A 142,470-nucleotide genomic window follows, 5' to 3' on the forward strand; every position below is an offset into this window, starting at 1 on the left:
TAAGGGAGGACCCACAGGGTTATCTAGACGGACATGGATTCTTTAGAGTACAGCATCACTGGGACTGAACAGCAGGCTACCACTGCTGGGATAGAAGCTGCAGCAGCCGCAGAACTTCTGGAAGGCTTCCCACAGGTGGTAGCGTTAAAGCTGGAAGAGTCAGAGTTTGCACCTGGAGAGAGCAATTCTTGCAGAGGAATACATGCATACATACATATGAATACTTAACGGAAATGCTGTGGCATCGGGGAACTATGGCTGGTGCCTTGAGTCAGTGGTGGGGGGAATTGGGAAAAAGTGAAGCTGGGGCCAGGATTAATGGATTTGGGGGCCATCCTCTGCAAATCAGGATGTATTTTCACCAGGGCATAGGCTTAGAAGCTTTTCTAGAAAGGTGATGCCACGCAACCTGCTGGGCGTGGAACCCTGGGGCACAGCTCAGGCCTATCCTCAGAGCCTTTCTCTACCACGATGCACACTCCTCTGGGCATATTCTGAAGATGTGCAGAGAGGCAGGCCCTGTGTGGACTGGTAATTGCCTCTGTCATCCATGACAACGTACTGACTGCACCTGTTTATGTAACCATGTGAGGTCAGGCTAGCAGGGTTTCCTATCTGGCATTTTTTATTTTGTGTGTTTATACATATATATATGTGGTTTGGTTTTGTTTTTGAGACATTGTCTTGCTGTGTCACGCAGGCTGGAGTGCAGTGGCACAATTATAGCTCACTGCAGCCTCAAACTGGGCTTAGGCGATCCACCCACTTCAGCCTCCCAGATAGCTGGGACTACAGGTGCATGCCACCACACCTGGCTAATTTTTTCTTAAAAAGTTTTTGTAGAGATGAGGTCTTGCCACGTTGCCCAAGCTGGTCTTGAACTCCTGGGCTGAAATGATCCTTCTGCTTCAGCCTCCCAAAGTGTTGGGATTACAGGCGTGAACCACCACACCCAGCCTCTGGCATTTTGAAATGCTAGAAAAAGAGGGTGTTATTGGGACAATCTTGAGCGTCCATTGCTGATTTTTTTTAACCTTGTGAAAAACAAAAAATGATACTTTAGTACTTTACTGGTAACCACTCATTGGTATCACACTTCACAACTTCTGGCCACATGGAAATTAAAAGGACCCATCTAGGAGGGAGCTGAGTGATGAAGAGCAGAACCAGGCCCAGAGGCATTTGAGATGGAAACAGCACGTGGTGGCTGGTGAGGCGGGGATCCTGGGAGAGTTCTGGCAGAAGTGGCTTCCAATAGAAATGGTGAATCTCCGTTCCTTTTCAAATTAACAAGAAAATATTGGAGAATATCTTGACCTTAAGAAGAATTTCTCAAGCTAGACCCTTCAAAAAAGTTTAAGTGGCCAGGCGCGGTGGCTCATGCCTGTAATCCCAGCACTTTGGGAGGCCAACGCGGGAGAATCACTTGATGAGTCTGAAACCAGTCCTGGCAACATAGCAAGACCCTCCTCTCTACAAAACAAAATTTAAAAATTAGCCAGGCATGCTGGTGTGCACCCAGCCCATAATGATTTCTTTCTAATGCTTATTCTTAAGACAAAAACAAAAAGTAAAAGGGAGAGGTGGCAGAGTCACAAATAGATGTTTTGTCTAAGAGAAAACAAATGGCTTGACCTCATTCGTGATCAGGGAAATGGGCAAGAAACCACCTCACACTATTGGATATAGACACAAAAGTCATTCCATACAAGGTCCTGGCAAGGATGAGGAGCAGCAGGAACTCTCACACTCTTGGGCTAACCAATTTGGAAACCACTTCGGTATTACCTAGTAAAGCTGATCATGCACTTGGCCCTAGGGCCCTGTAATTTCACTCCTACATTTGTGCCCCAGGAGATGGGCAGGAAGGTTCACACAGCACTGATGGCTGCATACTAAGTTGGCTGTGAAACTACCAATTGAAACTGGTATGGTGAGGTCCCACAGCTAGGGAGTGGAGGAGCTGGGGCTGTAGTTCAGTGGCTGCAGGGCCTAGAGCCTGTGCCCTGAACACAAGTGCTAAGCCCTCTATACACGTTATCTCATTTCATACTCCACCCACAGCTCTATAAGGCAGTTTTTTTTTTCTTTAAAATTATTTGTTATAAAATTACACAGACGAGGTCTCACTATGTTGCCCAGGCTGGTCTCGAACTCCTGGGCTCAATCGATCCTCGTCTCGGCTTCCCAAAATTCTGGATTACAGGCGTGAGTCACCGCGCCCAGCCAAGCTACTTATTTTGTTCATTTTTCAGATGAAACTGAGGAACAGAAATGTGCTGGAAGTCACATACTAGTGAATGGCAAAGCTGGGACGGGACTCCAAAGCGGGTACCCTTAACCTCTCCCCCAAGTCCTCCCCTTCAGGGAGGGGAAGAGGCCAGAGGGAGGCAGAGGATCTAAGGGTGGTTGTCCCCAGGTCTCTGCTATACTACTCTGCGCCCAGTCGAGGATCCCCAAACGGCCTCCAGAAGCTCCTAGAAAAGCCTGCCCGGCAGCAAGCCACAGGCCCCGCCACGCCATTGGCCAGGATTGAGTCACGTGCCCTCCCCAGAGCCAATGGGAGCGAGGGGGCAGGGTGACCGGGAATGACCTTAGACTGCCCGCCCTGCGCGGAGGGAGATCCAGTACAGGCTGCGCCTCTGCCCCTGCGAGGGGCACCCCTGGGTCTCTGGGAAACGGAATGGAGGGTCTTATGGAAGAGAAGGTTTGGAACCACCGCTGGAGGGAAGGGGAGAAGAAAGCAAGCAGGAGTGGCGCGAACAGGAAGGGACTAGGGATAGAAGCCGGGCTTGGACACAGTGAGGCACGAACCCCGACAGACACAGAGACAGACAAGGGGTGCTGATCTCCTCACTGGGCGGGGTAGGCAGGAAAAGGAACAGGAGCTGGAGCTAGAGCGAGGGCTGCGAGCGGCGAGTGGATACCCGGCCTCAGGGAGGAGCTTCCAGGAGGGCAGGGGTCTCCTTTGGAGCAGCACCGGGGACGTTTTGCTCGGCAAGGGCTCTTTGTGCGAAGTAACCGAAGCCAGTCAGGCTAATGGCGGCAGAGAGAAGGATTTATTCTTGCACCCAGGGTGTGCGGAGAAGCCCAAGGGCATTTGGACCTGTGTTGACGTCCGGAAGGGCCCGGAACCCAGGAAGCTCTGCCCGCAGAGGGTATTCCTCTCCCTCTGAAGACCACCTCAAAGCTCAACTTTATCACCTCCACGCATGAGACCGCCGGCGGCTGAACTAAAATCTCACCATCCCAATTCCAGTTTCTGGGAATTGTCACCTCCATTCGCTCTCATTGAAATCCAGCTTTTTTCACGAGGTGAATAACAGGGCAGTTGACAGTTCCCAAGTTTTCTGTGTCCAATCTTCAGCCCTGGAGGGACTCTTCTGCTCCAAGTCCAGCGATCCCGGGAGGGGGCCCACTGGTCCAGTACGGCTCAGTACCCAGCCCTGGATCCACCAGCTGACGCTGGAAGGAGTGGGTCATGAAGAACTCAGCACGAACGCAGCTGGGTACGAATTCCCAGAGATGTCCTGTCCCTCCACGGTACCAAGGACCCCTCCTTTAAGAAACTGCTTCACTGAAGGCGCAGATGGAGGGAGGGGTCGGCAACAGAGTTGAGAGGGGTTCCGGGGGCACATGGCTCAGCCGGAGGAAGCAGGCTGAGGAGGGGCGTTCAGAATGGCCAGATGACCTCGAGGGGAATGCCAAGCCTCAGCCCACTTTGCCTGTGGCTCCTGAGGATGGTCATGCTGTCAAGCTCAGAACAGCTGAGAAACTACCTTTCTGGGGCAGATTAGGGGACCAGGGGTCTTAGTTGCTGGTTTGCTGTGTGACCTATGACAAACTCTGGGCAGTTTGTCTGTGAAATGGGGACTCTAGTGTGATCGGAGACACAAGTGAATGAATGAGAACTCACTTTGAAATGTCTAAAGCCCAGTGCCTAAGGCCTTCCTTGGCAAGACAGAGGGTCCCTGGTGGGCACTGTCCGATGGCATTAGGGCAGTAATTGGGCCAACCAAGCCTACAGGCCCGCAGCACCCCCTATGGTGTTGGGCAGTGCCTGCCTAGCTCTACTCTTAGCCACAGGGTCCCCTGGGAAAGTGCCAGGTGGTCTCATCCACCAAGAGCCATATTGGCAACATGGGCATTTCAGGCCTGTGTCAGGGAGGGGAGAAGGAGTGGTTTCTGCCAGGGAGGCCTCAGACTGCAGTTGCCTATGACAGGCTCCAGGCTTCAGGCCTCATAGAAACCCTGGCCTTGGGGGCTGAAGGCACAGCCAAACGGGCCTCCCTTCTTCCCAAGTCCTTGCCCAGCCGCGGTTGCCTAAGGCCTTTTTTTTTTTTTTTTTTTTTTTTTGAGACAGAGTCTCACTCTTACCCAGGCTGAAGTGCAGTGGTGCGATCTCGACTCACTGCAACCTCCACCTCCTGGGTTCAAGCGATTCTCCTGCCTCAGCCTCCTGAGTAGTTGGGAATACAGGCACGTGCCACCACGCCCAGCTAATTTTGAATTTTTTAGTGGAAACAGAGTTTCCCCATGTTAACCAGGCTGTTCTTGAATTCCTGGCCTCAAGTGATCCACCTGCCTCAGCCTCCTAAAGTGCTGGGATTGCAGGTGTGAGCCACCATGCCCAACTCACTGAGGCCTCTCAATTCAGCTTTTCTATGCCAGGACCCTTCAGCTCACTGGGCGGGGGTGCAGGGCCTGACCTCAATCTCTTGTGCTGCAGAGTGAGGCTGTGAATCTGCCTCCCGCTGGCTCTGGGCACAGTCTCTACACTGCCTGGGCACTGCCCCTGGCTTCCAACTTTTCTCAGATGCCCTTCTTTGGGCTCCAGGGCCATGGCTGGGATCTGGGGGCAGATGAGACAGAGGCTGATACCATGGGGGTCAGAGAGGCAGGGCAGGGGGTAGCTTCCGCTCTGTCCAGGGACGGGGAGGCCAGCTCAGGAATCCATTTAGAACCAGTAAAAGCCTGAGCTGGAAGGGCCTTTCTAGCCTTCTGTTTCCCCTCTACAACCTGCAGATGGGAAGGCCACGGGACAGAAAGGAACTGGGCAGAGGTCACTCCCCACCCCATCTAGAGGGTCCACATATGCTACCTTCAGGGGCTGCAAGGTGGAGGTGGCTGGAGGCTCCTGTCCTGGTGCTGGAGCCCTTGGTGCTCAGACCTGCAGCAGCTCCCGCTCCCTGAGGACACAATTCTCAGCCTGACCATCAGAACTCTTAGGGTCTCCTAGACCCCATCGGCGGCTCTGACCCTCTTTTATGAAAGCACCCAAAGAGCACCTGAGGCAAAGGACAGCATCCCCCACCCTATTGAGCTCCTCATTGCAGGAGCTCAAAGATGATGACCTCAGTCAGAATGAAATGGTATTTAAGCACAAGCCAGTAGCTGTTGCCATCCTGGGGAATGTGCTGTATTGTCTGTCACTGGCAGCATTGCATTACATCAAACTATTGCCTGAATATCACAAGAAGTGCAAACAAAGCCTTATGGATTGAACATTGCATAAAATAGGCCTTGTGTGTGGCGCAGTGGCTCAAGCCTGTAATCCCAGCACTTTGGGAGGCCCAGGTGGGTGGATCACCTGAGGTCAGGAGTTCAAGACCAGCCTGGCCAACAAGGAGAAACCCCATCTCTATTAAAAATACAAAATTAGCCAGGTATGGTGGCGCATGCCTGTAATCCCAGCTACTTGGGAGGCTGAGGCAGGAGAGTCGCTTGAACCCAGGAGGCAGAGGTTGCGGTGAGCCGAGATCACGCCATTGCACTCCAGCCTGGGCAACAAGAGCAAAACTCCATCTCAAAAAAAAAAAAAAAAAAAGGCTTTGGGACTAAAACCCGTATGCAGCCGCCCCTGGGCACATATACGTGGTTTTATGACTTTGGTACTGACTCAGCCTAACTGGACCCCAGATACAGGAGAAACTGAGAAGGACGGAGAACATAAGCACTGTCCCCGGTGCACTGTGTCCCGTGTCATCCTCACATCAATCCTGTGTCATAGGTACTGTCCGTGTTCCCATTTTACAGAGGATACTGAGGCTTAGTGAAGGCAGGACTTGCTCATGCTCGCCAAGCTGGGGAGTGGTGGAGAGTGAAGTGTAAGACTTCTCGGTTCTACCGCCATTCTCCTTCCATCCATTGCTCCAGGCCCAGGGGCCCAGATGGTCTGATTCCCTGTGCCCCACAGCCCACCCTCCTGCTGCTGCTTTCCCTGGCTTCCCCTCTTCAGAGAGAAGGCGGCAGACCAGGAGAAAGGTCAGGCCTCAGGCCGCTGCTCAGCCCCACCCATCCTAACCCCTGAGGGGATGAGAGGGCAGCCTCCACAACGTGTCCCTAAATGCCCCTGCCCCCCGCCCCAGGTTCTCAGAGAAGAGGAAGAGTTGTGGGGGCTAAGGAGCATCTCTGGGAGGGAGGGTGGGGTTTCTCCCCAAAGAGCCCCTCAGATGCAGGCACCCCTCACCCCGCAGTCACTGCTTCTTTACCAGCTCCTTTTCAGCTGCTGCTGCAGCCTCAGTTTCTCAGGGAGGCTCTCCACCAGCTTAGAGGTGGGCGGGGGGAAGCAGTGAACACGTTCCAGGCTGAGCCCTCCCAGTGGGCAGCAAGGGCTTGGGAGGAACTTGAGTGACGGAGTGTGGGGAAGGAAAGGTCAAGGCCTGCATGGGCACCATGCGGCAGGCAGCAGGGATCGGGCATGGGGGAGCCTGTGGGAGCCATGCAGGCCAGTCGGAAGCACAGTGCAGGGGGGCAGCTGCTGAGCACCTGGTCCTGGGCAGCCTCCAGGGCCCACTGCTGAGCTCTCAGCTCTGAGTCTCAAGCTTCCAGCACATTGCAGACCTTCTCGAGCTCAATCTGCATCTCAGCCAGCTCTGAACCCACCTCCTGCAAAGAAGTCTGTGATGGAGGAGGGTGGGGCTGGCGCGTATCTTGATCTGCAGGCTCCCCAAGAACTTCGCTCCCCCTTGGATTCAGAGCTCCAGCCTCACAGGGGCCTTCCTAGGGACTGTTCTTCGCCCCAAAGAGGCCACCATGGCGGCATCAGGTGCAGTGCTGACGGAACAGCACCAGGGGAGGGGGCAAGAGGGCTCACCTTCCCCTCCAAGCTGTGCAGGTGACTGAAGTCCAGAACACTTGCCCTGAACCCCTGATCCTTCACTCCCTCTTTTACCCTGAGTCCCACAGCGCTCCCCATACGGGTAGTACTGCCTAGCCCAGGAGCCCCTGAGGGCAGGCCTCACATCGCCCTCCATCTCCACATCCTTTCCAGGGTCCCTGCACAGTTTGCCTGCACAGGGCTGGGCCCGCAAAGCCTCGCTCCCCAACGCACTTGTTTCATCACTTCAATTGGTGAGTCCACCCTGCCAAGGAGTGAGGCCTAGTCCCCTCTCAGGGCCACGCTGAGGTTGTACGAGGACAGGGCAGCCGGGGTTACGGGCCTGGGATGAGTCTAGGCTGAGTCCTCGGTGCTCAGTGGAGAACCCCCATCCCAATTCATTGGTTCCAACAAGCCAGGCTTCCTACTCCAACCCCTGCCCCCCGGCCCAGGCCCTGCCTTCACTTCACATGGCCCCTGTCTCAGCTCCTCCAGCTCCTGGAAACAAGGGCCCAGTGTGGTCCCAGAGGGCCCAGTCCACATGGCAATGGGAGACCAGAGCCAAGTTCTCTGCCTGGGAGGTCCCACCTCCATCCAGCCTGATCTCAGGGAGGGCAACCAGGGCTGCCCCACACCAGCTCTCACCCCTGGATGGGGCTGTCCCAGCTCCACCCCAGTCTGCCCTTGAGCTCACCCATTGGCCTCTGGTGGAGTCCACACTGCAGACTCCAGCTCCTTGGCAGACCTGGGCTCCCACAGCTCCTGGGGGATGGGAGGCAGAAACGCTGCTGGGGTGTGGCAGGGACAGCAGGACCCTGTCCCCTTGCCCCCACCCCGTTCTGTGTTCTGTGCATCATTAGCTCCACCAAGGCCACTGGGTAACTCAAATGGGGCACAGGCCCAGTTCTATACAGGTGGGGAGACCGACGCAGGGACAGTGACCCAGTGAGTAAACTGAACAGGGTCATAGGATCACTGAGTGTCAGAGCTCCCCGGAGTCCCCCCAGCACCACACCCAATGTACAGATGGAACCTGAGCCCCAGAGTAGTGAGGGGCTTGGCCAAGGCCACTGGCCAGTTTGTGGCAGAGCTGGGACTGCCACAGTCCCATCAGTGTTTGTGGAACCCGTCGCTTTACTGGCCAGTGAGGATTCCCAGCGGCCCCACCCACAGGCTGTGGGGCTGGAGGTGTGTGGGTGGGTCTTGGCTGGTGCCCACTCAGGTAAATGCCTGTGTAGTACCCAGGAGAAGCCACAGTGGGCTGGGTGGGGCAGGGGTGAGGTGGGACCCACCTTTCATTTGCAGACTCCGGGGGCTGGCCTGGGGTCTCTGCTGCAGTCTGCCCTGTGGGCAGAGGGCAGGTGGCAAGGACTCAGGAGCACTTGGGCTGCTCCAGGGTGGCTGCCCTCCCTTCAGTCTGGCAGGATTGTCCAGATTCTTATGTCCCTGTCCTTGGGTGGGCAGGCTCAGGCCACCTTGACCTGGGGGCACCCGACCCTCACCCCTAGCAGCTGGTGCTGAGGGTTCTGGTGCCAGTGGCAGCCAAAGTCCTGCTTCTGTCCACAGGCACCCAGCTCAAGCTGGAGGGCAAGGCCCTTTCTGTTCACGGACAGATGGGCCATAGTAGCCCTGGAGGCCCCACACCCCTGGGCCTGAGCTCCCCGGTACTCAGGGCCAGGGTGGGGAGCTTGGGACCCATTAAACAATCAGGAAGCTGAGGCCCCATGAGAAGAGCTGTGGCTGTGGCACAGCCCGAGCCTCCACTTTATTGCACAAGGCCCCTGACTTCAGGCTTGGGGAGGGCTCTAGGGTACTTAGGAGGGGTTCTTTGGGGGCCCTGACTGCAGGTGGGGCCACCTCACACCACCCCAGGCAGCCCAGCTCCTGCCCACCTTTTGCCTCTGGATCCCAGCAGCCATCTGGTCATTCTCCCTATCCAGAGCCTGCATCCTGCTCCTGTGGCTGACTGGGGAGGGGCAGCCTGCATCCCCATCTAGGGGCCCTGCTCCCCCATCCTCTCATGCCTGCAGAAACCTTCACCCTGGCTCTTGGGTTTGGGCAGGTCCAGCCTGCAGAGGGGAGCGGATCTCCTCCTGGGCCCTGGCCTGCCCTCCCTGGCTGGCATGTGGACTAGGGGCCTGGGGGCTCACTGGATGGTGCCCGCCCAGACTCACGGCAGCTCCTCCTGCGTGCACTCTGGCCTGTGCAGCTGTGTGAGGGTCCTGCGGTTACATGATGGGAAAAGCAAGAGGGAGCATCTGGGGGCCTGAAGTCCCAAGTCACACCCAAACCAAACCACCCAGCCAGGAAGATAGCAGGAAGCAAATTGGAGGCGTTCTGGGTTGAACTGTATCCCCAGCAACAACAACAAAAAGATATATTGACATCCCCAGTACCTCCTAATGAGATAGAATCATTACAGAGGTAATCAGACTAAAATGAAGTCAATAGGCTGGGCTTTCATCCAAGGTGACTATACAAAGGGGAAATGTGGACACGGGCACACACAGAGGGAGACGCCACGCGGACATCCCGGAGGAATGTCAAAGCCTGCTGGCAAAGCACCAGAAGCTGGGGACAAGGCCTAGAACAGACCCTCCCTCACAGGCCTCAGGAGGAACCAACCCTGCCGACACCCTCACCTGAACTTCAGCCTTCAGAACCAAGAGACAATGAATGCCTGCCGTTGAAGCTACCGTCTTCAGCACTTTGTTATCACAGCCCTCACAAACTCACAGAGGGTAAGTGGGATCCAGCCCCAAGTGGCAGCTCTCTGGCCCCAAAAGGACCCTGACTTCGAGGAGAACTTTCTCCTCAAAGTGACCACACCTGCAGCAGCAGGAACTGTGCAATCATAGTGGCTAATGCTTCATGACTGAATGCCATGTGTTTTCACGTGCTTGTCAAATGTCATCCTCTTAGGCACTCATTCAGGGAGGATAACTGTTATTTTCACTTTTACAGATAAGGCCCAGAGAGGCAGAGGAACTGCCCAAGGTCACACAGCTAGTATATTGTGGAGCCAAGATTTAAGCCCACAATCTTAGCCACTAATCTGGGGACAGTGCAGACTACTGAATCCTTGGATGGAAGACAGACTGAGGTAGAACACCCAGAGAGGGTTGGGTGGAGGAGCTTGAGGCTGGGGATGGGACTGGAGGTGGAGCATGCCAGAGGCCCTGGGAGCGCTGGGTGCTGAGCCCGTGAACCCCCTGGCCAGCCGGACGTTGATGCAATATGGCTTCGTCCAGACCCTATCCAGCTGCTGCCCCATCTCCAAGAGCCTCGCCCTGCTGGAAGTGCACTGCTAGTCTGGTTCATCAGCCACTCTGCACAGGACCCCTGCCCAGGACCCAGGGTCTGCATTTTAGGCCATCCTTGCTGGATAGGCCCAGAGCCCAGGGTCCCCACCTGCCTGTAGAAGGTGAGTCCTGGGTTGGCCTTCTAGGGGTCCAGGGAGGGAATAAAAATGGCCTGGACAGTCTCTGAGGGGCTGGAAGGCCCTGCACTTGGGGCCCAAAGTGGCACTGGCTTATGCATCACGTGCAGGTTAAGTGCATCCGGTTCACCTAGCACCTCTTCCTGCTAGGAGACAAATCTGCCGAGGGCCCAGCCCTCTGTCACTCCACTACCTTCTCACTGACATTGCCCACTGCAAGTCCTCAGACTTGACCAAAGAATATAGCCCATCCAGGCGCTGAGGATATATCTTCTGACCCTCAAGGGTCTGGTTTGAGAAATAGACAAAAACAAACAAACAAACAAAAACAAAAAACAAAAACAAAAAACAAAACGAAAAACTGAGATTTTCCTCTGTACAAATATATAGTGGCAGACTACACTGCAGACTTAAGGAACAGCCCCCTATGAGCACAGTTGTGTACCCATTTGAGATACACTGATTTAGACCAACTCAACCTTTATGAGGCCCAAGGCCAGCTAAGCTTTCTCTCCTTTTCCTTCCATCGAGATCAGCAGATCAGCTTCAGTCAGGTGCCTTGTGGCAGAGCGTGGATCCCACATGGGGTCCTTAGAATACTACTTCCCTATGGCTCCCAGGCACCTCGCTGGTGTCTGTATCTCTCTCTGTGTCTCTGTGTGTGCATATCTGGGGGTGTCTGCGGATGTCTGATGTGTATCCTGGGGGTGTGTGTGTGCATGCATGTCTGTGTGTCTGTCTGCCCATGCACACATACACTTGCCCAGGAGACTAAGGGATGCTGACCAGGAGAAGGCAGCCACCAAGCTGGAGGTGAAGTCAGGTGGACAGGAGCTGGGACATCTAAACCCTAGATCTGGCCCCTGTCCCATGTCCATAGTAACCCCCTCACCCACTCTCCTTCTCAAGTGGATCAGGGACTATTTACAACACTCCTCCCCTGTCTCTCTGGGTATATGCACGTGCAGTTTCCTCTTGCTGAAATGCCCTTCATTTCCTCTCTCCTCCTGGAAAATGCCTGTCTATCCTTGTGTGAGGGTTCAGAGGCTCGGAAACCCCTTCTCTGGGAGGGACTCTCCTATCTGCCACCCCTTAACCAGCTCCCACTGTGCCTCTTCCCTCATCTGGCACATTAAATTATTACTTGCAAAATAGGCACAGTGGCTCATGCCTGTAGTCTCAGCACTTTGGGAGGCCAAGGTGGGAGAACTGCTTGAGGGTCAGAAGTTCAAGACCACCCTGGGCAATGTAGTGAGACCCCCATCTCTACAAAAAAAAAAAAAAAAAAAAACTTAGCCAGGCATGGTGATGCGTGCCTGCAGTCCCAGCTACCTGAGGCAGGAGGATCGCTTGAGTCCAGGAGTTTGAAGCTGCAGTGAGTTATGATTGCACCACTGCACCTCAGCCTGGGTGACAGAGACCCTGATGCAATCAATCAATCGATTATAAATCAATCAATAATAAATAAATAATTGCTTACTCAATTACCGGGTGCCCCCAAACCATAAGCTGTTGAGGACAAGGAGTGATCTGATTTGACATTGCTTCTGCACACAGAAGAGGGCCAGGCATGTAGCAGATGCTCAATAAATGCATGCTGAAAACATGGATGGAGAATGATGGGGCATGATGAGGAAGAGGCAGAAAATGGGAAGGAAGTATAGGATCAAGATGGGGGCATCCTAAGGAGGGGTAAGAGACTAATTGGTTTGTATGGGAAAGACTGGGCAGTGGGGAAGACAATGGGGAGAACGGGGTTGAGGGGGTGGAGAAGAAGGTGGGAGACAGTGCCCACCTGGGGAGGCCAGGTCCCACTCTGCCTCTGGAGTCTCTGCAGTTCCTCCTCTTTAAATTTCAGGGCAACTGCCAGCCGGTGCCAGCGTGCCTTCCAATATTCAGCCATCTCCTCATGAAGCCTGGGATGTGATTCTTGTGCCTCTAGCTCTTTCCTGAGGGGCACTGGTACCTCCAGGACCTGGAGTGTACTGGAAGAAATGGTGCAGTCCAGGTACAGCATGGACCCCAGATCACCCCCACCCCACTCCCTTTCAGTGATTATTGTCTTATGAACTAGGAGGGGGAGTGGGGCAGAGATGCCTCTTTCATGGCTCCCTGCACACACAGAACCCCTTTGTACTGGGCACTTCTACTCCCAAGGACCCTGACTTGCACCCAGCAGCTAAGGTCATCTCACCCACACCTCCCACCTGCCCCTGGGCCAGCAGGAGGGGCTTGGCCATATGTAGGCGAGACAGGACTTCTTGAAGCTGAAAGATTTCCCACCCCATAAAAGAGCCAGAAAGTGACAACCAGGAGCGCTGATACCTGGGGAAGGGAGACTGGCTCTGGTCGTGTGATTCCGGGTTTAGGGCTCTGGGCCATTCCCCCTCAGCCAGCTGGTGACAGAGACTGGCCCACCGCCTGCTGAGAGGGCCATCTCACCTACAGTGAGAACAGAGCCCCCACCCCAGCCTGGCTTGGACACTCTGAGGATGGGCCCAAGCAGCCACCTACCAGGACTCTTGGCCCGGGGCCACACCCAGTGCTGCTAGCAGCCCCACCTTCTCCTGAAGTAGCCAGGTGTGCTCTGCCTCCAGGGCCTGCACATGGCCCCCCAACACCACCTGCTCTCCCTGCAGATGCTGCAGCTGCTCCAAGCAGGCCTCTAGTTGCTGGTGGCTCTGGCCCAGCTCTTCTGAGTCTCTTGTTCACCTGGGGAGATCCCCACCCCACCGAGTTGTGGCTCAGCCTCCACCAGGGTTGTGTCTTCCAGCCTTTACCCATGCAGCCCCTTCTCAGAGGCCCCGAACTCCACTTCCTCTGGGTCTCAGCCCTCCCAGGAGGCCTCTCTGACCACCCCAGCCCGCAGAGGCTTCTCTACACTCCAGGCTACGACTCTGGACCAGTGCCTGGCTGCACACTAGCAGGGGGGCCAGTTATGTGAAGATGAGGATGGTGCTCTCTGGAGTGTCGCTGTGTGGACGCCCTGCTAGAATCTGTCTCTCCTGGTCATTCTCCTTTCCTCTGTGCCCCTAGAGCCCCTTGCCCTACATTGGAATCCCCCAGGAATGGGGCCCAGGCTCCCTTGCCTCTGCCCCCTGGTACAGATGGGCATGGCCTGGATCAGCTAATGCCCAGATTCCCTTTCCTGTGGGGCTGCCCCTGCCAGCTGTCTTGACCAACCTCAGTGAGTATCAGCAACTGCTCCTGCAGACGGACTGTGTCCTGAGCCTGGGCAGGGGTCTCAGCTGCTGGCATGGAGACTCTGGGTCCCGAAGCTCCTGGGCCCTGCCTCCATCCCAGCTCTGCTCTTGGATCTGCAGGCCTGGCACCAGCATCTCCTGTAGATACACTTGGTCCAGAATCCTGGGGTCTCCTTCCAGCTTCCAGACCACACTGGGGTGGTCTTGGCAGACCGTTGATGCCTCAGGGCATGTTGTGGCAGGGTCCTGGCCCCAACTCAAGTTATGACTCTGAACAAGCTCTCCTCTGCTCTCTGGTCTCAGTTTTCCCATCTGAACCAGGAGGGAAGTCACTGAATGATCCCAGGGTATTCCCAAATGTTGGAAGAGGATCCCTCTCTTGGCTGGACTAAGCCCCTGCGCTGCCCTCCTTCTCTAGATAATGCTTCAATAATGAGGACCAGAGAATAAAGTGTGGGGCAGGGTCAAAGGTACAGCAGGGCCAGTGCTCAGGGCCTGCCATGCACCCACTTGGGGGATCCCCAGGCTGGGCTCTGGGCCAACAGGCTGTTGGGTCATTTGGTCCAAATGCCGCTAGGCCTTTTCCACTTCTGTCTGCAGCAGCAGGATCCTGTGGGTAGAAGGGATGGTCTGCCTGTTCCCTGCCACCCCACCCCTCCCCCACAGCCCAGCCCCACTCACTTGTCTTCTATGTCCTGGTCTGGCCTCCTCCACTCAGCCTGTCCCTGGGATCCCTGCATCTGGTGCCTCTCCTGCTCCAGGCAGGCCAGGGAGCACTCCACCTGCTAGGAGGAGGCTGAGTGGGAGGGCTGAAGGCAGCACAGAGCCTCAGATAGGTAGGCTTAGCTTCCCTGCCTCCCACCAGGCAGGGCAGTGTCTGCAGCCTTTGATAACGCAGGCGGACTGGCAGCCAGCAGCCCAGCTGACAGCCCAACATGGACCCATGCCCTGGCTTATATACAAGGGACTGTGCCCTGGGGCCCTGAGGGGCTGCTTTTGGCTGTTATCTATCACGACAGGCTCCAGCTGTGCATCTCTACCTCCAGCTGGGCCCGAGATACACCGCCTCTCCAGCTGTTCTCCAGCTGCTGACAGCTTCAGGGTGGAGGCCAGCAGGACTGCTGTGGCATGCTAAAGGGCAGGCAGACATGAGGTTGTCAACTGGGTCCCAAGGGTCCCCCAGGCCTGGTAGGGAGCAGTGGCTCCAGGTGGGCCAGCTGTGAGCTAAGACACAGAGTCACTGAAGGCTTGCATAACTGGGCCATCACACGGTGTCCCTTTCCTACCCTCACATGAGGCAGAGATCCTGGTAACCTTCCCAAGAACCCTCAGCTTGCACAGCCATCTCCCCCTCTCTGGGGATCGCCTGTTTCACTCGGGGAGATTGGGCTTCTAAGGAAGCTCTTCAGTCTATGGAGCTAAAACCAGCCCCTCCCTCCCTCAGATTCTCCCTGGGGGGGCCACAGGGACCCTGGCCCTTCCTTCACCTCCAGCAGTGTCCCTAGCCACCCCCAGCATATGCCTCTCAGGCAACACCCTGCACCCTTCCAGGGGCACCATTCAGAGACATCTCTGTTCAACACTGCAGCCTTGCTGGGGACTCCATTTCCCTTTCTCCTCTGGGTGCCCCAGACCCCGGAAAGCCTCCCTGAGAATATGGCACCAGATGTGGACACCAGCTCTGGGCATTCTGGAGCTTCAGCCTGCTAAGGGGATCTTGCTAGCTCAGGGGACCTTTCAGCTACAGAAAGCCCAGGAAGAAGGAATGGGGGAGGACAGGGCCTCACTTTCTGCTTTAGGGACCAGCCAAGTCCCAGCTTGTGCTCCCGCCTCTGCAGCACCAGGGCTTGCTCCGACAGGGCCTCCGGCACTGCCCGAAGACGGCTTGCCAGCTCGGCCCTCTGCTGCCTGCTTTCTGCCAGCTGCTCCCACAGGTCCTTCTCTGACCGCCTCCAGTCCCGCTCGGGGGCCCTGTTGGAGCACACGCCAGGGAAAGAGGAGCCAGACTTCAGCCCAGGCCCCAGGGGGCTGCCATGCCCAACTTTCCTATGCTCACCTTCACCCTTCAGTGGGGCTTGGTGGGCAGACACGGTCCAATGCCCCGAGGAAATAGGAGTTCCAGAGACAGCGGGCAGGGCTGGGCATCAAGTCCATGGGCTCTGCCTCAGTGGGACCTGAGAGCAGGACAGATCCTGGAGCTGGGGTAGTCTTGGCTTCCCAAAGCACCAGGCTCTGAGGCCTCTTCTCAGACTCAGAATTGAGGCCCTTTGGCTGAGCACGCACTAAAACCCTTCAACCCTGATCCTCTGGCCCGAAAGTCTCCTGGTGATTGGAACTTCACTAAACACCAGCCTCAACTCCACTAAACAGTTCTCAATTCCCAGTGGTTTCCATGAGCTGTGGGTGCTGCCAGGGGTGGCCACTTGCTAAACACAAACCCCATTATCCTCACAGCAGCTGGTCTGGGGAGGCGCAGCAGGCACTCCTGAGGGGAAATTGGTGCCCAAGTCCGGCAGGGAGTCCCGTGAGGAGCTGCAATCTCCACCCAACACTGTCTGCACCAGAGCCACGTTCCCCCTTCCAGTGTGGAAGTCTGGAAATGGCAGGGGAGCATTTGGGGGCCACCACAGTTTAGCTATGATGTGGGGGTCAGAGCCCTTAAGTCAAGTCACTGCTCAGGTACCTCTCTGGCTTCCATAGCTTCAGCTGTAATATGGAGGCCCTGACGGACCTCTCACCCACCAGCTTGGTGAGGGAGGTCAGAGGGTAGATGGGGGCTATTCTGCCAGTGTTGCCATCCCTACACCCCTCACCATCACCCTCCTCACCTCTAGGGTCTGGGCCCAAGTCCACTGCCTCCCAACTCCCAACCCTGGGCACGAGGCACCCTGCCCTGGCTCTGAAAGGGCACAGGAGTTGTCTTCACCTAAGCAGTGGGTACACCTAGCACCTCTACCACCCCCACCCTGACCTCCCCACTCCTCACATTCCCAGGCCTTCTCCACTCAGGATGGCACCATCGCCCACCAGGCCTTCTCCCCACTGGACAGCTTGACTCTCCTCTCCCCTTACTCCAGGCCCAGGCTCCTGCAGCCCCCTCCAAAATTGTCTCCCCTCCAAAATGTCACTGCCACACAAGGCTTCTCTAAGACGGACCATGAGGACTGGCCGCTGCCCCCACCTCCCATACTGGGTACAGCTCCCACAATGCCACTCTACCTGGGTGCTCTGTCTTGCCAGTTAGAAGTGACAGGCTTTCCATGGCAGCCCCCTGCCCTTAGTGAGAAGCTGAGCTGTGCCCAGCTTGGTCCGGGAGGGGCTCATGGTCCACAGAATGGAGTGCACACGCAGGCCAGATTGTCCTGAGCAGGGGGGCAGGCCAGGGCAGCCCCAGGAAGGCTTTCCAGGGAGGTGACCCTGGGGCCAAGGCTCAGAGGTGAATTAACTGCCTCCAGAGAAGGCAAAGTCAGATGAGGCAGACAGAGGAGACAGTAAGGACAATAGAACAAGGAGGGCATCAGAGCAGCTGGGCCTGGCGGGCAGTGAACTGAGCCCTAAGCTTGGTGGAAGTGGAGGTGGGGGGCAAAAGGGAGACCAAAAGGGGTGAGAGGAGCTGTGGGGTTTGGGAGGATGCAGGGCAGCGGCACCTCCCCAGTGGCCTTGAGATATGCTACAGACCTCAACTCCACAGAGGCTGAGGACCCAGACAGGAGCTTGGGCCTGAGGGGCAGTGGAGGTGGAGCAAGCCTCCTCTGAGGTGGGGATGGGAGTGGAGGAGTTACCCAAACCTCACCTGGGGGCAGATCTTTCTCCAAGTTTCTGAAAGGTGTGAAAGTCACAAAAGAATGAAGCTCTAAGGGTAGAATCTCAGGCAGGATGGCCTCCAGGCTGCAAAGTGTGGAGAGGGAGATAGCTGGGAGATGGCTTCTATTCCACCTCAGAAAAAGAGAGTTGCTTCGTGGCTGGGAGGTAGGGACTCCTGGATTCTCAGTGGTGGGCAGTTTTGTGGGAAGGTGACTAACTTACCCCATCAGAGCCTATAGCTCAGGGCAGGGCTGGGGACAGAAGCTTCTCTGAGAACATCCATCCCTCAGGGCTAGTATCCTGGAGCCATGGAAACTCAGGCAACACTAAGTGGTGGGAGGAGGAGACACCACAGAGGCCTCCCACTCCACCTCATCTGAGCTGATGAAACCCCGAGATGGAACCTGGCTAGTGTGGTCGAGGCCATGGGTACCAGGCAGGAATGGCATCTCAGATGGCCTGGGATTTTTCAAAATCTTCAGCTTTTGAGATAGGACCTTGGGGGGCAGGACCTCAGCAGCCAATCTGGGTCACCCACTGTACACTGAAGCGGCTCCTAACTTTCTTTTTTGAGACGGAGTTTTGCTCTCTTGCGCAGGCTGCAGTGAAGTAGCGCGATCTCGGCTCACTGCAATCTCTGCCTCCCGGGTTTAAGTGACTCTCCCACCTCAGCCTCCCGAGCATCTGGGACTACAGGCGCGTGCCACCACGTCTAGCTAATTTTTGTATTTTTAGTAGAGACGGGGTTTCGCCATGTTGGCCAGACTGGTCTCGAATTCCTGACCTCAGGTGATCATCCACCTCAGCCTCCCAAAGTACTGGGATTAGAGGGGTGAACCACCGCGCTTGGCCGATTTTTTGTTTATTTTTTGAGACAGGGTCTCCTTCTGTCGACCAGGCTGGAGTGCAGTGGTGTGATCATAGCTCACTGCAATCTCAACCTCCTGGGATCAAGCGATCCTCCTGCCTCAGTCCCCTGCAAGGAGCTGGAACTACAGGCATGCGCCACCCAGTCCGGCTAATTTTTGTAATTTTTTGGAAGGGGACCCAGTTTTGAATTAGCTTCTGTTGTTTACTTCGGATAGCCATGGTGGAGCTGGCAGAGATTTAGGGGATACTAAACACCCCTACAAATCACGCCTTGAAACCCCCCGCTTCAGGGAGAGCCGCTGGCGAAGGACTTGATGCGCAGCCGCAGCTCGGAAGGGCGGGGCTCCCCTGCGACACCTCCCCGCTTCAGGGCCGGGCCCAGCCCCGCGGGGAGGGGCATGGGCGGGGCCGCGGCTGGCTGGCGGCCGCCGGGGCGGTGCTGGGGAAACCCTTGGCGCCCCCGCGGAGCGGTCCCAAGGAGGGGGCGGTGCCTGGAGGGATGGTCCGCCCCGACTGCGGGTTTCTAGCCCTCGCGTGGCGTGGGGACAATTAGGCGCCACGCCCTGTCGCTTCACTGCGCGACGCTCGCGAGGCCGGGGACGCCACTCCCAGACCGGGCGGGACGCGCACGCTCACAGTGAGGTCTCAAAAGATCCCCACCTCAGTTTTCTCATCTGGAAAGTGGGGCCTCGTAATCCTGTCCGACCCGGCGCGGGACAGTAGGTGTCAGGGATTTTGGTGACCCCACGCTCGAGGCCTCTGCAAAAGGGGGCTGTCCAGTGGCCCGGAGACGCAGCCGGCGGGGCTTTTGTCTAGCGGGGGAGTCTTAACTGAGAGGCCACGCACGCCGGCAGGAAGCCGCTCCACAGGAGGGGGCTCAAGGAGAGGGGATCTCCTCCCTTCAGACTCCGGCCCCGCCGACAGGCCCCGCCAGAGTAGCTCTAGGGTGTCTTCCCAGAAACTGCCCCGCACGCACTGGCGAGCTGGGAGCGCCACCACGGCTTTCAAAAAACCCGCACACACCAAGATAATAATGTGTCGTTCGCTCGTTTCGCGCAAGCGGAGTCGCGTCCGCCTTCCCGAGCTGCGGCACACAGACCTCAAGCCGCTCTCGCGCTCTCCGGGGCCCCGAGAACAATGCCCGTCCTCTCCGCGCGCAGGAGGGAGTTGGCGGACCACGCGGGGTCGGGGCGACGGAGCGGGCCCAGCCCCACGGCCAGGTCGGGGCCCCACCTCTCGGCTCTGAGAGCCCAGCCGGCCCGGGCCGCGCACCTGTCAGGTCGGGGGACCTACGTGCGCCGCGACACGGCGGGAGGCGGGCCGGGCCAGGCTCGTCCCCTCGGCCCTCCCGGAACTAGTCTCCTAGGCCGCGGCGCCCGCCGGAGCGGAGAGGGCTGGTGCCCCGGAGCCTTCGAGTCGGGGGCTAGAGCGGCCAGGCCTCCGAGCCGGGTCGAGCCGAGGCTGGCGACGGCTGCGTCACGCGAGGGGGCGGGGCTGCCACGGGCGGAGGTCGCAGCCGGAAGCGGAAGAGGCGCTCGGAGCGGGGAGTGGGGCCTAGCTGCAGCCGGAGCCTGGGAGACGGTAAGTGTGGGCTGGGGTCCGCGGCGGCGACAGCGGCGGCGGCGGCCGGGGGTGAGTCGGCGGGGCAGGCGCGCTGGTGCCATTCGGTCTCGGCCTACTCCCTTTCTTTCTCCTCTTCGGCCCATATCGGGCCGCGACCTCTCACCCCTGACCCGCTGCTTCTGCCCCGGAGGGCGGTCACTGCAGACCCTGACCTCGATCCCACGGTGTTGAAGGCGGAGCCTGAACGGCCTCTGGGGCCGCTCAAGGGTCCAGTTTGGGCTCTGTACCTGCCCGCGGAATGGGGTCGGGGTCCGACGTAGAAGAGCCAGAGAGGCCCTTCAGACCCCTCCCCTACCCCTGGCTTCAGGCTTGGTCCGCAGACGACTCCTCCCTTGGCGGCCTGGAGTTTGATTCTGGCCCAGTCCGGCTTTCCTTCTGTCCCCGGGTCTCCCCTCGGCGCCACTGGTGGCGGTTACAGGGGATGGGACTCTGAGACCCCCTGGGACCTGGGGCGGCAGGAAGGGACGCGAACGAGGGCGCAGGCTCCCCTGTGTGTTTTGTTGTGGTGGTAGAGCCACTCCAGCCCGGAGGATGGGCTAGGCCAAGCTGACAGTTCAAATCCCCTGGCTGCTCCTCCGTCCCGCCCGGGAGTCTCTAGCTTTAGTTCCGGGTGTGGGTGCCCTGATGTGGAGCTGGGGTGGAAATTGCCTGAACCAGGCCCCCATCAGAGGCGGAGTTGGCGGCCTTCCAGCTTCCCTTCTTGATGCCCTTGAAAAGGAGGAGCGTTTCACCGTTGGTGGTGGAGGCTTGCGAGGTGGCAGGTTTGAGGTTGCAGTGGTAGGGCAGTCCAGCCAAAAATAACCATGGGTGCTGGGGTGGCTGGAATCCGGGAGGGCAGCCGCTGACCTGGCTGGCTGCACTTCTAGTCAGCCCAGTTCTCTGGCCAGGAACAGCAAATGAGAAGCCGACAAGGCCTGTGCTCAAAGTTGACATCCTTGGCTTGGTTTTCTTCATATCACCTTTTTCCTCATTGTGCAGAGCAGAGCTTCCCAAAGGGCCTTTAGCTGCTTTTTAAACAAGCTGTTTGCTGAGGTTTTCGAGAATCAGAGATAATTGAGAAATGGGCCCTAGAGCCCTGGCTGGGAGGATGATATCTGCTATTTCCAATATTTTACTTGCCTAGAATGTGTTAAAGGAAGGATACTCTTCTCTGTTATTGCTTTGTGTGTGGTACCTTATAACTCTCATGCTTGTCATCTCTTTTGCCAGGCTGGGAGATGTTATCTCCATTTTCCAGGCATGCTAACCAAGGCCTAGAGTGACTTGTCTAAGGTCATGAGGCTGGTATGTGACAGCACTAGGATTTAGTTTAGTTTTCTGCCAGAGCTCTTGCCTCCCAGTTTCCTTGGAAGGGACTTATAAAATGTCTGTAAGGCATTTAACACAGCCCTGAAGTGTTACCTGGAACTTTCAGATGTTCATGAAAAGCTGCCACTAGTACCTCTGTGGGCACAAAGCTGTACTAGGCATTTCACTTATAGGAGAGACATATTTAATCCTCACAGAACCTTGTAAGAGATTACTATTCCCTTGTTGCAAGATGAAGCTGACGGTCAGAGTAGTGTAATAATTTGTTCAAAGGCACACAGCTAGAAGTGGCAAGCCATGATTCAGATTGACATCTGTATGACTCTGAAATTTTGTTTTCCATTGATGTGAATATGTATGGACATAATCTTCTAGGTCCCAGGAAGTAGTCTTTGGCCTGGTGTGACCGTGACTGTGTCCTCCAGCTCTGGTGTTTGTCTGCCCAGTGAGGATGGGCAGGACCATACTTGCCTTGTGGCACGACATGTGCCCTGGCCAATAGAGCATCTTCTGGGTCAATTAGTGGGGTGTGAGTTCCTGCTTTCATTCCATAGCTTGGGCACCTGACCCAGAGTAATTGCAGGAAAACAGTGAAATATTAGTCAGCTGATTACCAAAACAACAAATCTAAGCTTTTGGGGAGGTGATTTCACAAAATATTTATCTCCAAAGACTTCCCAGGTACACGGGGGAAGACAAGTTAGTGGGGAGATGGAGGGCTTTCTTAGGGACACGGAGAGGCTCCCAGGGGTTTGGTCACATAGGCCTCACTGTCCTGCTCAAGCATGGGGAGCTGTTCTATGCTGCTTTTCTCCTGACAGACCCTGCTGGTGAGATGGGGCAGCCTCAGTGGGTTTGTACAAAATGTGCTTGGCCAGGCAAGCTCAGGACTGACCATGACTGGAGGTTGGCTGTGGCCAAGTGTGAGTGTTGGGAAGAAGGCTGGCTCCATGGAGGCAGTCAGGGATTGACGTATGGGTGGAGCAGGTTGCTGGCCTCACATGGCCAGCTTTCTCCGCTGGTGGCGGATCCAGCCTGGCAATTTCATTTGGTGGATATAAGTCCTCACTGAACAGGGATAGTGAGGTGGGGCTCTTTTACCTGCCAGATGGCTAACCCTCTGGCTATCCTGGGATAGGCGGAGGGTAGGATACTAGAGCCGGAGAGCTAGAAGAAGGGACAGTAACGGTACTGTTGGATAAAGGCAAGGCACCTGGCAGGGTACTGTGGGGGTCTAAAAGGGTGCTAAATGGGCCTCTGGAAAGAAAGTTGGATACTCTGAGGACCCTGGCATCCTTCCCAGTGCTGAGACCCAGGATGAGCCAGCAAGGGCTGGATAGACCCGCTGGGTCCACGTCCCCTTGGGTTGACCCTCAGGAGGGCTATGGAATGTTTGTGAGGCCTGTGTGCCTCTTTCTCCAAGGGCTGCTCTTCTAGTCTCTTGTGGCTCCTCATGCTCACTTGTGGTCCTTACTCCCTTGAGTGGGGTCCAGTTCAGGGCCCTAGCCAGACAGCGTTCAGCTTCTCAAACTTGAGGGCTTTGAGCCCTCACCTCCTGTGTACAGCCCTTTGCCTGGCCTTTGGCTTTACAGAGCATTCACTTCACGGGACCGCCCCCCCCGGGCGGGAGGGAATAGAGTGCAGGAGGCTCCCCTTTCTCCTGCCTTTAATCTCCCTGTGGTAGTGTTCACCGTCCCCACCCAGGGTTACTGCCTCAGCCCCTGGCCCTGGCTCACCCAGTTCCCTGAGCATCCAGGCCACCAGGCTAGTGATGCTCTGCTGGGAGCTGTTTGTTTGTTCACTGGCAGAGAAGGTTGTTTCCTATTGTCTGCTGTTTGACCAGTGTGACCTCAGAGTTCTTCACTTCATAAACCTCTGGGAGGGGCCGCCTTCAAACAGAACAATGGGCCTCTTCAGGAGCAACCGGGAAGCCCCAGCAGCCCCATGGCTGGAGGCGGCTGGCTGTGTGTTTAGCAGGGCTCTCTGTTCCTTGTGGCCTAGATGCATCACTGTAAGCGATACCGCTCCCCTGAACCAGACCCGTACCTGAGCTACCGATGGAAGAGGAGGAGGTCCTACAGTCGGGAACATGAAGGGAGACTGCGATACCCGTCCCGAAGGGAGCCTCCCCCACGAAGATCTCGGTCCAGAAGGTGAGAGGGAACTAGATAGGAGGGAAAGACTCCTTCTGTCAGCTGGGCTCAGCTGTGGCAGCTCCAGACTCCTTGAGATTACTCCATCCCTGCCCAGCTGTCCCTGGATCCCTGCCCTGTCCTCTTTGGGCTCCTCCACTAACCTCACCTGCATGCCTTGGCCTCAGCAGTAGCTACCATCCTTGCCGCCCACTCTTTCTCTGTCTTGGAGTGCCTTTTCTTCTCCCCACACATTCCCCCATTTTCTAGGCCAGCATCTTTCCGCTTAACCTCCTAAGCCTTCCTTGGTGAGGATTAGGAACATAACCTCACCCCTGGAAAGGTTGCTCCCTGGGCCTATCTTAGCTCCCAGGCCAAACTTAGAGTTGCAGCAGGCCACAGGGAACTCTGGAAGGGTATAGAACCCTTGGAGGCACTCTACCATACTCCCCTTCCCCTGTACCCCTCCTACTACAGCTGGAGGATGCTGTCGTTGGACAGGGCTCTGGAGGGCGGGCTTAGTACCTTTGCACCCTCCCCTCTCTGCCCACTTCCCACCAGTCTGGATGCTTTTAGCACAGGCTGTCCCCCTTTAGCCCTTTACAGTGGCCTTACCACAGGTCTCTTGCTTGCTAACAGCAAGGACCCAGCTGACCAGCGTCCCCATCCCCCTTTTGGCAGCCATGACCGCCTGCCCTACCAGAGGAGGTACCGGGAGCGCCGTGACAGCGATACATACCGGTGTGAAGAGCGGAGCCCATCCTTTGGAGAGGACTACTATGGATCTTCACGTTCTCGTCATCGTCGGCGATCGCGGGAGAGGGGGCCATACCGGACCCGCAAGCATGCCCACCACTGCCACAAACGCCGCACCAGGTCTTGTAGCAGCGCCTCCTCGGTGAGTGGTAGCCAGAGTGTGCTGGCTGGGGCTTAAAGGCCTCATCTCTTCCTAGCCTTCTCTCAGGCTGGCTGGTCCGGGTGAGTACTGCCAGCCCTGTGCACGTGCACTGGTGTGCGTGCATGTGTGTGTGTATGTGTTGTCTGGTCCAGGTGTAGGGCTGATCACAGGGTCCTGGCCCCTGTGTCTTCTGGCCCTTTCCAGTGGCAACTGTAGGAACTCTGGCTCCGATGCTGGCTGGCCCCTGGCCTGTCTATGTCTACACAGTGCTCCAGACAAAGGCCACGTGGTGCAAGTGGCTGGGGACACTTCTTAGGACACTTCTTAGGGATCCTAGTAGAGTGGCTGGTATGGTGGTCTGCAGCTATATGGCCTGGTCCTTCCCACCCAGAGACTGCCTCCTCGTGTAACTGAGTGCTCTGATGTGGACTGCACCCACCTCTGCGTCTCATCTGCACACCCCTTCCCAAAGGCCCCCAGTCTGGAGTGCCTCACAGGATGGGAGGATTTGCCTGTCAGCCAGCTCAGACTGGGAACTTCCCTTCTAATCTCCAGCCAGGCCCTCTCCAGCCGAGCCTCTTTACGAGGGGCAGTCGCGGTGAGGAGGGGCAGGTGCCTGTGTGATGGGGCATGTGAAGAAATGGCAGAAAGGCTGCCGCCCCAGGCCTCGTCCAGTTGCAGGCCACATGCCCAGAGCAGGGCCTGGCCAGTATTCCTAGCATGGAGGGTTGTAAGGTCTCTGGAGCCCACATTGCGCTCAGTCCCCTGGGGAAGCAAAGCCAGTTGTGTATTTCCGAGGTTACGTGCGGTCTTCTCTTCTCCCCCATCCCTCTTCCCTGCCTCCCTCCTGCCGGCCTTGAGGCCCCTGAGGAGCAGTGGAGAGGCCAGGTGTCTTCTCTGCCCAGCGCTTTCTGTGACTTCTTCGAGTGGCTACAGGTTGAGGGTTGACTGTGCGGGCGATTGCAGCGTGGCCCTTTCACCTCTTTGCACACTGCCACATGCTGCCACAGGATGGCAGTGCAGGTCTGGCTCTGTTTCTCTGTTTGGTGCCCTCTATCGATCGTCGTGAGGCTTGGGATGGGCCTAGATTGTGAGCAGCATGGGTGCCAAGGCCAGGGCAGGAGCTGGCATGGGGCCTGTGTGGGCCATTGTGGTAGGAAGCCTGGCAGTCGACCGGCCCAGAGGATCCCAGGCTGCTTTCCTTCTTGAGGCTGGTGGCAGGAGGGCTGCTGACGGAAGGCTGTTTCTGGTAGTGATGGTGAAATCTGACCAAGGATGCCGTCTGGAGGCAGGTAGCAGCTTGGCTCTGAGTGGCAGCTGTCAGGCATGTGCAAGTCTGCGTGGGCAAACAGAGGCAGGCAAGGACAGGCTGGGCATTCTGCAGCTGAAGCCGGAGCAGCCGCTGACCAGTCTGGATGGTTGGACCCAGGCAGGGCCAGCTGCCTTCTTGCGCCGCCGTTCTCACTGCATCTTCCGCTCTGGCCCAAAGCCACATGGGAGGGTCTGGGAGGGAGAGACTCGGAGGAGGAGGAGGAGGAGGGAGTCGGGGCGATGGCTCTCCTCACAGCGTGGCCCTCAGCAGCAGAGGCAGGTCATCTTCCTGAGCGTTTGTGGCGCTCCTCTTAAAGATAATGTCCGAGTTTTCTTTACATACCTGTAGCTGTTTTTACTTTTCTGTTTTTGAAGTCAGTTTGTGTCTTGACGTGTCCCTTGCAATATCCCTATCGTTATATATGCTGTGTGCCTTATGAAATGCTGGGATCTGGAAAATCCAACCAACCAACCCACCGGCTCCTCACCGTCTCCACCTCTGCCTTTGACTGACACCTCAATCTGTCAATCGGAACCGCCTACCATGCGATTGGTCGGATGGCGTTTCGGGGGGCGGTGCATGCAGAGAAGCCAACAGAGCAGTAAGCGCAGCAGCCGGAGTGTGGAAGATGACAAGGAGGGTCACCTGGTGTGCCGGATCGGCGATTGGCTCCAAGAGCGATGTACAGCCACCTTTCGTAAAACTTTACCTCTCTACTTTCTACCCCCCTTGTTAGACGAGACCTCTCCTGCCTGGAGGGGCCTCTAGTGCGCGTGGTGCCTTAGCGGGGCCACCAGTAATTGCCTGAATGACACAGACACTAGCAACTTCCATTTTTAAGAGTGTAGCAGTGAGAGAGAAACCTTTTTTGTTTTTGAGAATTTGAATGCTGTGAACTTGCAGGAGCTGCCAACCCCCTGCCCTCCAGATTCTCACGCCCAATTTCTTTTCTCTCCTAGATGAGATTGTGGGGAACCTGGGTGAAGGCACCTTTGGCAAGGTGGTGGAGTGCTTGGACCATGCCAGGTGAGCGAGCTGCGGCAGTACAGCTGGCTCCGGATGTGATCTTCCTGGGAAGAGCTGGCCTGAGGTTCTTGAGGGTGGCAGCTATCAGAGCTTAACTTTTTTCTTTTTGAAGGGTGGCATCAAAGTAGGGTTCCGACCTGTCCATGTTGGGGTTTTGCTGACCCCCTGTAATAAGGGAGAAATTCTTGGGTCCTGCAGTTATGTGGCATCCCTACCCAAGAATTGTTGGTCAGTGAAAGGTTCTGCTCCAATCTCTTCACTTCTCCAGGGCTGTGGTGGTGGATATCAGAACAGGGCCAAGGCCCCGGCTCCCCTGTGGCTTGGAGCTGCTTCCTGTGATAACTTTCAGGTTCTTGGCTTAGCAAGGGGCTAGGAGTACCAATAAGCCCAGCCCAAGCATAAGTCCCATTCCCTGAGGGTCTGCCTGAGAGGCTGTGCAGATCTCAGTCGAGAGAAACATGACCCCGGGCTTTCTCACCAAGCAGGCTGCTGCCTTCTTCAGTGTGACTAGGGTAGTGTGTGGTCTCCGCTGAGTGTGCCTGGGAGAGTGGGGTATACCTGTGTGTGTCATGCTGCACCTCACTCTCTCCCAAGCCCAACAGTACAATAGTTTTTTCCCCTTACCATTCCACAAGACTAGAACATTTGCTTCCTCTCCTATAGGTCTGGGTTGGGGAGGCCACCTCCAGGGAGCCAGTTGCCACCCTGCCATAGGCTCTCTAGTTGGTTTGGCACTTCAGCTACAAAGTGCTTGTGTCCTCATTGGAGCCACATGCCACCCATATGTGGCCCTCTCGCTATTTCAGAGATGAATAAACATGCTCCGGGTTTGCCTGCATCATACTCCAGTTAACAGCAGAGCTGGCCACCACTGCGCTGTAGTGCTCCTACATTAAATGGGGTGTTCAGGTCATTCAGACCCAGGCGTCCAGCCTTTCCTGTGGCCACGAGATAGACTGAGAGGAAGTGTCCATTTGCTCCAAGTTTCTATGTAAATGCCTGTACGACTCAGCGTGGCCCAAGAGGTTAGGGTTGGGACCAGTGGGTGGAGAGACATGCACAACCACACCGTGGCCAGGTGGAGACATGGCAGACTCAACAGCCGGGATGCATGTAGGCGTTCTGGGCTGCTCCTCTCTCAGGAGCTGGAGGGAAAATGAGCCTCTGGAGTCACTAGGGGGCAGGTGGAGGGTCCAGGGAAACTTTACGGGACTCAAAGGGAGCCAGGGCCAGTGGGGGTTGTCATGCAGAGGCAGAATTCAGCTCAGTGAAAGGCAGGGTCTTATTCTAAGAGCAGTGCAACTCTGACAGGGGCTGCCTTGGAAGTGATGAGCTCCCTGTGCTGAGGACTGGAATGCCACGGAGGGACCCTGTTTTAGGAGGAGGCCGGAGTGCATGGCCTTTCCCCTGAGGTCCCTTCCTGCCCTGAGAATCCGGGAAAATAGGTAGGGAGAAAAAAGCAGGGGATTCTCTAGAAGGTCCCTTTATCCTGGGCCTGTGAGCCTTAGGCACCACAGTCAGCCTCCCTGAGGCCTCAGAGGACACGCCCTTCCAGGCTAGGACTGTCTCGTTCCCCACTGGGCATCTGAATTCTAGCTGTCCTTTCCTGACAGGGCCTGGCAGTTGAGCCTCAGCAGGTTTCCTTCCCTGCTGGCTCCCTGCAGATGGCCTCCTGGGGTGAGGTTGGGGGTGGGAAGCACAGAGCAGGGACTGTTAAAACCTTCTTTGGACACTTAAGAAGGGTTCCTGGCATTTTGTGGTCACTGATAAACACTGTGGCAGGTAGGTGCGGCTGGAGAGGGGTGTGGTAAAGGGAGTGGCCCTGGGCCTCACAGTGAGAGGTACCCTTGCTGGTACCCCTACCTCTTGCCAGATCTTTACTCGATCCTGGAACCCCCATCCCTGTTTGCTCAGACTTGCAGACAAGCTCAGGAAAGTCAAGAGGTGCCGCAGGAGGGTTCTCAGTGGGACAGCCTGGCCAGGGTTGGGGCTGCCTGGCCTATAGGTTAGGTCACTGTGTGAGCTCTTGGACTGGCACTGGTTAAGCAGGATTGGCCTCTACTCTCCCACACTCCTTTGGGAGCTGGCAGTGGCTGAGAACATAAAAGCCTAAGGATGGCAAGGATGCTAAGAGCATTAACTCACAGATCTCAGGGAGCTTGCTGTTGGGTGGGCAAAGGTCTGGTGTTGCATGGGGCAGGCTGGGCATCCAGTATCTGCTCTCTTCAGTGCCGGCTGCTCCTGGAGTGGTGTTTGTTGGGAGTTGCTGGGTTGGGGTGGAGGGTTGGGGAAGGACTGGGCAGCTGCTGATGAGAACCTCTGTTTCCTTCCCGGGTACCAGAGGGAAGTCTCAGGTTGCTCTGAAGATCATCCGCAACGTGGGCAAGTACCGGGAGGCTGCCCGGCTAGAAATCAACGTGCTCAAAAAAATCAAGGAGAAGGACAAAGAAAACAAGTTGTGAGTATCTGCAAGGAGTGGGAGGGAAGCCTTCAGTGGGGCTGCTGGACCCCCAGGGGCTTAGTAGTGTGCCTTCACCCATCCGCACTGTGCCTTCTCCCCACACTCAGAACCAGGGGAGTCTGGCAAAGGTCTTGCTGGAAGCCTTTAGACTGCAGTCCAGTCTTCACCCCAGCTGTCTCTGTGTCCTGAGGAAGGCCTCCCAGCCCTGCGTTTTGTGAATTGGGGAGCTCACTGGGTTATGCTGGGCATAAAACAAGATAAAAACATGAAGTTGGGGCTCTCACATAGTAGGAGATACCCAAAGGAGGGCCTTTCTGTGGCAGACACACTGAGCACTCTCCTCCACGCACTGTGCTGAGCCTGGGCAGATGGGTGAATCCAACACAGACCCTCACGAAGCTCAGCAGAGTGAGCAAGTGGAGAAAAGCAGCACCAGTCCTGCGGAGTGCACTAGCACTTTCCATCTCTCCCTCAGCACCTCTGAGGCAGGGCTGCTTCCACATCATAAGTAGGGAAGCTCGGAGGGCTTGGACCAGAACCGTGGACATCTCCCCTACCCCCCGCAGGAAGCTTAGTCCTTGCCCAGAGCTCATCTGGGTATTGGGTGATGGCTGGTGGGGAGAGGTGCTCTTGCTCTGATTCTCTTGCACTGTGTGTATCTGCATTCTGGTGTGTGACCCGGTGGCCTAGGAGAGAGTTGGGAACTGTCTTCATGTGAGAGAGGGGGTGAGGCAGGCCCCCAGCACACAGCCTGAGCCCTGCCCATCCTCCTCCTCCAGCCTGTGTGTCTTGATGTCTGACTGGTTCAACTTCCACGGTCACATGTGCATCGCCTTTGAGCTCCTGGGCAAGAACACCTTTGAGTTCCTGAAGGAGAATAACTTCCAGCCTTACCCCCTACCACATGTCCGGCACATGGCCTACCAGCTCTGCCACGCCCTTAGATGTAAGTGTCCACCCTCAAAAGAAGCATGGGCAGCCACATGCCTGCAGCCAAGTCATCTGGTTACTTGTTGTCCCCATTCATTCCAGCACGTTACTAACCATTCTCCTGGGCCTGAGGGACACCAGATCCCCTTTGGCGGAAAGGCCTGTCTTTGGGTGGGAATCTCAGTGTGAGGATGGAAAGGCTAGGGCTCCCTCCAGGGACCTCCTGGACCAGCCTCTCTACCCCCAGGCACTCAGGAAGAAAACAGAAACGAACTGCTCTGGAATTGGCCTAACCACCAACCCTGCCTCCCTGCTTGATGCATGGGATAAAAAGGTAGAAGCCTGACCTGACAGATAGCACCACAGGTCCTGCCCACACGGAGACCCTCGGTCTAACCCTGACTTGTCATCTCCCTGCCAGCCTTGAAAAGCATTATTTGGCAGTGCCAGGGCTCAGCGCAGTAGGATTTGCAATGGTTGCAGCAGTACAGAAAGGCTCCTTGGTGAAGTTGGTAGGCCTTGAGCTAGAATCGCTCAAGGTCACCCCGCATCGCTCCCCTACCCTGAGCACTGCTACTGTGATAGGCTGCAGCCCACTGGGGTGGGAAGCCCCACATGGATGAGAAGACAGGTGTCTTCCTCCTCCCACAAGGATCTGCAAGATGGGACAGGGACAAGGATTCCAAGCAAGGGGAACAGCTTGGTGAGGCCTGGAGCCTGTTAACGGGCTGAGAATTGGCTCCAGTGGAGTAGACTGCCATTGGGGAGTGGTGGGCCACATAGTTGTGAGAGTCTTGAGTGCCAGATGGGATCCTTGAGCTGAAAAGTGACTACTAGCAAGAAGCCACTGTCAGAAGGGGCTGGAGGGGAAAGGCTTCCCTGCTTATGACTAGCAATGAGAGGCGGGGCTGTCTTCCTGGGTATGCGACCTGTGCACTCAGTCGCACAGGACCCTGTGCTTGATTTAATGTACTTTTGCCACCACCTTAATATTCTTAGTAACTTGAACAGGGGACCTGCATTTTCATTTTGCAAAGGGCCCTGCAAATTATGTAGCTGGTGCAGGGAAGAGGGAACCACCTCGAGGCTGTTGCTGTAGCTCTGGTGAGAGACAGGTGAGGAGGCCTGGTCTCTGCAGAGGAGAGGTGGAGGGAGGTTTTTTGAATGGCAAATTTCTTTCCTACCCCCCTGCTAAAGTATCAGAACCCTCCAAGGCCTCAAGTACAGAGAACCCTTGAGAGGGAGGCCAGCACAGAGACAGGCTGTAGTCCAGCTCCCTGCTGAGGTGGGGGTGTGAGGAGCTCTGGCAGTTGCTGGCATTGGAAGAGGGGTCTGGCCTAGAGCTGGCAGGAGAGCCAGCTTCTCAGTGCCTACTTCCCCTTCTTTCCCTGCTACCTTAGTTCTGCATGAGAATCAGCTGACCCATACAGACTTGAAACCAGAGAACATCCTGTTTGTGAATTCTGAGTTTGAAACCCTCTACAATGAGCACAAGGTATTGGTGGGGGTAAGGGTGAGGCCCTGTTTCAGGGGTGGGTTACCCGCGGGTGCAGACTCCTGACCTGGCAGGCCTGCCTTGCCTTTCAGAGCTGTGAGGAGAAGTCAGTGAAGAACACCAGCATCCGAGTGGCTGACTTTGGCAGTGCCACATTTGACCATGAGCACCACACAACCATTGTGGCCACCCGTCACTATCGCCCGCCTGAGGTGATCCTTGGTGAGTGACTGTATGGCCTGTGACCTTGTCATACTGGACTGTTGTTGGGAGGGTATGAACAGAGGCAGTGGCATGCCTGTCATTCTCTGCCACCCAGGGCAGGCAGAGTTTCTCAGACCAAGGGGCCAGTGTCATGAGACACAGGTGACTGACCTGGCTTTATCTGTCAGCCTTACTGAGAGAGGGCCTTGTATTGGGATTTGGGCAAGAGTCCTGCCAGCCGGTGTGGTGGCTGCCTTGTGACTTCCAGGCTGGAAGCATAAGGCCGGATCTCACAGCCTCTCCCCATCTTGGCTTGCAGAGCTGGGCTGGGCACAGCCCTGTGACGTCTGGAGCATTGGCTGCATTCTCTTTGAGTACTACCGGGGCTTCACACTCTTCCAGGTACAGCCACCCTGCATTGGTCCCCTACCCTGAGTACTGCTACTGTGATAGGCTGCAGGCCACTGGGGTGGGAAGCCCCACATGGATGAGAATACAGGTGTCTTCCTCCTCCCACTAATCATCATGTGATATTCAGACTCTTTAAGGATGTAGATGCTAAAGGGAAGGCAGAGGTCAGGGTAGCTGGAACACTCAGAGGAGTCTTATGCTAGGCCATCGAGGATGGAGGATGGGGTAGGAGGTGACCTGACCTTCTAGATAAGGGGCACAGATGACTAAAGGCATCGGGATGGGCTGGGACAGGGCATGTTCTGGGCAGGGAGTGAAGAGCTAACCAGAGAGAAATGTAGTCACAGCCCAGTCCACCTCCACCCACAAGGGCTGAGGAGCCTTAAGCACAGGCTGGCAGGAGAAGCTGGGGCTGCCGCTTCATTGGTAGGTTTGCATGTCCTGGGGCAGTGAGGGCACTTGCCCATCTTTCTTGTTCCTTTTTCTCCTTGAAGGGGCCAGAGCTAGTACTGACCCCCTTGCACTGTCCCTAATCTTCCACAGACCCACGAAAACCGAGAGCACCTGGTGATGATGGAGAAGATCCTAGGGCCCATCCCATCACACATGATCCACCGTACCAGGTAAGGACCCCAGTAGCCCCCTCAGGGTTGGCATAGAGGCCTTTCTCTTCTTGGCTGTGGGTCAGCAGGGTACTGGATGTGGTGAGTCTTTGCTGGACAGTCCATGGCTCCGCAGGCTCCTAAAAGCCTTCCCTGTGTGCCCCTGCAGACCTGTTGCCCTGGTTCTGCTGCTGTCTTGGGAGCTGCTCTTCCCCACCTCCCACCAGAGGCTTGTCCCCTTACTACTCCCACACTTGACTCCACCCCCTTAATTTTCAGGAAGCAGAAATATTTCTACAAAGGGGGCCTAGTTTGGGATGAGAACAGCTCTGACGGCCGGTATGTGAAGGAGAACTGCAAACCTCTGAAGGTCAGTTTCTGGCTACCCCCAGCTGAACTCATGCCAAGGAGAGACCCCAGGCACTGGGCAGACATACAGCAGAGACAGGCCAGGCCGCTAAAGGCTGCCTCCTTGATCCAGCTCTATGGGAGGCGGCACCCAAGACTGCTGGGTGCTGGCAACGGGGCTTCTTGCAAACTGCCCCAGAGGGGCCCTTAGCCCTACCCCTTCCCCATAGGGTGGCTATGAATGTAATTGGGGAACACCAGAAGAGCCAGATGTCAGAAGCCCTGCTGCTTCCTGTCCCTCTCTCTCCTCGAAATTTTGGGAAGAACTAGGCAGGACTGAGGTGAGGGGGAGGGAAGACCTAGACATGGCCAGGAAGCCTCTGTCAACTGCATTTGGTGCTCGGACAAGTGAATTTCGCAGAGGTGATCTCTACCCACCTGTCAGGACTTTGCATGTGGGGGCAGAGGCATCAACCCAGCAAGACACCTAGTAGCCTGGCAAGTTCCGAGCAAAACGTTAAACAGGCATGAAAGGAAAGATGCTGCTCATTGTCCAGGAGGGCGGAAGTAGAGTCCTCCAAGGAGGCATCACTGCCTCCTCGATCCAGTCCAGCAAGGCGTCCCAGAGGCAAGGGGACCTGCTGTGGCTTCCCACGACCCTGCCGTCACACTGAGGCACCTTGTGTCCCTGAGCAGAGTTACATGCTCCAAGACTCCCTGGAGCACGTGCAGCTGTTTGACCTGATGAGGAGGATGTTAGAATTTGACCCTGCCCAGCGCATCACACTGGCCGAGGCCCTGCTGCACCCCTTCTTTGCTGGCCTGACCCCTGAGGAGCGGTCCTTCCACACCAGCCGCAACCCAAGCAGATGACAGGCACAGGCCACCGCATGAGGAGATGGAGGGCGGGACTGGGCCGCCCAGCCCCTTGACTCCAGCCTCGACCACCAGGCCCCAGGCCAGAGCCACCCAATGAACAGTGCAATGTGAAGGAAGGCAGGAGCCTGCAGGGGAGCAGACTTGGTGCCCAGCTGCCAGAAAGCACAGATTTGACCCAAGCTATTTATATGTTATAAAGTTATAATAAAGTGTTTCTTACTGTTTGTAACCCCTGGTACCAGTGTGTCCATCTCCAGGCTCCTTGCCTTCCCCTTACCTGACCTTATTAATAAAGTCTTTCTTAGCAGTTCAGCTTGTGGAGAGCTAAGTGTGAACTGGGCCAGGCACAGAAGAGCTAGGCAGGGGTAAGACCAGAATTGGGGACATCCTCTGGGCCCAGGCTGCTGAGCAGTCCTAGATGGCACCTCTGCCCTGCTGGCTTCTGTACCTCTCAGCCCCAGAGAACCTAAGGGAATCAGCCCACCGTGGCTAGCCAGGTGGGGTCTGGTTTTCCACAGCCTGCCAGTCCCATTACTGGCCAGGACTTTAGGCTGTATGTGCCCAACAACTATGGCCTGCTGAGGGCAGGAGACGAGTGGGGTGGGTTCCTAGGCTGGGACAGGCAGCACCTCATGACTGACAGCCTACAGAGCAATTCACACGGCACAGGACTCAGTCATTCAGCTTTATTTCAGTGCTGGTTTTTGGTTCCCTAAGAGCTGCATGAGTGCTAGGCTTCACCACGTGACTGGGGGCCCCTTGGGAACTGGGTACTATGGGCAGGATGCCCCTGAAAAGAACTGAAGACAGAGGAATCATACTTCTCTTTAATACCTCTGGGGAAGGCCCAGGCTAAGGATGAGGGCAGGGACCAGTCCCAGTGCCCCCTGGGGAGAGAAGAGGGAGAAGCTTGGGCACAAACTCCCAGTGGCCCCGCAAGGCTATCATCCCTGGATCTCGCTGGAGTGGGCAGTCTCCTGGGCCAGGGTGGTTCTAGCTTGTTTCTCACTGTACCTAATCAGGGGGCCTAACTGCATTAACAGGCAGCCAGAACCTGCCTACCAAAAAGCCTGTAACCTAGACTGCTCCTCAGATTTTGGCCAAGAGAGGGCCCCGGCTTGGGAGCTGCTTGGCCCTGAGAGTGAGCAGAGGCTCAGAGAATACACAGCACAAGGGTTACAGTCCCTGGCCTCTTCCCATCGCTGGAGACAATTTAAGACTGAAGGGAAGATGAGAGGAGGGGCCAGCCCTCTACCCTGGCTCATCTGCTTCTGGCTATGTTCCTACAAGGGAAGTGATAACAGCCTGAAACCCATGGTACCAGGGCCTACCCTGTGTCCACAATCCTTGGTGAGCCCTTCTGTCCACCCATCCACCCGCTCAGCCAGTCTGGGCAGACACAGAGCAGAAGCAGCCTGAAGCCCTGAAGCAGGCTTAAGCACAAGTCCTTGACAGGAATCCCTGCCAGGGTTCCAGGCATAGATCCTGTTCTACCAGCCTCCAGGGCCTAGAGCTTGGCACCTTAGGATTTGAGCATCAGTGTGTTCCTATGGTTGGAACCCACACCAGCTAGCTCATCCAGAACTAGCCTCATTTTGCCATCTTTGAGATAGGGTGCTGGCCCCAAGCCTACTCATCTAGACTGGACAAATGTAAAAGGTTCAAAGCCCAGATGTTGTAAGAGCTGGGGTGGAGCTCAAGCACGGGAGCCCATCTGCCTGCTCTGGGATGACAGCTGCAAAGGACCGTTTCAGGGGAAGGGCAGAGGGGATGAAAGAGTAGGTGGGGCATGTATGTGCGGGCAAAGGGCTGGAGGAGTGGTGGCCTAGGACAGAAGCACCAGGAAGCCTCTTCTGGTTCAGCACCAGGCTCCCCCAGGGATATCCCCATCTGAGGGGTCTGGCCCCAGACTAGGCAAAGGCTCAACCTGCTCAGCTTTGAGGGTGGGGGCGGGCACTGCTGGCAAGATGGGCACTGTGGTTCTACAGTAATATAACCTTATACTACCTGTGCTGAAGACGACAGAACATAAAATCCCAATACAGTAACACCATCCTAATGCTGCCCCCTTCCCTACCTCTGAGTGATGGAGGGAAAAGGAGGGAGAGATCCTTGGAAAAATCAGCATAAAACTTGGATCAGCTCAGGAGTAAGGGTCAAAACCCCCCAAATCAACTTGTGGGGCTAGGGGAAGGCCTGGTCTGTCACAGCCCTGGACATGAATGGAGAGTGCAGGTCTGCCCTCTGGTGGACAGCTGCCGTGCAGCTGGTTCTACAGAGGAAGGGCTGTCTGCGTGGGGAAAGCAGGGGAGACACAAAGCCACAAGCTCTGAAATAGAGCAGGTACAGGCCCCCAGACAGGACCTGGCCCACTCTTCAATGTGTGTGCCCAGGCCCAGTGGCTGTAAACCTGAAACAGTCTTGAGAGCTGCCTACGGCTGTAAACAAAGGCCCACCTGGCCGTGCAGGGGGCTGAGGGTAGAGATGCCTGGAGTTGCTGCACGCTCAGCCCGCCACCCAGCCCGGAACCCAGTGGGAAAGACTTCCCTGGCTAAGAGCAAGTGACAGGTCAGTTTTAAGTAAGTTCTGTTCTCTCACAGAAGAAACAAACCCAAAAGAGAAAAAACTTTAACAAGGTCCATGAAGCTTCATATCCTTAAGGCGTTTGTTATCAGGAGCAGCAGGGGACAGCAGAGTCCTGCCTGCGCAGGAACCCTCTAAGCAGAGTGCAGTGGGATAACAAACTTGCAGCCAAAGGGCGAGTGGTAGTTGATGCCCACCTCCTGGAAGACCTGCTGGGGAATGCCAATGTCGCACAAATAGATACGGCCTGCATGCTCCCCCAGTGGCAGAGGCAGGCCCAGTGCCAGTGACCATTTGGCATCAATGCCCTGTTCAACTTCATGCACAGGAGGGTCTATGCTGAGTACTGGTGCCCGGTTCTGGTTGGCCCAGGCCACAGCTGCCTTGTACCAGGGTTGATCGCGCAGGAAGACGTTCTCAGGGCAATCCAGGCAGTTGATGACCAGGTCCACAGGGCTAGTGGGCAGATCTGCAGGTGGAAAGAGTGCCATCTGAAAGTCCCTATGAGCAGAGAGCAGCCCAGGCTGGGACTAGGGCCCAGGTCACCCCAAGGGTGTCTTTGTTTTCCAGACACCACTCCAATGCCTCTCCAAAGGCTGGCCTTCTTAAAGCTGGGCCAGGGCACAGGCCCTAGGAATTGCAAGCTGGCTGGGCTGAGTGCTAGAGACCAAGTGCATGTCAGCCCAGCAGACCACTGCCCTCCTGGAGTTCTCAGGATGAACCATTGTCCTCCTGAGTGTGCAGAGCTTCTCAGGGCACAAAGCCCTCACCTCCTCTGCCTTCTCAGGCACGCCTCTGTATATCCAACTAATGCCCTGGGCACCTTATGACCTCTGGGAAGGCAGAGTCCACTGTCAAGGTGGCCATCACAGGGAAACCCCACTCAGATCCAGCAAAAACAGGAGCTGACTGCTATCTGCTGACCCAAGAAGGGTGAGCAGGTGAGAGCATGCTTATTCTATTCCAGCTGGCCTACTCATTCTACTCTAGCAAGCCTGTCCTCTCTCGTACTCATTATCTCACAGGAATGGGTCCTCCACTCAGCCCAACCTTAATTAAGAATTAAGAGGGAACCTATTACTATTCTCCCAGGCTCCTCTGCTCTAACCAGGCTTCTGGGACAGTATTAGAAAAGGATGTCTCAACAAGTATGTAGATCCTGTACTGGCCTAAGAAGTTAAACTGAGAATAGCATAAATCAGACCAAACTTAATGGTCGTTGAGACTTGTGTCCTGGAGCAGCTGGGATAGGAAAACTTTTGGGCAGCAAGAGGAAGAACTGCCTGGAAGGGGGCATCATGTTAAAAATTACAAGGGGAACCCACACCAGGCCCCCTTCCCAGCTCTCAGCCTAGAGTATTAGCATTTCTCAGCTAGAGACCCACAACTTCCCTGCTTAGAATGTGCCACCGTGGGGAGTCCCTGTGGGTGATGAGGCTCTCAAGAGTGAGAGTGGCATCCTATCTTCTGTGTGCCCACAGGAGCCTGGCCCAAGACTTAGCAGGTGAAGTTTCTGGTCCAGGCTTTGCCCTTGACTCACTATCTGACCTCTGGTGAAGTCCCTTCTCTGGGCCATATTTGCTCTCTCCAATTCTTCTCCCTGCTGTTCTCATTTAAACCCATTCCAGTCAGACTCTGTCCCTACCACTCCACTTAAGACCACTCATCAAGCTCACCAGGAGCCTCCACAGAGATGCTAAATCCAGTGGTCGATTCTGTCTTCCTTTGACCTCAACCTAGAACGGGGCTTGCTGACACACTGACCACATGCTCCTTTCTTCACTTGGCTTTCAGCTGCCATACTCTCCTGGTTTTCTTCCTCCCTCACTGACCATTCCTGTCCCATCTCTTTGGTTAGGCTCTTTACTCCCTGACTTCTAAATAAAGAGCTCAGTTTTCCAACTTCTGTATCTACTCTCTTCCTATGTGACAGCATATCCAGGCTCCTCATGGCTTAAATATTCCCTATGGCTTGTAACCCTAGGCTGAATCCTTTCACTTCAGATTCATATAACTCGTTCCCTATCAACATTTCCACCTGCATATCCAATAGGTGTCTCAAGCTGAGCTTCTGCTGTTCCTCCCCAAACCTTCTCTATCAAGTTTTCCCATCTCAGTGATCGCACCTCAGTTACTGAGGCCAAAAACTTTGGAGCCATTGCCAACTCTTCTCTTTCTCCCACCCCCCATACATCCAGTCTGTGGATTCTATCTCCAAAACTGATTTAGAAACTAACTACCTTCACCACCTCTGGCACTACCACTCTTGTCTTAGCCACCATAATCTCTCTCTCCCATGATCACAACAGCATCTTGACACTTCTCTGTACTCCTCTGTGTAGTCTACTCTCAAATAGCACCCAGAATGATCATCTGGAACCTAAATTTGATTATATCATTTCTCTACTTATTCCTTCAATGACTGCCCATCTCACCAGAGTAAAAGCCCAAATCCTTGTGGTCATCCCCAAGGCCCATCATGACCTGACCCTGAAATGTCCAAGTCTCCTACTCTCCACCCAGTCCTCCAACATGCCTCCTTTCCCTGCTTTGTTTTTATCCACATCACTTACTACAACTACACAAGTATGTTACATATCTTTTTGTTCCTCCTAACCAGAATATAAGCTCCACAGAAGAATGGATTTTAAAAAATCTGTTGCCATATCCCTAGCATCAGGAAGAGTGCCTGTTCAACGAATATTTGTGGAATGGACCAATGGGTCCCCAGCTCTTCATGTGAGTAGTCGGAGAGGGAGAAGCATAAGGGGATGGGAAGTAGTATATTACTGTTCTAAGACTCCTTAGAGGCGAAGCACCATCCTTACACACGTAGTGCCTTTCCACCTGTCGCCACTGGGTGGCATGACGAGACCATCAAACTGCTAAGGAGGGAGGAGGCCTTCAGCCCAGCCTTGCCTAAGTGCTCACCTTTGAGGCTAGACACTTGTTGGCCTTGGGTCTTGCTGAAGAGCGACAGCTCGTTGGTGATAGATTCCAACATCTTGACAAAATTGGGCAGGAAAAGGATGACCTGGACATCATGGTTGGCTAGGTGCCTTCCACAGCTGATACCCTGAGCCCCCTTCACATGAGGTCCACACAGTAGAGCCACTGTAGGCCTCTGGTGAACATTTTTGGGATTCAACCTGGAAAAGAAGGTGAAGAAGCAGTATCAGCTACATACTTGCCAATCCCTTGCACCCTATACCAGACAATTGCCTGTAGCACCTATTGGTCTCAGATCTCTTACCCACTGCTCACCAAGTCCCAGGCTCCAGAGGGGGACAAAATCCACTGCAGGCCAGGTCTATAGGGTGGCACTCCTGTTGTCCCAAACCCCAACCTCACATCATTGCTGGGTCCTCCCACTAAGTGGTTCACCCAGATCTTGCTCCACACAACACTGTTGCCAGAACACCGCTTTGCTGACCCATGAACACTTAGTAGTTCCTCTGCAGCCTTCTCTGCTCTTCTTCCCCAACGTGTCTGCTTCACTCCAGCAGGGCTGGTCTCATCCTCTCCTGCGCTTGTAAGGCTCTTTCCTGCTTATGCTCAAACTACATCCCCTGCCCAGAAAGCCTTTCACTTTCCAAACTCTGAACCGCCTTTTCTTGGAGATCCAGCTCAAGGCTTACCTCTGCTGGGATTACTCTGGCTCATGCCTTTACCTCTCCTCAACTCCTAATAAGCTCACAGCAAGTACCATAGCTCTCCATTCTCCTCAGTCAGTTGCCAATGGTTCTCTTTACTGAGCTTAGTAGCTTACTGAAGTTAATGAAAGCAATGCTGCAGGCATTAACAGTATCTATTTCATAGGATGCTGTGCAGATTATCGGATGCCCAGCACTTAGCAGAGCCTCACACAAAGAAGGTAAGGTACTCAGTCAGTGCTGACCATGGCGGAGGCAGCAGGCCAAGGGTTACCTCGCCTCCTAGGCTAGCAGCTGCCTTGGATGAAGCAGTCACTTCCAGTTTTCTGCTATTCAAAGCTGAGACTCCTCTAGACTCAGAGAAGCCACAAATAAGGAGATAAAGAGGATTAGCCCCAGAGCTGTGCCCAACTCATAGGCAGCACAGTTGGCTCACGGGGCAGCAAGGTAGGGAGGAGATGGACGGCAAGGCCATAGGTCCCTGCCTAGTGGCAGAGCAATGATAGTCACTTACCGGTTTCCCAAAGGGAGGAAGATGACAAGATGTTGTCGAGCTAAGAGGAGCTTCATAACTGCCCCCATTCCCAAACACATTTTGGAGGATTTAACAATCTACTCTATATTCCAGACACCAAACCATTCGCCTTCCCATTTCTGCATTTAGAGGAAATATGATGAGAATTGCTCCCTTCAGAGGATGCTGCAGAGTTGTGGAATCTGACTCACTTTGTTCTCTAAAAGGGTTCTTCCTCTCAGGGAGAACCTCTCCCGCCCCCAATCAAAAGAAGCAGAGCATGGCATTCACACACCCAGCGGCAAGGTGTAGAGTATATGGGCACTGGAAATGGACCTATGTGGATTAGAGGCCTGGCTGGACTGTGTACCAGCAGTATCATGTGGGCAAGTCCCTCAGCTCTCTGAGCCACAGTGTGCTTATCCAAAAACACAGGGCTATTATTTAGCTTTGAGGTGAAGTTATGAGGATCACATTAAATTATGTTGTGAAAGCACTGTGGAACACTGCATGGCACCTGACATACATTAAACTTCAAGATTACTAACCACAGGTCTGATTTCTCAACATCAGCAACTGCTACAAAGGACAGGAGATGGACCTTTGGATAGTTCAGACACTAAGAGAAAAGACTGGCACAAGGACAGCCAGCCCCAAGAAGCTGGCTAGAGAGGAGTGTGATTTGGTAAGGACATTCAGCTCCTGCCCCAAAACTAATGTTTCTGGGAAGCCACTTAATGGTCTCAAAGTGCCCCCAACAGCGGCTCTGGGAGGAGGTGCAGGAGACACCAGACACACGGGCCTGATGCTCTTTCAGAGGGCACCTCACACTACCCCCTCCTGTAGGCATTTCCCTGGCTCTTCCCTGGCACAGGAGAGCCCAAAGATCTAACAGCTAGGAAGCAGGCCTAAATCAAAGAACAAGGAAAAACTAACACTCCAACCCCCAAGTCAAATAGGATGAGGGAGGTGGAAATCTTACATCTGGCTTGGAGTAAGCCTGCTTGAATTAAGATCACTTCACAATCAGGAGATGCCTTCCATCCAAACACATTATCAGGCCCAGAGAATGAAAATAGGCTGGAGTGAGGAGCTACAGGATTTATCTGCAATATCAGTTTTCTGGCAAGCACTCCCAAACACCATGGCTGGAAGCACAAGCCAAGGACCAGGTTCCATTTTGCAAATAGGGAAGGGGCCCTGTGGGAAGCAACATCCTATCATGTGAGGCTTTGGATCTGTGAGTGCTGCTCAGGGAAAGGAGGCTTTCCTTGCCCCAGTGAACCCAGATCTGCCCTGCTCTTTGGAAGTGGCCTCCCCACTCCAGACACCACTCTCCCACAAGGTTGCCCACATCCTCCTCTTTACCGAAAAATCCAACAGGCACTTGTCAACTCTAATTTTGATTGATCTCTCAGCAGTACCATTGCCGGCCGTTCCTTTTTTCTTCAAAGACTATTTCCTTGGTTCTTACATGCTACCCTCTTGGTTTCTTACCTCTCCTGCCTTCTTCTTCATCCTTCTAACTGTGCCTTACATGCCGACGTTCCCCAGAATCCCACCCTAGGCCCTTTCTTTTCACACCTTCTCCTTATATGATCTCATCTACTCTTACACCATCTACAAGCTGACAACTCCTAAATCTCTAGCATCAGCTAAGACCCTTTTCTGAACTTCAGATCTTTTTTTTTTTTTTTTTTGAGATGGAGTCTTGCTCTTGTTGCCCAGGCTGGAGTGCAGTGGCGTGATCTCAGCTCACTGCAACCTCCTCCTCCCAGGTTCAAGCAGTTCTCTTGCCTCAGCCTCCTGAGTAGCTGGGACTACAGGCACCTGCCACCACGCCTGGCTAATTTTTATATTTTTAGTAGAGACAGGGTTTCGCCATGTTGGCCAGGCTGGTTTTGAACTCCTGACCTCAAGTGATCTGCCCGCCTTGGCCTCCCGAAGTATAGGGATTACAGGTGTGAGTCACTGCGCCTGGCCTAAGTTTCAGATCCTTATAGCTAAGAGACTATTTGGATATCTCACAGGTATTCCAAACTCAACACATCCAAAACAAAACCCACCGTCTCTCCCAAACCTGCTCTTCTTCCCATGTTTCCTATCACAGTGAATGTTACCACCATCCAACCAGATGTCCAGGCTAGAAAACTTGAAGTTCACTGATTTCTGACATTATACTTTCCATTACCTCTAAAATCCATTCAATTACCTTGCCCTGCTGAATTTACCTTAAAAACAACAACAACAACAACAACAACAACACCCATCTGTCCACTTCTCTTTCTAAGAGACAAAAAAAAAAAAAAGAGAGACAGACAAAGTCTCACTACGTTGCCCAGGCTGGCCTCGAACTCCTGGGCTCAAGCAATCCTCCCACTGCAGCCTCTGGAGTAACTGGGATTATAGGCATGCCTCACCAAACCTGGTTTGTCCACTTTTCTGATCCCTGCTTCCCTAGTTGGGCCACCATCACTTGGGCCCTGGCTCAGTTTTCTAAGTTTTGCAGTTTTCTACCTGATCTCACTGCCTTCAGTCTTGCCTCCATTGAATCTACTGTCCTCATTGTAGCTAAAAATCATCTTTTTAAAACACAAGACTAACCATGTCATAGCTCTACTGAAATGTCTTCAGCAGCTCCCTACCATTCAGCTGTACTGAGGCCCTACTTTCCAGCCACACAGTGACTTACGGATTGCCAACAACCATGTGCCATGGTCTCTCGATTCTCTCTGCCCTTGGCACATGCTACTCCCTGTACTTAGAATACCTTCTTCTTGGCCAGGTGCAATGGCTCACACCTGTAATCCCAGCACTTTGGGAGGCAGAGGCACGCAGATTACCTGAGGCCAAGAGTTTGGGACCAGCCTGGACAACATGGCGAAACCCTGTCTCTACCAGAAACACAAAAAATTAGCTGTGCATGGTGGCACATGCCTGCAGTCTCAGCTACTTCATGAGGCTGAGGTGGGAGAATCGCTCAAGCTCAGGAGGTGGAAGTTGCAGTGAGCTGAGATTGTGCCACTGTGCTCCAGCCTGGGTGACAGAGTGAGAACCTGTCTCAAAAAAAAAAAAAGAATGCCTTCTTCTTTCTCGCTTGCCCCTGTTAATCACCACTTGTTCGTCAGGGCTCAGCTTGGATGCCACTGCTCCAGAAGGGTGACTGGTTTCTCCAGCCTGGGGCAATAATATGGCTTACTGGAGAGTTTTGTTTCCTCTACCACAGCACTATACTTTCTAGAGACCTCACTGGGCTACTAGAGGAAAGGCAAAGTATTTTATTCTTCGTGTCCCCGGTGTCTAGCAGAAGGTCTGGCACCTGGTATCAGTCTGTCTACAAATAAAATAAGGCACTGCCCTTGATATATGAGCATAAGGGGCAGGTGGGAAGGTGCCAAACTCCAGCTCCCCTACTCAGTTGTCAGTGTGGTTCTGGAAGCTCTCAGGTATGGAGACTGATTTGCATCCCAGCCACGTAAAGTAAATGATGAGTGCCAAAGGCCAGGTCTCCGAAGGTTCCTAGAAGGAAGGCTTCTGATAGTTAGCAGGAGTCTCAGGCCAGATGGCTGCTATCAGGAGAGAGTCAAAAGGCAGCTTGCCAGAAGAATAATGAGGACATCTAGGAGATGGGTCTGAGGAGGGGCAAAGAAGCCTCACAGCATCCAGGAAAGTGACTTCAGAGAGACACTCCCATCAGATGAGCAGAAACTGCCTAATGAACTCATATGTGTGTATGGGAGGCACTGTGGTGGTGGCCAGGCAGAGCATCCTTACTCCACATTGAGTCCCTGCCAGTTTACAGACATTTACCTGTTAGGTCCTCCGAGGAGGGTCAGTGCCATCTGACTGGCACACACACCTGTCATCTCCAGTCTCCGCTCAAGGGTCAGCCCATGCTTCTCAGCCACGGACAACAGCTTTTTATGCAGCTCATAGGAAATACTTGGGACAACCAGGCCAGAGTCTGCAGTTCAAAAGGAGAAGAGAAAGGGAAAGTGACTACAGAAACCAAGTCCAAACCAGGTATACTCTATCCAAGATTCTGCAAATGCCAACATTTTACCATGGACCACCCCTGGCCCATCCTCTTCATCTTCCGGGACTAAGGCACGCTCTGCAGCTCTGCAGAGCTCAAGTAGTGACTGGTGAACCAAGTAACACCTTGTTCCAGGTCACCACAGAGTGGGGACAAACTTAAGCTCCCTTAGCAGTTTAGCTTTAGACCACAAAGGCCAAATCTACCAGGATATATTTAGTGCTATCGAGACCAGCACACAGCCTGTAACAGCAACCTATCAGGCACATGAGAAGAGAACATGATTTTCCCAAAGTGGGGGAAATGCCATCTTGGGCAGCGGGGTTTCCTCACAAGCAGGCCCCTTGTCCTTCCTGAGAAGTGGAACAGACACAGACACTAGCTAACCCTAATGGCCCTCTGGTCCCTGCTGTTCTCCTCAACTGTAGGGCAGGAGGACTTGTTCCATCTGCTTCCCTCTTCCTCTTCCTTCTCTCTTCTATTTACCCCTTCCTTTTTGATTAAGAAACTTAGCTAGCAAAGTTGTTTTCTCAAATAATTTATCATTTTCTCCCCATCTGAGTTGGGTGTAACCCAGTACTCACAAAACAGGGAAGGAGTACAAGTTAAGTAAGCTATGGCTGGCTTTAAAAAAGGGTAACTTTTATAAAAGTTGGGGAGAATTAGTCACTGAAAGTACACTGTGGAAAATACTTGGTTTTTCAAGGCTCAAAGCCAACATCTACAGCAGCTGGTGTATGTGAAGAAGTCTATAGTATTATTATATGCACCAGTGTCAACATACCAGGAAAGAAACAGCAAACCCAAAAAATTTGGATCTGCAATGGACAGCTCTTACCTTGACAACCAACGTATTGCTCCCTCCAAGAAGCCAATGCCATCTTACAAATGCCAAAGCCACTGGGCTAACCAGCAGACCCTTTCCCAAAGAGCCCCGGCCAGTGGACTTCACCAGCCAGTGGACCAACCAACGCAGATTCCAATCAGCAAGCCACTGTGGGACGTCCTCGCTTTGTCCAGCTAGATCAGGTACCTTTTTAGATCCTGTGTCCTCAATTATACTGGACTGTCAACTGCCTGAGGTAAGGAAATTAATCTTTTACTTCTTCAGCCTTCGCCTTGTCAACTTGTTCCAGCTACACTTATCAACAGAGTTGAGTTCTTATCAGGTCCTCAGACATATAAATGATGCAAACCTAGTGCCATTTCTGGTCTGGCCTAACTCTAAGGTAGAAGAGTTAGGGAATAAAAGTTAATAAAATTTTTCAGTACATTTATCTCCTTCCATTGTTCCAGAGCCTTGTCTAGAAAAATCTGTTTTCTTCACTGGTCCTGTCGGGAGAAATCTCTTGAGGTTATCTATCAGGTCCAGTCCTACCTGCATATTCTTAAAACCACAGAGAATGAGGCTATAGCTTCATGTTTTAACAACAGGAAACCAAGCACAAAGACTGAAACTATAGGACCCAGGTCTGTATCCTCTCAGGGAAGGCAGAATAACAATGTCATGTAATGATGATGATAAAAAAGGTCTAACGTATCAAATAAACACTAACACTATCCTGTTGGCTAACTGAGCCCCTCTACCTGCCCAAGTCCTATTCCTGGGCTGGGGAGAGGCAACAAACAGTGCCATTAGGAGCACTGAGTCTCTCCTCCCACCTCTTTCTGAAATGTCAGTCATTGGTATCTCAGGTGCCAGTGCTGGAGGCTGCAGACTGACCTTGCATGTCAACAGCTGATTAAAACAGCCATTTTTATGGCCTGCTTCAGACACGCACATATTATCAGAACTAATTAGGCTGAACAATTTTCAAAAGTCCTAAGCCACGAACAACTCAAACCTGTCAGACAAGTCATGTATCTGACTACTTCAAACACCCTCTTTACCTGCAGAGTCACGCAAGGCAGAGCTTTCACTCGTCTATGCATTTCTTCACCTATTTATCAGAACTCTGTCTGTTAGATTTGAAATGGGTCAGGGCAGTGAGTCTTGGGCCTGCTACTCCACAAATCAAGCATTCTTTCTAGGTCTGGCTCTTGTGCTACGTGTACAGGCAGGCAGCCCCTCCCCTGCCCCCTCATTCTGAGGGCTCTCTGGGAGCAGGCAGAAGCATTTTCTGCTAGCTGTGCCCTCACAGTCCTTAACAGTACAAAACTTAATGGTACAGGAGAGGAGACATCACCCCCCACTGGCTGGCTAGATGCTGCTGCTGGAAGCTGTGAGTCTCTTACCATCTCCTCACTGATCTTTGTTGGGGGAAGGGGCACTGTTGGTGAATCAGCATATTTTTGCAGCCTGGAGAAAGACAAAGCCAAGAGTCTTTCTGCTCAGAGTCTGGCAGTTATGGGGTCTAAAACTCTACTCTGACTGTTCCTCTGAAAGGAACGTACAAACACCACAAAATGTTCCTTTTAAACATTTATACACGTAAGTCCAACAAGTTGGACTGGCTTATCAGAAACAGACCAAGGGAATAAAATAAATTCCAAAGGAAAGGAACCAAGAACATAGCGTGTAAATTGCAAACAACAACACTGCCACTGCCAAAGCCTGAACATGGGCCAAGTCTAATTATGTTTGAGTTGGAAGGTAGATCTTTATTGTTCGGGAATCAAGGCAGTAAAATCAGTTGGTAGGGTTTCTTTGAGCATTAATATGTATTTTACAGCTGCTGGTGAAACAAGAAAGGGAGAGATAATTATAACCAGATCGTGACAAGCAGAGAACTTCTTAGGATCTGATTGACCTTAGGGTATCAAGGAAGACAACAAGTACACTCAGTACAGGCCAGGAAAGAAAACTCCTCCTTGCACACCTGATTTCCACTGCATGAGGCTGAGGCTGTCTCTTCGGACCATGGGACGCAGTGGTCCAGCAGTGCCCGTGCCGGCTGCAGTCTGCCCCTTGTCAGGTCATCACTTTGGCACTGCTCATTCCAGCACACAGCATTTCAGGCCTTTCCCTCCCTTATGGACACATATATGCGTCCCCACTCCCCCCGACACAGACACCCTTCAGTAGTACCATGTCCAAGATTCCTCTCTCCTTCAGACCTGCCCAGTCTTTCTGTTGTGTAACAAAGATCACACAACAAAGTGTTATCTCAGATCTAACTCAATCCTCTCACTGATTGGCCCTTTAATTGGAAACGCTGCATGTGTCCCAAGTCTTATCAATAAGGAGCACAGCTCATTTACAGGCATGGGATTTCTCCAGGACTATGACTTCTGATTCTCTTCTGTGGCAGCTAACAAAACTGAGTGCTGATGTCACACTGGTTCCTTTAGGGATATAAATCCACTGGTAAATTTATACCCCCTGACCAGCAATGTACAGAGTCCCTGGAGATCTACACTAAAGCTACCACAAACTGGTAGTAATGCAATTTAGTGTCAAGTGTTCTCTGAAGGAAGGATTTGTTATAAGAAACCTAACTACACATTCACGATACTCTTTATTATGACCCACAAGACCTGCTGTGATCTGGCCTGTCTACCTCACTACCTTTACCTGATACCCAACATGTACCCCAGACCCCTTGGCCACCTTCTGGTTCCTAAATTCTCCAAGTTCCTTCTGGCCTCAAGAGACAGTTCGCTTCACATGCTTTCTCCATCCCAACACTTTATTCTCTCTTCTGGGGCTCTATTCTCTCTTCCAACGCTACCCCTACACAGCGGGCTCCTCATCTGTCAGGTGTCAGCACGCTGCTTACTTCCCTTCATTGCATTCAATACATCTGACTCCACTCTTAAGTGGTAGCTGAACAATGAGAACACATGGACACAGGGAGGGGAACATCACACACCGGGGCCTGTCAGGGTGTGGGGGAGGGATAGCATTAGGAGAAATACCTAATGTAGATGACGGGTTGTTGGGTGCAGCAAACCACCATGGCACGTGTGTATACCTATGTAACAAACCTGCACATTCTGCACATGTATCTCAGAACTTAAAGTGTACATATATATATAAAAAAATAAATCTGACTCCCCACCTCTTCCCTTCCCCACTTACAACTAGACCAGCCCCATGTCCACAGTGGACCTCATTCCTTCATACTAAAGCTCCACTGGAACAAGCTTTGAACTTTAAGAGGCAAAGAACTGCTCAACAAAAACCTACTAATTATGAAGGGAAAAATTATCTTTATGAGGAAGAAATCTGGTGGTCAACACCTTACCAAGTGGTCAAACAGCCCCAGTGATGGGACAAGGGGATACAATGTACTCCCTGATGTGACGTACTCCCTGATGTGACGCCTTGAGAAAGACACAGCCCTAACAAAATCCTAGAAAACATGTTTAACATGAATCAGATCAAAAGGAAACAAACAATACATCAAAACTAAGACATTCGGCAAATCAATTGGCCTAGATTCTTCACTAATATCAGTATCACAAAGGACAACAAAAGTTGTAGGAACTGTTCTAGTTTAAAGGAAACAGAAGAGATATGACAGCTGAATGTAATGTGCAATGGATGATTAAAAATATAGCTATAAAGGATATTACTGGGATAATTGGGAAGTTTTGCATACGGAGCATATTAGATAGTATTTTTGTAATAATTTAAATTTTGCTGAGAGCAATCTTGTAGTGTGGTTGTGTAGAGCAATATATATCACACTGAATTTATGTGCTGTGGAAGTATTTAGGGATGAAATCTAATGATGAGTACAACTAAATCTCAAATGGTTCAGAAATATGTGTGTGTGCTCGTATGTATTTTACATAAAACAAATATGTCACAATGTTAACTGGTGAATCTAAATGAAGGGTATATGGTTGTTCATTATACTATTCTAGCAATTTTTCTGTAAGTTTGAAATTTTTTTCAATAAAAAAATTTGGGGGGGGGGGTGCCAGGCAGGTGGCTCATGCCCGGCCAAAGAGTAATCCCAGCACTTTGGGAAGCCAAGGGTGGGCAGATCACTTGAGCTCAGGAGTTCGAGACCATCCTGGGCAACATGGTAAAACCCTATCTCTACTAAAAATACAAAAAAAAAAAAAAAAAAAAATTAGCTGTGGGTGGCAGCGCATATCTGTGGTACCAGCTACTAGGGAGGCTGAGGTCAGGGGAGCCCAGGAGGCAGAGGCTGCAGTGAGTTGAGATTGTGCCACTGCACTCTATCTAGCCTGGGCGATAGAGACCTGTCTCAAAAAAGAGTTGGGAAGGAAAAAGGGAAACAAAGTTAAGTGCTTCCAAATATGATTTAAAAATGTTTATAGAGTAACAGTACATCAAGCAAGTCAGTGGTGAAGTGGGGAACAGCCGGGGAGATAGAGAAAATAAAACGAGTAGAAATACAGAGACTGTTCCCAGTCTTTTTGTTGTTGTTGTTGTTTTGTTGTTTTTTTTTTTGAGACAGAGTTCAGAGTTTCACTCTTGTTATCCAGGCTGGAGTGCAATGGTATGATCTCGGCTCACTGCAACCTCCGCCTCCCGGGTTCAAGTGATTCTCCTGCCTCAGCCTCCCCAGTAGCTGGAATTACAGACGTGTACCACCACGCCCAGCTAATTTTTGTATTATTAGTAGAGACAGGATTTCACCATATTGGCCAGGCTGGGCTTGAACTCCTGATCCCAGGTGATCCACCCGCCTCGACCTCCCAAAGTGTTGGGATTACGGGCGTGAGCCACTGCGTCCGGCCCCCCAGTCTTATAATCTAACTAGAAACAAAAAAATACATAGGTGCAAACTTCAGAAAATAACACAACAGCCTTAAACTGTGTTATCCTGAGCACGAGTGCAAAGTATCAATTTCAAATCAGGAGCTACAGGTAGGAGATGTCAGGTCTCAATTTGAACTATGCCTTGAAAGACAGGCAGGACTGTAGTCACAATGAATAGAAGAGGGACTCCAGGTAGGAGTGGAGAACCATGAACTTCTCAGAGGCCAGAATGCATGTGACATGTGCAGATGAAAATGTCCCTGCCTGAAGCCCAGAGGCTGGTATGAAGGCTCAGTGTAGAGCAGTGGGCAGGGCCAAGGTCAGAAGGTTTTAAAAGCTGAGCTGTTTTATGCAGGATAAAGTTGACAGGGGTAGAAAGTAAGAACAGAAAGACCAAGGAGAATTGATTTCAAGGGACATAGGGAACCTATAGGATAGCATAAGGAACTAAAAGGTCATGAAAATTTCAAGTGAGATTTTGAAGGAAGGAGAGACTCTGGGGCCAGAATGAATACTACTGAGGATAAAGAAAAATCTGTTGCCAAGGCTGCTACAGAACACAGTGTCTGCATATTAAATTAGAAAAAATGACCTCCCTAGTCCTTTCCAGACCTTTTTTTTTTTTTTTTTTTAAGAAAGGAGTCTCGTTCTGTCGCCCAGGCTGGAGTGCAGTGGTGCGATCTCGGCTTACTGCAAACTCCACCTCCTGGGTTCAAGTGATTCTCCTGCCTCAGCCTCCTAAGTAGCTGGAACTACAGGCATGTGCCACCACGGATAGCTAATTTTTATATTTTTAGTAGAGACAGGGTTTCAACATGTTGGTCAGGCTGGTCTCAAACTCCTGACCTCAAGTGATCCATCTGCCTCAGCCTGATTGCTGAATTTCAAGAGAATGGTATATACATAGAAATCAAACTCCTTTCTCACTCTGTCTAGGCACTTGTGGCTCTGGAATGGCAAGAGGGCACATATTAGCAAAGCAGTCACATTAGCAGGGACCAGTGCATTTCTGGAATGACCAATGGGCAGTTACATAAAAACTCAGGTGTCAGGCTTTAATGCACTAGGCTCCAGATCCTCTAGCCCTTGGTTTGAGCTTAAACTCTTGGAAAACATGTAAGAAGCACAATGGTTCATTACTGGGGTAGGAGTCCAGCCAAGACACCTATCTTAACAGTACTGCTCTAAAACCTCATGAGATCACCAATGATCATAACGAAGCCCTTCAGGCCTATGACAACCATCCACCCGATTATCCAGGCCCAGGAACTCTGAAGGACTCCAAGGTAAAGAAAGGGACTGATACATTCTTCCACACCTGGCACTGAAGGATCTGCTAGAGCCTGAGGTTCCCCAACTCAACCAAGTCACTGGCAGGGAAGTCTGCCTGCTGGAGACACAAATTTAGAAACTAGGCTCATTAGCTGTGTTCAGTGAAAAGTTGTGACACTTCGTAGAGGAGCACAGGTTTATCCAGTGCAGGTGTTCTGTCCAGAACACCACCCAGAATTTATTTCCTGATGTCTCCCAGAATGACATCCTTGTGGCACCTGATCTAATCCATACACATACAGTTGGGGAATGAAGTTGGGGAGGGGGTTATGGGGAGACAAGGCAGGACCCTGCATGGGTTGGGTCTATGGGTGAGAAGGCAATGAGATGCTGACCAGCTCCATGGTGGTAGACACTTGATTCTCTCAATGGGAAGAATTCTCTGCAAGAGTACAACAGCTGCCAAAGGAGACCTCACTACCTCCAGGTAAAATTCTTCAGTGGCACTTCTAAACTCCAAGATTTATTTCTTCCTGAATTCCTTTTGAACACACATGCAAAAAAATCAAAACAGATTTCTTGACTACCTATTTTTGAGGAGATAAAAACACTGCTGGTCTTGAAAGCCTTAGATTACTTCTAGAGGGACTCTTGGTGACAAGAAGCAGAGGAAGGCAGCTACGGCTCAGAGGCAGGAATGGAATGCCAGCTGTAAAAGAGACAACTGCCAGCCTGGAATTTTCTGAAAGCCAAACTTGTCCTAAGAGCTAGATACATCCCCACCAAGGCTCAAAGACTTAGCTGGCCAGCGTGAGAAGAGTAGAGTCACAAAGCCGCAGGAACAAATCATTTGTGGCTTCACCAGCTGCCTCCCTTCCTAGCAGAAACCAGAACTGCCTTTTCCAAAAGAAATGAGTATTGGTAAAAGGTGCTGGAGCTCAGACCAGAGCACCTCACTCAAGCTTAACTGGATCCTTTTTAAGAAAATAAATAGGAACTCTAGTTCGGGTCATCCTCACACACTTGCTGTTCCCTAAATCTCAGCACACAGTGTGGAAGTGGATCATCCTTCAGGCAAAGCTGCAGAGATGCCTGCACCAAGAGCACCCTACTGCCTCCCATCTGGGCTTTTACATACTTGAGGACAGAAGAGGGCTGCACAGCAGAAAACAAATGGTGGAGGTTAAAGAAGTCTACCCAAAAGGAAAGGCTCATGAATAGAGAATTTATTACAACAGAGGGAAGGAGGAATTCTAGTCATTTTTTTTAAACGTTGAGATAGGATCTTGCTATGTTGCCCAGGCTGGTCTTGAATTCCTGGCCTCAAGCAATCCCCCAACCTGTGCCTCCCGAGTAGCTGGGACCCATCACACCCTGGCTATTTTTTTTTTTTTTTTTTTTTTGAGACAGAGTCTCACTCTGTTGCCCAGGCTGGAGTGCAGTGGCACGATCTCAGCTCACTGCAAGCTCCGCCTCCCAGGTTCACGCCATTCTCCTGCCTCAGCCTCCCGAGTAGCTGGGACTACAGGCACCCACCACCACGCCCGGCTAATTTTTTTTTTGTATTTTTAGTAGAGACGGGGTTTCACCGTGTTAGCACCCTGGCTAATTTTTTATTTTTATTTTTTTGTAGAGATGGGGTCTCATCATGTTGCTTAGGCCAGGCTCAAGCGAGCCAGCCTCCTGCCTCAGCCTCCCAAAGTGTTGGGATTACAGGTGTGAGCCACTGCAGCCAACTACACTTCTGTTATTAGTATATTTACATATTTGGTTCGGTTATACTCAGAGGCCCCTAAGGTGATGAACTATGACTTACCCAGAGTATTTAAAACAGTCTCTGGCACATAGTAGGTATTCTATAAATGCTGATGCTTTGAAATAATCTTACTGAGGTGGCCTTTGCAAATTCACATTTGAAGTCAAATATTTACTGAATAATAATTACAGATTGGGTATTGTGCTAGCTACTTTTCCACATAATCTCATTTAATCCACAGTATTAGCCCACTTTATAGATAAGGAAACCAGCTTAGTAGCCTCTCTTTGGCTATATAACTTTTAACTCCTCATTAAAGCTCTTAATAACCAATAACTCCCACATCTCCCTATCCCTCATTGTAGCAACTCTTGCCTTTGCTTTCTCTGGGCTCAGGCACAAAGCACTGCAGGAGGGAAAAAAAAAAGGGGGGGTCACAAAACCATGTAGGCTTGGCCCACTATAAATTCGTGCAATCTAATAATAACTTGACTTGCTGCCATTCTTCCTGCCTCACAGGTTCAATACCTCCAAATCCTCCTGTTCACTCAACCCTATTTTCAATCATCATAGCCTATCAAATTGCCCTCTGTTGCTTCCCTCATATCTTTGTTTCCTTTCCATTCAATGGTCCAAATCCCTAGTATGTAAATTACATCATGAGCATGACTGGTCCTGCTCTGGTCTCTTCTCTCCCCTCTCGTTCCACCTGGAATCCTACCACAAGACCAGTCTTCCTAAAAGAGATTTGGATCATGTCATTTTCCTATCCAAAAGCCTTCAGTTGTTCCCTATGACTACAGGACAAGGATAGCACTGGCACACAAGGCCCTCTATGCTCTGGTCCAAAGCTGTATTTAGTTCCTTCTACTCCCCAGCACAAACTCTCTGCCCTGGCCAAGCCAGCTAATGACCAGTCTCCCACACAGCCCTTTACTCATACTATTCACCTGCACCTGCCTAGCCTACCCATGAATATCTTCCTCTTTCTCTCTGCCTGGTGAAATCCTGCCCATGTTTCAAGGCTTCCATCATGAAGCCTTCCTTGATGCAGCCTACAGGACCTCTCCTGCCTCTCAACACCTAGTGCACTTAATGTCCACACTTTCACTGGACTCTGGGCATATATGGAATCTTTCCATCTCCTATTACATTTTCATAACTTAAAGGCAAGGACTATCTTAGAGTCAGTTACACATAATAAACATAATAAACACAGTGTTTTGACTGACCCAAACTGTCTTAAAGTATTTCCTTTAGAATACCATGAGTGTTAGGCCAGGCACGGTGGCTCATGCCTGTAATCCCAGCACTTTGGAAGGACAAGGTGGGCAGATCACCTGAGATCAGGAATTCGAGACCAGCCTGGCCAATATGGTGAAACCCCATCTCTACTAAAAATACAAAAATTTGCCGGGTGTGGTGGTGTGCGCCTGTAATCCCAGCTACATGGGAGGCTAAGGCAGGAGAATCACCTGAACTCAGTAGGTGGAGGTTGCAGTGAGCTGATACTGCACCACTGCACTCCAGCCTGGGTGCCAGAGTAAGACTTGTCTCAAAAAATAATAATAAAATTTTTAAAAAAATTAAAAAAAGAATCTTATGAGTGTTGAATAAAGATTCTTCTCTGAAGCCTTAACACTTTACTAAGCAGTATTCTTTGGGGAGTTCTCACCACTGAACACAGAGTGCTCACACACATCTAGTGTTTTATATTTAAACTTAACACATGCACGTAGAATCAGTCTTCAAAGAATTTCAAATTACAAGTCTGGATCCAGAAAGACCCTGGCCAATCCAGAGTGTGATCACTGGACACCATTATTTAGCAGGGCAGGCCCAAGCTAGAGAAATGTCTGATGATTCGTGACTGCGGGAGACAGAAGCCCTGCCAAAGAACCTGAAAGGAATTTCCAGAGAGAAAAAATTGGGGTTAAACAAAGAGCTAAATTTAGTTGCTTCCTGAATGTGTTTTCCCAATCAATAGACCTAAAACAACACTGTTCCCCATCACAACACACACAGCTGGCAAAGAGTATTGCCAAGAGGAGTATGAGCAATTAGTGAATAATAGCTTATGTACTGTTGGTTGACACCACTTAGCATGAAGTCAATATATAGGGCACCAGCAGCAAGCTGTCAGAATCCTAAATCCCAAGCCATCACCAAATGGGTAATAAATATGTTGTTCTTTTGCTACCATGGGGATTAGTACAAAAGTACTTGGTATTCTAGGACATGAATGCCACAAGGCAAGACTGCAGGAGCTCTCCAAGTTACTTCTGTAAACTGCTGGTCCATTCCTGAGAGACTGCAGTACTAAAGAAAAGACTACAGAGATGTCCCTCAACTTACAATGAGTGTTATCCCAATAAACCCATCATAAATTGAAAATATCTAAGTTGAAAATGCATTTAATACACCTAACCTACCAAACAAACATCATAGTTCAGCCTAGCCTACCTTAAACCTGCTCAGAACACTTACAGTAGCCTACAGTTGGGCAAAATCATCTGGCAAAACAGTACACTAGAATACTGGTTGTTTACTCTCATGACTGCATGGCTGACTGCTTTGACTCCTGCTGCTGCCCAGCATTAGAGAATATCATACCTGCATATCGCTAGCTCAGGAAAAGATCTAAATTAATAATTTCAACTACAGTTTCTACTGACTAAGTATTGCTTTCACATCATCCTAGAATCAAAAAATGATAAGTCTAACCATTGTAAGTTGGGGGATCATCTGTAGTCTATTTGCCATTAAACTGCCCTTCTCTTCTTATATGTTTCCTTTTTTTTTTTTTGAGACAGTCTCGCTCTGTCGCCCAGGCTGGAGTGCAGTGCCGCGATCTCCGCTCACTGCAAGCTCCGCCTCCCAGGTTCACGCCATTCTCCCGCCTCAGCCTCCCAAGTAGCTGGGACTACAGGCGCCCACCACCATGCCCGGCTCATTTTTTTGTATTTTTAGTAGAGACGGGGTTTCACCGTGTTAGCCAGGATGGTCTCCATCTCCTGACCTCGTGATCCGCCCACCTCAGCCCCCCAAAGTGCTGGGATTACAGGCATGAGCCACTGCGCCTGGCCTTTTCCTCATTTTTATTCACATTTAGAAGAGAAAAGGAGATGGGATGGGTAAGGTTTTTGTGGTTTTTTTTGAGACAGGGTCTGACTCTGTCACCCAGGCTGGAGTACAGTGGCATGACTTTGGCTCATTGCAGCCGCAACCTCATGGGCTCAGATGCTCCTACTTCAGCCTCCTGAGTAGCTGGGACTACAGGCACGTGCCACCATGCCCAGCTAATGTTTTCTATTTTTTGTAGAGACAGGGTCTCACTTTGTTGCCCAGGCTGGTCTTGAACTCCTGAGTTCAAGCAATCCTCCCATCTTGGCCTCCCAAAGTGCTGGGATTACAGGCATGAGTCACTGCACCTGGCCAATGGAAAACCCTTTACCAGCTGGGCGTGGTGGCTGACGCCTGTAATCCCAGCACTTTGGGAGGCCAAGACAGGCAGATCACTTGAGGCCAGGAGTTTGAGACCAGCCTGGCCAACACAGTGAAACCTCGTCTCTACTGAAAATACAAAAATTAGCCAGGCATGGTGGCAGGTGCCTGTAATCCCAGCTACTCAGGAGGCTGAGGCAGGAGAATCGCTTGAACCTGGGAGGTAGAGGTTGCGGTGCACTGAGCTGAGATCACGCCACTGCACTCCAGCCTGGATGACAGAACAAGACTCTGTCTCCAAAAAAAAAAAAAAAAACCTTTACCTCTCTGGGCCTCATGTCCTCATCTGTAAAATGAAAAAGTCATACTAGGTGATCAACTAACCTAACACTAACATTTTATGGTTTTAGACTGTTTCCCTATATATTCTAGTTTGCCTTTTTTGATCCAAACATTTGGATAGCAGATCCAATGGAGAAAGTGTCCCCAGCTCTGCGCTGACTGCCCCTCAGTGAAAACCTGCTTGAGGATTGTGCCTTGGAACTGGAACACAGAGAAAACCCCCCTGTAGAAGAAGTTGCTCAGTAAGATAACTGCCTGCTTGCTCTATTTCCAGCACAGACGCTGCTTGGCAAAAGAGCTTCCTTTCCACTCCTTGTCACTGTTAAGAACAAAGAGAAAAACCAGATGGCATGAAGCTGCTGGGCTTCTTTCCCCCTCATTGTCATGAACCAGTGGAGTGCAACTGGTCACTACATACCACAAGACGCCACACCCAAGTTTCTGGCTAAGGACCAGCACATGTGGTTTGTGGTATGTTTATTGATAGGAAAATAGTTTTATATGACAGAACTTTTCACTTCAGTCATTAAAAACAAAAGAAGTGTGAAGATCAAGTTGGGGAGCCAGAGTGTGTAGCAGAAAAAAACTTCTACCTCTGCTTTTGTCCATGTTAGTAAATATTTTCTCATGCTCTGTTAGTTCTGAGAATCCTCCCTGATTCTCACTGTTATTCTCACTCTTAGCCACTTGACTCCAGGGCAGATCATAATCTTCCCAAGTTAAAAAAATCCTGCAGTGTAGGGCTGGGTGCGGTGGCTCACACCTGTAATCCCAGCGCTTTGGGAGGCCAAAGCGGGTGGATCACGAGGTCAGGAGTTCAAGACCAGCCTGGCCAACATAGTGAAACCCCGTCTCTACTAAAAATACAAAAAAATTAGCCGGGCATGGTGGTGTGTACCTGTAGTCCCAGCTACTCAGGAGGCTGAGACAGGAGAATCGCTTGAACCCAGGAGGTGGAGGTTGGCAGTGAGCAGAGATTGCGCCATTGCACTCCAGCTTGGGCAACAGAGTGAGACTTCGTCTCAAAAAAAAAAAAAAAAAAAAAATCCTGCAGTGTAAATAGTTCCAGGGAAATCACATGCTGCATAAACCAACAGCCTCAGCAGCAGCACTTGGACTACAGATATAGAGAGCTAGCAGCAGGAGCAGCTTCTTTTACAAAGAGGGCAGTAAAAAAGGAAGCAGTCAGAGGTGGATAGTTGGCTGATCTGGAGGAGTACCAGACTTAACAGATGATAACTGCCTTTGAAAGGCTTAAAACCTAGCAATTTAAATTAAACCCGATTCTGAGCTAGGCTGTTTGCCTTTACACAGGTGTTAAAAATCAAAGGACTTTGGCAAGTTACACTGTCACTGTCACTGCCACTTAAGGAAACCACCTTAGTAAACAGGCATGCCTACCGGAATCTGCCAGCAAAAGACTGACACAGTTCAGCAGCTTGTTTTTTTTTTTAGCAGTCTTTCTTAGCCTGACAGTTGGCCTATGTTTTTTTTCCACATGGAAAGCACATGCAAGCTACTATACTCAGCGAAACCAAATACAACAGAGTCCTACTATTATCTATTAAAAAAAGCCATGTCTGACTTTCCTCCAAATGCAATTAGCTGCGTCCACAGTTCTCCTTATAGCAGCTACCAGCATTCAAGATTTATATTCCTTATATTCCAAACTTCAAACCAAAATAAAAATATTATACTCAGTTCCTTCTCTACTTACTAAAATGATTATGACTTCCCCTTTAGCTCTTAGGATCATTCAATAACAATGGTTTTCAAACCATATTCCAAGAAGCCCAGTTAGTAATGTGGTTTGGGGGGAAGGGATGGGACAGGGATGTGATGAATTACCTCTCTCACAGCTGCTTTAATCTGTTTTATATGCCATAGGTTTGAAGAAAAGGTTCTAATGCTAAAAAAAGAAACAATAATCACTGAGGTAATAGAACTAGATTATCATCTACAATGACCTACATAAGGCACTACACTGTTACATGAAATTAGCCAACTTTCAATGTCCTGGGCTAACAGGAGATAAGAATAGCATAGTAAAGAAATGTAATTTATTAAAACTCTATTTTTAGCCAATGATTCCAATCATCCATCTTCAACTGTTTTTTTGCAACAACAATTAGTAAAATAGAGTTGAAATCTGGTGAAATGTATGGGCAGTAATAGAGAAGCCAAAGTGAAAATAGATCTGAATATTTGAATCTACATAGCAGGCCCTTTGCCTTTAGTTGTTACTCACAGCATACTAAATAAGTGGCAGGCCATATCCTGTCAGATACAGGATATACACAGACATCTACAGAAATTACCCCTCCACCATGGCAGAATGCTGTTATTGGCTGCAATCCCCAAGAGACAATAATACTGGGCCAGCCACCAAGCCACTTAAATTAATTCCTAGTGTCAGATTCTGACTCAGAAGCCGGGTCTTTCTGTTTCAAGCATAATAGAAAGGCAACAGCAACCAGCAGGATGTGGGACCTGGTGCAACTCACCCGTGCAGAACTCCTTGCTCACGTTGTGGGGCACTATGATCCGTCGATAGACAATGGGCTCGGACTCCAAGATGTTCTCATCATGGCGGTACCGAGTAGGCCTTTCATTTGGGATGCCCCGGGAACGGGTACCACTTCTCCTTTCATAGGTATCAATCTCCTCAAACACAGCTGCCTTATCAAAAAGAGCCAGGTTCCCTTCAAAATCAAAATCTGTGTCTGGGATCTCCTCAATATCATCCCCGAAGCACTCGTCATCTTTATTCTTCATCTGGCCATTCTTTAAACCACTTTTCTTTGGAGTTGCCTGATTTGGGTGCCTGCTACTAGATGACCCTGGAGAAAAAATAGGGACTAAAGTCAGTGTATCCACAGAAAGCGCTCAGTGAACGTGGAAAATACATTAGTCTTTTGTGGAGAGTGTTACAGGAACCAATGTGAAAATGGTAAAGGTAACTATTGCAAAATCATATTAAGTAGCACAAACAACAAATCTCATGTGCAATAATAGGTTTCAAACATCACCCAATCTGGGCACAGTGGCTCACGCCTATAATCCCACATTGGGAGGCTGAGGCAGGAGGATCGCTTGCGCCTAGGAGTTCAAGGCTGCAGTGAGCGATGATCACGACACTGCACCCCAGCCTGGGCAACAGAGCAAGAATCTGTCTCAAAACACACACACACACACACACACACACACACAACAACAAATATTACCCAAGTAACTTGTTAATGAATATGAAATAAGCAGTACTCCTGGAAATCTTAACCAGTTATCCCCTTCATAAGGAAACTGGTAATGACAAAAGTTTTTCTGACAACTTACTATTAGCAAACAAGAGGAAGAGTAAGAATATAGCATGGTGGTTTTGACATAATGACAGAGGCAGGAGGCAGAGAAATTCTAGAGGCGGGTCCCTGGCGAAGCCCCACCTTTGAAGCTGAAAAGCCTGAGACTGTGGCCCAAAGTGAGAACTTATATCCCTGTTTTCCCGCTAGAATGTTGTCTTAAACCACCCATGGCTCTGCCCCCACCCTATCCTGTGCCTATAAAGACCCCAGACTCAGTCAGCAGAGATGAGAAACAGCTGGATGTTGGAGACTATGGCTGGATGTCAGAGAGAAGTGGCTTGACTTCAGAGGGATAGCTTGACTGTGTAACTGTGGAGAAGAATCTGGCTGGAGACAGCCAGACTTAAGGGGAAAATTACCTACCCACCACTGACTGTCCCCTTTTCAGCTCCCCTTCCCACATAAATAAAAATAAAATCACCCACATTTACCATCCTTTAATTCATTCATGTGACCTCATTTTTCCTGGACACTGGACAAAAGCTCAGAAGCCATGAGTGCAGATACAAAAGGCTGTCACACTGATCCTCTGCCCTCACTGGCAGAGGGCAGCTGCACGCCCACTGAGCTGTTAACACTTAAGCCATCTGTGGATGGCAGAGCTAAAAGAGCACCATAACACATCCTCTGGGGCTTCAGGAGTTGTAGACACCCCACCTAGATGCTGCCACATGGCCTGCACAGAGTTCATTCCTGCTGGTGCCCAGAAGCGCTCGTTCTGGCTCCTGCACCTGCTCACATGTGCACTCCCTCCCACAATGGGTAGAACACAGTGGGTCTGAGTGAGTGGAGTTTGATCCCACTGGCACTGAAACAGACAGCCAGGTTCCAGTGCTTGTGCACTCCAGTTCCTGCCTTGTTCTCTCGCACACTCCCTTCTGCAAGGAGTTGAGAGCAGTGCGCGGAGTAAACGGGGCACCCCTGTCATGAGTCCTGTGAATAGGTCAGGGTAGGGAAATATCCTGCTTCAGTTTGAGTCTGAGTGTCTGGCAATTGTTTAAGAGAGAAATACCCCCAGAGTAAAAGAAGGCCTGGTCTTATAGCCTGAAGCTTGAAGGAAAATACTATTCAGCTAGTCCTTAATTCTATGCTTACCCAGCAAGCAATCTTCTGATTTTTAATTTGGTCTTAGGCTAGATCCCAGCAGCAGGGAATCCCTGGTTTGCTCAAAAAATTCTACATTCTGAGCCAGGTATACACCTACCACTACAAATTGCTATTCTGACTTACAAACCTTTCTTTAGACCTTTCGGTTAACGTGAACTCTCTTCTCAGAATTTTATCTCTTCTGGGTAAGCAGTTTCTGAAACACCAAATAATGACAGGGTCCATACTGAACTGATCCTGTAGAGGCCACACTAATGCACATCCACAACAGAGTAGCCAGCCATACCCTGTCTCTGACACCTTATTTGGCTACTACACATCAGTCAACAACTACTCTAGCAGCCAAAGCAGAAGGTCTCACAGAATTCTCCAAACCACCCACCCCCAGAGAATCAAGCTCTGGTCTCCATCTGACTACCCTGAGAACGTGAATCAGGTGACTGGTATGCCAGACTGAACCTCTATCACAGTCTAAATAAATGGAATGTACTTCCTTCTGAAAGACTGGGCTCTTCAATTACTGAAAACACTCAAGTCATGGTTAGAATGATCCCAAGCAAAGCCCCTCACATATACTAAACCAACTATGCTGCCCTAACTCTTCTCATTGCAACCTCCTTCAACCCAAAGGACCAAGAGTTTGGAGAGCTAGGATCTAGTTCTCTCACCAAAATATTATATAATCTTATACCATCATCTAACTTCTCAGGGTCTTAACTTCCTGTATATAGAATGCTCACTGTGGTTATCTCCAGTAGAGTTTCTAGCATTAACAAATTAATATCAGCAAGATCATTACAATAATTATTCTGAAAGGTATACACTATGCAAATATAATTTATGCCCAAGTATTCCTAATGCCTTGTACTGGTGTGGAAAAAGTGGTGATGGCAGTGAAGATGCAATTTAGGTCTCTGAAAAAAAAAAACAACAACAAAAAACCAAGGCCAGGCGCGGGGGCTCATGCCTGTAATCCCAGCACTTTGGGAGGCCGAGGCAGGCAGATCATGAGGTCAGGAGATCGAGACCATCCTGGCTAACACGGTGAAACCTTGTCTCTACTAAAAATACAAAAAATTAGCCAGGCATGGTGGCATGCGCCTGTATTCCCAGCTACTCAGGAGGCTGAGGCAGGAGAATTGCTTGAACCCAGGAGACGGAAGTTGCAGTGCGCCGAGATGCACCACTGCACTCCAGCCTGGGTGACAGAGTGAGACTCTGTCTCTAAAAAACAAAACAAAACAAAACACCAAGGCTGACCAAAATTATGAAGGTAAGGCAGAGTGGTTGAGACACCACAGACAGCTAGATGATGAACCACTATGAAGCTAGCCACAGTATGGGTTAAGTTCTAGTTCCAATAATTTGATGAAGCACTCTGTGAGAGCACACTTATGCCATAGCTAGGTGCTAGGATGATAGTATACAACCAAGACATGCTGCTCAACAAGGAGAGAGAAGAAATATGCTGGGCACAGTGGCTCAGGCCTGTAATCCCAGCACTTTGGGAGGCCGAGGTGGGTGTATCAGCGGAGGTCAGGAGTTCAAGACCAGCCTGATCAACATGGTGAAATGCCATCTCTACTAAATACAAAAAATTAGCCAGGTGTGGTGGCGCATGCCTGTAATCCCAGCTACATGGGAGGCTGGGGCAAGAAGAATTGCTTGAACCCAGGAAGCGGAGGTTACAGTGAGCCAAGATTGTGCCATTCCACTCCAGCCTGGGCAACAAGAGCAAAACTTCGTCTCAAAAAAATAAATAAATAATAGAAATATATATATATATATAGGCAAATAATGAAAATATGATGTGATTAGAGTTAGAAAGGAGTTTATATAAAGTGTCATAGAAATATGGATGAGACGGGCTGGGTACAGTGGCTCATGCCCAAATCTCAGCACTTTGGGAGGCCAAGGTGGGCAGATCACTTGAGCCCAGGAGTTTGAGACCAGCTTGGGCAACATAGTGGGACCCCTGTCTTTATAAAAAAATTAAAAACCACATGAGAACACATCCTGGCTAAAAAATAAAATAAAAGAGGGCTGGGAGCGGTGGCTCATGCCTGTAATCCCAGCACTTTGGGAGGCTGAGGTGGGCAGATCATGAGGTCAGGAGATCAAGACCATCCTGGCCAACATGGTGAAACCCTGTCTCTACTAAAAATACAAAAATTAGCTGGGCATGGTGCCGCCCACGTGTAGTCCCAGCTACTTGGAAAGCTGAAGCAGGAGAATCGCTTGAACCCAGGAGGCAGAGATTGCAGTGAGCCGAGATCGCGCCACTGCACTCCAGCCTGGTGACAGAGCAAGACTCTGTCTCAAAAGAAAAAAAAATAAAAATAAAATAAAGAGAAAGAAATATGGATGAGACTACTCAGGAGGCTGAGATGGGAGGATCACTTGAGCCCAGGAGGTCATGGCTGCAGTGAGCCACAGTCCACACCACTTGCACTCCGGCCTGAGCAATATATATATGTATATGACCAGCCTGACCAACATGGCGAAACCCCGTCTCTACTAAAAATACAAAAACTAGCCAGGCATGGTGGCGTGCACCTGTAATCCCAGCTACTTGGGAGGCTGAGGTAGGAGAATCGCTGGAACCCAGGAGGTGGAGGTTGCAGTGAGCTGAGATCAAGATTGCGCCACTGCACTCCAGCCTTGGGGACAGAGTGAGACTCCGTCTCCAAAAAATATATATATATATAATATGTGTATATGAAAATATATGCATATATATTGATATTTATATATATGAAAATATATACATATATTTTACATATGTGGGTGAAAAAGCAGAGCTGGATCAGGAAGACAGAATGGGTATGAAAATACAAGGTCAGGATAACACCATTAGCAATATACACAGACAAGGGAAGAACAAGAGAATAAGGATTATCAACGTACTGCCTCAATATTAAATCAAAACATCCTATTAGAAATAGGTTTCTTGCCCAGTGGTCACTCTTCAGTGGGTATGTGTTTCCCCAGGGGTGGACAGAATGATTCACCAGGATGCAGGAAGAAGATACGGAATATTCTATTTATTTTTTATTTTAACTAAAAACAGTAGAAATTAAACTTTATGAATTTTAATGTATTGATGAAAACCAGGACCCTTATGAAGTTCCATGCCAGCCAATTGCTGCCCGTTATTTGAGATATCTGAGGAAAATGTGACATTCCATAACAAGAAGTCTATCCATGCAAGTGGGTATACATCAATTTTTTAAAATTGCAGTAAAATATACATTACATAAAATTTACCATTTTAACCATTTTTAAGTGTACAGTTCAGTGGCATTAAGTGCATTCACACTATACAACCATGCCAATTTTTAACTAAAGCATACAAAAATGAGTATGTGGCTTAAAAAGATACTTGTAAAGAAACTATATGTTAAATAACGATAATACTAATGTAATCATAAGTAAACAAGAAAATGGCAGAACACTTTCCCTATTCCTCTTACAGGCCTTCTTTAGCTAGAATGAGGTTGTCAAAAATTAATTAAATCTATGAAGATGGTCTCCCAAATTATAAAGTATCAAGAAGGTCATTCCAAACATGAATCCACATTAACTATTATGAATTAACTTCACCCTAAGTATATACTCTACATCAAAACTCTGCAAACTATAGCTCATGGGCCAAATCCAACCCACTGCCTGTTTCTGTAAATAAAGTTTTATTGGCGCACAGTCATGGTCTAGGCAAAGTGAAAAGAACACAGAGGATAATGTCTAGAAAATGTACGCACGGCCAGGGGTGGTGACTCACACCTGTAATCCTAGCACTTTGGGAGGCCGAGGTGGGCAGATTACCTGAGGTCAGAAGTTCGAGACCAGCACTGGGCGTGGTGGCATACACCTGTAATCCCAGCTACTCGGGAGGCTGAGGCACGAGAATCGCTTGAACCCGGGAGGTGGAGCTTGCAGTGAGCCAAGATCGTGCCACTGCACTCCAGCCTGGGCGACAGGGCGAGACTCTGTCTCAAAAAAAAAAAAAGAAAAAGAAAAAGAAAAAATGTACACACAATGCAAAAATGAAAAACAATTCAGTATAGCACAATGGTCAAATAAATAATTCAAAGGTAATAGGAAATGAGTATTCCTTTTTAAAAATAATGTTTGTTAACAGATGTTCATACCAGATAATGCACGAAATATGCAGAAAATTCTAAATATTCACATAATATTTTGATTTTCTTTTAGTAAAAAATTTGTATCCATCTTATAAAGTTTTGTAATCTGCTTTCTCGCTTAGGAGCATCCTCGAGTTTCATGAAAACATTCTTCAAATACTGTATCTTACTTTTTATGGCCGCATAAATCATAGATCATACCATATTGATATACAGCACATGGATCATACCTACTGATTAACTTTTAAGTTACTTCTCATTTTTGCTATTACAGACTCGGCCCAAACACACTATCTTTGACTACCCTTGCTAAAAAAATCACTCCCATCTGACCACTTACAACAGTGTGGGTTACCACTGACCTAGCACTTATGCTACATTACCTACTTTGTTCTGTTCTGTGTTCTTGCTCTAACTTCCCAAGGAGTTTATAAGCCAACAGGGGGCAGGAATGATGTCATTCATACCTGTCACCCAACACTATGCCCAGTTCAGCGTAAGTACACAAAACTCTACTGAATTAAGAAATAAAAACAGCAATATATATATATATATATATATATATATTTTAAAAGCAAACACTAGCCAATCAAAAGTTAGAAGTCTAAAAAGAGGTTATAAAAAAAGGGCAACTTGAGATTAACTACAAGAAAAAGCAATAAAAATCATGCCAACTTTGTTACATGACTGAAAAGGCCAGGAAGATAAAGTTGTTGACAATAATATAATATAAAAGAGTTACGAAGCAAGGGCTTCAGTGGAAAAACTTCAGTCATGTCCAATATGAACTGAAAATGAACTATCCTGGAACTATTACAATGACTGATGAAAATAAGCAGTTGATCAGTGAAGGAGAAGACAGGGTTAAGGAAGCAAAATGGGAAATCACTCCCATTCAGATAAAACCCAAAGCTCCTGAAACCAGGTGACCAAGAATAAAGCTCAGAGGAAACAGGATACAGACACTGCTAAAGAGGAACAGGTAGAGGCACAAAAACAGTTATAGGAGAAAACAGGAAAGAATCTAGAATCCAAAGACCCAAATACTCTGAAGGCAGGTCAGACTTGCCAAATGACACTGGTAGAAGGCCAGTTATCCTGGAACTAAAGTTTGAAAAGCATGAGCTGGCCTGGCGCGGTGGCTCACACCTGTAATCCCAGCACTGTGGGAGGCCAAGGCGGGTGGATCACCTGAGCTCAGGAGTTCGAGACCAACCTGGCCAACATGGTGAAACCCTGTCTCTGCTAAAAATACAAAAATTAGCCAGGTGTGGTGGCAGGCGCCTGTAATCCCAGCTACTCCAGAGGCTGAGGCAGGAGAATCGCTTGAAGCCGGGAGGTGGAGGTTGCAGTGAGCCGAGATGGCACCACTGCACTCCAGCCTGGGTGACAGAGCAAGACTCCGTCTCAAAAAATAAATAAATAAATAAATAAAAAATAAAACGTAAAGAAAAAGAAAAGCATGAGTTGCTTCTCTAACCACTAGCCCAGTACTTGTTAGCCCTAAGCAGTGCGCTAACCACTGAACACCAATATGAATGTTCAAAAGCACAAGCTGAGCATCCCTAATCCAAACATCCAAAATCCAAAAATTTCTGAGCGCCAACGTGATGTTCAAAGAAAATGCTGATTGGAGCATTTTGGATTTCTGGATTAGGGATGCTCAACTGGTATGTATTCCAGAAATACTCCAAAATCCTTTTAAAAAAATCCAAAATCTGAAACACTTCTGGTCCCAAGCATTTTGCGTTAAGAGATACGCAACTTTTATTTGGGAGGAGAGAGTGCAGCATAGAAAGAAAACTTTTGTTCAGTTTCAAAAAAAAAAAAAAAGCTAATAAATAGTACCCACTTCATATCATGCCACATGATGAGGAGCTATTGAAATGCAAAGTAGAAAAGTAAAGAAAACAAACATGACTAGCTGTAAAGTTCGTTCACAGCATGTTGACAAAGTGCCCCACTATAAAGACTAACAGGGTCCACAGTGGGAGACGCCTTAATTCTGCCTTAATGATGCTGGGCACTGGTCACCATTTTCTGGCTCAACTGTAGGACTCTACAAACATAACTTACAACAAAACCCAGAAATGTTGTATGAAGAAGGTTTCAGGTGTTTTCCTGTACTCCTCTAAATGCAGAGTTGATTCATTCATTTGAGACATAGATACTAAGGACTAGCTATGTTCTAAACACTGTCAGGAAAGCAGAGTGTGAAAAATATTTCCCAAGAGGAAATACTGACATCACAGGTCAGTAAGAGAAAGATAAGAGAACATAAAATAAATGCAAGGCAGGCTAATGTGCTCAGTTGTCTCTTATTCTTCCCTTTCCTCATACTTTAATACAAATATTAGGAAGTCGTGAGTGAATAAGCTGTCTCAGTACTTGGCTTACTCAGCCCAAAGGGCCTGGCTCTGCATTAAACTGGCCTTTGGCCACTGCGAGAGAAAAGCACTTCCCTTGGAAAAGACAAACAGTCTTCCCAGATTTCTTTACCTTTCAATTACAAGGGCCATGCAAGTACTGCAGGCTGGCTGCCTTCCTGTGCCGTTTTTCTGCCACCCTTTGACACAGAGGCCCTTTGGCCAGGACAACTTGTAACAAACCCATTGTTGTGTAACCCTCAGTGCCACTTATTTATTGGTTTTTGTCACACACACACTGTAAGGGGGAACTTTGTCCTGCACTTATCACACTAAAGGGTACCTGAATGTTAAACTACAAATGTTTTACTGACAGATTAAACAGGCATCATGAGAAGGTGCCTGAGAATATATGGGACCTTCTTCTCAACTCTCAAATTCTAGGCCCTGGGTTTTCAAGCCTATTAGATATATGAAGCACATCCAAGGAAGTTTAAAAGTCAAGAAAACCTCAGTAGAACCATGAAAACCTGGCAAAATTCACTTCCTGCCTCAGGTGGTGGGATGACTGTTAAAATGAACAGACCGTTAAAGCCCAACCATACTGCAACAAGATAATATCGACCATCTTTCCATTTAAAAGGTTCAATTCCATTCCTCATTTCTCTCCACCTCCAGTAACAAAGAGAAAAAGGGAAATCAGCACTAAACAGAGGCACTGTCATGCCTATAGGACCACCTCTCTCTAAATATAAATGAGTTAAAGGCCAGCTGTCTACTTTGTTTGTTTTGAGATGCAGTTTCACTCTTGTTGCCCAAGCTGGAGTGCAATGGCACGATCTCGGCTCACTGCAGCCTCCACCTCCTGGGTTCAAGCAATTCTCCTGCCTCAGCCTCCCAAGTAGTTGGGATTACAGGCATGCACCACCAGGCCCAGCTAATTTTTTGTATTTTTAGTAGAGACGGGGTTTCGTCATGTTGGCCAGTCTGGTCTTGAACTCCTGGCCTCAGGTGATCTGCCCACCTCAATCTCCCAAAGTGCTGGGATTAGAGACATCAGCCACCATGCCCGGCCTCAGCTATCTACTTTCATGTTCTACAGGCAAAAGAGCCTTAACTTAACTGTTAAATTTTTATTCAACTGCATGTTACAATGACTATTCAAGTTCATAGACTAAGATTTCAGAGAGGGATGCCTTTCATCTGCCCCTCATGGTCACCATTTTCAGCTGTGACATGGGATTTGATAAATATGAATTATACCCATACACAGAGCTGCACCCTAAACAAGGCTTGGTTTCCCTCTGCTCCCTGGGACTGATGTTATGTCTATATGACAAACATTCTGAATGGTCACAGAAAAACTATTCTTTACATGATTCTTTAAACCCACTCCCACCCCAAGAGAAGAGATTAAAATCTGCTTGTGCTAAATCATCAGTGTTGGATTAGCTAACTATTATAAACCAACAAATTCCTCAACTCCTTATTGCAATCCTGAAAGAACACTGAAAAGCCAGAACTGAAGACAGATTATATTTCTTTCTTTCCTTTTTTTTTTTTTTTTTTTTTTTTTTGAGACAGAGTTTTGCTTTGTTGCCCAGGCTGGAGGGCAGTGGCACAATCTCAGCTCACTGCAACCTCCGACTCCCAGGTTCAGGCAATTCTTGTGCCTCAGTCTCCCGAGTAGCTGGCATTACAGGCACCCACCACCACACCCAGCTGATTTTTTGTATTTGTGTACAGATGGGGTTTCACCATGTTGCCTAGGCTGGTCTCAAACTCCTGAGCTCAGGCAACCTGCCCGTCCCAGCCTCCGAAAGTGTTAAGATTACAGGCATAAGCCACCACACGTGGCCGACAGATTATATTTCTATAGCTTCATCAATCTACTAGTCTCAATATCAATGTACATAAACTGGAGAAAATTCTAAGGCAGACCTTTTTACTTACAGGGCTCAATGAGTGCAAAAATAATTATAACTCTACCTTCTATCAGAAACCTATTCTGAGCCACGTCTTATTGCCATTCTCAGGCCACAAACATTTTCCAAACTAATCTGGATTCTAAATAAGTTTCTTGAAAAATAGTAACATTTTACTGCCCTATGATCTCTTTACCTCATTTATGTACAGTTAACAATCTAGAAAAAGGAAACCGACAAAACAGCAAAAGCAGAATAACCAAAACCTGGAAGCCACCAAGATGTCCTGCAATAGGTGAATGGGTAAACAAACTGATACATCCACACAATGGAACATTATCCGTCAATTAAAGAAATGACCTATCAAGTCACAAAACGACATGAATGAATCTTAAATGCATCTTGCTAAGTGAAAGAAGCCAGTCTGAAAGGGCTACATATTGTATGATTTTAATTATGTGATATTCTGGAAAAATGCAAAACTGCAGGGATGGTATAATAAAAAGATCAGTAGTTGCCAGGGGGAAGTGGGGGAAGTTGAACAGGTAAGGCACAAGAGATTGTTTAGGACAATGAAACTATTCTGTTTAATACTGTAATGACAGATACATGATGCTATGTATTTGTCAAAACCCACAGAATTTTACAGCACAAAGAGTGAGCCTTAGTGTTCGCAAATTTTTAAAAATCATTTAGGAGGTTAGGAGATCCCAGGATGGAATGCAGAATGTGAAAAAACAAATTAATTGTATTATGAATATATGAAACAAGTCAATGAAGGAAATGGGAGACCTAAATAACTCTAGAAATGAATGGAGTCAGATGAAAGGCAAAAGAAACAGTACGTAAGCACCACATTCTATTTGATAGTCTCCCACAGGAATGGCGATACAAGTTAATAATTCTGATACCACTATACATGTATACTGGAATTGAATAATTATGTAAAGAATGAATGACAATAGGAGACAGGTTTCTCACTGTTGGAGTGAGAAGTAACAGACAAGCAAAAGGAGAAGGCTAGAAGGATCCATGTGGTAATGGATTAAAGTTGGAGACATCAGTATGAACTCATACTTAGTATAGTACAATATACATAGTTACATATAGAAATATTTAAATATGTATATATATACTGGTTAAATATACACACATATATTTTCTTTTCTGTGAACTCTGCAGAGAAGTATACACATATTTTCATGCTGTCAGCTATAAGGGTGACACCCAGGAGCAATGAGCATACCTAGTGAAGAAGAAAGAAAGGAGAAGGGGGGAGGAGGGAGGGGGAGAGGGAGGGGGTGGAGGGAGGAGGAGGAGGAGAAGCAGCAGCAGCAGCAGCAGTAGTAGTAGTAGTGGTAGTAGTAAGCATCTTTCAGTGTGAGAAAGTACCTAAGTACTAAAAAAAAAAAAAAAAAAAAAAACCACAATGATTGGAGTACGTCAAAGAGACATGAGATCCAAGTGAAAGATTGGAGACTAGCCAAAACTGAAATAATCTGAGTACCAAAATAAAGTAATATTGAATTATAAGCCAAAGTATAAAATAAATACCCATGAGTACATGCTGATATAAATAAATGACTGAATAAATAAACAAATGGAGGAGAAGAGAGGAATCTCTGGCATAAAAGAATTCCAAGTAATGTCTGAAGATGCTGTGTCCTCAAGGAGAGGGAACATAACTTCTCACTCCCTGGGTGTGGGCTGCACATAGTGATTTCCTTCCAAAGAGTACATACGTAAAGGGGAAGAAAGAGTCACTTTACAGAGGAGAAACTAGATATATCCTACTTTAGCCAGGTGATCAAGGTGAACATCAAAAGTTATAAACCATGGTGACAATATATACACTTGACACAAGGTGATGAAAATGGTACTTTACCTCTGTTGTCTTCCACCCCCAAACATATAACCCCAGTCTAATCATGATTAAAACATCAAGTACCAACTGAGAGACATTCTACAAAATACCTGACCAGTATTCATCAAAATGTCTAGGTCATCAAAAACAAGGAAGGTCTGAGAAACTGTAAGAGCCAAGCAGAGAAATGACTACCAAATATGATGTGATATGCTGGACAGGATCCTGGAACAAGGGCATCCGGGTAAAAACTAAGGCAATCTGAATAAAATATGGACTTTGTTTAATGATAATGCATCAACATTGGTTCAATAATTATAACAAATATACCATACAAATGTAAGACATTAATAACAGGGGGGAAAATGTGTAGAAAGAAATAATATGAATTGCTAATAAGGGTAATCTTCAAACGCACGGAAGATTATAAACTGCCTATTTGAACTTCTAACAAATCAACAATTTCTGGTAAAAGAAAAAAGATTTTCAGACAGGGCAACATAGTGAGACCTTGTCTCTACTAAAAGTAAAAAGACTAGCCAGGCATGGTGGCACACACCTGTAGTCCCAGCTACTCAGGAGGCTGAGGTGGGAGGATCATTTGAGCCCGGGAGTTCAAGGCTGTAGTGAGCTGTGATCGTATCACTGCATTCCAACCTGAGTGACAAAGCAAGACCCTGTCTCAAAAATGAATGAAAGAAAGAAAGAAAGAAAGAAAGAAAGAAAGAAAGAAAGAAAGAAAGAAAGAAAGAGGTTAAAGTCTAAATGGAAAGAATCATTTTCTATCCAAGCATTCTACAGTTTTTCTAAGGACACAGAAGTCACAACTGAATTTCAGTCTCATATTTGCAAACATCGTCATTTCAGATAGTTGTTTCATATGCACCAAAGGAAACTACCTTGAAAGTGTATATTACATACATTAAAACATTTTTTTAGGCCAGGCGCAGTGGCTCACACCTGTAATCCCAGCACTTTGGGAGGCCGAGGCAGGCAGATCAACTGAGGTCAGGAGTTCGAAATCAGCTTGGGCAACACGGCATTATCCCATCTCTACTAAAAGTACAAAAATTAGCCGGGCGCAGTGGCTCATGCCTGTAATCTCAGCACTTTGGGAGGCCGAGAGTTCGAGACCAGCCTGACCAACATGGAGCCCCGTTTCTACTAAAAATACAAAATTAGCCAGACGTGGTGGCACATGCCTGTAATCCCAGCTACTCGGGAGGCTGAGGCAGGAGAATCTTTTGAACCCAGGAGGCGGAAGTTGCGGTGAGCCAAGATCACGCCATTGCACTCCAGCCTGGGCAGTAAGAGCGAAACTCTGTCTCAAAAAAAAAAAAAAAAAAATTAGCCAGGCATGGCAGCAAGTGCCTGTAGTACCAGCTTCTAGGGAGGCTGAGGCAGGAGAATCACCTGAACACGGGAGGTGGAGGTTGCAGTGAGCCGAGATCACACCACTGCACTCCAGCCCGGGCAACAGAGCGACGCTCCATCTCAAAAAAAAAAAAAAAAAAAAAAAAAATAGTTTTAATTTAGTTGTTTATTCACTTGAATCAGGCATCTCCAAAACTTAAAATGTTGGCCCCTGACACAGGTGTCACACCACAAGCTATTAATAGAATTCACCCAGCACACTAAAACCTTACTACACTGCCACCAGGACCACAGTGTGAGGAGCAACAATGGTAGCAAGAAGTATCCGGAATTTTATGTAATAAACTTTCTGAGTGGGGTCTAGAGAGACCTAGCTCACTCTAAATTGTGCCTTTTAGAAGGTACTGCCATAGCATGACTCTAGCTTATAATTTTAAATGAGTTAATGAATACTCATTTAAAATTTCTTTTGGTTGTTCATTTTGAGACAGTCTCACACTGTCACCCAGGCTGAAGTGCAGTGGCATGATCTCGGCTAATCACAACCTCCGCCTCCCTGGCTCAAGCCATCCTTCCACCTCAGCCTCCTGAGTAGCTGGGACCACAGGTGCACGCTGCCACGCCCAGCTAATTTTTTTTTTTTTTTTTGTAGGGATGGGGTTTTGCCACGTTGCTCAGGCTGGTCTCGAACTCCTGGGCTCAAGCGATCCACCTGCCCCAGCCTCCTGAAGTAGTGAGATTACAGGTGTGAGCCACTTGCACCCAGCCTCTCACTTAAAATTTCTAATACATTCTGCTACCATCTGTGAGTACAAAACCATCTAAGTAAAATAAGAATAGTTTGCCATTTGGAAGTAATTTTTTAAAACAACATTCATATTAATTTAAGGAGCATAACAGATTCCAGTGAATGTTATGATTCGCTATTGTAACATTATTCTAGTAAATATGTTGGAGAAGAACAGTTCTAGTGAATTAACTATGGTTTTGGAAGGCAGCTATGCTCACCATCATACCACCAACACAACTATGGTTTTATTTTATATTATTTATTTTTGAGACAGAGTCTGGCTCTATCGCCCAGGCTGGAGTGGCACAATATCAGCTCACTGCAACCTCTGCCTCCTGGGTTCAAGGGATTCTCCTGCCTCAGCCTCCAAAGTAGCAGGGATTACAGGCATGCGCCTCCACGCCTGGCTAATTTTTGTATTTTTAGCAGAGACGAGGTTTCAACATGTTGGCCAGGCTGGCCTCGAACACCTGACCTCAGGTGATCTGCCCGCCTCAGCCTCCCAAAGTGCTAGGATTACAGGTGTGAGCCACCATGCCTGGTCACAACTATGGTTTTATAATCAGCAAATGGCATTTAATAATGTGTTAGTATCAAACAAAACTGGGCAGCAACAGAGACCAATGCACATTCTTCTTGGTGTGTCAGTAGGAACAAATACAGCAAATTAAAAATTGTCTGCTAGAAAATCAAAGATCACAGAGATGTTTGGATCAGTCACCTCCTCTCTTCTGAGGATGAGACTCAAATCACAGGAAGAAAAGTTACTCAAGAATCCTCTGGAACAGCCCAAGTGCAGGTTCAACTCAAACACTACTACCAACATCAGTAACAGGATTTAACGTTTTTTTTTTTTTTTCTTTTTCAGAAACAGAATCTCACTATTTTGCCCAGACTAGCCTTGAACTCCTGGGCTCAAACAATCCTCCTGCCTCAACCTCTCAAGTAGCTGGGACTATAGATGCATGCCACCACGCCCAGTAGTTACTGGATTTAAAACATCACTGTTAGTAAACTCTGGGCAGACTTTTCCTGAAGGAAGTGGTAAGAGAGGGCAGGAAGCTCACAGGCATCCCTAACAGCTTATTTCCTTTCCCTTAACATCTTGAGGAATGAGGCCTGGAGGAAGAGAACCATGTTGTATTTCTGTGACGCTCAGCCAGCATCCATTTTATTAGAATAATAAAGGATTTGTTTAAAGAGCAGCAGTGCTTATGGCTTATGGCCCTGAAACACCAGATTGAGAAGAAATATCAACTTGACCCTACTTACAGGAGTTGTGCCGACGACGGAAACTTTTGGACTGACTCAAGGATTCCATGTGCCTGTCGACATAGCTCTTTGAGCACTGTTGCTGCTGCGGGGAAACGGCAACATCCTGGCTCTTCACATCTGTCCTCTTAGGGATATTCTGAGGGGCACTGCTGGAAGAGGCTGGCTTCTTGACCAACTTGCCTGTGCCATTCTGATTGATGCCCACTTGGCAGCCAGCACCAGAGGGGCCTAATTCTGTTTGATGAAGGTCTCCAAAATGTTGGTTGTCTCCAGGTCCTGGTATCTCCAAAATTTTTAACTCCGTAATGTCACCTGCCCTGAAATACACAAAAAAGCCAAGTCTCAAAATTATAATAGTGGTAAGAATGATGAAACTGAGATCATTAGCAAACAGCTACCCCTTTGCAGGACTGCATTTTAATGAGTTATCAGAGGCTAGGAAAGGGGGCTGTGTGCTTAAGGACAGGGGTCAGCCACCAACTATCCAACTGACACAATGCTAGCCTTTAAAAAGAGGCTATTGCTAACAACAAAACTGTATTAATCTTACATTCCCACAATGTTTAATGGCTTTTGTTCATTCATTCACTCCCTTGCTCATTCAACAGGAGTATATAAAATACTTACTATGTGGTAAGCCCTGCGCTAGGAACTATTTTGATCTGGTATATAGAGATGAAAACCACTACGTGCCCACGGGAACTCAGTCTGGTCAGTGGAAAAGACAAGTACATATTCAATCAAAAATGTTAAATGGGCTGGGCACCATGGCTCATGCCTATAATCCCAGCATTTTGGGAGGCCGAGGCAGGCGAATCACTTGAGGCCAGGAGTTCGAGACCAGCCTGGTCAACATGGCAAAACCCTGTCTCAACTAAATAGAAATGATTAGTCGGGTGTGGTGGTACGCACCTGCAATCCTAGCTACCCAGGAGGCTGAGGCATGAGAATCATTTCACCCTGGGAGGCAAAGGTTGCAGTGAGCAGAGATCGCACCACTGCACTCCAGCCTGGGCAACAAAGTGAGACTCTGTCTCAAAAAAAAAAAAAAAATTTTTTTTTTAAAGTGTTAAATGTTATGACAGAGGTGTGCATAGGAGACTAGAGAGCCTAAAAGCAAAATATTTAAGTCAGTCTGGTGGAGATGAATGCAATACTTAAGCTAAATCTGGCCAGGGCAGGGGGAATGAGTGGCTAAGCAAAGAACAGCAGGGAGAAAGGCATCTCAGGTAGGGGCTCAGAGACTGAGGAAATGTAGAAAATATAGCCCACGTGAGGAACTGCAAGTGTTATGGTGATACTAAAGGGATGGATGCTTGTGGAAGGCCATCAGGAAGTAAGGTTGCAGAGGTAACCAAGGACCACATCATGATCACAATGGATTTTCCTGGTGGCTATAGGGAAGGAGAAGAAAAAAGAGGCAGTGGTACCAGTTAGAAGACCAAGCAAGAAATAATAGGGGATGAACCAAGCAAGCGGTAATACAAAGGGAGAAGGGATCAAGAGACATTTCGAATCCATACGATTTTGGCAACTAACTGAACACGAGGATTAAAGAGAAAGAAGAGTTTATTATGACTCCTAAGTTTCTAACATGGGGGAAAGGTGTTATTAGTCATAAATAATGGGTATGCCCTTGGAAAAACAAATCTACAGGAAAACATAACGAGATTAGCTCCGAAAATCTTGCATTTAAGATATCTTGTGGGATGTCCAATGGAAATGACCAGCAGACAAGGTGTCTGTCTCATAATGGGACTAAATTAAAGATTTGAGGTCTTGGCTGGGCATGGTGGCTCACACCTGTAATCCCAGCACTTTGGGAGGCCGAGAAGGGCAGATTACAAGGTCAGGAGATCGAGACCACCCTGGCTAACACGGTGAAACCCCGTCTCTACTAAAAATACAAAAACAAAATTAGTCGGGCATGGTGGCGGGCACCTGTAGTCCCAGCTACTCGGGAGGCTGAGGCGGGAGAATGGCATGAACCCGGGAGATGGAGTTTGCAGTGAGCCAAGATCGTGCCACTGCACTCCAGCCTGGGTGACAGAGTGAGACTCCATCAAAAAAAAAAAAAAAAAAAAAGATTTGAGGTCTCATTAATGTATAGAGTACACAAGAGTTTGTCTAGAGAATAAAAGCTGAGAAAAGAACCAAAGACAGAACCCTGAGTAATTCAATCTTAACAGGTGAGTAGAAGAAAAGGAACATAAAAAACAACAAAAAAAGTAAAGGAATGGAAGAATATGTGGAATACATGCAAAGAAAAACCAAAGAGGTGACAGGGAAACTAAAGGACAGTACTGTACTTTAAAAGATAGGGAGCATTTTGTTTTTATTTATTTTTTTAGAGACAGGGTCTTGCTCTATTACCCAGGCTGGAGTGCAGTGGTGCTATCATAGCTCACTGCAGCCTCCAACTCCTAGGCTCAAGTGATCTTCCTGTCTCAGCCCCAGGAGTAGCTGGGATTACAGGCACATGCCACCACACCCAGCTAATTTTTAAAATTTTTCTTTTGTAAAGACGAGGTCTCACTATGTTGACTAGCCAGTTTTGAAATCCTAGCCTCAAGTGATACTGCTGCCTTGGCCTCCCAAAGTGCTGGAATTACAGGTATAAGCCACTGCACCCATCAGGGAGCATCCAAATGAGATTGGGATTGAGATACTGTCAGTGAATTTGGCCATTAGGTTATTTGTAACCTTGGCAAAAACTAATTCAGCAAGATGATAAGTTAGAAAAAAAGATAATGGTAGGGTACGGAGGTTCTAGAGAATGAAGCCACAAAAGATAGAGAAAGCAGACTATTTGGCTCTGACAAGGATTATGGGTTAAAGGGAAGGGAAATGACACAACAATACCTAGTGGCAAATGCAAGATCTAAGAGAGAGGGTTGTTTTTAATCAAGGGGAGGCCAAGGAATGAATATCAGAATGCAAAGAGGAAATAAACAGTATAGGCCGGGCATGGTGGTTCACACCTGAAATCCCAGCACTTCGGGAGGCCACAACAGGCAGATTACTTGAGGCCAGTAGTTCGAGACCAGCCTGGCCAACACAGTGAAACCCCATCTCTACTAAAAATACAAAAAGCGGCCATATGCCAAGAGAATACTAGCAATCAGACCTAGGTTCAAGCTCCACAGACCACCAGGTTGGATTCAGAAGAGTCAGTCAGGACACTCACCTGAAGGTGACTTCTGGAACAAGACACTTCACTCCATTATGGAAAGGCCGGGTGAGAGAAATGGTCTGGCTGACCTGATCCACAGCTGACACTCTTCCCTGATAGACACCCAAGCTATCTCCACAATTGATGGACACAATACTTCCCAGCCAATCTGTAGCCATGTTTCACACGTGAGACCACTGTGAAGAGAAGGAACTATTCAGTGTGCCTTGGTGAAAAGACAAACTTTTAATTAAATTCAGCAAATATATCAGGCTCTGTACCAAGTGTTGGTTAATAAAACATATTCTATCACATTGTTAACTGAGGTAATAAATCTTAAAAAAATTAAAATTTTTTTCAGGAGTATGCATATTAATAAATAATATTTAATACATATAAAGATCTTATAATTGCTTTAAAGCGCATACATTGGATAAAGATATTTATTACACATCAAATCACACAAACTATAATCTGTTTATATTGTATTTTAATAAATCTGCTGTCAAAATGTTTTCAAAGACAGTACGTTGCTGAGAAATAATATATTTAAAAAACAAATTACTGGTAATGCCACTCTTGCTGATGATAATAATAATAATAATAATTAATAATAATAGTAAATTCTGGATAGTTGTTTTTTTTTTTTTTGAGACGGAGTTTCACTATTGTTGCCCAGGCTGGAGTGCAATGGTGCGAGGCGGGCAGATCACGAGGTCACGAGATCAAGACCATCCTGGCTAACACGGTGAAACCCCGTCTCTACTAAAATATACAAAAAATTAGCCAGGCGTGGTGGCGGGTGCCTGTAGTCCCAGCTACTTGGGAAGCTGAGGCAGGAGAATGGCGTCAACCCAGGAGGTGGAGGTTGCCGTGAGCCGAGATCACACCACTGCACTCCAGCCTGGGCGACAGAGAGAGACTCTGTCTCAAAAAAAAAAAAAAAAAAAAAATTTTTTAAAGCCAATTGAAGGTACTATAGAACACTAAACCTAACGACTACAGAATATATATCCTTTTCAAGTCTACACAGAATGTTCACACATATATGCTGGGCCTTAAACAAGTATGAATAAATTTAAAAAGACTGAGATCACATAAAATATATTCTCTACCCACAACAGAATTAAATTTGAAATTGATAAAAATAGATATTTAGAATATTCCCAAATATTTGGAAATTAAGCAAGACATTTCCAAATAACCTATGGGTAAAAGAAGAAATCAAAAGGGCAGTCAAAAAATAGTTCGAACTCAGCGATAATGAAAACACAACATCAGCTTTTGTATGACATGCTTAATATAGTGCGTAAAAGGGGGAATTTATAACTTTAAGTGCTTGTTAGGAAAGAAAGGTCTAAAATCAATTGTCTAAGCTTCCATCTTAAGTATTAGTAAAAAAAGAACAGATTAACCTGATGTTAATAGAAAGGAAATCAAGAGCAGAAACCAATGAAACAAGAAACAACTAAGAAAAATAAAACAAAAATTAGCTCTTTGAAAATATTAATAAAGTTGGTAAACACCTAATAAAGAAAAAACATAAAACACATATTATTAATATCAGAAATGAACAAAGAGACATCATAGACATTAAAAAATAACCTTATGCCAGCAAATTTGACAACTAGACAAAATGGGGAACTTCTTAGACAAAAGTTATCAAAACTGATACAAGAAATAAAAAATCTGAGTAGCTGCATGTCTATTTTAAAAACTGAATTTATCAAGAGAATAAGACAAGACACAAATTAGAAGAAAATATTTGTGAAAGACATATTTGATAAAGGTCTGTTATCCATAACATACCAAGAACTCTTAAAACTCAACAATAAGAAAATGAACAACCTGATGAAACAATGAGCAAGAGACCCGAAAGGATACTTCACCAAAGAAGACATGGACACGGCAGGCAAGCATATGAAAAGATGCTCTACATCATATCATCAGGGAATTAATGGAAATTAAAACAAAAATAAGATGCCACTACACACCTGTCAGAATGGCCGAAATCCAAAACACTGACAACACCAAATGCTGACGAGGACGTGGAGCAACAAAAACCATCATTCATTGCTGACAGGAACGCAAAATGATGCAGCCACTTTGAGTATGCATTTTTCTTTTTTTTTTTTTTTTGAGATGGAGTCTTACTCTGTCGCCCAGGCTGGAGTGCGGTGGCGCAATCTCAGCTCACTGCAACCTCCACCTCCCAGGTTCAAGCAATTCTCCTGCCTCAGCCTCCTGAGTAGCTGGGATTACAGGCATGCACCACCACGCATGGCTAATTTTTGTATTTTTAGTAGAGACGGGGTTTCACCATGTTGGTCAGGCTAGTCTTGAACTCCTGACCTCATGATCCACCCGCCTCAGCCTCCCAAAGTGCTGGGATTACAGGCATGAGCCACCATGCCCAGCTTTTTTTTTCTTTTTTTTTTTTTGGAGACTGAGTCTCACTCTATCTTTATCGCCCAGGCTAGAGTGCAGTGGTACAATCTCAGCTCATTGCAGCCTCTGCCTCTTCAGTCAATTCTCCTGCCTCAGCCTTCCAAGTAGTTGGGACTACAGACACGTGCCACCACACCCAGCTAATTTTTGTTGTTGTTTTTTTTTTCCTCAGTAAAGGGGTTTCACCATGTTGCCCAGGCTGGTCTCGAACTCCTGACCTCAGTGATCTGTCTGCCTCGGCCTCCTAAGTGCTAGGGTTATAGGCATGAGCCACTGTGCCTAGCTTGCATATGCATATTAATAAGGTAGTTTCTCACAAAACTAAATATACCATCTGATCCAGCAATCACTCTCCTTGGTATTTACCCAGATGAACTGAAAACTTACATCCACCATAAATCTGCACGTGGATGTTTACAGCAGCTTTATTCAAAATTGCTCAAATTCGGAAGCAATCAAGACATCCTTCAGTAGGTGAATGGATGAATGAACTATGGCACACCCAGACAGTGGAATATTATTCAGCACAAAAAAGAAATGAGCTATCAAGCCATGAAAAGACATGGAGGAAACTGAAAAGCACATTACTAAGTGAAAGAAGCCAATGTGAAAAGGATACATACATACTATATGATTCTAGCTACAAGGTTTTCTGGAAAAGGCAAAACTATGGAGACAGTAAAAGGAGCAGTGGGTGCCAGTGGTTGGTGGGGTGGGGGTGGGAGGTGAACAGGCAGAACACAAGAGAATTTTTAGGGCAGTGAAACTATTCTGTTTGATACTATAATGGTAGATATGTGTCACTTCAAAACCCATAGAATGTACAACACCAAGAGTGAACCCTAATGTTAACTATGGACTCTGGATGACAACGAAGTGTCAGTGTAGGTTCATCAATTGTAACAAACACGACCGTGGTGTGGAATGTTGACAGCAGAGAGGGCTTACTGGGGGACAACAGTGAGATATATGGGAACCCTCTGTACTTTCGGCTCAATTTTTCCCTGAAACTAAAACTGCTCTAAAAAATAAAGTCTATTTAATAGGAAAAAACAAATTGATTATGTAATTTAAAACCTTCCTACAAAGAAAAATCCAGGCCTAGATGGCTTTACTGGCTTTTTCTTTTTAACTAAGTCTGAACTAGACAGCTTTACTCGTTAATTTTATCAAACATTTTAGGAAAAAAATAATGTCAATCTCATACAAACTTTTAGAAAACACAGGAGAATGAGGCTGGATGCAATGGCTCATGCCTGTAATCCCAGCACTTTGGGAGACTGAGGCAGGTGGATCACTTGAGATCAGCAGTTTGTGACCAGCCTGGCCAACATGGTGAAACCCTGCCTCTACTAAAAATACAAAAATTAGCCAGGCATGGTGGCATGTGCCTGTAATCCCAGCTACTCAAGAGGCGGAGGCAGAAGAATCGCTTGAAATGGGGAGGTGGAGGTTGCAGTGAGCTGAGATCACACCCTTGCACTACAGCTTGGGCGACAGAGTGAGACTCCGTCTCAGAAAAAAAAAAAAAAAAAAGGCTGGGCGCAGTGGTTCACACCTGTAATCCCAGCACTTTGGGAGGCTGAGGAGGGTAGATCACTTGAGTTCAGGAGTTCAAGACCAGCCTGGCCAACATGGTGAAACCCCATCTCTACTAAAAATACAAAAAAAAAAATTAGCCAGGTGTGGTGGTACACACCTGTAATCCCAGCTACTCGAGAGGCAGAGGCAGGAGAATGGCTTGAACCCAGGAAGGGAGGTTGCAGTTAGCCAAGATCACGCCACTGCACTCCAGCCCAGGTGACAAAGCAAGACTCTGTCTCAAAAATAAAAATTAAAAAAAAGAAATAAGCATTTCCCAATTTGTTCAATGTAGCTAGTATAACTCTGACGTGAAAGCCTCCCCACAAAGGCTTTATAAGAAAAAGATCAACATCCTGCACAAATATAGACCAAAAATCCTCAACAAGATATTAACAAATCAAATCCAGCAATAAATTTTAAAAGTCTAATATATCACATGTATTTAGGTCTCTACTCCTAGAATGCAAAATTGGTTTGATATTTTAAAAATCGATCAATTTTAAATCATTTTAACAGAATGAGAAAATCATAAACGTTATCACATCAATAAATACAGAAATATTATCTTGATACCAGGACCTGACAACAATAGTACAAGAACAAAACTACAGAATACTATCCCCCATGAATGTAAACATAAAATTCCTTATCAAAATATCACCCAACAATTCAATAATAATGATCCAGGCTCAGTGGCTCACACCTGTAATCCCAGCACTTTGGGAGGCCAAGGTGGGAGGATAGCTTGAGGCCAGGAGTTTGAAACCAGCCTGGGCAACACAGTGAGACCTTATTTCTACCAAAAAAAAAACAGGTGTAGTGGTGCATACCAGTAATCTCAGCTACTTGGGAGCCTGAGGCAGGAAGGGAGCTTGGGCCCATGAGTCAGTGGATGGAGTGAGCTATGATCACACCACTGCACTCCAGCCTGGGCAACAAAGCAAGACACCATCTCTAAAATAAAAGTAAAAAACAAAACAATAAACGTAAAGAATTATACACCACACCCAGCCAGGTGTGGTGGCTCATGCCTGTAATCCCAGCACTTTGGGAGGCCAAGGTGGGCGGATCACGAGGTCAGGAGATCAAGACCATCTTAGCTAACACGGTGAAACCCTGTCTCTACTAAAAATACAAAAAATTAGCCAGGCGTGGTGGCGTGCACCTGAGTCCCAGCTACTCGAGAGGCTGAGGCAGGAGAATGGTGGGAACCCAGGAGGATGAACTTGCAGTGAGCCGCAATCACACCACTGCACTCCGGCCTAGGTGACAGAGCAAGACTCCATCTCAAAAAAAAAAAAAAAAGAATTATACACCACACCCAGGTGGAGTTTATTCCAAAGATGCAATGCTGACTCAAGATCAGAAAGCCAGTCAATGTAATCTACCATATTAACAGGCTAAATAAGAAAAACACATGTTCATAGCAACTGACACAGAAATGCATTTGACAAAATCGAACACCCATTCATTCTTTTTTAAAAAAGCCTCTCAGAAAAATGGGAATAGAGAGGAACTTCATCAATCTGGTAAAGGGATCTAAAAAGTCCCTACAGCTAACATTATACTAAATGGTGAAAGACTGAATGCTTTCCCTATAAGAACATGAACAAGGCAAAGATATCCACTATTACTCAACACAGCTCTAGAAGTTCTTGCAATAAAGCAAGAAACAGATAAAAAAGGTATACAGTTTGTAAAGGAAAAAACAAAACTATCCCCATTTGCAGATGACGTAACTGTCTATGTAGAAATTCCCCATAATCTACAAAAAGTCTTAGAACAAGTGAGTTCAGCAAGATTGTGGGATACAAGATAAACATACAAAAGCCAATCTTATTTCAGTATATTAGCAATGAACACATGGGCAATGAAATTTAAAATACAATACCATTTACAATTGCTCAAAAAATAAAGTACTAGGTGTAAATCTAAAAAAAAAAGGGTACAGGATTTGTATACTGAAAACTATGCAACACTGAGGAAAAAATCAAAATGCTAAATATAACAGATATAACATGTTCATGGATTAAAAGACTCAACAAAAAGTACATAAATCCTCCTCAAATTGGTATAAAGGATTAATGTAATTCTAATCAAAATCCCAGCAAGATCTGTAGATATAGACAAGGTTGTTCTAAAATTTACATGGAAAGGCAAAGAAACTAAAATAGCTAAATCAATATTTTTTTTGAGACGGAGACTCACTTTGTCGCCCAGGCTGGAGTGCAGTGGCGCAATCTCGGCTCACTGCAACCTCCACCTCCCGGGTGCAAGCAGTTTTCTGCTTCAGCCTCCTGAGTAGCTGGCATTACAGGCGCTCACCACCACGCCTGGCTAATTTTTGTATTTTTAGTAGAGACAGGGTTTCACCATCTTGGCCAGGCTGGTCTTGAACTCCTGACCCCGTGATCCACCCACCTCAGCCTCCCAAAGTGCTGGATTACAGGCGTGAGCCACCACGCCCGGCTGCTAAATCAATTTTTTATAAGAAAGTGGGAACAATCAGTCTACCTGATTTCAAGACTTACACAATTATGATAATCAAGACTATATAGTATTGGCAGAGGGACAAACATGTAAATCGATAAAATAGAAGGCAGAACCCAGAAACAGACTCACAAAAATATGCCAAACTGATTTTTGACAAAGTGCAAAAACAATTCAATGCAGGCAGCATAGTTTTTACAACAAATAGCGCTGGAGCAAATGTAAATCCATCAGCAAAAAAATGAACCTCAAACTAAGGTTCACACTTTATACAAAAATTTACTCAAAATGTATCATGAACTTAAATGTAAAACATCAAACTCTAAAACTTTTATAAAAAACATAAGAGAAACCCTCAAGATCTAGGGCTAGGCAAAGAGTTCTTAGACTTGACACCAAAAGCACAATCCATAAAAAGAAAAGCTGGTCAACTAGACTTCTTGAAAATTAAAATTTTTATTCCACAAAAAACAAGTCACAGACTGGGAGAAAATACTTGCAAAGCACCTATCTGACAAAGACAAAGGAGTAGTATCTAGGAAATATACACCTTTCAAAATGGCTAAAATACAGTGATAACACCAAGTGCTAGTAAGAATGTGGAAAAAATGGATCACTCATACATTGCTAGTCCAAATATTGAATAGTACAGCCACTCTGGAAAACATCCTGGCAGGTTATTAAAAAAACGAAACATGCAATAATTAGCCAAGTGTGGTGGCGCACACCTGTAATCCCAGCTACTTGAGTGGCTAAGGCATGAGAATCGCTTGAACCTGGGAGGCGCAGGTTGCAGTGAGCCGTGATCGCACCACTGCACTCTAGCCTGAGCAACAGAGACTCTGTCGCAAAAAAAGAAAAAACCCAAGGCTGGGCGCGGTGGCTCACGCCTGTAATCTCAGCACTTTGAGAGGCCAAGGCGGGTGGATCACAACGTCAGGAGACGAGACCATCCTGGCTAACACGGTGAAACCCCGTCTCTACTAACAATACAAAAAAATTAGCCGGGCATGGTGGTGGGCGCCTGTAATCCCAGCTACTCGGGAGGCTGAGGCAGGAGAATGGCATGAACTGAAGAGGTGGAGCTTGCAGTGAGCCGAGATGGCGCCACTGCACTCCAGCCTGGGCAACAGAGCAAGACTCCATCTCAAAAAAAAAAAAAAAAAAAAAAAAACCAAAAAACTAAACATGCAACTACAATATGACCCAGCAGTTGCACTTCTGGTCATTTATCCCAGAGAAAGGAAGACCTAGGTTCACACAAAAACCTGTACGTGGGCTGGGCGCGGTGGCTCACGCCTGTAATCCCAGCACTTTGGGAGGCCGAGGCAGGTGGATCACCTGAGGTCGGGAGTTCGAGACCAGCCTGACCAGCATGGAGAAACCCTGTCTCTACTAAAAATACAAAATTAGCTGGGAGCGGTGGCGCATGCCTGTAATCCCAGCTACTCGGGAGGCTGAGGAGGGAGAATCGCTTGAACCCGGGAGGCAGAGGTTGTGGTGAGCCCAGATCGCGCCACTGCACTCCATTCTGGGCAACAAGAGCGAAACTCTGTCTCAAAAAATAAAATAAAATAAAATACCCTGTACACAAGTGTTTATATCACATTTACTCAAAAAAACCACAAACAAACTGGAAACAACCCAGATAACCTCAATGAGTGAATAAACAAACAGTGGTACATCCATACCACAGGGCAAAAAGTAAAAATGCCAACCCCAAGAGGTTGTGTTCTGTATGATTCCATTTGTGTAACATTCTTGAAATGACAAAGCTATAGAAATGGAGAACAGGGCCGGGCACAGTGGCTGATGCCTGTAATCCCAGCACTTTGGGAGGCTGAGGAGGGTGGATCACCTGAGGTCAGGAGTTCAAAACCAGCCTGGCCAACATGGCAAAGCCTCGTCTCTACCAAAAATACAAAAATTAGCCCGGCGTGGTGGCGAGCGCCTATAGTCCCAGCTACTCGGGAGGCTGAGGCAGGAGAATCACTTGACACCGGGAGGCGGAGGTCACAGTGAGCTGAGGTCAAGGTCGTGACAGTGTACTCCAGCCTGGGCAACAGAGTAGCAACATGCGGGACTCTTGTAGTAATGGAAATATTTTACATCTTGACCATATCAATGTCAATATCCTAGTAGTGATACTGTATTACAGTTTTGCAAGATGTTACCAACAGGGAAAACTGGGTAGGGCATAAGGAATCTCTCTGTATTATTTCTTACAATGGCATGTGAATCTACAACTATCTCAGAAGTTTAATTTAAAAAAAAATCAATGCCTTCCATCACATTAACAAAATAAGTGATGAAATCATGTATAATCATATCAATAAATGCAGAAAGATACTTGGACAAAATTTAACAATCATTCACTATATTTAAAAAGGGGAGGGAAAGCTGGCGTCTACAAAACAATTACAGCTAACACGATACTTAATGGTGAAATAGGCCAGGCAGGCATGGTGGCTCACACCTGTAATCTCAGCACTTTCAGAGGCTGAGGCAGGAAGATCACAGAGCTCAGGAGTTTGAGGCTACAGTGAGCTATGATTGTACCACTGCACTCCAGCCTGGGCAACAGAGCCAGACACTGTCTTTATTTTATATATTTTGGTTTTTTGTTTCTGTTTTTTGTTGTTGTTGTTGTTGTTGTTGTTGTTGTTTTTTTGGCTCACTGCAGCCTCCTGGGCTCCTGGGCTCTGGTGATCCTCCCGCCTCAGCCTCCTGCGTAGCTGGGACTATAGGTGTGTGCTACCATGGCCAGCTAATATTTTCTGTTTTGTAGAGACAGGGTCTCACTTTGCTGCCCAAGCTAGTCTTGACCTCACAGCTCAATTGATCCTCCCACCTCAACTTCCTGAGTAGCTGGGACTACAGGCCCACACCACCACACCCAGCTAATTTTTTTATTTTTTGTAAGACGGGGTTTTGCCATGTTGCCCAGGTTTCCAACTCCTGAGTTCAAGCTATCCGCCTACCTTGGCGTCCCAAAGTGCTAAGATTACAGGCATGAGCTACCATGCCCAGCTGAGACTTTGTCTCAAAAAAAAAAAAAAAAAAAAAAAGGTGGGGTTGAAATAAATGCTTTCCCCAAATACTGAGGATGAAGCAAGGATGTCCACTCTCACCACTTGTACTTATATTCATCAACTGTAGGTCCTAGCCAGTGCAATAAGACAAGAAAAAGAAAAAAAAAACCCAGAAAGTTAAATAAGACAGTAAAACTGTCTTTATTTGCAATGACATAATTAGCTGTTTACAGTCAATCCATAAAAAGTCCTACTAGAACTAATAAGGAAATTTAGCAAGGTCACAGGATATATGCTCGATCTAGAAAAAACAACCACAGCAGCAAACAACTGAAAATGAAATTTTAGGCCAGGCATGGTGGCTCATGCCTGTAATCCCAGCACTTTAGGAGGCCAAGGCTTCCCAAATTTTGCACAAGTTATTCCTAGAACACTTTCCCCAGCTCTATGAATGGTTAGTTCCATCCTGCCTTTCCGACATCTGGTAAAACATGACCATCTCAAAAAAGCCTTCCCTGTCTACCCAATCTAACGTGGCTACTCATCGTTATTCTCCAACACCTTAAATCCTGTTATGATCTCAAAATCAATCACTATATGAATTATCTTGTTTCTTCATATTGTGTGTGTTGGTCAGGCATGGTGGTTCATGCCTGTAATCTCAGCATTCTGGGAGGCTAAGGTGGGCGGATGGCTTGAGTCCAGAAGTTTGAGACCAGCCTAGGAAACATAGGGAGACCCTATCTCTGCAAAAAAATTAAAAAAACTAGCCAGGCTTGGTGGCACATGCCTGTAATACAAGCTACAGCTACTCAGAACGCTGAGACAGGAGGACCGCTTGAGCCTGGAAGGTCAAGGCTGCAATGAGCCATGATCACGCCACTGCACCCCAGCCTAGATGACAGAGTGAGACCCTGTCTCAAAATAAAAAGTATATAGTTAGATAGATAGATAGTCTGTGTGTCACCCCACTAGAATAGGGCAAATGACATAGTCTTGTTCAGTCAATAAGAGTGCCTAGAGTGGAAGAAGTCAATAAATATTTAATCAATCAATGAATGAATTAGAAATAATAAACGTGACAGAAGTTACTCAAAATCTAGAGTATCTACATGTTTATATCTAAATGTCTTGGCTCTTTTTGAAAATGGTTCTAAAAAATACAGTATCCTTAAGCATACTCTATGCAAAATCCTATATAAGGTATGAAACCTAACACTTCCCCACTCACACGAGGAAGTCAGGAAACAGCTAGCAGATGATAGCAGATGAATATAAATACACATGTTAAGCACAAAGTGAAACACTGGTTCAGTGTTTTTACATTAAAAAAAGAAACGAGCACTTGAAGCTGTTTTCAAATACTAATTTCAGACATAAAGGGGCAAAAAAGCATATAAAGCACCCCTCTGGTAAAAGAGTATGTCCCGACTGAGTTTGGTGGCTCACGTTTATAATTCCAGCAGTTTGGGATGCCAAGGCAGGTGGATCACATGAGGTCAGGAGTTCAAGACCAGCCTGACGAACATGATGAAACCCCATAACTACTAAAAATACAAAATTGGCCGGGCACAGTGGCTCACGCCTGTAATCCCAGCACTTTGGAAGGCTGAGGCAGGTGGATCACAAGGTCAGGAGTTTGAGACCAGCCTGACCAACGAGGTGAAACCCCGTCTCTACTAAAAATACAAAAATTAGCCAAATGTGGTGGCGTGTTCCTGTAATCCCAGTTACTCAGGAGGCTGAAGCAGGAGAATCACTTGAACCCGGGAGGCGGAGGATGCAGTGGGCTGAGATCGTGCCATTGCACTCCAGCCTGGGCAACGAGAACAAGACTCGGTCTCAAAAAAAAAAAATTAGCCAGGCATGGTGGTGCATGCCTGTAATCCCAGCTACTTGGGAGGCTGAGGCAGGGGAGTCACTTGAAATTCGGAGGCGAAGGTTGCAGTGAGCTGAGATCACACCATTGCACTCCAGTCTGGGCAACAAGAACAAGACTCCATCTCAAAAAAAATTAAATAGGCCAGGCACGGTGGCTCACTCCTATAATCCCAGCACTTTCGGAGGCCGAGGCAGGTGGATCACCCGAGGAGTTTGAGACCAGCCTGGCCAACATGGTGAAACCCCATCTCTACTAAAAATACAAAAATTAGCCAGGTGTGGTGGTGGGTGCCTGTAATCCCAGCTATTTAGGAGGCTGAGGTGGGAAAACCACTTGAACCCAAGAGGCAGAGGATACAGTGAGCCGAAATTGCGCCACTGCACTCCAGCCTGCTAACAAGAGCAAGACTTTGTCTCAAAATAAATACATAAATGAAGGGAAAGGGGCAAAAAAGCATATACAGCACTCCTCCAGGCCAGCCGCAATGGCTCACGCCTATAATCCCAGCACTTTGGGAGGCTGACGTGGATGGCATGGTGGCGCGCACCTGTAATCCCAGCTACTCAGGAGGCTGACAGGATAACTGCTTGAACCCAAGAGGCGGAGGCTGCAGTGAGCCGACACTGCACCACTGCACTCCAGCCTGGGCAACAGAGCAAGACTCCGTCTAGAAAAAAATAAAAAATAAATAAAAATAAAGCACTCCTGGCTGGGTGCAGTGGCTCACAGTTGTAATTCCAGGAGTTTGGGAAGCCAAGGCAGGAGGATCACTTGAGTCCAGGAATTCAAGACCGGGCTGGGCAACACAGCAAGACCCTGTCTCAAAAAAAAAAAAAAAAAAAAAAAAAAAAACAGTATGTCCCATTAGAAACACTAAGTCTGAAAGAGTCCAGCTCTAGGGATTAATCAAACTCTAGATAGTTCTCTAGTGATCTAACTGAGCCAGTATCATAAAACTATGCGGACAGAACCGAAGATTAAAAGAACAATGAATTAGCAGGCTCATACAGGCTTTTTTTTGTTACATTTATTATAGAATGAAACAGAGCCTTGCTCTGTCACCCAGGCTAGAGTGCAGTGGCGCAATCTTGGCTCACTGCAACTTCTGCCTCCCAGGTTCAATCAAGCAATTCTCCTGCCTCAGCCTCCTGAGTAGCTGGGACTACAGGCGCCCGCCACCACACCCAGCTAATTTTTGTATTTTTAGTAGAGATGGGGTTTCGCCATGTTGGCCAGACTGGTCTCGAACTCCTGCCCTCTGGTGATCTGCTCACCTCAGCCTCTGTGCTGGGATTACAGGCATGAGCCACTGTGCCTGGCCCTTGGGTAAATTTTCAATGCAACACAATTTCAACAATAATGATGATGGTAAAAAAGCACAAAATACACACATTTTAGGCTTCTTTTCCCTTCCTGATCAACCTTTGCCTAATGTCACAAAAGCATGAGTTTCCTTTCCTATCATTTATAATCCACCGTAATTCTACTCAGATGCTTAGATAGATGCAGAATAAAAAGCACCAGAAATTAACCAGATATGAAAAGGCTTCTACTGTTTTATTTAACATATATCTTTAAGACACTGATGTTGTGCATTCAAGTTTATATTATGGTAGTAGTAACTGAATGGAATTTTTAATACTTTGAAAATGCAGATACTCGTTTATAAGTGTTCTTCTATGTAGTTAATATTAATAGAAACTTTAAAAAATATAACCACTGAATGTGTAACAAACTTCCCTTTCCTCAGAAACTTCCCTTGGTAAAATAGCATTACTCAAAACTCCTCAAACAGGTTTGTTCTATAAAGAAAATTATGTTATTTACAGAAAACAGTAAATCTAAAACAAGTACAGTGCCCATCAACTGGGTTCCTAATCGGACTAGGGAAGCGGCTCCATCAATTATAGAGCTAATACCTCCACGTCAAAAGAAGTACAGGAGATACAGGAGCTACAAGGAACCAATCTTGTCTTTTATTTTCTACTTTTCTATCAAGGTATAACATATACAGTAAGTCAGTCTACATATTTTAAGTGTACACCTCCATGAAATTTTACATATCAATTCACCCATGTGACCACCACTCAAAACAAGACAGACTATTTCCAACACCTCAAAAGGCTCCATTGTGTCCTCCTACAGGTAGTTATTATTCTGACATCTATCATGAAAGATTATTTGAGCCTGATTTTGAGCTTCACATAAACAGAATCATAAAGGTTCTCTTTCAGAGTGTTTGTCTTCTTTTGCTCAAAAGTACATCTGTGAGGCCAGGCATGGTGGCTCATGCCTGTAATCGAGCACTTTGGGAGGCCAGGGCGGGTGGATCACTTGAGGTCAAGAGTTCAAGACCAATCTAGCCAACATGGCAAAACCCTGTCTCTACTAAAAATACAAAGAATTAGCTGGGCGTGGTGGCACATGCCTGTAATCCCAGCTACTCAGGAGGCTGAGGCACAAGAATCGCTTGAACTGGAGAGGCGGAGGTTGCAGTGAGCCAAGATCCTGCTACTGCACTCCAGTATGGGTGACAGAGTGAGATGTTGTCCCAAAAAAAAAAAAAAAAAGTACATTTGTGAGATTCATCCCCATTGTTGCATGTATCAGAAGTTTATTCTTTCTCATAGCTGTGCTGTTTTCTGTAAGCATGCCTCAATGTATTTATCCATTCTACTGCTGATACATAGTTGGGTTATTTCTAGTTCTGACTTATTACAAATAATATTCTTAAACTGTATACAGTATATTTCCGCGATGGACAAATACATCCATTTCTACTGGGCATATAACACAGGAAGTCATGTTATATTTATGACTTTATTAGGAACCACTAAACAGTTTTCCAAAGTGGTTGTACCATTTTGTATTACCATCTACATTTATACAACCCACCATACATGAGTTCTTTCTGCTCCTCATCTTGCCAAAACTTGGTACTATTGTTCTCTTCAACTTACTCATTCTGGTGGGGTGCAATGGTTTTGATATTTTCTTAAACATACTTCTTATTTACTCTTGCTTCATTGATACTGTTTTTCTCCCAATAAATTATTCCTAAAATTGTAATGACTATTGAATTCAGAGATGTTGTGAATTACTATTCAGAGTCAAGAACTTGCTACCAAAGTTCATTTAGTCTTATTTGTCTTCCTTCTGCCTCCATTTCTTTTTTTTTTTTCTTTTTTTGAGACGGAGTCTCGCTCTTTCGCCCAGGCCGGACTGCAGTGGCACTATCTTGGCTCACTGCAAGCTCCGCCTCCTGGGTTCACGCCATTCTCCCGCCTCAGCCTCCTGAGTAGCTGGGACTACAGGCGCCCGCCACCGCGCCCGGCTAATTTTTTGTATTTTTAGTGGAGATGGGGTTTCACCGTGTTAGCCAGCATGGTCTCGATCTCCTGACCTCATGATCCGCCCGCCTCGGCCTCCCAAAGTGCTGGGATTACAGGCGTGAGCCACTGCGCCCGGCCCTGCCTCCATTTCTTAAACACCTCCAGGTAAGAATACTTTAATCCATTTACCACTTTGTTCTTATACAAATAAACAAGTTGCCAATTACAAATCTAGCTACTTTGGAATATCCTTCATCTCATCAATACATTACTACTTCTTGTGTAAGTTTGCTGACAGGATTTGATGTACAATAAAAAAAAATACATCTTCCCTGTAAAGCCTATTCATGACAATAAATCCTTCAAACAATTCCACTTCTAAAAAAAACTAATTTTTCTGTGTAGTATTCAACAATGTTAAATATTTCAAAAAAATGCAATGTTTGTGCAGCTAGCTAACCAACACTTATTTTGCCAACTTGTTATTAAAATCTATCCTAACAATCTGTGTAGCTAGGAAGGGAGCCACAGATGTGACATAATCAAGATTTTCCAGATTACTTTTAATTATGGGACTATTTTGCTCAAATGCTGAACTATCAGCATTTCCAGACTACTGAATGCCAGATAAGTAATGGGACTTTATCATTATTCTGATAAGCCTTTGGATAACAAAGTCAGATAGCGCTAAACACTCTTCCATCTATTATATTACTAAGGCAGCTGCCCAAATGATCCATAAATTACACATAAACAAGTTGCCAATTACAAATCTAGCTACCTCCATCTCTGTGCCACATCAGACAACTCACAGCATTCAGATCCAATGAACAACCCTTGGCCTGCTAAAAACAATTATAATTAACAGCTGTGGATGAGTGAGTAGTTAGTTATAGATTTCTGAGAAACTAGGAATTGTTCCATACAACAGGAAAGGTGTTTGTTGAATCAAAATATTGGGAATGGCAGAGATCTTAAAAGAAAATATGCAACCCAGCATCATGGCTCAGGCCCTACATCCCAGCACTTTGGAAGGCTGAGGCAGGAGGATCACTTGAGGCCAGGAGTTTCAGACCAGCCTGGACAACATAGCAAGACTGTTTCCACCCCCACCCCCACCCCGCCTCAGAAAAAGAAATCCAGCACAATCCCCTATCTAAATCCAGTACTAAACCCATATCTTCCATAAAAGGCAGCATGGTGAAAAGAGAGTAAAATTCTGAAATCACACTGGGTGTGGTGGCTCACGCCTCAGGTGGCTAGTGTCTGCAATCCTAGCACTGTGGGAGGCCAAGGAGGGCTGACCGCTTGAGCCTAGGGGTTCAAAGCCAGCCTGGGCAACATGGCAAAACTCTGTCTCTAGAAAAAATACAAAAAATTAGTCAGAAGTGTTGGGAGGCAGAGGTTGCAGTGAGCCAAGATTGCACCACTGCACTCCAGCCTGGGTGGCAGAGCAAGACCCTGTCTCAAAAAAAAAAAAAAGAAAAAAATGAAATCAGACATCACAGCCCCTGGTTCACTTCTGTACTTCCTTACTAACCAGCACTACGACCTGGGCAAATTACCTAATCTGAGTCTCAACTGCCTCATCTGTAGGGAATTATGCCAATTATACCCCTATCTCATAGAACCACTATATGAATTATGTTAAGATACTATATGGATTATTTTAAGATTAAATGAGATAATCCATATAGTGTCTACAACATAAAAAATTTTAGTTCAAATGTCTCCTTTTGCCAGAAAGAATACCGATCACATAGGGAACTTAAGTTATGGCGCTGTGAGGGCCACCTCACTTCTCACCCAAACAAAATTACAAAAATACATGAATTCCCTCTACAACATCTTGGAAATCAAGTCCTGGTCTTTAAACTGGAATACACATGTCCGTAGGGGGTACACAAAGATATGCAAGCAAGGGAATCAACTTCCACGCTCCTCTCATAAACCTGATCTGTGTGGATAACTAGATGATCAATTTTAAATTTTCAGGCATAAAATTTATTACTTTAGGATGGGTAGGAAAACTACAGCCCTAAACCAGATCTGGTCTGCTACCAATAAAGTTTTATTGGAACACAACTACACACAAATACTTGCATATTATCTACGGCTATTTTCTGGGTTTTTTGGGGTTTTTTTGAGACAGAGTCTTGCTCTGTCGTCCAGGCTGGAGTGCAGTGGAGCGATCTCAGCTCACTGCAACCTCCACCTCCCGGGTTCAAGCGATTCTCCTGCCTCAGCCTCCCAAGTAGCTGGGACTACAGGTGCCTGCCACCACTCCCAGCTAACTTTTGTATTTTTAGTAGAGACCGGGTCCTGCCTCAGCCTCCCGAATAGCTGGGACTACAGGCGCCCACCACCACACCCAGCTAAATTTTTTTTTTTTGAGACACTGTCTCGCTCTGTCACCCAGGCTGGAGTGCAGTGGCACAATCTCTGCTCACTGCAAGCTCCACCTCCCGGGTTCACGCCATTCTCCTGCCTCAGCCTCCTGAGTAGTTGGGACTACAGGCGCCCGCCACCACGCCCGGCTAATTTTTTTTGTATTTTTCAGTAGAGGCAGGGTTTCACTGTGTTAGCCAGGATGGTCTCGATCTCCTGACCCCATGATCCACCTGCCTCAGTCTCCCAAAGTGCTGGGATTACAGGCGTGAGCCACCACACCCGGCCACATATTGTCTATGGCTGTTTTCTCACTACAGTGAGAGTTGAGCAGTAATCACAGAAACCATGTGGCCCATAAAGCCTTTCATCTGGCCTTTGACAGAAAGTTGACTTTTGCTTTAGGATAAAATTCTGTGGGAAAAGTGGAATGGATACAAGTTCAAAAAGAAAAAGGAAAAATATGTAATGAACAAACTCCCAAAATGATAAAAATGACCAAAACTAACTCAACTAACTATATTAAGAAATTGAATTAGTAAAATCTTCCCAGAGAGAAAAACCCAGGCCCACAGGACTTCACTGGTAAATTCTATGAAACACGTAAGAAATAATACCAATCCTACACAAACTATTTCAGAAAACAGAGGAGGAAGGAACACTTCCCAATTCATTTTATGAGGTCATAATTACTCTGCTACTAAGGCCAAAGATGACATAAAAAAAAGGAAACCTCAGACCAATATCCATCATGAACATAGTCACAAAAATTAACAAAATGTTAGCAAATTGAATCCATCTATATGTAAAAAGTAGTAGATACATTACTAAGCGGGGTTCATTTCACAAATGCAAGATGGGCTTAACATCTGAAAATCAAGTAATGTAATAAGCTATGTTATGTATTTCTTACAGTCTTTGTTTCAAAAGTTTAGTTGTATGTTTTTACAACATCAAATTGATATTGTATTTAGGTAATTTTATATTTATTTTTAAGAAGTCAATATTTACTTGTCAGAAATTACATCCTAAACTATTTAAAATTAAATAATTACACTATGTAAATCTACGATGAAAAGTTTCAGGTGCCAACTTAAAAGTATATAAGATCTAACAGATTCCACAGTCTTTTAGACATTCTCAAGAAGAAACGTTTTAAGACCAGTAACCCAGCCTATACCTGAAAGCCTGAAATGACAAGGAGAAAAATAATCATTCATGCCAAAGCAACACCACCATATCTTCAAACTTTTGACTTCTGCCCATAAATTTACTCTTAGCACATCTAGATCTAAACCTAATATTCCAGGTACAAGCCTACTAGTGATGCAACCTTTCTCATTCTAGATTTTGCATTTTCCTGATACAATATACTAATGCAGGTCACATCGGTTCTTCTCACAGCCTTCTTAACCACACCACTGATTGGTGATTAAAACATCACATCTTTTTATTATAGAACTCCTGTGAGGTCACATCTCCACCCTCCCCCAATAGGTATAGTTGATTTTTTTTGGACCCAAGCGTAATTTCTCACATTTATACATGCTTCCTTCATTTCATTAAACAGCACTGAGCAAAAATATTGAGATCTTTTCCCATTCTGGCAATCACCAACCAAATGACTCTTTCTTTACTTCACAAAGGCACCAAATCCAATGAGCAAACCCTCTAGATAAGGTCTCAAATACATGAAGTATATAAAGAAAGTGATGAAATCCCAGTTCAGATCACTGGAATTCCAGCTGTCAGTAGTGTCCACAAATCAAACCTCTCCATACATAGATTTTCAAACTCATGACTCCATCTAACTACCACAATCTGGCAAATTCCTCCATCTCGCCCACTCAGTTATCGTAAGACTTAGTAAGACCAGGCGTGGTGGCTCACACCTGTAATCCCAGCACTTTGGGAGGCTGAGGTGAGTGGATCACCTGAGGTCAGGAGTTCGAGACCAGCCCGGCCAACATGGTGAAACCCCATCTCTACTGAAAATACAAAAATTAGCCAGGCGTGGTGGTGCATGCTTGTAATCTCAGGTACTTGGGAGGCTGAGGCAGGAGAATCGCTTGAACCAGGAGGCAGAGGTTACAGTGAGCAGAGATTGCACCACTGCACTCCGTCCAACCTGGGCAATGGAGTGAGACTCCATCTCAAAAAAAAAAACTTCATAAATGCCTTGCTAAAATTCTGACACACTATCATTATGGTCACTACACTCCTTTGAGACACAATTTGGATGTCCTGTCCTGTTGTTCTGGCTGAATTTAGGAGAACTCTAGTAAGCCCTTCTCTGGATAAGAAAAGAAAAACGATACATCTTCCATTTTGTATTAATTACAGAATCTCACAAATGGCAAGGATTTTAAACATTTTCTAATGTTGTTTTTCTTAGAGATAGAGTCTTGCTATGTTGCCCAGGCTGGCCTTAAGCAATCCTCCCACCACTGCACTCGGCCCTAGTCTAATATTTTTCTTTTCTTTTCTTTTTTTGAGAAGGAGTTTAGTTCTTGTTGCCCAGGCTGGAGTGCAGTAGCATATCTTGGCTCACTGCAACCTCTCCCTCTCGGGTTCAAGCGTTTCTCCTGCCTCAGCCTCCCAAATAGCTGGGATTATAGGCACCCACCACCACACCCAGCTAAGTTTTGTATTTTTAGTACAGACGGGGTTTCACCACGTTGGCCAGACTGGTCTCCAACTCCTGACCTCAGGTGATCCACCCGCCTCAGCATCCCAAAGTGCTGGGATTACTGGCGTGAGCCACAGTGCCCGGCCTTAATATTTTTCAAACTATACGTCATGACCTATTAGGGGTCAGACTCAATTTAGTGAGTTGCAACCAATATTTTTTTAGAGTGCATCTTCTGTAGAAAGGGTAAGTAAACTTTTCATTGGTGTGTGTGTGTACACACTGAGTGTGCAGGGGCACAATAAGTCATGATGTATAATATATCTAACTGTGGGTCACAGGTAAAAAATTTTGAGACACTTTTCTAGCCCCACAGCCCTATGCCAAGGAGGCTCTACCAAGAAATTGGTAATAAACAAAAAGTCATGTTTTTACAACCATTTTTACATCATACAGAGAAACTATCTAAGAGGATTTTGTGCTCAGTACACGTAATCTGCCATTCATTAAAAAAAAAAAAAAGATTAGGATCCATCTGGGTGTCCAGTTGAAATACTAAACTGCTTGGAGACAGCCATTCTGTTTTGGTGGGGTGAAGACCTGTATTTGAGACAGCAGACTGAAATCGGTTTGGTCTGTGGCAAAGGAAGAGAAGAAAAACCATTCTGGGTCGCAAGTTCCTCACCTGTAACCACAGGAGAAGACTATTGGCTTGGTCAGTTGATTTTCAACTAATCTCCCAATTGAAGAGTTAGGCGAAGCAATTGCTATTGGGAGATTAATTGAAAATTAACTGACCAAGCCAACAAGGGCTATGCCTCCCACAAACCAAAACACTTTAACCACTCAACAAGTCAAGTATTGATAAATACAATCAGTATCACACAAAGCGTACTGAAAAGAACCACAGACTTGCATCAAAGGCAGAAATGAATCCAGGGATAACTTCCTGGGATTCGAAGATGTGACCTGGTAGGTATAAATTTCTCAGGCATCCTCTTTTTCTACCCTCCAGTTCATCTCCGTCCTCAAGCTATCAGTCATGGATGTGGCACTGGCGTTCTTCTCTGCCACCGTATCTCATTATGCAAAGGGAAACTGAGGCACGAAGAACAGAGTGAGTGAGCCAAGGAACTGCAGCAGCCACCAACAAGGCTGGACTAAGGGCCCAAGCAGCTAATGCCTCACTCCCCACACAATCCCCATACTATTTAGAATCCTGCAGTCCTCAGCCTTCCACCTCAAACCAAACTCCTGGGGCCGCCCGTAGTACCTGGTCCCCTGCTCATCCGATGAAGCCCCCAGCTCTTGCCTGCCTGCCTCTATAAAGGTCTACGAGGCCTGGAACTCTGAAGCCTAAAGCAACCCCGGCAGCCCCCTCCCACGAGCGTCCACAAACCAGTAGCCTCCCTTCGCTCCCACCTCCGCGCCGACGGGCCTGGAGCTCCTCCGCACACCACACCAAGCCGACCACGCAACACCAGAGGACCCACAGAAGAATTCTCTCCACGCCCACCCCCACAGCTTCGGCCTTCACCACCGCCGCCGCCGCCGGAAGCGCCCCCACGTCTCCACGCCACCACCGTGAGGTCACTTCCGGCGCGACAGCTTGGAATCCAGGGCCGGCAATTGAGGGGCGTGGCACCCGGGAAATTTAAGAGGTTGGAAGAACGTCCCTTCGGCCTTACAGAATTGCGCTTGGGTAGTCATTTTGCGCTCCACGCTTACTTATGTCCTGTGGCGTCTTGGCTGGAATCGAGGCTCTACCCACGACTCCCCAGCCTCGATGCCTGGGTCCCCCTCTTGCAGGCTCGATGAAAAGCACCCGCTTCCCCTCCTGTTACCCCAGCGCCAATCGCAGAGCTGGAGCGGAGGACTTTCCGGGAGGCCTGGTGACGTGACAGCCCCTCCGTGCTAAACTGCAGCTGTGGGACTTAATAAGTGCGACAACCCCCTGATGGATTAAAGAAAACAAGATATTCCTGCCGTGGTCGATCTTCAAAGCGTATCAGCTTCAGCCCATTTGGGGGTTAGAATCAGCCAGTCCGTGCTTGACTGCTCTCCCTTCCCCCATACTCAGTACACAGGAAAGTGCCGCTCTTCTACCCTTGGCATTTTAGAGTCTTGATTTGTGGGGAGACGAGAAAGCATGCGTTTAGGGCCAAGACCGTGTAATGAGGAATACTGCATAGCCTTGAAGCCTGACACCTGGTTTGGGAACCACTACTTGGGCGAATAGCATAGAGTAGGGTAGCAGTTCCAAACCTAGCTCTACAAAATCAGTTGAAGAACTTTGTAAAATTTACACTTTCTAGGGGACTGCTTCACCTCTCCCCCTCCATCACCAGAGATTCCCTAGGTCAGAAGGGGTCCTTGTCTTTTAAAATTACTGTTATTAATGAACACTTATAGAGCAGTTTTTGGTTCAGGGCAAAACTGAACAGAAAGTACAGAGTTCCCATATATCCCCTGTACACACAGGCACATACACACACAACTTGTCCCCTTATGGACATCTTGTGCTACAGTGGTACATTTGGTAACAATTGATTACCCAACTTTGACACATCATTATCACCCAGAGTCCATAGTTTACATTAGAGTTTACTCTCGGTGTTGCACATTCTGTGGGTTTTGACAAATATGTAATGACATGTATCCAACATTATGGTATCATACACGATAGTTTCACTGCCCTGAAAATCCTCTGTCCTCTGCCTATTCATCCTTCTCAGTCCCCTAACCACTGGCAACCACTGCTCCTTTTACTGTCTCCATAGTTTTGCCTTTTCCAGAATCCCATATAGTTGGAATCATACAGTATGCAGCCTTTTCACATCGGATTCTTTCACTTATGCACTTAAAGTTCTTCCATGTCTTTTCATGGCTTGATAGCTCATTTCTTTTTTGTGCTGAGTAATAATATTCCATCGTCTGGATGTGCTGCGGTTTATCCATTCACCTACTGAAAGACATCTTGGTGGCCTCCAAGTTTGGGTAATTATGAATAAAGCCGCTATACATCATGTGCAGATTTTTGTGTAGACATGAGTTTTCAATTCATCTGGGTAAATACCAAGGAGTGCAACTGCTGGATTGGATGGTATATTTAGTTTTGGGAGAAACTACCAAACTGCCTTTCAAAGTGGCTGCATCATTTTGCATTCCCACAGCAGTGAATGAGGGTTTCTGTTGCTCCACATGCTTGTCAGCATTTTGTGGTGTCAGTATTTTGCCGTTCAAGTAAGTGTGTAGTAGTATCTTATTGTTTTAATATGCAATTCCCTAATGACATATGATATTGAACATCTTTTCATATACTTACTTGCCATGTGTATATCTTCTTTGATGAAGTGTTCGTTCAGGTATTTTGCCCATTTTTACATTGTGTTATTTTCTTGTTGTGATTTAAGAGTTCTGGGTATATTGTAGATAACAGTCCTTTATCAGATACGTCTTTTATAATATTTTCTCCTAGTCTGTGGCTTGTCTTCTCATTCTTCTTTTGAAGAGCAGAAGTTTTAAATTTTAATGAAGTCCAGCTTATCAATTATATTTTTCACAGATTATGCTATTGGTATTGCCCTAAAGTCATTGCCATTCCCAAGATCAGTTAGGTTTTCTCCTGTGTTGTCTTCCAGGAGTTTTATAGTGTTCCATTTTACATTTAGGTCTACAATCCATTCTGAGTTAATTTTTATGAAGGGTGCAAGGTCTTTGCCTAGATAATTTTTTTTTTTTTTGAGATGGAGTCTCACTCTGTCGCCCAGGCTGGAGTGCAGTGGCACGATCTCAGCTCACTGCAATGTCTGCCTCCTGGGTTCAAGTGATTCTCCTGTCTCAGCCTCCCAAGTAGCTGGGATTACAGGCACCCGCCACCACACCTGGCTAATTTTTGTATTTTTAGTAGAGACAAGGTTTCACCATGTTGGCCAGGCTGGTCTCGAACTCCTGATCTCAATTGATCTGCCCATCTCGGCCTCTCAAAGTGCTGAGATTACAGGCGTGAGCCACCGTACCCAGCCTGATACATTTTGTATGTGTGTGAAAATTCAGTTGTTCCAGCATAATTTGTTGAAAAACCTATCTTTGCTCCATTATATTGCTTTAACTCCTCTGTCAAAGATCAGTTGACTACATTTATGTGGGTCTACTTCTGGATTGTTTATTCTTTCACCAATACCACATTGTCATTATTACTGTAGTTTATAGTAAGTCTTGAAGTTGGGTAGTATCAGTCCTCCAACTTTGTTCTCCTTTAATAGTGAGCTGGCTCTTCTAGGTCTTTTGTCTCTCCATATCAATTTTACAATCAGTTTGTCGACATCCACAAAAATAATATGCTGATACTTGGATTGGGATTGCATCAAATCTATAGATCAGGTTTGGAAGAACAGACATTTTGACTATATTTTCTTTCTATCTGTGAACATGAAATATTTCTCAATTTATGTAATTCTTTTATATCTTTGATCAGAGTTTTGTAGTTTTACTCATATAGCTCTTGTATATGTTTTGCTGTATAGATTTATACCCTGATAACTTTTTTTTTTTTTGAGACAGAGTTTCACTCTTGTTGCCCAGGCTGGAGTGCAGTGGCACCATCTCGGCTCACCGCAACCTCTGCCTCCTGGGTTCAAGCGATTCTCCTGCCTCAGCCTCCCGAGTACCTGGGATTACAGGTATGCACCACCACGCCCAGCTAATTTTGTATTTTTAGTAGAGATGGGGCTTCTCCATGTTGGTCAGGCTGGTCTTGAACTCCCGACCTCAGGTGACCTGCCCGCCTCAGCCTCCCAAAGTGCTGGGATTACAAGCGTGAGCCACCGTGCCCAGCCTACCTTTTGTTTCTCTAAATCTGCTCTTTCTGAAGTTAGTATACCTACTCCTGCTTTCTTTTGATTAGTGTTATCAATGATATATCCTTCTCCACCACTTTTAATCTATGTATGTCTTTATATTTAAAATGTGTTTCTTGTAGACAACATATTGTTGGGTCTTGTTTTTCATCCATACTGAGAACCTCTGTCTTTTAATTGGTGTATTTAGACGACTGATGCTTAAAGTAATTAATGATATAGTTGAATTAATGTCTGCTATATTTGTTACTGTTTTTTTTTTTTTCATTTTTTGTTGTTGTTGTTTGTTTTTTGAGACACAGTCTCGCTCTGTTACCCAGGCTAGAGTGCAGTGGCATGATCTCAGCTCACCACAACCTCCATCTCCTGAGTTCAAGCGATTCTCCTGCCTCAGCCTCCCGACTAGCTGAGATTACATGCACATGCCACCACAACTGGCTAATTTTTGTATTTTTAGTAGAAATAGGGTTTCACCATATTGGCCAGGGTGGTCTTGAACTCCTGACATCAAGTGATCCACCAGTCTTGGCCTCCCAAAGTGCTAGGATTATAGGTGTGAGCCACCACACCAGGCCCTTTTTTGTGTGTGTGTGAGTTGGAGTTTCACCCTGTCACCCAGGCTAGGGTACAGTGGTATGATTGTGGCTCACTGCAGCCTTAAAATCCTGGGCTCAAGCAATCCTCCCACTTCCCAAGTGGTGGTACTATAGGTGCCCACCATCACACCCGGCTAAGCTTTTTTTTTTTTTTTTTTGAAATGGAGTCTCGCTCTGTCACCCAGGCTGGAGTGCAGTGGTGCCATCTCTACGAAGTGAAACCCCGTCTCAATGCAAGGTCCGCCTCCCGGGTTCATGCCATTCTACTGCCTCAGCCTCCCGAGTAGCTGGAACTACAGGTGCCCGCCACCATGCCCGGCTAATTTTTTGTATTTTTAGTAGAGATGGGGTTTCACCGTGTTAGCCAGGATGGTCTCGATCTCCTGACCTCGTGATCTGCCCGCCTCAGCCTCTCAAAGTGCGGGGATTACAGGCGTGAGCCACTGCGCCCAGCCTGCTAAGCTTTTTTATTTGTTTGTTTGTTTTGTAGAGACAGAGTCTCACTATGTTGCCCAGGCTGCTTTTCAATTCTTGGTATTAAGTGATCCTCCTGCCTCAGCCTCCAAAAGTATTGAAATTGCGGTGTGAGCCATGGCACCTGGCCTTGTTACTATTTTCTATTTGTTACCCTTATTTTTTATCTATATTTGTCTTCTACACATTTTCTGCCTTTGGTGTGTGTGTGTGTGTGTTTGTGTGTGTGTGTGTGTGTGTGTGTGTTTGAGATGGAGTCTTGCTATTGTTCCCCAGGCTGGAGTGCAGTGGTGCCATCTCGGCTCACTGCAACCTCTGCCTCCCAGGTTCAAGCGATTCTCCTGCCTCAGCCTCCCAAGCAGCTGGGACTACAGGCATGCGCCACCACACCTGGCTAATTTTTGTATTTTTAGTAGAGATGGGGTTTCGCCATGTTGGCCAGGCTGATCTCAAACTCCTGACCCCAGGTAATCCACCTGCTTCAGCCTCCTAAATTGCTGGGATTACAGGCGTGAGCCACCACACCCAGCCACCTTTTGGGGTTTTAATTAAGAATTTTATATGATTCTCTTTTCTCACCTTTATTAACATACCAGTTATTCTTTTCTTTTTTTTTTTTTGTTTTGTTTTGTTTTGTTTTAGTGGTTACCCAAGAATTTGCAAGTATGCAATTTACATTTTCAAATAATCCAATTCAACTTTCAAATAACACTATACTACCTCATGGACAGTGCAGGTATCTTATAATAACAAAATATTCCTAATTCTTCCCTCCTGTCCCTGCTATCATTGTTGTCATTCATGCCACTTATACATAAGCATATATTATTAACTTTACCAGCGTTTCTTAGTTTTCACCTTAGGTGGGACAGGATGGCTAAAGAGGCTAAAGTTGGGTATTTTTCTTTCCACAGCAAGGTTAGGCTTTAATAAAACCCCAGTAGGTTAGGCTCCTACCACTTCAGGCCTTACTCCCAGAGACTCTGATTCGCCTAGTCTGGGGTACAAGCCAGGGATCTGTATTTTAAAAAGCTCCTCAGATTAGCTGGGTGTGGGGGCTCACACCTGTAGTCCCAGCTACTTGGGGGACTGAGGCAGGAAGATAGCTTTAGCCTAGGAGGCGGAGGTTGCAGTGAGCTGAAATCATCCCACTGCACTCCAGCCTGGGTGACAGAGTGAGACCCTGTCTTAAAAAATAAAAAAAAAAAGAGCTCCTCAGAGAATTCAGATGCTTATGGCCAGAAGCAGAAGACCACACTTTTGGAGCTGCACCAAGCTCTTTGCTTAACATTACAAGGGAAAGCCTCATATCACCACCATTCCCTCCTCAAGACTCTCAATACCACCCCATGCCCCATTCACGCAAAAAAATCTGGAGGTTCATTGCTCCAATGTCTAATTTGGTTCTTTCCTTCCCCACCTTTTTCCCTGGGCTCTTATCACTCCCACACTAATGCATATCTAGTTTTACACAAGAGGATGTTTTCGCAACAGAATCTAGAACTTGGGGTGTTTGTTAATTATACAACAAATTCAAATTAAAGATCAACATCATACAGAATTAGGGACATGTGGGTCATGCTATGACATATTCCAGATACCTGTCTTTTCAACAATCACCAGCAATAGTGTGTTAACATTGAATACAAGTTGGGACAAGAAATATACATCATATGCCTGGAATATCTTGTCATACAAGACAGCAAAGAAACCATCACACTACAAGATTTTTGTTAAGAGCTCACTGCAACCTCCGCCTCCCAGGTTCAAGTGATTCTCCCACTTCAGCCTCCCAAGTAGCTGGGACTACAGGCACACGCCATCACGCCCTGCTAATTTTTGTATTTTTTCGTAGAGACAGGCTTTCACCATGTTGGCCAGGCTGGTCTCAACCTCCTGACCTCAAGCGATCCACCATCCACTGGGATTACAGGCGTGAGCCACCTCGCACGGCCTGTGTAATTCTATTTATATGACATTCTGGAAAGGGCAAAACTATAGGAACAGAAAACATCAGTGTTTGCCTGGGGTAGAAAATGGGAGGGTATGACTATAAAGGATTTGGCAAGAGGGTTGGAGGAGTGGTAGAACTAAATCTTGATTATATGCATTTGCAAAACTCATGGAAATGTATACCTGGAAGAATAGATCTGGAGCTCAGGAAAGAAAGATGAGGTTTGGAAGTCAATTACCAGGCAATAATTAAAGTCCCAATAATGGGCACTATAGTCCAGGGATAGCATATAACATGAGAAGAGTCAACAGCTAAGGACAGAACCCTGAGGAACACCGACATTTAAGGGATACGCACAGGACGAGGTCTATTCAAGGGCAACTGAGAAGCAGCAGCTAGGAACATAGAAGAAAATCCAGCAGTGGGTGATGCCAAAGAGACCAAGAGGATCTTTAAGAGAAGTCAACAGTGCTAAATATTCCAATGAGCTCAAATCAGAGGAAGACTGAAAATGTACATTAGATTTAGCAACTAGGAAGTCCTTGGTGATTTTGACAGAGGTTTTAAATCGGAGTAAAGGCCCCAGAAGTCAAATGCCAGTGGTTTGAGGAGAGAATGGGAGGTAAGCAAGTGGAAGCACTGAGCGCAGTGGCTCACCCCTATAATCCCAGCATTTTGGGAGGCCAAGGCAGGTGGATCACCTGAGGTCAGGAGTTTGAGACTAGCCTGGCCAACATGGTGAAACCCCATATCTACTAAAAATACAAAAATTAGCCAGGCGTGGTGGCGTGCACCTGTAGTTCCAGCTACTTGGGAGGCTGAGACAGGGGAATCACTTGAACCTGGAAGGCAGAGGTTGCAGTGAACCGAGATTATGCCACTGCACTCCAGCCTGGGCAACAGAGCAAGACTCCATCTCAAAAAAAAAAAAAAAGTAATTATCTACTTCACCCCATGTGTATAGCTGAAAGCTTAGCAAGTTAATGCTGAATCTGACATTAGAACTCAGGTCTCTTATTACATATATGTAGGGGAAACATATGTTCCAGTTTGGATGGAATAGTCCCTGTTCATGCCTGTTACCTTATTGTAATTATTAATACCACCTGCTTTTATTCTCAAATACATTGAGAAAAATTTGATTAAAGGTGATAACTTTCTATAGTCAGCCTACTTATATGGCATAGGCTTTGAGGCTAGGCAAGCATTCTTGGTTACTTAAGATCATTTTTATTTTATATTATCTCAAAGATTTAAGTCTCTTACATTCTCAAATGTCACTTTATAAATGAAGTAATGCACAAACATAAAAGCAGGCCCCAGACTATAAAGTGCTAAACAAAGGTTAGGATTAGAAAGAATAATAACCTTTTAGGCAACAGTTTCTTAAATGTAACACCAAAAGCACAAGCAAAGCAAGAAAAAAATAAACTGTACTTCATCAAAATTAAAAACTTTTGTGCATTAAGAGATATATCAAGAAAGTGAAAAGACAACCTACGGAATGGTAGAAAATATTTACAAATAATATATCTGATAACGGTCTGGTATTCAGAATATGTAAAGAACTTTCTTTTGGTCAATAAAGGGTTTAAAAAATAAAAACAAGAAATAACAAAAAAGAACTCTCAACAACAAAAAGATAAACAACTCAATCTTAAAATGAGCAAAGTTCTTAATAGACATGTCTCCAAAGAAGATACACGAATGGCCAACAAGTGCATAAAATGACACTGAACATCAGTAGTCATTAGGGAAATGAAAATGAAAACCACAATGAAGCCAGGCACTGTGGCTCATGTCTGTAATCCCATCACTTAGGGAGGATGAGGCAGGAGGATGGCTTAAAGCCAGAAGTTCAAGGCCAGCCTGGGCAACAAAGTGAGACCCTGTCTCTACAAAAACTTAAAAAATTGGCCTGTGGGCCAGGTGGGGTGGCTCACGCCTGTAATCCCAGCACTTTCGGAGGCTGAGGTAGGCGGATCACTTGGGGTCAGGAGTTGAAGACCAGCCTGGCCAACATGGTGAAACCCCATCCCTACTAAAAATACAAAAATGTGCTGGGCATGGTGGCGCGTGCCTGTATTCCCAGCTACTTGGGAGGCTGAGGCACGAGAATCGCTTGAACCTGGAAAGCAGAGATTACAGTGAGCTGAGATCGTGCCACTGCCCTCCAGCCTGGGCAACAGAGCGAGACTCTGTCTCAAAAAAAAAAAAATTTATCCTGTGCAGTGATGTGCGCCTATAGGCCCACTTACTTGGGAGGCTGAGGCAGGAAGATCCCTTGAACCCAAGAGTTCGAGGTTGCAGTGAGCTATGTTTATGCCACTGCACTCCAGCCTGGGTGACAGAGGGAGACCCAGTCTCTAAAATGAAACACAGCCAAAAAAAAAAAAAAAAAAAAAAAGGCCCAAAACAATGAGATACTACTTCACACCCATTAGGATGGCTATAACTTTTAAAAAGGAAAATAAATGTTGGCAAAAATGTGGAGAAATTGGAACCCTTGAATATTGCTGGTGGAAATGGAAAATGGGACAGCCACTACAGAAAACAGTTTGAGAGTTCCTCAATAAGTTAAATGTAGAATTATCATGTGACCCAGCTATTCCACTTCTAAGCATACATCTAACAGAATTGAAAACAAGTGTTCAAATAAAAACTTACACATGAATGTGTATACAAAATGTGGTCTCGCCATATAATGAAATTATTCAGTCATGAAAAGGAATGAGGCTGGGTGCAGTGGCTCATGCCTGTAATCCCAGCACTTCGAGAGGCTGAGGTGGGCAGATTGCCTGAGGTCAGGAGTTCGAGACCAGCCTGGTCAACATGGCAAAACCCCATCTCTACTAAAAATACAAAAATTAGCCAGGCATGGTGGCACATGCCCATAGTCCCAGCTACTCAGGGGCTGAAGCAGGAGAATCACTTGAACCCCCAAGGTGGAGGTTGCAGTGAGCCAAGATCGCACAACTGCACTCCAGCCTGGGTGATACAGCAAGACTCCGTCTCAAAATAAAATAAAAAAATAGAAGGGAATGAAGTACTGCTACATGGTAAAACATGGATGAACCTTGAAAACATTATGCTAACTCAAAGAAGCCAGTCACAAAAGGCCACATATTGTATGATTCCATTTATATAAGATATTCAGAATAGGCAAATCTATAGAGATCCCATTAAGGAGTCACTTCCTGTTCCCCCTTCCCCTTAGATCCTGGGAACCACTACTTTACTTTCTGTCTCTGTTTATCCGTTCATCTGTTGATGGACATTTAATGTGTTTTCATCTTTGCCTATTGTGTACAAAATTTTCTTTCAACATGTGCTTTCCATTCTCTTGGTATATACCTAGAAGTGAAATTGCTGGGTCATATGGTAATTCTATGTTTAACTTTTTGAGGAACTGCCCAGTGTTTTCCACAATGGCTACATCATTTTACATTCCTACCAGCAATGCATGAAGATTCAATTTTCTCCATATTCAGCATTTATTTTCATCTTTTTAAATTATAGCTATCCAAAGGGATGTGAAGTGGTATCTCATTGTGGTTTTCATTTGCTTTTTTCTTTTCTTTTTTGAGATGGAGTCTTGCTCTGTCACCCAGATTTCAGCTCATTGCAACCTCCATCTCCCAGGTTCAAGTGATTCTTCTGCCTCAGCCTCCCAAGTAGCTGGGATTACAGGTGCCCACCGCCACACCCAGCTAATTTTTGTATTTTTAGTAGAGACGGGGTTTCACCATCTTGGCCAGGCTGGTCTCGAACTCCTTACCTCATGATCCACCTGCCTTGGCCTCCCAAAGTGCTGGGATTACAGGCGTGAGCCACCGCACCCCGCCTTCATTTTCTTAATGATTAATGGCAAGTATCTTTTCATGTGCTCTTTGGCCATATCTTCTTTGGAGACATGTTTATCAAGTTCTTTGCTCATTTTAAATTGGGTTGTTTGTCTTCTTGTTATTGAGTTGGGTTTTTGTTTTGTTTTTTGAAACAAGGTCTTGCTGTGTCCCCCAGGCTGGAGTGCAATGGCTCGATCTCAGCTCACTGCAGCCTTGACCTTTGGGGCTCAAGAGATCCTCCCACCTCAGCCTCCCGAGTAGCTGGGACTACAGGCAGGTGTCACCATGCCTGGCTAATTTTTGTAGTTTTTGTAGAGATGGGGTTTCGTTACGTTGCCCAGGTTGGTCTTGAACTCCTAGGCTCAAGCTATCTGCCTACCTTGGCCTCCCAAATTGCTGGGATTAGAGGTGTGAGCCACTTCGCCAAGGCTGTTTTGCCAGGGAGGGGGGAATGATGATGAAAACGTTCTGGAATCAAATAGTGCTGATGGCTGCATAACACTGTGAATATACTAAAAATCATGGAATTGTACACTTTCAAATGGTTAAAAGGGTGGATTTTATGTTATGTGAATTTTACTTCAATAAAGAAAAATTTAAAGAAGAATATACTTAATGAACAATTAATACTCAGTTCTTTTTTTAAAAATGTTAGTTCTGCAGCCAGGTGCAGTGGTTCACATCTCTAATCCCAGCACTTTGGGAGACCGAGGCAGGAGGATTGCTTGAGGCCAGGAGTTTGAGATCAGCCTGGGCAACAAAACAAGACCCCATCTGTACAAAAAAAAATTTTTTTTAATTAGCCAGACATGATGACATGTGGTCGTAGTCCCAGCTACTCAGGAGGCTAAGGTGAGAGGATTGCTTGAGCCCAGGAGTTCAAGGTTACTGTGAGCTATGATATGGCCACTGCACTATAGCTTGGGCAACAGAGTAAGACCCTGTCTCTAAATAATAATAATAATGTTATCTCATTGTTAGCATTATTATTGCAATTATTTTTGTTTGCAAGGCCGGAAACTCTCTTCATCATTCATCAATTTTTGTCATGGAAGACAATGGTGAAATGGGATTCATCTCATAGAAACTTGTGTCACCATCAAACTTGTTGCAATTTCCACATTCTATTAATCAAGAACTCCCCAAGTAAATGAATCCAGATTTGCTAGCTGGTAGCTTTGTGTTTTGGCTGCAATCATCTGAAAATAGCTTTCCCTTTCGACCTCATTTTGTTGAGATAAGTTTAGGCATGAAACAGTAGTCAGGTGCAGTAAGTGGGGATCCTGAATCCCAGCAGATGAGGCTGGATGAGGACCTGACCTCAAGGATTCTTGTTTGTTTCCTCCACCCATCCACAACAGCACGCCTCTCTCCCTTATGCCCTCCCTCCTGCTGCACCCTTCCCACAACATCCTGTAATCCTTGCTTCTTCCTTGGCCTGCTTTCTCATGCTCCATTCTCTATGTCTAAACTAGAGAGAATTCTCTTAATTAAAACTGGAGCAGGGATGGATATTGAACATAAAGAACGGGATGGGGAGGGAGAGTGGGCTGGTGCGGTGGCTCGCGCCTGTAATCCCAGCACTTCAGGAGGCCAAGGCAGGCAGATCACTTGAGCTCAGGAGTTTGAGACCAGCCTGGGCAGCACAGCAAGACCCCATCTCTACAAAAAATACAAAAATTAGCCAGGCATGGTGGCATGTGCCTGTAGTCCCAGCTACTTGGGAGACTGAGGTGGGAGGGTTGCTTGAGCCCAGGAGGTTGAGGTTGCAGTGAACCAAAATCATGCCACTGCATTCCAACCTGGGTGACAGAGCGAGACCCTGTCTCAAAAAAAAAAAAAAAATTAAACATTAAGAAAAAAAAAGAACAAAGGGGAATCCAGAACAATGCTAGCTAATAGAGGCACGTGTGTTGCCTATTTGAAAAGACATCTGAGGCTGGGTGCAGTGGCTCATACCTGTAATCCCAGCACTTTGGGAGGCCAAGGCGGGTGGATCACCTGAGGTCAGGAGTTTGAGACCAGCCTGGCCAACATGGTGAAAACCCATCTCTACTAAAAATACAAAAATCAGCCGTGCGTGATAGCATGCACCTCAGGAGGCTGAGGCAAAAGAATCGCTTGAACCCAGCAGGCGGAGGTTGCGGTGAACGGAGATCGCGCCATTGCACTCCAACCTGGGCAACAAGAGCGAAACTCCATCTCAAAAAAAAAAAAAAGACATCTGAGAAGAGAACAGACAGCTGTCACTGCTGTGGCAGCAGCCCTGCCTTAGGTGTGTGGCCCCTCCCAGCTCCAGCCGCTTGACCTCTGCTGTCTACCCTCTCCCATTCCCCTCCTGGGATACACATTTAGAGAACAGCTGGCTCAGCCACAATTAGCCTTTTCAGAACTGCCAGTGAGTTGCCACTTCTTACTCCTGTGCTGGGGCTTTTAACAGTTTCAGGAGTGCCAGCTTCCCCATCTCCTCTCAGCTTCACAGGCAAGCCTGAGGGGCTGCATGAAGACAAGTGGCTCTTGGTTTTCCTTACCTGGACCTGCAAGCCAACTATAAAGTATTCAGGAGAGATGATCTTGCTGTGCAGGCACAGAACTGGACCAGACACAAGCCCAGATGGTGGAGGAGAGGGGGTGGGTTGGGGAAGCTTCCGGGGTCATCGTGGGAAATAGCACAGAGCATGGGCTCCCTTCTAGATTCCGTGTATTCCTGGGGACCTAGAAGCCAGGTGTCCTCCCCAAGCATCACAAGGGTTAGACCACTGTGCAGGGTGTTTAGGAGTCCAGGGCACTTCTGTGTGTTACCCACAACCCAGATGGATGAAAATTGCAAGGTGTATACTTATTTGCTGCCTTGTTCTCTGAGGGACCCGTCTGCCTCCACTACCACACACTTCGGTCTTACATCCTGAAATATCTGACATCTGACATTCCCCCTGCAAGAGAAGTACAGAGAAAAGTGGAAAGTGAATGAATTATTTTGCATGCTGGTAAAAGCATTTAAACAAATGGTGATTAAACCCAAAAATGTTTCACAAGACCTGTTTCACAATTTTTCTGCATTTATAATAAAGTAGATCAAGTCTTCTTATGACTCAGTCTTCATAAGACTCAGTCTTCACAGATCCCACCGGGAGATGCTCTGGAAAAGTTTCAACATGGAGATTGACATCTTTATTCATTCCTAATCCAGTTCTTGAAAAGAGTAAACAGAGATATGAACAGGAGACAAATACATTTATCCAGGGAGGCAAAACAGTATTCTCAAAGTCACCCAATCAACCAAGACAGTTTCTAGTGAAGAACTGATTCATCAACAAATCTTTTCTTCTTCTCCTTCTCCTTCTTTTTTCTTCTTTCTTTTTTAAGACAGGGTTTTGCTCTGTTGCCCAGGTGGGAGTGCTGTCATGATCACGGCTTATTGCAGACTTGACCTCCCAAGCTCAAGCGATCTTTCTGCCTTTTTTTTTTTTTTTTTTTTTTGTATTTTTTTGTAGAGATAATCTCACCATGTTGCCCAGGGAGTCTCACTATGTTGCCCAGGCTGGTCTCAAACTCCTGGGCTTAAGCAGTTCTCCTGCCTCAGCCTCCCAAAGTGCTGAGATTACAAGCATGAGCCATCACACCCAGCAATCAACAAGTCTTTATGTAATGCCCAAAATGTGCTCAATCCCAGTGCTAGAAGCTGGGATGGAGGCAACAAAGAAATTGACCTGCCCCATTTAAGTGTCATGTATGGTTCAAAAATTGTATGAACCATACATATTCAAACCATACATGGTTCAAAAATTAAATTAAAAAAAAACTGACGTGCCCTGAAGAAGCTTATGGCTCATCCAGGGAAACCAAATTAACACAGGGTATCAATTGTCCATTGCTTTGTAACAACTAACCCAAAATTTAGTGGCTTAAAATAACAACCATGTACTGAGCTCACTAGTCTGTGGTTTAGGTGGGTATACTGCTGCTTGGGCTGGGCCTGGCTGATCTTGGCTGGACTCACTCAAGGAAGTTGGCTAGAGTCTGGCTGGTCTATGGTGGCCTCAACCAGGGCAATTCCTCTCTGTTTCATATGGTCTTTTATCTTCCAGCAGGCTCCCTGGGTTTGTTGTTGTGGTCGTGGCAGGATTCCAAGAGAAGGTAAAGGTCGATGAGGTCTCTTAAGACCTGGCCTCAAAACTAGCATGCCATCACCTCCAATGCATTGGACTGATCAAGGCAAGTCACCAGGCCAGCCCAGATTCAAGGAGGGGGAAAACAGACCATACATTTTCACAGGAGGATATGTAAAGTCACTTTGTAAAGGGAATAAATACAGGAAGGAAATAAAATTGGGCCACAATGACACAGGAAGTAACAAGAAAAACCAGCAAGTGGCTAAAGGCCACTCTGTGCTGGGAAGAAGTTGACCAGGTCCCAGGGCTAGAACCCAGGCCAGGCTTCTTGTCATAAGTCAGGGTAGCAAACCACTCATACTGCTCCCAGTCCCTCTGGGAAATAGTTAACATTTGTTGTAGGCCGACAGCCAGTGTCAGTTTCAAGAAGGCTTTTAAAGGTGGGTGGTGCTGGAGGTGGTTCCCAGGCTCGGAATGGGAGAGCCAGCATCTCCTTCAGAACTCTCTGTGTCCTTCGCTCCTTAAACAAGCTAGATAGTCACTCCTGTGCCCCCCATTTTCCAGATGAAATTGGGGCCCTGTATGGAAGCTGCCAAACCGTTTTTGAGTCACTGAGGAACCCCTTAGATACTCTCTCCTCAGTGGAGACCTACGGACTTCCTGGATTAACCATAGCAGCCTATGCAGCCTGATCTCACATTGACTCTTCTTCTTCCTGTCATCCTTTGGCTATGATTTGGCTAGGAATGGATACAGATTTATTCTGATGGAGCAGGCTTTTGTTTACTCTCCAAAACCTTCAAGGAGTTTTGTGTGTGTGTGTGTTTTGCCCCAAAATTACATTTGTTATCTGTAGGAGGGTTGGTTTGTAAGGAACTTACCCTGCCATAAGCCACATAATTCAAAATAACTGTTAATTTTTTCCCCTAATTAAATCTGCTGTAAAAATTCTATGGTATGAGAGGCATCATACCATAGAATGAACAGAGTACTGGACTTTAAAACAGAATACCTGATTGTAAAAATTCCATATAATCTTGGAATTGAGAAGACCTCCTTAATTGTGATTCAAAAATCCAAAAACCATAACAGAAAAGATTAAGAAATTCTACTACATAAAAAAAACCCTATCCATATTAAAAGCCACCATATTCAAAAAGTCAAAATACAAACAGGGAAAATATTTTCACATCACAGACAAATATCTAATCTGAATATATAAAGAGTCCCAATTAATAAATAGGAAAAAGACCAATAACTGAAAAGAAAAAAATGGACAGAGGCTGGGCACGGTGGCTCATGCCTGTAATCTCAGCACTTTGGGAGGCTGAGGTGGGTGGATTACCTGAGGTCAGGAGTTCGAGACCAGCCTGGCCAACAAGGCAAAACCCCATCTCTACTAAAAATACAAAAATTAGCCAGGCATGGTGGCGTGCACCTGTAGTCCCAGCTACTTAGGAGGCTAAGGCAGGAGAATTGCTTGAACCCAGGAGATAGATGTTGAAGTGAGCCAAGATGGCGCCACTGCACTCCAGCCTGGGAGGCAGAGCAAGACTGCCTCAAAAAAAAAAAAAAAGGACAAAGGATATGAACAGACTTCAAGAAAAGAAACTACAAATGGTTCTTAACTATGTGAAAAGATATTAAAAGATAAAAGCAAAGACCAGGTGCAGTGGCTTATGCCTGTAATCCTAGCACTTTGGGAGGCCAAGGCAGGTGGATCACTTGAGCTCAGGAGGTAGAGACCAGCCTGGCCAAAATGGCAAAACCCTGCCTCTACTAAAAATACAAAAAAATTAGCTGGGTGTGGTGGCGGGTGCCTGCAATCCCAGCTACTCGGGAGGTTGAGGCAGGAGAATCTCTTGAACTGGGAGGAGGAGGTTGCAGTGAGCCGAGATCATGCCACTGCGCTCCAAACTGGGCAACAGACCAAGACTCCGTCTCAAAAAAAGAAAAAAAATTAAATAACTGGTGATCAACTGGATACAGAGTAGGACTAAATACAACTGTGAAAATCTAGAGACATTAATCAGAATTTTGAGGTCTCATCTTAGATAAAAAAGGAAAATTGTAAAAAGGACAAACAGGCCATTGCTTCTGATAATGAGTGTCAAGGACATAATATTAGGAACCATGTTTATTGAAATCATATAAACATGAAGGACAATGCTGAGAAATATTATTCTTTTATTACAAGACCCTAAAAAACTGCTGTTTAAAATCATACCAGGGAAAAAGAGGAATTAATTTGGAGGAATCACACTTCCCAATTTCAACACTTACTACAAAGTTTCAGTAATCAAAATAGTGTGGTCTTGGCATAAGGACAATTGAGAGTCCAGAAATAAACTCATACATCCATATCCAATTGATTTTTGACAAGGACGCCAAAACCATTCAGTGGGGAAAGAATGATCTCTTCAATAAATGGTGCTTGGTAAAATGTAAAAGAATGAGTTTGGACCGTTACTTTACACCATATACAAAAGTTAACTAAAAATTGATCAAAGACCTACATATAAGAGCTAAAATCAGGATGGGCGTGGTAGCTCATGCCATCTATAGGTTCAGCAGTCTGTAAATAAAAAATGGCATAGTACTTGGGAGACTAAAACTCTGTCTACCAAAAAGAAAGGGGGAAAAAATGATAACATTGTATTGTAAGATTTATAATGACTCTGCCTCCAAGAAAAAAAAAATAGTCCAGGCGTGGTGGCTCACGCCTGTAATCTCAGCACTTTGGGAGGCTGAGGCGGGTGGATCATGAGGTCTGGAGTTCAAGACCAGTCTGGCCAAGATGGTGAAACTCCATCTCTACTAAAAATACAAAAATTAGCCAGGCGTGGTGGCGGGCGCCTGTAATCCCAGCTACTCCAGAGGCTGAGGCAGGAGAATTGCTTGAACCTGGGAGGCAGAGGTTGCAGCGAGCTGAGATCACGCCACTGCGCTCCAGCCTGGGTGACAGAGCAAGACTCCCTCTCAGAAAAAAAAAAAAAATATATATATATAAAATATATGTGTATATATATGTGTATATAAAATACATATATATGTGTATATAAAATACATATATTATATATGTGTATATAATATATATTATATATGTATATATAATATATAATATATATTATATATATTATATATGTATATATACATATATATTACATAATATATATTATATGTATATAATATATATTATATATAATATATTATACGTATATATAATATATATTATATATAATATATATTACACGTATATATAATATATATTGTATCTGTGTATATATAATATATATTGTATATGTGTATATATAATATATAGTATATGTGTATATATAATATATATTATATGTGTGTATATAATATATATTATATGTGTATATAATATATATTATATATGTGTATATATAATATATATTACATATATGTGTATATTATATATGTATATATAATATATATGTATATTACACATATATGTAATATATATTATATATAATATATACACAGATATAATATATTATATATAATATATACATATATGTGTATATATTATATATTATATATGTGTATATATATTATATATTATATATGTGTGTATATTATATTATATATTATATATTTGTAATATATATAATATTATATATGTGTAATATATATAATATTATATATGTGTAATATATAATATAATATATATTATATATGTATAATATATATTATATATGTGTATATATTATATATATATAGAGAGAGAGAGAAAGCAATGAGAAGTCAATGGAAATATTTGAAGCTTGCTATTGTCCTTGACACATACTATCCCAGCAGCAGAACTAGAAGACTATCAGTGAAGAGCATACGACAGGACAGAGCTGAGTACTCAAGAATTGAGGGTCCCTTGCAGTTGTCACTATGTGGGGCTTTCATTTTGGTGAAACTTCCAAACTGTTAATAAGATAAGGAGCCCAACTGAAAGATGCTGAACATATTAAATTTGCTGAGCAGCAGATACCTGCATTAGTTTGGAAATACAGTCTTTCCCCAAAATGTTTCAGCTGTTCATATATATATTATATATAATATATACACACACACACACCCCTCCATATACATTATATATATATATATGCACTGGGTATGCACAGAGGATTCTGAATGGCTCTAACAGCGGGTGTGATGGTTAATTTTATGTGTAAACTTGACTGGGCCACAAGATGCCCAAATAGCTGGTTAAACACTATTTCTGGCTGTGTCTGTGAGGGTGTTTCCAGAAGAAATTAGCATTTGAATTGGTGGACTGAGTAAAGGAGGTGGCCCTCCCCAGTGTGGGTGGGCATCTGTTGAGAACCTGAATAGAACAAAAGACAGAAGAAGGTTGAGTGAACTCTGCCTGACCCTTTGAATTTGGACATGGTTCTTCTGTCCATGGTGCTCTCGTTCTTGGGCCTTCAGACCTGGAATGGAATCTAAACCATCAACTCTTCAGCTCTCAGGCCTTTGAAACACACCACTGGTTTTTCTGGGTCTCCAGCTTGCAGATGACAAATCATGGACTGTCTCAGCCTCCATAATCTCATGAGCTCTTATATACATATAAAGAGATATTACATGAGCTCTTTATATACATATAAAGAGATATTATATATTATATACAGATTATTATATATAAAGATATATATCATATATAATATATGAAGATATATTATGTAAAAGATATATAGTATATATAATATATAGATATATTATATATAATATGTTATACATAAAGATATATATTTATAAATGGAAAAAGAATATGAACATATATATTATATAAAGATATGTTATATATTATATTATATATTATACATTATATATTATATATAAAGATATATATAATATATAAAATATATATTAAATATAATACATATAAATATATATTAAATATAATACATATAAAGATATATAATATATAATACATATAAAGATATATAATATATAATACATATAAAGATATATATAATACATGTAAAGATGTTATATATAATACATCTAAAGATATATATTATATATTACATATAAAGATATGTTATATATAATACCTAAAAAGATATATATTATATATATAAAGAGATTTATTTTGAGGTATTGGCTCATGAGAGCCAATTATATATGTATTATATATAATCAGTCTTTTCAAAACCCTCTTGTCGAGATACCCCATGGTTCCCCACTGCAATGAGTAATAAATCCAACTTGTTTAACTACAGGTGTTTTCCTGGTGGCCCTTGACTGGAAGGCATTGACAATATATATTAATTATATTTCTCAAAAGCAAAAAGCAATACAAGCTATTTGTATGTTTTTCTTCGTTTTTATAAAGCAAACATTTTTGTAACCACACTGGGTCAAGGAATAGAACTTTATCAGCTATCCCAGAGGCCCTCCACATGTCCCATTTCAATTATCACCCACTCCCTTTCCCAAAAAGTAACCACTCCCCAAACTCTTGTAGTAATCATTTCCCTGTTCTTTACAGTTTCATCACTAAGTGTGTATCCCTGGACACTATAGTTTATTGTTGTTCATTTCTTAAAATTTGGGTTCAAGCAATTTGATGTCTTTTTATAGTTTCTTTTCATCTACAAGTTTTCCCTCCATCCCTTTCTTTTCCTTATAGATTTTCTGTTGAAGAACCCAGGCCTTTTGACCCACAGAGTCTTCCAAAGTCTGAATTTTACTGACTGCACATTCATGTTGCAATTCACGTCCCTACATCCTCTGTATTTATTGCATATTGGCTGCTGGTTCCAGAGGCTTGGTCAGCCTCTGATGCAATCCCTTTGACAACACTATAGGTGCTGTTGTGTTCTTTCATCAGGAGTCACATGATGTCTGATTTTCTCTCCTTTTATGATGTCAGCAGTTGTTAGCCACAATGTTTAGATCTATTAATTTATTGGTGACTACAAAATAATGACACTAATTCTATAATTTCTTTTTCACATAATAATTGATTTTTTTTTTCGAGACGGAGTTTCCATCTTTGTTGTCCAGGTTGGAGTGCAGTGGCGTGATCTCGGCTCACTGCAACCTCTGCCTCCCGGGTTCAAGTGATTCTCCTGTCTCAGCTTCCTGAGTAGCTGGCATTACAGGCGCCCGCCACCACGCCTGGCTAATTTTTGTATTTTTAGTAGAGACGGTTTCACCATGTTGGCCAGGCTGGTCTCGAACTCCTGTCCTCAGGTGATCTCGGCCTCCCAAAGTGCTGGGATTACAGGCATGAGCCACTGTGCCCAGCTGGAATATTTTTAAGAGATACTTCTTTCTAATCTATTTGGTTCTTTTTAGGTATAGTTCATATAGGACAGGTAGAATAAATTCTTGATTTTTTTTAATGAGACAGATTCTTGCTATATTGTCCAGGCTGGAGTGCAGTGGTGTGATCTCAGCTTACTGTAACTGCCACTTCCTGGGTTCAAGCGATTCTCGTGCCTCGGCCTCCTGAGTAGCTGGTATTACAGGCGTGTGCCACCACACCCAGCTAATTTTTGTATTTTTGGTAGAGACGGGGTTTCCCCTTGTTGCCCAGGCTTGTCTCAAACTCCTGGCCTCAAGTGATCCACCCACCTCAACCTCCCAAAATGCTGGGATTACAGGCGTGAGCCACTGCGCCAGGCCTTTTTTCTACCATTTAAGCCATTTTGAACTGCATAAGTCACTGGTTTTTAGTATATTCACAAAGCTGTTCAACCATCACCACTATCTAATTCTAGAATATTTCCATCACCCCTAAGTAAACTCTGCATCTCCCAATTCCCCCTGCCCCACATTCCCTGGCAACCTCTCATCTACTTTCTGTCCCTATAAATTTACCTATTCTGAACTTTTCATACACATGGAGTCATACAATACACGGCCTTTTGTGTCTGGCTTCTTTCACGTAGCATGCTTTCATGGCTTGTTTATGTATATAGCATAAATGCAAGTTATAGTTTAAGTAGAAAATATAAATCACTACAAGAATGATTGAGCACCAAATTTCTCATCCCCCCCCGGCCGCCGCTGCACAAAGCAGGTTGCCGCAGCTGACTTCAGCTTGGTTGTTCCTTGCAGTAGCCTGAAGCTCCTGATGAGCAGGAGCCACGGTGCATGAACAGCAACTGCTGGCCACTACGCAATGCTTCAGGAAGAAAGCTGGTCTGGGGTGGGGTAGGGAGGTCACATCCCAAGGTGTGTCTCCCTTCAGCTCCTGGCTATGTGGGTTCAGCCTCTGCCATACTTGGCATCACCACCACTCTGCCATCTCAGATGGACAGGGGCTTTCAGCATTGAGATGTGGGTTCTAATGTGATTGTAGAACCCACGCCAGGGCATGAAGAGTGAGCAGCAGATTACAACTGCTGAGCTGAGAACCCCTCTCCCCACAAAACTGTGACCAGAGCCTACCCACTTGGACTTCAGCATCTAATGCTATCAGTCCCAAATGAAAGACTGTCTCTCATCCTTCAAGGAAGGCTTGGCTCAGATAGTCTCAAGACCTGGAGCCGGGCGTGGTGGCTCACGCCTGTAATCCCAGCACTTTGGGAGGCCGAGGTGGGCAGATCACGAGGTCAGGAGATCGAGACCATCCTGGCTAACATGGTGAAACCCCCATCTCTACTAAAAATACAAAAAAATTAGCCGGGTGTGGTGGCAGGCGCCTGTAGTCCCGGCTACTTGGGAGGCTGAGGCAGGAGAATGGTGTGAACGGCGGAGGCAGAGCTTGCAGTGAGCCGAGATCGCGCCACTGCACTCCAGCCTGGGCGACACAGTGAGACTCCGTCTCAAAAAAAAAAAGACCTGGAAATCTCGCGGTGCCCACTCCCCGACCCAGCCTCTGGACCCCACCTCCCGTATGCATCTGTCTGGTAGAGTTGTGACCACAATGAATTGAATGATGTGTTTATGTGTCAGTTCCCTCAACCATTTTGGGAGGTTCTTGAAAGCAGGGACTGTACTATATTCACTTGATACCCTTATTGCCTAATTCGGAGAATACGCTTCATCAATTTGTGATAAGTTAGAGAGGGCGTAAGTCAGCACAGTGATTAGGAGTCTTGTCTCATGCCTGTAATCCCAGCACTTTGGGAGGCTGAGGCAGGTGGATCACTTGAGCTCAGGAGTTTGAGACCAGCCTGGGCAACATGGTGAAACCCCATCTCTACAAAAAAAAAAAAAAAAAAAAAAGCTGTGGTGGCGTGTGCCTGCGGCCCCAACTACTCAGAGGCTGAGGTGGGAGAATCGTGTGAGCCCACGAGGTGGAGGTTACAGTGAAACAAAATGGTACCAGTGCACTCCAGCCTGGATGACCTGGGGACCCTGTCTCAAAAAATAGAGTCTTGTCCCTCAAACAGACTGCTTAAGTGCAGCGGCGACACCTCTTCACTGCTACCTCCTCTTCTTCCTCCGTACAGTAAAACCCAACACAGAATGGGGTTCAGGGTGAGTATTTAGACGAGTGATGAATCATTTATGATTCAAAAAATCTCCACCTATAGGATTTCTGAACAATATCTTTATTTAGCTCAGGTAGTTGTTCTTACACATTTTTGGATACCTGGGTTAGAATTTTCCCTATTACATTAAATCAATGGTTCTTAAGCTCTTATGCAAGCATGCAAGCTCAATGCAGGCTAGAATAGAAGGATTGTTGTGTACAAACATTAAAAATAGACATTTTATTACAAGAGTGTAGAGAAGGGAGACCAATAGAAGGTAATTGAAATACCACCCCCTCACTCCAGCCCTAGTCCTGGTGCCTGGATATGTGCACTCCCTGTGCGCTCTGCTCCCCGCAGACACAAGTCCCCAGCCCCTCCGGGACAGCAATAAGGGTCTTACAAGGCCAGAAGGCAGCCCTGTTTGTTCCTGCCTGCAGGAAGGGCAGAGGAATGTGATGTTCCCAGGAACTGTGTCCTAGACCCATAGGGTCAGATTGCTCAGCCTAGTTCAAGCAGTGAGACTACCTCTGTGCCAGTATCCTGGACTGTCTCTTCCCTTCACTCTTGGCAGCTCCCAATTGTCAAAGATTGGACAGGGTCCTGGTTTGGCTAGTTCTAACTTGCTGAAGCCAGTCAGCACCCCCACAGAGCCAGCTAGCTACTGGGCCCAGGGGCTTCCAGAGAGTTCTTCAGAGCTTCTCAGAGGCCTAAGGACCTCCTAACCCTAGCAGGCCTCCTGGCTCAAGCACAACTTGGGAAGGCTCCATCAGCATCTATGTGGCCCTGTTTTACCTGTTGTCTCTGGAGGGTGTGCAGAGGCAAGTCCAGGGTAGGGGCAGGCAGGATCCCTTAGGCTTGCCCACAGCCCAGATAGCAAAACTGCAGCCAGATCAGTGTCTATGAGTTTCAGGATGAACCTTAGACCACATAGGCCAGCCCGCTGGTCTGGCTGCCCAACCAGACCAGGTAGACAGAGTCTAGGCCTCAGGGCTCTCAAGCACCTAAGAGCGCAGCTGCATTTGGAAGTGCTCACAGCAGGCATGCTTCATGGTTAGCCCATAGATAGGGGTCATGTCCACCTTCACGCCCAGTGGCACGCTGAATTCCACCCGTTGCAGCAGGATGGCCAGGAAGAGAAAGACCTCCCAGCGGGCAATGGTCTCACCGATACACTTCCGCTTGCCCATGCCAAAGATAATCACCTTCTCACTTAACACCTTGTCGATAGCACCATCAGGGGTGAGAAACCGTTCAGGTAGGAACTCAGATGGGTTGACCCATAGCTTCCTGTAACCAGAGGGAGACAGCTGAAGTGGCAGTTCAGGGCTCAGAAGTGTCAAGTGAGTGGAGCTCCAGCCCCAAAGGATAGAGGACAGGCAAGCAGCCCATGGACAGGAGGATCAATGCAATGATTGTATTAATCATATATAAGAGCTTAAGAGGGTGGACCCAGCCTTTCCTCTGCATCTCTGAACTTACTGGTCGTGGTTGATCTGCCACTGGTTTACAAAGACACAACGCCCCTTGGGGATGTAAAAGCCTTTCAAACTTGTGTCTCTTGTTGTGCTAGGGAGAAAGGAAGCTCAGTCAGGCTCAGGGCAACAGGCAAATCTCCCTGTCTCCCATGCCGTGTCCCTCCCACTAACCCTAATCAGGTATGTGGCCCGGAGTAAGACCAGTAACAGACAGCAGTGGCTCCATGGGGCCTTACCTGTGGGGGATGGTGAAGGGGACGAAGGAAGAGTGTCGGAAGGTCTCCAGGATGAAGGCCTCCATATAGGGCAGATGGGATCTGTCAGAGAGCCGGGGCCGCCGTGACCTGCCAATCACTGTGTCTGCAGAACACAGGGACAAGATGGATGCAGGGGCTGCCTAGACCTGGCCAGGCCCCTGGCACTGACCCCTTTGAAGGGAGCCACTACCTACCTAGCTCCTCTTGGATCTTTCTCTGTACCCTAGGGTTCATCACCAAATACATGAGGCTCCAGGAGATAGCAGTTGTGACTGTGTCAAACCCTGGACAGGGTAGAACAGAAGAAGTTAGGCAGGCAGCAGGTCAGGGCACTTGAGCACAGGAAGGACACAATGGGGTAACCATACCAGCTCCAAAGAGGTCCAAGACGATGTTAATGATCTTCTCATCTGACAGCTGGACATTGGCGTTCTCATCCAGCTGCTTCTCCTGACAGTGCTCAATCAGGCTGTCTGTGATGTCCCGGATGTGGCCCTTAGGTAGGGAAAGTCCACAGGTGAGCAAGATCTCAAACCCAGAGCTACCTCTCCATCCAGGTCTGGTCCTTCACTGTTCCTAGCACATTTGTTCTGGAGGTGATGCCCCCTGAGGCTGTTGTCCCAGCTTCTCTCTGCCTCTGCAAGGCTGTCTCCTACTACCTTAGAATGCTGCTAGCCCCAACTCATGGGACATCTGACACACAGCGTCTTGTACTGTTATCACCTGGATGTGCTCTTTATCTTCTTTCTATTATGAGGCCAGGAGATGAACTCTTTAACCCTCAGCAACTGCCCCAGGGTCCTGCATGTAATGACTCTTCAGTGGCTATTGCTGTCTGTGGAAGCATGGAAGGGTTAGTCAAGATAAAGTTCTATTTCCCTGCCAAGGAAGAAGAGTATTCCACAACTGGCTTCAAGATCCCAGGTTGAAGCCTTCCTGAGAACTTGCCAAGCCCCATGCAGTTCCTCTTACCTTTGACCTCCCAGGCCCTGACGCCATCTGCTTCCCACCACCCACCTGCCTTTCCCCAGACTGTACCTTCTCAAAGGTTTTGTAGTGCTCCTTGACCATCTTCTGCATGAAGCTGTAGAACTTCTCATTCAGGTCCTTGAAGGCATTCAGGGAAGGGTTGGGTAGGTAGCGAAGAATAGGGATGAAGTCAGCTGGGTTTCCAGAGCCAACCACCTCCCCGAAATTATTATTCAGGTTGACTAGGCTAAGCAGTTCTTGGTGGTTGTGGTCATAGCGCCGGCCAAAGCAAATGGCACAGATGACATTGGTCACTGATACCACCACATACCTGTAGGGGTTAAAGTGCCCAGGCCCTGCCATCAGCTCCTGCAACGTGCTTATCAGGACCTCAGCCTCCTTGCTCACATGCTCTTCCAGGTAGCAGGAGGTTGAGGAGGCTGGGTCAGAGGCAATGGAGAAACTTTTCAGGCCATTCTGGGCCAGGCGCCGGCGGGCAGCCCACACTGGTCCAGAGTCTGGGCTGAAGGACATGCTCTGACCATTACTGATGAGGGTGAAGGTGTAGAGGTCGGGCCGGCCCTTGAAATCATCGCCCTGCCGCACCAGGGCCTGCCGGATGGTGTCCAGGCCGCTCAGCACCACCACGGGTGTGGAGCCAATGCGGATCTGCAGCACGTCCCCATACTGCTGGCTCATCCTTGACAGTGCCAGGTGCGGGTTCTTTCCCAGGGTCAGCATGTGCCCAATCAGAGGCCAGCCCCATGGCCCTGGTGGATTCTTCAGGCCTTTGGGGACCCGAGGTCTTGAGGCCCTGATTACCCAGAATACCAGACAGAAGATGACAGAGGCCAGAAGAAACTCCGTGGCCGACATGGAGATTGGGAAAAGCATGATCAGTGTAGGGATCTTGGAGGTGGCTGCTGAGAGAAGGTGCAGGAAGAAAAAAAGTCAAGCCGTCAGATTGGGGGATGAGAAAAGCCAATATCTAGAGTGTCAGGGAAAGGGGAAACCTTTCCACCAGAACTGCTTACTGGGCATGAAGAAGAGGATGAGGTGGGGAGAAGTTGTTGACCTACCACTGTGGGCTAAGAATTTCACAGTCCTTCTTCATTCAGCCCTGGCCACAAATCTATGAAGTAGCCTGCAGTGAGGCTCAGAGAAGGTAAGTAACTTGCCCAAGGTCACACAGCCAGAAAGTGTTGGATGCAGACTCCCAAGCCAAGTTGCCTAATTCCAGAATGCTTTCTCTTAACTGCTGTACCAATCTAAACTGACATCTTCCAATGTCAATCTGTGATTTCCACATAGTACCAGTACTGTCATTTACTTCACATTTTCCTAAAATCAACTTTAAATCTATCTACATATCATCATAAACAATATCTATGTGAAAGTACAAGTTTGATTTTTCCCCTAACACATTAAAATAAACACATAATCAATGTGTATCACCCCGAGTCCTACCCACCACACTTAGGAAAATCATGTTCTCAGGGGAATTAGGGATCATCTGATCCTTTAGCCTCATTTAACATTTGGGGGAAGCAGCGCTGACTTGTCCAAAGTCCCCCAGCAATCAGTGACAGAGCTAGGACTCAGACTCCTTAGGGACACTTCTCTGGAAATTTCCAGCTGCTGTCACATGTACCTCCTTTTGAAGAGTGGTCAGATCAATGAAGGAATTTTCCCAGAACCCTCAGTTCTCTGCTGCTCAATCCCAGGATGCAGGAAATCCCACCAGACCCCAGGACAGAGTGAGGAAGAGATAGGGGACAGGATGGCCACTTCCCAAACCACATTGCTTTCAGCCCCAGCTCTCTGAGTTCAACTGATCCACAGTTTAAAGGCAGCTGGAGACCAGCTAGATTGAGCTCTTTAGTCAGAGAAATCCAGGCCAGGGTTTTTTTTGGGCTCAATTCTCAATGAATGAACAGTTTGGACCTCCCCCTTTTGCAGGTTACCAGACAGCAGAGAATAAATGGAAGGTTCCCACTAGGCTGTAAGAAAACCCCAGACTGGAATCACGGAAATCAGGAATGGATCTAAACTGAAAGGAAACTGAGGCAATACTTTCTCTGTAAGCTTGACCTAAAAAGGGTGTGTAAATTCATAAACCACTCTCTCCAACATATCAGGCATCTCTGCCTGCTACCCTGGACTAGAGGTCAGTAGACCCAACATTCTAGTCAAAGTGATCTTGGACTGCACATTTTACTTTTCTGGGGTCCAATTTCAACACCTGAGAGAGGGTAAGACAAGATCTCTCAGTTCAGAGTACCCAGCTGGATCCAGAGGGAAGAGAAAACCCAGATCTGCTGTGGGGAACCTGACAGTCTTACCAGTGAGGCTCCCCACAGGAGAACCTCACAAGACAGGGAGATGGATGGTTCCTACCACAAGTATTATAGTGGAGGGAGGCTTCCTGGAGGGGCTAAATATCAAAGCACACTAGATCCCTGAGTCAACAGGGGACAGTGCCAGGCTTTGGTGTGCTATGGTGTCCCCTTCTGCACAGTGGGTATCCCAAGGACCTGCAGCCTTTGTAAGATGGTAGGAGGCCAAGGGAGATGTGACTGGTGAGTTTTTAGGGACTGGTATTTCCAGCTCCCTGCAGTTGGCAATCTGTCACCCTGATTGTCTCCCAGCAAAGGACAAAGAAGATGGTCAATGAGATAGGAAAGACCTGGGACTCCTGCACAGATCTGCCTCTATTGTCCCAGCTGTCTAGGACATCTCAGCACTGACAAGCCACCCTTGGGAGGGTAAAATCTGCCAGGGGTAGCTTCTTAGGCTAGGGCAGGGTACAGCTGGTAAGAACCCAGCCCACCCCCTCCATCCACCCTGTCCACCCAAGGAGAAGCCCCTGTCATCAGAAAGCCTGAGGGAGGGGCTGCACATATTCCAGCCTGCCAGGTGGCCTTGATGGGGAAGCCCCAAGGTAGGCAGGGAGACACTCACTAGGGGATGGAGCTGGAGCCTGGGTCCTGAAGTCCTGAATGAGATGCCATCTGTATCTAGAGGTCTGGTACCAGCTGTGGGACCATGGGCAAGTCCTCCTCTTCCCCTGGCCTCAGTTTCCCCACTAGGGGGCTAGACTGCCTGGTCACTAAAAACACTCTGAGCCTCCCTTTTTGGAGGTGCTAGACAGGTAGCTACCTAAGAAGTCCTGGAGGCACCAAAATGTTCCTTTTATTGGGAGAGAAAGGGCAAGCCAGAAGCCCCCCAGCAACTCACCTGTGGCTGTAAGGAGGTACTGAGCTGAGCTGGGAAGGGTGGACTCTTGGAGCCTGGGATCACAAGGATCAGGGAAGGTTCCAAGGAACTGTCACCTTCAGGGTGAGGGTGAAGGCACTGCCACCTTTATAGGCGGGCTTGTACGTGTGGCCACGCCTCCTTCCCTGGAGCGAGCTGAGATGGAGGGAGAAGCAGCCTGAACCGGGCTGGTCTCTCTGGGATTGGAGAGAAAGGTGGCGGAGGGCGGCGGGGGTGGGGGGTCGGGTGGGCAAGAACCCACTATGGGACACATCTCGGTGCCTGTACATAGAGGGGTGAGGGCTGGGAACACCTGAAAGTCCCAATTCCAAGGCGTCCCAAGGGCAGTGCAGAACCCAGCCGAGGAGGGGGTTTGAGGGAGAAGTCCCAGGACAGCCCGAAGAGAGGGTACGGGAAGCTCCATCCTGGGGCGCGGGGACTCCTCTTCGTCATTTTTGCACCCACTGGAACGCTGGGCGTGCAGATGCCTCCCCAGCGCTACAGCCTACCCGGACTCGGCAGGCGGGGGCGGGGCTGCCCCTTGGTGACCTCCTTCCCGGGGTTACTGAGTCCCGGCTCGCGTGAGAAGCGCTGCGACCCCAGCCCTGAGGTCACGGGGGCCGGAAGGCCAGAGGCGCCGCGGGGCTGGACCTGTCCCCCAGAGCCCGGGCGACTAGCTGAGGTTCGCGCCTCTTGATTGAAGGATCGGAATGGATGGCGAAGGGGCAGGCTCGCTGAGCGCTCACTAGCGGCTCCTCGCAGCCTCTAGGATCGCCTTAGTGCTGATTGCAACGCGCGATCCCTCCAGCCAGGACCCACCGGCCCTTGAGGGTCCCTCTTGGCTCCCGGGGTGGCTAGTGCTTTGATTGGCAGAGCACAGAAATCCGGCGGCGGGGGGCCAAGGAAAGACTCGGGCCCAGGGACCACGGAGGGGGCACCTGGCGCGGAGCCCCCACCCTACCCCCGGCTAGCTTGCGTGCGCCGGCGACATCCCTCTAGGGGGCAGAGGTCAGGCGGCCCGTCCCCGCCCCACCTGGCCCGGAGGCGCGGTGCCCAGGCGTTGCGTGAGAAGGACCGGAGGCCCGCGCAGCCACCCAGCCGCCCCATTCCCCGGCCCGGCGCGGGGGCTCGCAGTCACGCGAGGGGGGAGGGAGTCGGGGCGGGGCTCTTAAAGGGCCAGCCTCGCGCGCGGCGTGGGGTTGGGGTGGAGGGAGAGGAACTGTCGAAGGGTGGCGGGTGCGCGATTGAATAAGGGGATGCGGTGCAAAGGGTCTAGGTCTGCGTGTGGCTTCTGCCTGCGAGGAGAGGCAGCCTGCGTGTGTCCGCATTTTCGGTCCACGCCTGTGGCACGACACGAAGCCCCAGTGCCACTTGGCATGGCCTAGCTGCCTGCCTCCGACGCTGTCCCGCCCTCCGGAGCCTTCCTGTTACAGGGTTTCCAGGAAAAAAAAGTTGTATTTGCGTGCCTAGCTCAACCTGGCCCCAGCTAACATCATTACCCGCCATCCTCGACGTGCTCCCCAACCCGGTGGCACCACCATCGGTCGCTGGTCCAGGCCAGAAAATAATCCCCTCACCTCCCATTCCGGTCATATGCGGCCTCGTGCATTGCACAAATATTTACCAAGCAACTACTATGTGCCAGGAGCTGTTCGGAGGCGCTGGCGATTGACAGAGAAGGGAACACAGCTGACAGCACTCCTAATCTCGTGGAGTTTACATTCTGATGGAAGGAGACAAGTAATATGCCCAAATCTAGAGAATGTGAGAGGGTAAAAAGTGCGGTTGAAAAAAATTAAACAGAAAAGGCGTAGGGATTATGTGAGGGCAGATTGCAATTCAAAACAAGGTGGTCAGGGAAGGCCTTGCTGAGAGAGGCAGAAGTGTGGAGTCAAGAATCAATGTGCATAGATATCTGGATAAAAAGTGTACCTGGGCAGGTGCGGTGGCTCACGCCTGTAATCCCAGGACTTTGGAAGGCCGAGTCGGGAGGATCGCCTGAGGTCAGGAGTTCAAGACCAGCCTGGCCAATATGGCAAAACCCCATCTCTACCAAAAATACAAAAATTAGCCGGGCGCGGTGTCGCTCACCTGTAATCCCAGATACTAGGGTGGTGAGGGGGGTTTGGGGGGAGTGGAGTCAGGCAGGAGAATTGCTTGAACCTGGGAGGCAGATGTTGCAGTGAGCTGAGATCACGCCACTGCACTCCAGCCTGGGTGACAGAGCGAGACTCCATCTCAAATAAAAGACTGCAACTGAGAGAGGGAATAAGCAAAATCAAAGCCTCCCGCCACCCCCCACCACAGTGGTTCTTGAAGGACCGAGCAGTACCAGGGATGTGCAGAGGTCATGTGACTGGGGAGTTCTCCTGGCATGTAGTCCAGGGGGATGGGATGCCCATGAGGCACAGCGCCCTGCCGCATGTGCAGGGAGCACCCCATTGAGAGACATGAGACTTCCTCTGTGCGAGATAGAGACATGGCTGGGGTGTAAGAGAAGCAAGGTCACTCGGGCTACTGTGCTAAGAATAGGAGGCACATTTCTCTGCTTGGCATCTGCTTTGGCATCTGTCCAGCTCCACTGCCACAACTCATCCAGGGCCCATCATTGCTCCCTGGAGCACTTAGCCTCCACCTAGGTTCCCATTTGCCTTTTGCTCCGTCCAATTACTTCTCCATCCTGTGGCACCCAGAGTGGTCCTGTCAAAAATGCAAAATCTCATTCCATCACCACCTTGCTTAAATTTCTTTGGTAGCTCCCACCACTCTGAAAGCAGGAATAAGAATCTTTAGCAGAACCTACCAGGCCTGCCTGCTTCTAGTTCTAGTGTCCCCTACCTTGAGTCTCAGATAAAACATCACTTCCTCTGGGATGCCTTCCTGGGTTCTCCCCCCAGAAAATTATGTTTCTCCTGGTCGCTGTTTCCAGCACTTCTCCACGGTAATTCATAGGACACTGGATACTTGCTATAGCCCCGACCCAACCTGCCACTTCTTTCCGTATGCTCTAACAAGGAAAACCAACCTGCAGGAAATTGATCTGATAAGCCAAGTCCAGGCAAGATATTAATAACTGGTAAAGGAATTAGACACAGCTATACTATACACAGGCCAAATGGCAAGAGAGATGTTGAATCCAAAGCGCTCATGCTATAATGGTGGAATTTAGGCAACAGAACAGGCAGGAGACAAGGGAGGTATTTCTGGGCTTTCTCAGCACCCTTCCAATTATTCTACCCTCTGCATCTTTGATTCAGTCTGAGGAGCTTCATGGTACCCAAGAGAGGTCTGTCCTTCAATCCTAGTTGGAGCTAGAGCCACAGAGAACGAGCCTGTGTGGAAGCCATGGCAAGGAAGTGGAAAGCAAGGCACTCCTAGATCCTCCAACATGCTCTGCAGCACAACCTCTTCTTCAGCTTCCCAGGGTCCCCACTAATGCCCCAGCGCTGCAGAATCATGGCAGCCTGGTTACCAGGGCTGGAAGACCAACTAGTGCTAGGGCTCCCAACCAGGGACCCTTCTCTTGATAGAAAGTGCGTTGCTTTGCTTGCATTATCTAAGAGGCTCTTGACTCCTCAAAAATTCATTAGCTAATAAAACCAATTCGTCTCTCACTTCTTAGGTGGAGAGATGGGTGCCAGAAAAGAAAAGGCCCAAGTACGCATGGCAAATCAAAGCAGAGCCTAGAACTCCAGCTTCTTGCTTCTAGGCCAGGGCCCTTCTCACCATAACTTATCATCCCAGACTATGAGTGAAGCCCCAGGGGGCCAAAGGTAGACAGACTCAGCCCCTGGGCCAGGGTCCCTCACCTCTCCACACCCCTGGACTGGTGCACTGGGGTTACAAGAGATGTTGCGCTTCTCATCACCAAGCCGTAACTTGGCTAACAGTTCACAATAACAGGAAGGGGGCCCACACTGAGCACTGGGCAGAGAAGGAGGGAGTCAGGCAGGAGGTTAGAGGACCTTGGCCTGGAGCTGAACACTCAATCCTGGGTCAAAGTTTGCATGCCTTTGCGTGAGAAGCTCTTTGGCTAGGATTCCCTAGTGATCAATACCAGGAGCAGGGGCAGAAGTGCTGGGGAGGGGAAAGGGCTCTGGGCTGGAGAGATGGAGACAGCTGAGAGGCCTTAGCCCAGCAAAATCATCAGCCTAGGGCTTTCAGTGAGCCCTGCTGAAGGCTGTGGGCAAAGAGGACTGGAAGACAAGCAAGATCCACAGCAAACCCCTGCCCCATGGTAGAGATGGGAGTCATACCCTAGACAAGTCCTGTGATGAGTCTGGAGATGCTGCAGGAGCTGTGAGGAGGCTGGGGCGGGAGGGGTGTTAAAGGGATGCCCCCCGGAGAGTGGAGAACTAGAGAAGGCCCCTGGAGTCTAAGGAGCATAGGAAGGGCATTCCTAGCATGGGGAAGAGACACAATGTGAACAACAGATGGTAGTGGGAGGTCGGGGTGAGGCAGTTTGGGTGGATGTGGAGAACTGGGACTTATCTCTCAATGTGTCCTCTCCCCACCCAGTCATCCCCTTCTCCTCCTGAGATCTGAGCCTGAGCATCTTCCCTTCCTCTCCTGCCTGTGCCCAGAGAGCCAGATAGATTGAGTTTGCAGGATACAGGGCTCAGATGGGGCAGCTCTTGGCTCCCTGGCTCTTGGCTGCTATAGTTAGGATGACAGTATTTTCCCAGGACAGTCTAAGCCTGTTGTCATGGAAGAATTGTTAAAAGTGCCCTCTTTCACTCTCAAAAGATCCTGGCTTAGATGATAATAAGTTACATAGTCACCCCAGTGATGGTGGGCATGGGTGGGTTTTGGGGGCCCGGCATCTGTTCTCCCTTCTTTTGGCAATACCACATCAATTGTCCTTTCGGGATCACCTCACCCCTACTCTCAGCCAATAGGGTTACTGTAGCTGACCCACCCCAGGCCAAGCCAATGAGAACCCTATGGGAGTTTCCCAACACCCCCTGCCTTCTGTTGCTCGCCAGAGTGCAGTGGTGTGATCTTGGCTCACTGCAAACTCCACCTCCTGGGTTCAAGCAATTCTCCTGACTCAGCCTCCCAAGTAGCTGGGATTACAGGCGCCTGCTACCACACCCAGCTTTTTTTTTTTTTTTTTTTTTTTTTTTTTTTTTTTGGTATTTTTAGTAGAGACGGGGTTTCACCAAGTTGGCCAGGCTGGTCTTGAACTCCTGACCTCAGGTGATCCCCCCTGCCTTGGCCTCCCTGGGATTATAGGTGTGAGCCACCACACCTGGCCCCCTATGGGAGTTTTGATGAAATCATTGGAAAAGAGAGGTTCTCCTTCTGTCAGAGGTGGCTACACTGGCTAGAAAGTAAGTCTGAAGCTGCCAGTAGTCATTTTTTAAGGAAGCCGGCCTTAGAATGATACCTACTCAAGGAAAAGCAGATCTGGGAGATGAGGGGAGGGATGGGGGGGGAAATTGAAGACGTTAAGCCTCTAGATCCAGTTATTCCTGAAGTCAATGAAGTTCACCCATAGAAGGTCCCTGTTAAAAAACTAATATCACCATCACCTCTCCCTTCTCTTCCTGTCTCCCTCTTTTTCCTTCTTCTTCACCCCTGCCTCATTCTCTTCCTCCTCTTCCCTCTCCTCCTCCTCCTCTTCTTTCTTTTCTAGTATGAGGTGGGTTTGGGGGACTTACAACTGCAAGAACACAAACCTGCCAGCCAGGAAGGTTTACCTGGCAGAGCTCTCTGAGTGACTAAAGCCTGGTACTTGCAGGCCCCAAGAAGACCTACCCAGGTTGAACAGAGTCCTAAGAGGTTACTTCTATCTAGCAGCTTCCCACTGGTCTGCTTCTGTACCTAAATGGCCAGCATCCGAACCACTTTGGGAGGCAAATTGTATCTCCAGAATACCCCGTGATGGTGTCAAGTTGTTGGCTGGACAGTTCCTGTGAGAGAAGCCATGTGTGTGACATTGTTGATCAGTTGAGTCTGCGCCGTGTCACTGTGCAGTTCCTCCTGCACTCCCAGCAGTCTGGGAGCAGAGCTCACCACCATGGAGGCTGGAGGCTCCTTGGCTCCAAGCAAATAGCCAACAAGGGAAAGGAGGAGAAAACGGAACCCAGAGAGGGTTGCTATGGAAAGGCTATAGACAGGAGCTGTGGCCTTCAGTAGAGGGTCACAGCTAGTGCTCAAAGACCCGCAGGGAAACAGCCTACATGTTCCAACCTCACTCCATTCGTGCTCTCTGTCCTGCTGGTGCCTTCCATGAATGGAACCTAACTGGAAGCCAGGATGCAAAGAGTCCATGAATGCAGCCTGCATAAGTTAGCCCTCTAGGACAGTGGGCAGAGAAGGGTGGAAAGTGAGTCTGGAGAGACAAGTGGAAAGCATCTACCGTTCTACCCCAGGGCCTTTGCACTTGCTCCTCCCTTCACCAGCAAACTTTTTTTTAAAGCTTGCTTGCATTTATCTTTTCCCCCTTCCCCAATTTTTATTTGTTTATTTTTCATACAAATATATGGGGTACAAGTGCAATTTTGTTACATGCATAGATTGCAAAGTGGTCAGGTCAGGACTTTTAAGGTACCCAAAAGCATTGTACAATTACCCATTAAGTAATTTCTCATCATCCACCTCCTTTACCAGAAAACTCTTCTTTCCCAAAATCCTCATGTCTTACTTCCTCAAATATCACTTTCTCAGTATGCCTTCTCCTATAGTTTTGTTTTTGTTTTTTTGAGACAGTCTCACTGTGTTTGCAGTGGCATGATCTCAGCTCACTGCAACCTCTGCCTCCTGGGTTCAAGCAATTCTTCTGCCTCAGCCTCCCGAGTAGCTGGGATTACAGGTGCCCACCACCATGCTCAGCTAATTTTTGTATTTTTAGTAGAGACGGGATTTCACCATGTTGGCCAGCCTTGTCTCGAACTCCTGACCTCAGGTGATCCACCCTCCTCCGCCTCCCAAAGTGCTGGGATTACAGGCGTGAGTCACCACACCCAGACTCTCATATAGTTTGGATGTTTGTCTCCTCCAAATCTCATGTTGAAATGTAATCCCCAATGTTGGAGGTGGGGACTGGTGGGAGGTGATTGGATCATGGGGTCGGATCCTCATAAACGGTTTAGCACCATCCCCTTGGTGATAAGTGAGTTCTCACCCTAAGTTCATGTGAGATCCGATTATTTAAAAGTGTGTGGCACCTCCCCCTACCCTTGTTCCTGCTTTCTCTTGCACCCGCTTTGCCTTCTGGGATGATTGTAAGGTTCCTGAGGCCCGCACCAGAAGCAGATGCTGCATCCATGCTGGTACTGCCTCCAGAACCATGAGCCAATTACACCTCTTTTCTTTATCAATTACCCAGTCTCAGGTATTCCTTACCTTCCTTGGCCATCCCACCTAAAACTGTCACCCTGACTCATAGTTTCTATCCTTCTCTCTACTTAATTTTATAGCACTTAGAGACTCCAAACATACTGTATATTTTGCGTATTTATGTTGCAGATAGGCTATATCCCTCAACTAAAATGTAAGCTCCAACAGAGCAGGCACTTTGATCTCTTGTGATCAATGCTTCACGAATAGCACCTAGCACATAGCAGATGCTAAATAGATAGTTGTTAAATAATTGAATTTAAGCGTGGCAGGCCCCCAAGTGGGAAAATACACGAGATTTGAAGTGGCAGAGGCCTTGTGTGAGAGTCTGGTTCCTGGTAGGCAGGGCACCAAGTCCAAGACAGTCAGCTGAATGGATCCCCTCAGCTCAGATGCTTTTTTAATGCCTTCTAGATGGGCGTTAATCATTTTGCTCCCAGGAGATAGGTGATCAGGTACACTCCTGCCTTAAGAAGTTCATCTTGGTCTGGCCTAGCTTAGCATCCTGCCTTGTGCCAGCTTCACTCTATCCAAGACCAACATCTGGGCTGGGTCTCACTGCCAACCACATGGCCATGATCCTCAGACTTTCCCAACCTCCTCCAATTTTAAAGTCTCCAGGTTCCTCCCAACAGGATGGCTTCTCTCTCCACACCCCAGATACACCACAGTAATCAGGGGAGATCAGGCTCTGCAGCTTCTCTCAGCAGGATTGGGACAAAAATCCTCCACGTTTTGGTGGGTGGGGAAGGGCTATGAAGATCCAGCCTCCGGGATGCTGCCCAGAGAAAGCTGGGGAGCAGGTGGCCCAGAGCTTCTGGACTGACCCTAGATGGAGGGCAGTGGAGATAAAAGGAGATCTTCTTTTTCCTTTCTCTTCTGCCTTTAATAACATCAAATATGATTAATTTAGGTCCATATTATAGATGAGAATTTGACTAATTCTTCTCAGGTTAGCAGTTTATTATTGCACAAATGTTTCCCAAGCCAATAAATTGTGAAATCAGCCTTGCAGGGGAATGTTTGAGCTACTGAAGGGCATGTTCGGCATGATCAGAGGAACACTCTGTTTCCAAGTTAGTAATGCCTCTTTACATATAAACACTGATGTTTGTTGATAATGAACATTCATGTCCTCAATCAAAGCAGAGCCTCTGGGGACACTTCTCTATCAGCCAAGTGCTCCTAGAAGTGTTCTGCCCTGGTTAGAATGTGCACCCCAATTTTCATGTGTTGGAAACATAATCCCAAAATTCATATGTTGATTAAAGGTAGTGAGGGCTTTGGGAAGTAATTAAGATTAGATAAGGTCATCAAGGTGGTACTCCCATGATGAGACTGGAGGCTTTGTAAGAAGAGGAAGAGAGACCTGAGCTGACACCACACTCTTGCCCTCTTACCATGTAATGTCCCCCTCTGTGTTTTGGTGTTTTGGCTTGTTTTGTTTGTTTGTTTGTTTGTTTTTGAGATTGAGCCTCACTCTGTCACTCAGGCTGGAGTGCAATGGTGTGATCTCGGCTTACTACAACCACCACCTCCCAGGTTCAAGTGATTCTCTTGCCTCAGCCTCCCAAATAGCTGGGATTACAGGCATGCGCCACCACACCCGGCTAATTTTTGCATTTATTCAGTAGAGACGGGGATTTCACCATATTGGCCAGGCTGGTCTGGAACTCCTGACCTCAAGTAATCCACCCACCTCAACCTCCCAAAGTGCTGGGATTACAGGTGTGAGCCACCATGCCTGACCTAGTGAGTGGTATCCTGTTATAGCAACCGAGAACAGACTGAGACATACATGGTCCCATGGTCTTTGCCAAGAAGGTAGCCTATTCAGATCCACTGGGGTGTCCAGCCAGTGAGGGCCACTCAGCCAACTTACGAATCGTTTTCCAACTCAACTGCTCCATCACTTGTAGACACCCAATAGCCCTTCCTCCCAATCTTGATTTTTCCTCCTTCTTAGCACTCACCGCTCTTGTTTTGTCTAGGAACCCTCCATCTTCCTTTCTAGAACTATGTGCTTTAGGGGAAGCTGACCCTGGCCCCAGCCTCAGAGAGTGGGTCTTGGCTGATCTGAACCAGTCATTGTTGCCCTGGCTGTCTTGCTGGTGATTTAATTAAACAGAGATCTGTGACATGATTCTGGCCAATGATATGGGAAAAAATCTGCTGGGACAACTTTTAGGGAAGCTTTCTTCACTCTTCAAACGGACACATGAGAATGAAACTAGACCCCTGTCTCTCACCATATACACAAATCAAATCAAAATGGATTAAAGACTTCAATCTAAGACCACAAACTATGAAATTACTAAAAGGAAACATTGGGAAAACTCTCCAGGACTGGACAAAAATTCCTCTTTTCTTTTTTTCTTTTTCTTTTTTTTTTTTTTGTAGAGGCACAGTCTCAACTATGCTACCCAGGCTGGTCTCAAACTTCTGGGCTCAAGCTATCCTCCTGCCTAGGTCTCACAAAGTGCTGGAAATCATAGGCATGAGCCACCTTGCCTGGCCCGGACAAAGATGTCTTGAGTGATATCTTACAAGTACAGGCTGAAGCAAAAATGGACAAATGAGATCTCATCAAGTTTACAGCCTTCTGCACAGCAAAGGAAACAATCAACAAAGTGAAGAGACAATCCACAGAATGGGAGAAAATATTTGCAAACTACCCATCTGACATGGGATTAATAACTGGAATATATAAGGAGCTCAAACAACTCAACAGGAAAAAGTCTAATAATCTGGCTTTTAAATTTAATCTGGCAAAAGATCTGAATAGACATTTCTCAAAAGAAGAAATACAAATGGCAAGCAAGTATATGAAAAGGTGCTTAACATCATTGATCAGAGAAATGCAAATCAAAACTACAATGAGATATCCTCTCACCAGTTAAGATGGCTTTTGTCCAAAAGACAGGCAATGACAAATGCTGGAGAGGATGTGGAGGAAAGGGGACCTTCGTACACTGTTGAAAATGTAAATCAGTGTAAACACTACAAAGAACAGTTTGGAGGTTCCTCAATAAACTAAAAATAGAGCTACCATACGATCCAGCAATCCCACTGTTAAGTATACACCCAAAGAAAGGAAATCAGTATGTCAAAGAGATATTTGCACTCCCATGTTGACTGCGGCATTGTTCACAAAAGTTAAGATTTGGAAGCAACCTAAGTGTCCACCAACAGATGAACAGGTAAAGAAAATATAGTGCATATACACAATGGAGTGCTATTCAGCTGTAAAAAGAATGAGATCCGGCCGGGCGCAGTGGCTCACGCCTGTAATCCCAGCACTTTGGAAGGCGTAGGACGGCGGATCATGAGGTCAGGAGATAGAGACCATCCTGGCTAACACGGTGAAATCCCGTCTCTACTAAAAATACAGAATATTAGCCGGGCATGGTGGCGGGCACCTGTAGTCCCAGCTACTCAGGAGGCTGAGGCAGAAGAATGGCGTGAACCCGGGAGGCGGAGCTTGCAGTGAGCCGAGACCACATCACTGCACTCCAGCCTGGGCGACAGAGTGAGACTCCGTCTCAAAAAAAAAAAAAGAAAAAAACCAATGAGATCCTGTCATTTGCAGCAACACGGATGGAACTGGAGGTCATTATGTTGAGTCAAATAAGCCAGGCACAGGGAGACAAACTTCACATGTTCTCACTTATTTGAGAGCTGAAAATTAAAACAGTTGAACTCATGGAGATAGGAGAATGATGGTTACTAGAGGCTGGGAAGGGTAGTGGGAGCAGGGAGGGAGTAGGGATGATTAATGGGTACAAAATATAGTTAGAAAGAATGAATAAGATCTAGTATTTGATGGCACAACAAGATGGCTACGGTCAATGTATTAGTCCGTTTTCACTGTTGATAAAGACATAGCCGAGACTAGGCAATTTACAAAAGAAAGAGGTTTAATGGACTTACAGTTCCGCGTGGGTGGGGAGGCCTCACAATCATGGCAGAAGATGAAAGGCACATCTCACATGGTGGCAGACAAGAGAAGACAGCTTGTGCAGGGAAACTCCCCTTTTTAAAACCACCAGATCTCATGAGACTTATTCACTATCACGAGAACAGCACAGGAAACACCTGCCCCCATGATTCAATTACCTCCCACTGGGTCCCTCCCACAGCATGTGGGAATTCAAGATGAGATTTAAGTGGGGACACAGCCAAACCATATTAGTCAATGAAAATTTATTGTACATTATTAAATAACTAAAAGAATAGATGTCTGTAACACAAAGGAAGGATAAATGTTTGAGATGATGGATACCTCATTTAACCTGATGTGGTTATTACACATTGTATGCCTGTATCCAAATATTTAATGTGCCCCATAAACATATACACCTACTATGTACCCACAAAAATTAAAAATTAAAATTAGGCTGGACACGGTGGCTTACGCCTGTAATCCCAGCACTTTGGGAGGCCAAGGTGGGGTTATCACTTGAGGTCAGGAGGTCAAGACCAGCCTGGCCAACATAGTGAAACCTTGTCTCTACTAAAAAGACAAAAGTTAACCAGGAGTGGTGGCATGCACCTGTAATCCCAGCTACTTGGGAAGCTGAGACATGAGAGTCACTTGAACCCAGGAGGCAGAGGTTACAGTGAGCCAAGATCGTACTACTGCACTCTAGCCTGGGTGACAGTGAGACTTCATCTTCAAAAAATAATAATAATAATAGGCCGGGTGCTATTGCTCACGCCTGTAATCCCAGCACTTTGGGAGGCTGAGGCGGGCAGATCACGAGGTCAGGAGATCAAGACCATCCTGGCTAACACAGTGAAACCCTGTCTCTACTAAAAATACAAAAAATTAGCCGGGCATGGTGGCAGGCACCTGTAGTCCCAGCTACTTGGGAGGCTGAGGCAGGAGAATGGCATGAACCCAGGAGGCAGAGCTTGCAGTGAGCCAAGATCGCGCCACTGCACTCCAGCCTGGGCGACAGAGTGAGACTCCATCTCAAAAATAATAATAATAATAATAAAATAAATTAAATTAAATAATTGCAAGGTGTGGGGAGTTTTTCTGAAAGGGGGGTATGTGGCAAGAGATACACTCTAGTCTCTCTGGCCTTTGTCAGGTGTGGATGATGTGATGGCCAGAGCTACCGCAGCCATCTTGTGACCACGAGGGAGCCAGCATGGGGGGAAGCTGCATTCAAAGATTAGCAGTGCAAAAATGCAGAAAGATCCTGCATTTTTCAGGATCCTGGTAATAAACAGAGGATCCACTCAAACTGGATTATTAGAAGAATTCAATAAGGGGGCTATTTACAAAAGTGCAGGCAGAGCATAGAGAAACTAACCCAGGATAGTGTAGTACCATTGGACTAGTAACAGAGGGGAGCCCTCACCACCTTGGGCCTGAAGGAGCAAGGGGCAGGAACCCAGAGAGACACTATAAGGAGAGGAGAGCTGCCTAGCAGGTGTCTTCACAGACAGGGTCTGGAGGGGAACAACCCCAAACTCATTCTTCTCCTACCCGCCCATCTTATGCCAGTGCCTTCCATTGGCTGAACCCAACAAGAAGCCAGTGGGCGGGGAGCCCATGGACAATATGCAGAGGTCATCCTCCCAGAACACAGAGCCTCGCAGAGTGATCTAGAAGACAAAGGATTTTCAGCACTACCTGGGCCTGCAATTATCTTTTTCATCTGTTTGCCTGCATATTGGCAGTCTCCTCCCTGAAGGCAGGAACTGCCTTGCTGCTGTAAGTTTCCTCCTAGAACAGCGGATGGCTGCACAACTTACGCTCAAAGAATATGGTTGAGCACCCACTATGCAGCAGGCACTGTACTAGAAATCAAATGAAGCCGGGTGTGGTGGCTCACGACTATGATCCCAGCAATTTGGGAGGCTTAGGCAGGAGGATTGCTTGAGCCCAGGAGTTTAAGACTAGCCTGGGTAACATGATGAGACCCTGGATCTACAAGAATTTTTTAAAATTAGCCAGGCATGGTGGTGTGTGCCTGTGGTCCCAGCTATGCAAGAGACTGAAGGGGAGGATTGCTTGAGCCCGGGAGGTCGAGGCTGCAGTGAGCCATGATGGTGCCACTATACGCCAGCCTGGGCAACAGAGCAAGACTCTCCAAAAAAAAAAAAAAAAATCAAATGAATAAAACATAGCGTGCCTCAGTTGTTCACAAGCTGGAGAGGGAGAGTAAAACCAAAGCAATATGGCATCTTGGTGTCATACCAGGAGAGAGACATGCCCAAGGAAGGAGGCTCTGACCAGAGTAGGGCCTGGAGGAGGTGGGCCTGGTACCAAGTGTTGAAGGACTTGTTTTAATGGAGAGGTGAGGATGCTTTGTCATTAATGCATCATAATATTGCAGTATGAGTAAGTATCTCTAACCCAAAAGCAATGCATTTC

General features: G+C 47.4%; 4 protein-coding genes across 16 annotated transcripts; 1 reads left to right on the forward strand and 3 right to left on the reverse strand.

The window, feature by feature from the left end:
* Positions 1 to 7,471: 7,471 nt before the first annotated feature.
* On the reverse strand, positions 7,472 to 13,244 carry LOC107968378 (uncharacterized). The gene is made up of 4 exons (XM_054667048.2): positions 13,053 to 13,244; positions 12,334 to 12,523; positions 8,392 to 8,443; positions 7,472 to 7,861 (listed from the first exon to the last, which is right to left on the reverse strand). Exons 2-4 carry the CDS (start codon positions 12,439 to 12,441, stop codon positions 7,566 to 7,568), a joined length of 456 nt encoding a protein of 151 aa, XP_054523023.1. The 5' UTR covers positions 12,442 to 12,523; positions 13,053 to 13,244; the 3' UTR covers positions 7,472 to 7,565.
* On the forward strand, positions 12,479 to 34,280 carry CLK3 (CDC like kinase 3). Of its 8 annotated transcripts, none has more exons than XM_063794010.1 (13): positions 12,479 to 12,546; positions 23,348 to 23,499; positions 24,118 to 24,376; positions 26,274 to 26,370; positions 26,648 to 26,714; positions 29,056 to 29,172; positions 29,955 to 30,121; positions 31,506 to 31,600; positions 31,693 to 31,822; positions 32,124 to 32,206; positions 32,759 to 32,838; positions 33,097 to 33,187; positions 33,862 to 34,273. In XM_063794010.1, exons 2-13 carry the CDS (start codon positions 23,348 to 23,350, stop codon positions 34,036 to 34,038), a joined length of 1,515 nt encoding a protein of 504 aa, XP_063650080.1. In that variant the 5' UTR covers positions 12,479 to 12,546; the 3' UTR covers positions 34,039 to 34,273.
* Positions 34,281 to 34,716: 436 nt separating this feature from the next.
* On the reverse strand, positions 34,717 to 100,324 carry EDC3 (enhancer of mRNA decapping 3). Of its 5 annotated transcripts, none has more exons than XM_054667047.1 (8): positions 99,909 to 100,072; positions 90,865 to 90,953; positions 78,717 to 78,898; positions 75,527 to 75,846; positions 59,829 to 60,164; positions 44,605 to 44,758; positions 39,559 to 39,776; positions 34,717 to 37,096 (listed from the first exon to the last, which is right to left on the reverse strand). In XM_054667047.1, the coding sequence occupies exons 3-8, from the start codon at positions 78,878 to 78,880 to the stop codon at positions 36,762 to 36,764; spliced, it is 1,527 nt and encodes a 508-aa protein (XP_054523022.1). In that variant the 5' UTR covers positions 78,881 to 78,898; positions 90,865 to 90,953; positions 99,909 to 100,072; the 3' UTR covers positions 34,717 to 36,761. The 5 variants fall into 5 exon arrangements, with proteins under 5 accessions (XP_054523022.1, XP_016782682.1, XP_054523020.1 ...); XM_016927193.4 differs by lacking the exon at positions 90,865 to 90,953 and adding an exon at positions 80,696 to 80,777 and having other exon boundaries at positions 99,909 to 100,070; XM_054667045.2 differs by lacking the exon at positions 90,865 to 90,953 and adding an exon at positions 80,696 to 80,738 and having other exon boundaries at positions 99,909 to 100,051.
* A 22,512-nt stretch (positions 100,325 to 122,836) lies between these two features.
* Positions 122,837 to 129,881, reverse strand: CYP1A1 (cytochrome P450 family 1 subfamily A member 1). 2 transcript variants are annotated; one of them, XM_009429546.5, is made up of 7 exons: positions 128,721 to 129,881; positions 125,553 to 126,406; positions 124,883 to 125,009; positions 124,709 to 124,798; positions 124,494 to 124,617; positions 124,262 to 124,348; positions 122,837 to 124,069 (listed from the first exon to the last, which is right to left on the reverse strand). In XM_009429546.5, the coding sequence occupies exons 2-7, from the start codon at positions 126,375 to 126,377 to the stop codon at positions 123,784 to 123,786; spliced, it is 1,539 nt and encodes a 512-aa protein (XP_009427821.1). In that variant the 5' UTR covers positions 126,378 to 126,406; positions 128,721 to 129,881; the 3' UTR covers positions 122,837 to 123,783. The 2 variants fall into 2 exon arrangements, with proteins under 2 accessions (XP_009427821.1, XP_009427822.1); XM_009429547.5 differs by having other exon boundaries at positions 125,553 to 126,403; positions 128,721 to 129,758.
* Between the last annotated feature and the right edge of the window lie 12,589 nt (positions 129,882 to 142,470).

The sequence above is a fragment of the Pan troglodytes genome, chromosome 16 (assembly GCF_028858775.2).
Source record: "Pan troglodytes isolate AG18354 chromosome 16, NHGRI_mPanTro3-v2.0_pri, whole genome shotgun sequence".
Classification (NCBI taxonomy): Eukaryota; Metazoa; Chordata; class Mammalia; order Primates; family Hominidae; genus Pan; species Pan troglodytes.

Excerpts from the sequence above, each read along its gene's own strand:
- LOC107968378 (XM_054667048.2), bottom strand. The coding sequence starts at position 12,441 with ATGGCTGAATATTGGAAGGCACGCTGGCACCGGCTGGCAGTTGCCCTG. Across the intron at positions 8,444-12,333 it reads GTGGGACCTGGCCTCCCCAG|GGCAGACTGCAGCAGAGACC; the intron begins GTGGGCACTGTC and ends CTCTGCCCACAG. Across the intron at positions 7,862-8,391 it reads CCGGAGTCTGCAAATGAAAG|GAGCTGTGGGAGCCCAGGTC; the intron begins GTGGGTCCCACC and ends CCCATCCCCCAG.
- CLK3 (XM_063794010.1), top strand. The coding sequence starts at position 23,348 with ATGCATCACTGTAAGCGATACCGCTCCCCTGAACCAGACCCGTACCTG. Across the intron at positions 31,601-31,692 it reads CCCTCTACAATGAGCACAAG|AGCTGTGAGGAGAAGTCAGT; the intron begins GTATTGGTGGGG and ends CTTGCCTTTCAG. Across the intron at positions 31,823-32,123 it reads CCCGCCTGAGGTGATCCTTG|AGCTGGGCTGGGCACAGCCC; the intron begins GTGAGTGACTGT and ends CTTGGCTTGCAG.
- EDC3 (XM_054667046.2), bottom strand. The coding sequence starts at position 78,880 with ATGGCTACAGATTGGCTGGGAAGTATTGTGTCCATCAATTGTGGAGAT. Across the intron at positions 44,759-59,828 it reads GAGCAAGGAGTTCTGCACGG|ACTCTGGCCTGGTTGTCCCA; the intron begins GTGAGTTGCACC and ends TTTGAACTGCAG. Across the intron at positions 37,097-39,558 it reads ACAAGTGTCTAGCCTCAAAG|ATCTGCCCACTAGCCCTGTG; the intron begins GTGAGCACTTAG and ends TTCCACCTGCAG.
- CYP1A1 (XM_009429546.5), bottom strand. The coding sequence starts at position 126,377 with ATGCTTTTCCCAATCTCCATGTCGGCCACGGAGTTTCTTCTGGCCTCT. Across the intron at positions 124,618-124,708 it reads AAAGATCCAAGAGGAGCTAG|ACACAGTGATTGGCAGGTCA; the intron begins GTAGGTAGTGGC and ends TGTGTTCTGCAG. Across the intron at positions 124,349-124,493 it reads CCCTTCACCATCCCCCACAG|CACAACAAGAGACACAAGTT; the intron begins GTAAGGCCCCAT and ends CTTTCTCCCTAG.